The 144,179-nt window shown below is 40.3% G+C and overlaps 4 protein-coding genes across 8 annotated transcripts; 2 read left to right on the forward strand and 2 right to left on the reverse strand.

The window, feature by feature from the left end:
* Positions 1-3,593: 3,593 nt before the first annotated feature.
* Positions 3,594-4,820, reverse strand: LOC148374937 (uncharacterized). Its single transcript, XM_088344191.1, has 2 exons — positions 4,814-4,820; positions 3,594-4,312 (listed from the first exon to the last, which is right to left on the reverse strand). Exons 1-2 carry the CDS (start codon positions 4,818-4,820, stop codon positions 3,594-3,596), a joined length of 726 nt encoding a protein of 241 aa, XP_088200317.1.
* Positions 4,821-13,040: 8,220 nt separating this feature from the next.
* On the forward strand, positions 13,041-35,012 carry LOC148374938 (cdc42 effector protein 4-like). 5 transcript variants are annotated; one of them, XM_088342644.1, is made up of 4 exons: positions 13,041-13,155; positions 13,291-13,338; positions 13,404-13,470; positions 32,525-35,012. In XM_088342644.1, the coding sequence occupies exon 4, from the start codon at positions 32,569-32,571 to the stop codon at positions 33,529-33,531; it is 963 nt and encodes a 320-aa protein (XP_088198770.1). In that variant the 5' UTR covers positions 13,041-13,155; positions 13,291-13,338; positions 13,404-13,470; positions 32,525-32,568; the 3' UTR covers positions 33,532-35,012. The 5 variants fall into 5 exon arrangements, with proteins under 5 accessions (XP_088198770.1, XP_088198761.1, XP_088198743.1 ...); XM_088342635.1 differs by having other exon boundaries at positions 13,043-13,155; positions 32,471-35,012; XM_088342617.1 differs by having other exon boundaries at positions 13,045-13,155; positions 13,404-13,587; positions 32,471-35,012.
* Positions 35,013-75,361: 40,349 nt separating this feature from the next.
* On the forward strand, positions 75,362-81,024 carry LOC148374939 (peripheral myelin protein 22-like). The gene is made up of 5 exons (XM_088355834.1): positions 75,362-75,524; positions 76,075-76,164; positions 77,402-77,495; positions 77,571-77,711; positions 79,952-81,024. Exons 2-5 carry the CDS (start codon positions 76,087-76,089, stop codon positions 80,116-80,118), a joined length of 480 nt encoding a protein of 159 aa, XP_088211960.1. The 5' UTR covers positions 75,362-75,524; positions 76,075-76,086; the 3' UTR covers positions 80,119-81,024.
* A 41,595-nt stretch (positions 81,025-122,619) lies between these two features.
* On the reverse strand, positions 122,620-140,511 carry hs3st3b1a (heparan sulfate (glucosamine) 3-O-sulfotransferase 3B1a). Its single transcript, XM_088342669.1, has 2 exons — positions 139,890-140,511; positions 122,620-123,684 (listed from the first exon to the last, which is right to left on the reverse strand). The coding sequence occupies exons 1-2, from the start codon at positions 140,357-140,359 to the stop codon at positions 123,051-123,053; spliced, it is 1,104 nt and encodes a 367-aa protein (XP_088198795.1). The 5' UTR covers positions 140,360-140,511; the 3' UTR covers positions 122,620-123,050.
* Between the last annotated feature and the right edge of the window lie 3,668 nt (positions 140,512-144,179).

A 144,179-nucleotide genomic window follows, 5' to 3' on the forward strand; every position in this document is an offset into this window, starting at 1 on the left:
CTGTTTATGGTATTCTTTCCGAAAGGACTTCTTGCCACTCTCCCATAAAAGGCAGATTTATGCAGAGTATGACTAATATTTTTACCACACCTGCTTTCCAGTTGTAAACACAATATAACATGTTGAAATAATTGGGTTCCACTTCACAATTGTGTATCACATGTTGTTTATTCTTCAGAAATAGTTTTTTTTTTAAGCTTTAAGATTGAAGCCTGAAATGTGGCAAAATGACACAAAAACATTTTAAATGAGTGCATATGTGTGTATGTAGGGGGAGTATGTGAAGAGAGAGCTGATGTGTTGCAGGCATGCCAAAGTAAAAGAAGGGGTTGGGATTGGGGGTGTGAGGGGTAGCTGAGAAAAGAGCAGCTGGGTAATCGCCTTTCTGGCCGGAAAACATCGATCTGAACCTCTGAAGTGAGGCAGAAGGAGTGTGGGACTGAGAAGAGGGAATGGACAGGGAGCCTCTGGAAAGTTTTACGGAAATGCAGTGTGACTGTTAATTTTGTCCTCTAGCATCTACCCTTGAAAATGTTGAAATAGTTGCTATAAATGAGAATACATTTTTTACTGTCTCAACTTAATTGACTTCACATAAAGTTGGGCTGACTTTTAGGAATAACTCTTACTCTAAATCAACTTATCCAGGATCTTGTCATTGGTATTTGTGACACCGACAGTCTCGTGAAATAAACAGGTAGTCCATGTGAAAATACTCTCCGGGAAATTAAACTGCTAGTATTTTCCCTCGCCAACAGTGTTAGGACAAAGGGTGAGTGATACTTGAAATTATGGCCTTGATCCGATCAAAGTCAAGACAAGTATTGATCGATACCGATCAGATACCGATACTGATTCAGGACGCTGACCACTGACCACCTTCACCTGAACACCACCAAGACCAGGGAGATGGTGGTGGACTTCAGGAGAACTAAAACTCACCCGGTTCCTGTAACTATCAAAGGAGAATGTGTAGAATTTGTCCAGACTTACAAATACCTGGGTGTGCAGCTGGACAATAAACTGGACTGGACTGCCAACACAGAAGTCAAGTCAAGTCAAGTCATTTTTATTTGTATAGCCCTTAATCACAAATACTCTCAAAGGGCTTCACAAGTTATTACATATAAGAAGTTTAGGTTATTCGTATGCTATAGAGTAGAAGTGAGTTCTAAGCTTAGATTTAAACATTTCCACTTAGGTTGCAGATCGGATCTCAGGGGGAAGAGCATTCCACAACACCGGTGCCCGGATGGAGAACGCTCTCGAACCAGCGGAACACTTCTTGGCTCTTGGGATCACCAGGAGACCGGCGCTCTCGGAACGAAGGCTTCGGGCCGGAACATAGGGGGAAATCAGATCTGAAAGATATGAGGGGGAAAGTCCATGTATGATTTTGTATAGTAATAGGAGAACCTTAAAATCACATCTTAGACTAACTGGGAGCCAATGCAGGTTAGCCAAAATTGGGGTGATGTGATCGTAATTTTTTGTCCTAGTTAAAAGCCTCGCTGCAGCATTTTGTACCAGCTGAAGACTCTTGAGTCTGGTCATCAGAAGACCGGAAAGTAGTGCATTACAGTAGTCGAGACGGGAGGTAACAAACGCGTGAATTATGATTTCCGCATCCGACTGAGAAAGTATAGGACGAATTTTAGCAATGTTACGGAGATGGAAGAAGCGGTTCTAGTAATTTTCTTCACATGTGTTTGAAAGGACAGATCGGGGTCAAAAACGACACCTAAATTTTTAAGTGAGTCGCTCTGTGTGATGTGGCAATTGTCGATGTTCACAGCGGTTTTAGAGAATGAAATGAAAATGAAATAAAATGAAATTATCTGCATTTATATAGCGCTTTCCAAGTCAATGACTTCCCAAAGCGCTTTACAATGTGCTCCACATTTCCCAATAGCGGCCTTGCAGCCATGTAAGGCGCTAACCTGCTTATTGGGGGTATTAGGGGTTCAGTGTCTTACCCAAGGACACTTCGACATGTAACAAGGACAAGCCGGGATTCGTACTGGGATCCCTTGATCCTGAGACGAGCGCTCTACCTCCTGAGCTACTGCCCCAAGTCACGGGACTCAGATGGACCAATAACTAACATTTTCAGTCTTTTCAGAGTTAAGACGCAGGAAATTGAGTGACATCCACTCTTTTATCTCAATGTGGCAGGCCTCCAAATTTCCACAGTTTAGTGTGGCAGATTCCTCCATCGGGTGATAGAGTTGAGTGTCATCTGCGTAGCAATGGAAACTGATATTATACTTGAGAATAATATCACCTAGTGGAAGCATATAGATGCTGAAGAGAAGGGGGCCAAGCACTGAACCCTGCGGAACACCACAGGTAACACTAAAGGGCTCAGATGTCAATTCGCCATATTTAACGCAGTGTGTCCTATCTGAGAGGTAGGATCTGAACCATAAGAGGACGTTTCCTGACAGACGATTCCAATTTTCCAACCGTTCTAGCAAGATATTATGGTCCACTGTGTCAAATGCAGCACTAAGGTCCAGCAGCAGCAAAAGTGATGATGCGCCAGAGTCCATTGCCCGTAGGAGATCATTGGTTACCTTAATCAGAGATGTCTCAGTAGAGTGGTTAGCCCTGAATCCTGATTGCATTGATTCAAAGAGATTGTTCTCAGACATGAAATCATTCAGCTGCTGTGCCACTACTTTTTTAAGTATTTTAGAAAGAAACGGTAGGTTTGACACGGGTCTATAATTACATAAGTTTTCTGGATCAAGGTTGGGTCGTTTCAATGTGGGTTTAATGACGGCGGACTTAAAAGCCGCTGCAACTACACCTGAGGAGAGTGATATGTTTAAAATATTTAGAACTGAAGGTGCTAGAACGCCAAAGAGACCTTTAATAAATGAACCTGGAAGCGGGTCGAACTGGCAAGTCGTCGGTTTGGCCGTATTCACCATCTGTTTAAGATTATCGAGTGGCAGTTCACTAAAACGGGACAAAATCCCTGGACAGCCACCATGTCGTGCATCTATTTGAGTGCTTTAGTATGTGTTGAATTAATACTGTCTTTAGCGATTTCTTCCTGTATGCTTTGGATCTTCTTAGTAAAGAAGACCATTATGTCGTGGGCAGAATGAGTGGAGCTATCTGGGATAGTCTGTTGCCTTGTAAGCGATGCTACAGTGTCGAAAAGGACCTTGGGATTGTTCTTTTGTGACGCAATCTCCTTTGAATGGTAGGCTGATTTTGCAGAGGCCAGGGCCGCTTTATACTTCAACAAACTATCACACCAGATTTGATGGAAAACTTCAAGCTTGGTAGCACGCCATTTTCTTTCAGATTTCCTGCATTCTCGTTTAAGGGATCTAGTTTCATCATTAAACCAAGGCGTGTGTTTTTTAGGTCGTGATTTAAGCCGGATGGGCGCTACTGAATCCAGGGCACTAGCCAGGGTAGCATTGAATTAATTTATGAGTGATTCGATAGAGCCTATGTAGGAAGGAAAGGACGCAACTGCTCCTGGAAGAATATCGGAGAGCTCAGAAACTGTGCCCGTGCTTATATTGCGTCCATTGAATCCTTCAGTTTTTTTGGTACTACATTTAGCTAGCACCTCAAATGTAACTAAATAATGATGCGAGATAACTGTAGTACACGATAGCACCGCCATGTCTGAGGGTTGAAACTCCTCGAGTCAGAACCAAGTTGAGCGTGTTTCCATCTTTATGGGTTGGCAAATCAACCAGTTGATTAAAACCAAGTGCATCAATTATAGACTGAAACGCAACAGAGAGTGAACTGAGTGGGGAGTTCATAAGAATGTTAAAGTCCCCCATAATTATAATTTTGTCTGCATAGGTTAGTAGTTCAGACAAAAGTTCAGCAAATTCGTCTAAGAAAGTTGTGTATGGTCCTGGTGCGCGATAGATAGTTATTACATAAATTGACAATGGAGAGGACCTCATAACAAGAGCCTCGAACGACTTGTGGTTATTGGAGGTACGAGGAGTAAATTTGAGCGTTTTTTCAGAAATGAGCGTGACACCGCCACCCTTTTTCAAAGAACGTGCTACATGGCTGTTAACGTAGTCTGGTGGCGAAGCATTATTTAGTGGTAAAAACTCGTCCGGGCGTAACCAAGTCTCACAGAGACCGAAACAGTTAAGTTTATAATTGCGAATAATATTATCTACAAGTAAAGCTTTAGGAGCAGGGGATCTAACATTCAAAAGACCAAATTTTAGCTTTGAATCATTTAACTTAGCTGTAGTCTTTGTAGAGATCGTCACAAGATGTCGTCGTTCGTGTGCGTTGGGCTTCAGGCGTCGGTAGACTCGCAGAATCGATGAAGAAATGATGGTTGGATTAGACAGATCTTCAACATCTGCAAAAAAGCTCCTGCAAATGTTCTATGAGACTGTTGTGGCTAGCGCCCTCTTCTATGCAGCAGCGTACTGGGGAGGCAGCGCCAAGAAGTAGAATGCCTCTCGTCTTAATAAGCTGGTGAGGAAAGCGGGCTCTGTTGTGGGACAGAGCTGACAGATCTATCCATCTATCTATCCATCTATCTATCTATCTATCTATCATGATCAGTGAATAATTGAACCCATCCCTCGTGAGTTAGTTCAAATTTACCATCAGCATAGCACAAAGTTCTATGTTCTGTTTTTTATTAAATAACTACAATGCAAACATTAACAGGATAAGAAATAAATATAAATATTTATATTAAAACTCTTTCAAAACCAAAGTCAAGAGAGTATTCCAACAAAAGCCCTAATGCAAGGGAAATACGAATACTGCATTAATTATGTCCAAAAGTCAACTAAAATACCTTTCATTGCACAACATTTATGAAAATAGAGTAATGCAAATAAAACGTAACCACAACAGGAAAGAAAATCTTCACCAATATTATTCTAGTGATAGCGCACATGTAATTGCCAACCCTTAACATTAAAAAGCGGTGGGTTTGATTGTGTACTCTTTATTTACCCACCAAACACAATCCCTCTCCAATATATGAAAAAAACAAACATGTGCAAACTTTTGCCAAAACAGAATTCTTATATAATCGTTGACGTGTGTTATTCATGCAAAGAGACTAAGTTTCGCTTCAAAATAAAGCGGCCGTAGACCGAAATACATTTCTACATCAATAAATTATGGAATGGTTAATCTTTTTGATAAAATTAAAGACATGCAATAAAGGAATCCAATTTTTGATGTCATTTTATTTTGAGGCCTGGAAAAACACAACATCAAAGGTGCATAATGTGGCACGACCGAAAAAGCCAGTAGACCCAAATGCGTCGCGTTTCACACAACGTTATATTGGAGAATCGAGGAAGTCAGGCGTGGGGAAACAGACAACAGCAATTCGGTGTGCGCTGGGCACGAAGCAGGAAGCCCTCCCGAATAAAGCAAGGTGGGAGAGCGGAAGCAGGTCGGGCAGCCGGGATGGGAGAACGGAGCGTGGTCGGAGGGCTGAAGCAAGTCGGGCAGCCGGGATGGGAGAACGGAGCATAGTCGGGTGAGAGCAATCATGTCGTAATGTGCCCCTGATCTGGGCAACAAAAAAAGTGCAATTAAACACTACATCAAAAGTAAAATAGCAACCTTTTGAAAAGGTATGTCAATGAAATGGTATTAATACAGTTTCGGTTTGATTTGACTGAAACACAGGGATCCAGGTTTATTTGATTTCGTATAATATTCCCATATTTTCGGTTGTCACCCAAAAAAAACAAAGACGATATTTTTTGTTTTCTCGGGGTTTGAATCACTATGATTTATAATATTGTTTTGTGTAATAATCAGTTGAAACCTGGTCATCCCTTTTGATTTATATTCTACTTCAATTATTTTATATTTTACTTTTTATTTTATTTTTTGTTAGCCTAGTCATCCTGGAAAGGGGGATTACCTCATGTGTGGTCCCTTCTTAATGTTTTTTCATTTTCCTTATGCTGAGGTTTCTGAGTTTTTCCTTGCCCTCATGTAGGTTATAGATTAGGGGATGGTGTAATAATAGTCTGTGGTTTGCAATAGTATGTGGTCTGTGCAGCCCTCTGAGACTCCTTGTGATTAAGGGCTATACAAACAAACATGACTTGAATTGACTCTGGAGTTATTTGTCTCGTTTTACCTTTGGGGTCCATGGCGATTACACAAACATACCGGTTTGCTAGCCGCGTGGCTCCTTTTAAAGGGGAGTGGCATGGCCCGCACAACCCTTCTCACAAGGGACACGGGGTAGGAGAGAAGAAGAGAAGAAAACATGTAAAGGAGGAATGTGTGTACTTACTTAAGTAACGGGTTTATTGTAGCCTAATGTAGTGGAGTACAGTTTATCTTTCACAATTCTACTTAAGTAGAACTAAAAATAATATTAATAGGCACTAAATAATAGACACTGTCCTTTTGAGCAGGGAAAGATCAACTCCACCCCAGGCAGCAATTAACAGAAAGTCTGTTGCTAACAACTCACTAAGGCAGTGTTTTTCAACCAGAATACTGGTGCACACTTGTGTACTGCGTGACCTTGACTAGTGTGCCGCAGACATTGCCCAATTTTATATTTGCAAAAGAACAAGCCATTGTTTTGTATCTTTGCTTTCTTCTAGCCAATGCCGGAGAGACTATTCAAGAAGAACGAGAGATTTCCAGAAGGGTCCATGTCAACGTCGGTTTCAGGCTGGCTGGATGACAAAATAATTTTAACATGTATCTGTCACTTTCACTATTTAACCTAACTCATGCATTCATTTTATAGTCAGCTATTTGGCAACATTTAGCGCAAAACCCTAACATCGTAGTAGATGAGGTCTGTTTTACCATCTGGGGGAATTCCCTAATTTGAAGTGGGTTGCGCCCACCACCACTCTTTTCTGTAGCGGTAAAATTAACACAGAACAGCACGAATGATATGAGTGGGGTACGATGGAGGGCAGAAAGGTGAAGGACCATAGGTGGAGCCCAAAAGCAGGAAAGGGAAAAAAACATGGATGTGTGTTGTGTTACGTGTTTGCAGAATTTACCTTTACCATGTAGCCCCTCTCACTCAAATAACCCCATAGTGAATTACGTCTCTGTTGAAAAGAGGCTCTTACGGCTAGGTCACTAAAAAGAGCTGTCTCTTTCAGCAAACAAAAGCTTCTTTAGATTGTTTCTGTCGCTTTCATCCATGTATCAACAGTTAAAATGCAACGTTATGCACAGAAGTACTTTTGGGGGACAAAAAATAAATAAACAACAGAAGAAAACAAATAATAGCAAAAAGAGAGCAATAGAATAAGCAGGAAAAAAGGAAGAAAAAAAGAAGTAAGTGGCTCAAAGAATCAAATGGATACAAGGGAAATGAGAAAAGGGAAGGAAAATATGGAAAAATTAAGAAAAAGAGGAAAAATGCTAGAAAAAAAACGGAAAAAAACTTGGCAAATATGAAACAAAAGAAGAAAAAAAGAAAACAGAAATGAAAAACAACAAACAAAAGATCTCACAATAGAACCTCCTCACAGTCATTGGGCTGGCAGGTAAGTTCCTGTTGACACTTTTCCCTACTCAGGTTGCGTGTGAGCGGAGCTTCTCTGCTTTAAAATGGGTGAAAACTAAGGTTAAGAAGCTCACTATCTCTATATGTGACTTGACTTGACTGAATTTTCTTCCCAATAAAAATGCATCATGAGAGCTCGCTGGTGTTCCATTCATTCAAATTCCTCCTAAATAGCTAAGTGGGCCGGCTTTGGGTAGAAAACTCCCAAGCTGAAAGAGGGGCCCACTCTGGCCCTACTTCCAGCTATTAGCCAAGCAACTCTAACATGCAGTCATATCACTATGCGGCAGCATATTCCTTTTTTTCTCTTTTTATATACTAATTATCTTCTCATGAAGTAGTACATGGAAAATATTGAATAGCTTATTTTGGTTGATGAAGCTGTTTAACATTGAACTGCAAAAATTACAGAAATTAGATCAAGTTAAAATCTCGTTAATTTCGTTAAGTTTAGTTCACACAAGCCTTTTATTTTACGGGAAAAGGGGAGTCATGCATGTTGGGCATCAGTCAGGCGTAAAATAATAGGAAGCCAGAGGCCGACGAGATCAATACCAATAGCCCGAGTCAATATCGGACAGATGGGGTCGATACCGGACAGGACTGAACGGACAGGATTGATAATGAAACAGGATATCAAAATAAAACAGGAGAAACTAGACGGGAAAGAAAACTAGAAAGAATGATAAACAGGACAGAAACTGACAGGAACAAAACTCGAAACCGATATTAAACAGGACGAAAATAAACGTGAACAATACCGGACAGGAAATGCTAACAGGAAACAGGACCGAGTCAAAACCCACATCTTGCGGGGCAGAGGTTGTTTGACGGACTGACAAACGAAGAGTGAGAGCACTGATCTTAAATAGACGGAAAGCCAGTCTGTCAATGAGCCGCAGCTGGTGCCACACGAGCGGAGCCAATTGGGCACCATGGCAACCGTGACAAATATAAGAATTAAAAAAAACATGAAACTGAAACATGGAATTCATTTCGAAACATTTTTGATGGACGTTGTGCCCTTGAGTGAAAAAAGGATCCTTGGGCCCCCAAAACATACCTCATGGGATAAGTCCTTTGGAACCATTTATTTATTTGTTTTTTTATATATTCATTTGACTTGTTATGGATCATTTTTTTATATCACACAAAGTCCGTGACTGGACAAATAGCCTTTTAGACTTGAATCTGTCACAAAAGCAAATGATTTAATGCCATTGCCACAAAGTTTGTTTTTCAACACAATTATATAAAGCGATACCTTTACGATCTAATACTAAAAATCTCGGAACAGAATCGTGTTTCCCAAGTGATTTAGGATCCAGTATAAGTATTGTCACGCTCATCTCCGAAGACAGTATGATGCTTTACACTGAAAACAACGGCAACCAGATTGTGAAAACGCTGCAAGAGGCTTCCCCTGCTAGTGGTAACCATGAAACCAGTACTATCTGTTTCATATGGGTGGTGCAAACCCCTACTCCAAGAATAAATAGCCTGGAAAGAAATGGTTAACCAAGTGGTTAAGTGATCTGTGAACCATGAACTCTGAAATACTTAAGCATGGATGATTGATAGTCAGCATGATTATGAACAAATATATAGGTGAATAAATATTTTCCTTTTAATAACATTATTGGACGATAAAATGAAAGGATGTTAGGGTTCCCTCACAATATCCTGGTCACAACAAGTCTGCAATCAACAATGTGGTGTTGAAATGTGTCTGCTGGTGCTGCAGTCAGGTAATGTTTGTCCTAACAGCCTTTGACACGTTCCCTTTGTCCTATGACTGATCCGCATTCACATTCAAATTGTCTCTGCTGCCAAATGGGCCTTTCATAACGAGTATCCCAGTCATGCGTAATGAATACTCCGCAATAAACTTTAGTCAAACAAGAGGTTTACTTCCACTTCTCATAGGCGTAGAAGCAGATTTCTAACGTTGTTACCGTAATTACATCGAGCGGGACAAATGATGCAAACATATCCCTTTCCCCAACTTCACAAGACTTTAAAAGAAAAAATATCTTGCCTATGTATTGTAGTTGGAGGAATAGAGAACGAGGTATTGCACAGATTGAATCAAGGAAGCAAGGTTTTGGGTGCTCTGAGGAGAGCGATGAGCAACAAGAGTATGAGTATGGATGTTAAGAGGGGACTGTATGAGAGTGTGATTGTGTCGACTGTGTTGTATCGTGCAGAGACTTAGATCCTGAATACAGATTTGAGAAGGAAATTAAATGTTTTTGAGATGAAGTGTTTGAGGAGTATGTTAGGAGTGACAAGATTTGATAGATTGTGAAATTAAATTGTGAGAGACTGAACTGGAGTAGTAGTGGAACTGAGCAAGCGTGTGGATAAGAGAGTACTCGGTTGGTTTGGACACATGGTGAGGATGGATGAGGAGCGAATGTTAAAGAGGATCTACAGAGCAATAGTAAATGGAAGGGGACCAAGAGGAAGGCCACAATTGATGTGGATGGACGGTGTATATGAGTGCACTGCAGGAAAGAGGTCTAAATATAGTGATATGATTGAGTGGAGAGGTGTTTTGAAAGGATAGTGGGATGTTTAGACATGTTCTAGGGCAGGGGTAGAGAACCTATGGATCGGGAGCCATATATGGCTCTTTTCATGAGTACATATGGCTCCGAAATAAAATGTAACTATTGCACATCTCCCTGAGGCGTTCCAAAGTCAAGTGATTCCATCTCGATTTTGGTCCATATAGAGCTGAAGCAACTTAACGCAGAAGTTCGAAAAGAAACCATTTAAACTGATAAATAAAAACGCTGGCAAATGACTTTGATAGGGTGAGCAGTACAGGTGGGCGGATCCCTGCACACAGCGCAAAGCACTTCCTTCTCTCTCTCTCGCTCAGTGCAGTCTACACCGAAAGTGAATATGACGATATGCTTATCGTTTGCAGTAATTTGTGACATTTTTACAAAAGAACTTTGCATGCTCATTATTTTGAAACCGTTATTAAGGACAAATTTAATAAATGCCCCAACACTCTTGACTTAAGGTGAAAGACAAATTGTAAATGGCATATTTGGGACACAGGATTTGGCATTATTATCATTTCATACATTTGATTAAATCATCAAATGACACACAGTGAAATAAAATGTGCTGAAGAATTAGCTTTTGTCTAGAGAGCGTGTTTGGCAGTTTTTTCAATTTTGTCTGAAAATATATGATGTGGCTCTCTCAATTCCTTTTCCAAACAGGTTTTTGCTTTTATGGCTCTATGGGTCAAAAAGGTTCCTGACCCCTCTTCTAGGGGATGGGTAGGGCACCTGTATGATGCGGCTGGGGTAAACCAGTGAAAGCTGTCGGGCCCTGTTGTTGAACATAAGAGTGTGTTGCGTCACCCTGACCCGAGTGACATGGCTGCTTTCTTGTGTCCCGTTACATCTGGAGGGATGAAAGAATGAGAAACTTGGGTGCCGAGATGCTTAACTTGTTTGGGCATTTGGGTTGGCCATGGTCCAAAAAATTTTGTGTGTGTTTTTTGCTCCTTTTTCCCTTTTTATTTTCATTTTATTTTGTATGTGCTTGTCTTGCTGTCGGTCACCCCTCTCGAGGGATATGACCAGGGTAGATAGATAGATAGTTGTATTGAAACGTTTATTTTCACATTCTATGTCTCTACTCTTGTATTTTGCTAAATGTTGCAGCTAAAAGTCATTGCACTATTTGCATTACTGATGCTCATATAACTTATGCTAGCATTAAAGCACTTCCTTGCAAATATTACCTATCCTGAACATTTTATTTCATTATATGTTTTTGTTACATGTTTAGCCAGGAGTACAAATCTTGTTGTAAACAATGTTCACTGCGTCGTTATCAAGGACAATAAAAACAATTGTAATCGTAATACATATGCATTGTTTTCATTACTTTTAAATCAATGTAATGTCAATCATGGTGATTATTAGTTTGCAAATTGTGTTAATACATTATCTCATTACATGGATCCCTTTACTGCAAGGGTCGTTGGGTTACACTTTTTGTGGTGTTTCTTGGGCAAGTAGAGACTATTGACGGCCATTCCTCTTCGGACGTTTTTTTGGGGGTAGGGGTTCCCTCTCCTGACATGAAACAGGTTACCAGGAGCAGGAGAAGCCTCCTAATCTGACTCAGATACAGCTCATTCATCATCTGGTCGCTGTTGTTTTCCGGTGTGAAGAGTCATCAGGGATAAGACTGGATCTTGGCTTTAACAGGCGTGTGACAATACGGAACTTAGATCCTACATCACTAAGAAAAAGATCATCCAGGAATTTTGAGTAGGCCTGTTTTGTTAATATCCCCTCTGTACAACATGCGTTGCATCACTTGTGGCTTCCTTGAAAAGCAAACATTGTGGCTATTGTTTTACGTCCTTTGATTTCCATCCATTATCCATTATCTGCACCGCTCATCCTCAGTAGGGTCGCAGGGGTGCTGGAGCCCATCCCAGCTATCTTCGGGCAGTGGGCAGGGGACACCCTGAACTAGTTGCCAGGCAGTCGCAGGGCACACAGAGATAGACAGCTCACGTGCTCATTCATACCTAGGGACAATTTGGAGAGGCCAATTAACCTGAAATGCATGCTTTTGGAGTGTGGAAGGAAAACGGAGTGTCCGGAGGAAACCCACAAAAGCATGGGGAGAACATGCAAACTCCACACAGAAAGGTTCAAATTCAGAACTCTGCCGCACACGCACTAACCACTGCGCCGCCGTGCTGCCGTCCTTTGATTTGTGACATATTAAATGCTCAAATTCCCTTTGTTTGGTAAATGACTTTCTATATTTAAGTTTTTATGTATCTAAATGAATAAATAACTAGATGGATAAAAAAATGAAAAGTTTAAGAATTATGTTTGTGCATTTAACCATTAGTATACATTTTTAAATTTACAATTGTCTTTACTGTCATTGATAACATGGTGACAAGATTAGATATGACAGACCAGAGAGAAAATGTAATAAAGACTTAAAAGAAAAAAAATAAGATTAAAAGAATGTCAGGATTATTGGGAAAACATATTTACTAGAGGCGTGTTCAGGAGAGTGATCAGACATGTAGTCTCTTGATAATCGCTTGCCGCGCACTGCTGAACGTTTTGTAATCGCTCACTGTGATTGCCTTACTGATCCAAAATGGCCGACGACAGTACAATGGATTTCGTTCTACAGCTTGCTTTGAGCGAGTTGGCTGATATGAGCGACAGTTCGCATATTGACACAGTTAAGGTTATCCTAAACGCAGTGGAAGGGTCATACCTGTCTTGCATTGTTCACAAACATTACCAGGCAATGTAAGACGATATATTACATCGCCAACAGCACTCGTCAGGGTGAGATCCTCCATCTTCTGCACTGTCGACGCCATGTTGGAAATCAAAGTAAGCGGTCTTTCTCCCGTGATTACTCGGGCACGCGAGCGCTCAATAATCACTGGCCGTTCAGAAGCTAGCGATAGCTCGCGATAGCAATCACTCACTCTCCTGAACACGCCTTAGGTAAATATGGACACTGACCAAAGTGCTTAGTGCAACAGAATGCCATGCACACTCATTGATTCAATGTCCATTGTAAACAGATGGTTCCAAAAATAGGTAGGACAACACTCCTTATCAACCAATGTTAAACTTGGTTATTGAAATTCTTCAAATGTAAAGCTTATTTGTCGTATGTGAAGTATGTCCATTGATTATGACGTGTTTGCCTTCCGGTGACCTGCGCCTTTAAAGCGCTTTGTTGAGGAGGGCGTGGCCAAGCGAGACGACTCCTGCAAAGAAGTACGCACGCGCACACCCACGCGTGATTTGATTTCATCCTGCTAACTCAGCGGTGCTCTTTGCAGGATATTTGACAGCTCCACCGAGAAAGACACTTTTCCCCTCCACGAAGCTTCAGTTTTCCTTTCCAAGGTGACCATTTTCGTCCCCCTCCTTTGATTTCGTAAGCGTGTATCCCACCTTTCTCTCTTCCATTGACAATCTGCTGAGGTTCTCAACGTGAGACTTGCTAATAAATGGGATGCTAAGGTAAGAAGGCTCCAAGTACATGGAATAAAACATCTGTGTTTTTAATATTAGCTTTAAAATACAATAATGTGACTTGGGTCATGTTAAGGGAACGTTTTTGCTTTGATCAATGAAGCACAGCATGGGGGCGTGTGTAATATGGCAGCTGATGCTTTTGTGTTGGAGCTACCGGTACTTATTGTTCTGTCAATGCCATGCACACTCATTGATTCACGCATGGCACTGTACATTCAAAAATATCTTATCTATGTGATTATTTTTTTTTCATTGAACGTGGTTTCTCAATGTCTATTTTACAAATGGTTTACAATTGTCATTTTTATTAGTTCTCATTGAAAGCTTAAAGTACATTCTTTGAGTCATGGCTTAAAGGTACGGTGCATCATTTGAGGTATCCCTTAAAACGTTTTAAGTTTTCCTATCATGTATGCGTTAACAATATGCAATTGAGTTCAAAGATCACTTTTGATTTTTTTTCCCCCACTTAGCCTTTTTTGCTTTTTTTAACTTTTAGCAAAGCTGTTCTGGATGGAATGGAGGGTGGTGGGTGTTGGTGAAAGACGTCATGGTCGTTTCCGGGGGCTTTTGATTTGTTTTTGATTTTTCGTTAGTGTAGCATGAAAATGGTGAGAGACAAAAAGGCCTGCTTCAAGTAGGGTTCAAACACCAGCCTTAACCCTAAACAAGATGTAAAACAAAGTTTTTATTCAAGCGTGTCTGAAAAAAAATAATTCATCTACTTGTTGCAATGATGAAATGAGCCAGGAGATGGCGAAAAAGAGTCAACAAGTTCCAAATTCCGTAAAGCTTCTTCAAAGCAAAGCAAAGTGAAGGCCCGCCTGCAAGAATTTTTTTCTACGGCCTGTGAGATGATCTTGAGTCATTATTAAAATTGGCCAACAATTTAATTTGGCAAGCTACTTCCAGCAGTGCGTATATGTCATTGACAATGTATATATATATATATATATATATATATATATATATATATATATATACACACACAAGAGCTTTTGCAAAGAATATTGGACCAAAAGATTCATTACCAACTATGGTATGTTACAAGAAAATATTTGTTTTATATATCTGATCATATTGGAATATATGTTTCAGGTTTTCAGTAAGTTCAATCAGGATTACAATTCTGTATGCGTCATTTTAAATGAACATTTGATCAGTCAGGCCCTCGCCTTGTAACTAGATATTTTATTTGGCCCTCCACCCATTTGACATTGTGTAGCGCACCAAGTGCTAAAAGGCAAAAGTAAGAATACAAACTACAGACTCAGTCATTAAAACGTATCATTTTACTTCTCTTTTTTTGCCCAGCCTTTTTGAGATTTTTGGATACTGGTAGCCTCAAAATAGGGGACAACAATGTCAGCTCCCTTTAGGTTTTTGATTTGGGTAAAATAAATGCTAATTCATCCACCTGTGGGTATTCTAGAAAAAATCATGTTTATCTGATAGATCATGTATTTTTGCTTATTGCTTGAACCAATATTTATATTTTAATGGTTGACTTTTTTTCACCACTCGGAGGCGCTAAATAATTTTCCTAGGTCCCTTTTAATAGATTCATTCTTAAATTAATTGATTGCTTTGGATGCAATTTGAATATAAAACAAACTTTGAGTCGAAGTATTAAGTATTTAGCAATCGATTTTTTTTTAGGAAACTCAATGCTGCCAAATGTGCACTTATTAAGGCATTTCACTCCGTCTAAAAACCAACCTTCTATGCTAAACTGTAAAATTTGTCGTGTTTTAGTATGAAGCTGCGAGACCATCTAGCAGTGTGCGTTGACATTTTGTTTTTAATGCAGAAATACCAGAACCTTGGGTTTTTTAAGGTTGAAATACTAAAACATAAAGGGTATTTTGATGTTTAAAATCAATAATTTTAACTGAAAACACAATAATTGATGTTTATGAATAATATCAATGGAAAATAAATTCTACCAACTTTGACATCACTACGCTTTGCAGCTAGCACGCTAAAGATAGACAGACAGGCAGATGATATATGCTCACAAACTCTTGACCCCTTTCTTTTTATACTGCAAGTCAGAATGATCCTCTTATTTCTCTCTGTCTTTGCGGAAAAAATAAGCTTTTATATACATTTGTTCAGTTAACATAATCGACTACATTGGTTGGCAGTTTCATGTTTTCAATAGTAAATTGCCGCAGCAGAATTTAATAATATAACATTAAAATATCAAGTTCAAATTTTAGTAAACATTCAAAATTATGCCAGAAGACATGAATGGATTTTAACTCACATCTGAGAAGGACTCTCAGATAAGGAAAGTCGACGCCTTCCTCCTCCGAACTCCTTTTTTTTTTATCAAATCTTAAGGGTTACAAACAATTAAATCACTCCTAAAGGATGTGGTATCAAAGAACAGCAACATGATTCGCCGATAGAGACCATGATGCGATAGTCTAATGTACGAAAAAGTGAGTCAAAGTAAGGAAACGGCATCTCATGAAATCTCTTTTGCATTTGTCCAAAAGTAAAAAAAAACGTACCATAAATGTTAAGTTTACATAAGTACACTTACAGTACATGAACTACATATCAGATCAATCCAGGGAATCTAACAAACAAGACTCCTGCTCAGTATGTCATCGTTTACCCCCTGTGGTGCTTCAGCTCATCAGCACTTCACCATTTTTTATCAACAGACTATTGTAATCTGAAATCTTCGTGTGAGGCCCCTTTGTTTTCACACGTTCCAGTGTGTTTGTTACCTTTGACCCTCCCACTTTCCTCCATTTAAACCACGCATGGTAACGGGGGTCCTTTTGTGACATGTCAGTGGACGCTGTGATGGATTTAAATGGATGAGACTGCCTCCTTGTGTGTCAGCAACTCTGCTTGTTTGCTTACCCACCTATGGATTTCACCTGCAAACTAGCCTGCACAGGTTCCGTCGTCTTCTCTTACAAATCACCATGGCTCAGTGCTTGAATGTAAAGGTTTTCCCCGAGTCTCGGGAGGGTTTGTTTAACTTTTATGGACCGGAATGGCTCGCCTGGTTGTAGTTTACAATTTTCAAAAACCTTCTGAAAAGACCCATCAACATGTTATTTGTGGCATCCTGTGTGTGAACATGCATGTTCGCCCATCTTTGCAATGTGTGCGGCGTCCGGTCTCTTCACGTTCCAGGAAATGCCAACATAAACTGTTGCTTCGTTGTGATCCAAAAACGCCTCCCAGGATGTGAAGCTTGTTTTGAAAGATGCACTCCCAAGCATGTGGTTTGATTTTACTTAATTGGTCATAAAGGTAAACTTCCTGTTGTGAAGTCAGTAGCTGAGTTTAACAGCCTAAATAGTACTTTTAAAAGGGGTATTTATTGGACAAATTCTCTTGTTTTGGTTGTTGTTCTAAAAGATCTGGTTCTGAAAATGTCAAACTTTTAAAATGAAACATGGTCAGGTTTCTGATTTAAAATTACACAGGTGTCCCAGGTGTTTTATTCTGTGCCCTTTCTTACCACGTGACCCACTCCAACCCTTCTCATGCCTTCCAAATAACACTAACACAAATAATATTAGTCAACGCTGCCCTTCTCCACGGTCAGAATCATAGATAGAAGTTAATTCAGCCATATTATATCAAACCTGTTTCTAAACTATGAAAATTCTCAAAAAAAGTAAGGAAGAAACTCAAATTGAATGGTAATTCTCCACAAATTCTTCATCAGCCAATTTAAACATTTTAGATCTGCTTGATTCATAAAAGTTTTGCTTCTCAGTGAGTTGAACAAACATAACCAGAGTGCTTCAATGTGATTTAGCTTTTTATTGTTCCTCCTTTATGTGTTCGCTCATAGGCCAACAAAACTTCATATTTTTAATCAAAATAAAAATAAAAGGGTGACTCTCAAAATTAGGGCAATTTTAAACAAACTGCATAAAAAATAATGTGTCTGTATCCCCACTTTTGGATATTTTATTTTGCCTACAAAAAAACTTACAAAATAGGTTTTGGTTTTGGTTTACTCAAAAACAAACTCCGTTAGGTCTTCACTAGCACATTCTCCATTGTCTGTTGGCCATAATCTAACTGACTTACAACTAACATACTTACTTACTACTGACAAAACCATTTATGTAATTCGATTGATACAATCTTTATTTAAGTATTTTCAAGGTGGAAAAACATATGTCTTCCTTTTTTTCTCTGCAAACACAGCCAGTGAACTTAAGTAATCGACTGCATTAAATCAAGGTGCCTTCGTACAATGAATAAAAGCCAAAAGTATTTTGGCGCCTTAAAAACTTAACCTTTCAAAGGGACAGGATGTCCATGGCACATGGGATTGTTTTGGCAACATAGTCACAAAACCTTGTAAAGAAGAAACCTTGCAAGAGTTTCAGTAGCATAAACAAACCTTTATTTGTTGAAGATTTGTTCTGTAAAAATCTTTTATGTTTTCTTCCATGACAGTCATTCATATGAAAGGCTTTTAATGGTCTTTTTGGCACCATTATTTTGGTTTTTGCTCTTGTCATATTGACACCCAGTATTTGCTAGCGGTATAAGCTGAGAAAAAAAAAACACATTCTGTTTTACCTTATTGTAGTATGTATTTATCTCCTGTTAATCTTAATAGGATGTTAATTTCATCCAATAATACAGTGTTTAATACTTATAAATCTGAGCAAGTTGTAGGAAGTGTGTTGCTCCATCCCACTCTGTAATTATGGCTTTTTAAAGCACCATTCTACAGGCGTCATAATTTCCCCTTTTGCATTCCTTACATCATGCCCAGGAATGCAAGACCAGGTTTTCTGCAACAGTCTTCAAGTTTTATGCTTCTCCGGAGTCACCTTTGAACCACTTGGTGAACTTGTAGCTTCAAAATGCAATATCCACTGTCACACGTGCCAGAGATGAAACAAAGTATGAGGAACGTACGTTGTGCTTTTGCTTCCCTTTAAATGGCGAATCCACAGGACTTCAGAAATCAGCGCTTCCCGCCCACCTTAGATAACCCTGAAAAGCTGAGCAATATAGCAACATTCATTCCATCTTTTACAAATGCTTACAATTAAATGGGAACTTGATAAAAAAAAACTTAATTTATTCTCATCGCATGTTGTTTGAGCCCTAATAATGATCCCTGTTATTGACCAGACAACACAAAGTCCCACTACCTTGTCATAATTTGCCAACGGCGATTCGAGCTGTATTTGTTTGCCTGGGGTTGCTAACACAAAGAGTGCAGTCAGAATATATATTCTTTACCCAGATATGTTTTCTGTGGGAGTTACTCCCACGCCAATCCCACTCCTACAACTACTACAATGGTCATAATTATTCCTGGTTTCCAATACAGTGTCTTATGTTTACAATTTACAACCGATTACAAATTGCACCTTATGAATGACAAGTTATTTACATTTGTAAGTCCAAATGCAAAAGAGTTAAGATTTTCAAAAATTATAATTGTGTGTGTGTGTGTGAGTGTGCGTAATACTTTAAGCAATATTATCAAAATAATATTATAAGAAAATAAGTACTTTGCATTTATAACATTAGCAGTAAAACTTTTAGATTTGGTTTAATGTTGTTTTACCTTTTAGATAAAAAACGTGGGGTCATATGTCGTGTACCATATAATAGTAAACTCAGTCTTTTAAGTCAACTTTAGAAGTAGGTCAATTGAAAATAATTGTCCAAGTCACCGGACCAAAGTTGTACACGGACATTCTACACACACTGATTCAAGATGATTTTGACATCTCATCCCATAATGAGTTGAAGTGAAACTGGTGTACTACAGCAGCACCTCTGCAATGAAGCAGCCTCGGTTAAATGTCAGTTTAGTCTGTAGAAAATCCAATATAAAAATATTGAGTAGTGACATTCCTATACTATATAAAACATGTTAATCGAAAGAATTATCACTAAATTACCTTCTTAGAGGACCAAGATTGGAAACAAGTGACATTGGAATGCTTGTAACTCAGAGGTTCCAAAATCCACAATGCAAACCAACCATAATTTTTAAACAACACCATCACATTGTCGTAATGTGATAAAGTAATCTGGACCATATTCGTAAAAGAACAAATTGGGAAGCGGCGGATATGAAGGTACTCTTCTTCTTGTTATCATGGGCAATCTGACAGCAAATTATGTAATTATACAACCTCACTCTGTATACCTGGGCTGTCATTAATTGAGCCACTGTCGTATAATCTAGATGTGTGCAACTTCTAGACTTTCTTGTCATGTGCGCCATAAAAAGCAGCTGCTGTCATGTTACGTATAGAACTGGAACTCTTCTCTGCTGTCTTGTTGAAATGTGCAGGTCATGCAGAAAGATGGAGTGTGGTGTCAGTAGAGTAACTTGTGTGGCTGTAAATGTAGCACAGACAAGTCATCTCCTCTCAGGGCATCGGGCTATCGACCATGTTACATGCTGACTGGCTGCAGGCCCTTTCCTCCGCCAAGAATGCTTTCATTAGCCCTTTTAATAGCCTTAGACGTCTCATTGACGCAGTACTTGCTTGTATTTCCATCGTCCTTTTCTTCTCACAAGTTCATCTTGTTAATGTGATGTTAGTGAAGATAATTTTGGATGCAGCCCTTTTATTGTTTTAAGACGTGCGGAATATGAAATGGTTCCATGTTTCAGGCACCAATGTGTCAAGCCCAAAGCGTTGAGATGGGTTGAGCCGTAATAAAGGAAAATAATTCCCTTCACTGAATTATTTTGTTGGCTTTAAAACAGTTATATGGCATATTAAAGTAAGTCCATTAGTTAAACCAAAGGGTTCCAAATAGTGCTATGTTTGGGGAATAATTGTTAAGAAGCAGACTTATTGAGCACGGCCTCATCTCTATTTTATTTATATTTTGACCAAAATTGGCATATCTATTGGTCAGGACTCACGTGATGACAAATTAGAACTCAGACAACTTTTTCTTAAGCAAATCTGAGCAAGACTAATGACATTTTGAGTCTACAGCGTCAAGATGGCTGCCCCTTAAGATAAATAAAAACAGGTGGATTCTGCTACTTAATTTATATCCACGAGATTGAGATTGACCATACTACTGTGTTGTGGCGAGTTTGCAAGCTTTGACCACATTACAATAAAATACTGTTGTTTGAGTTGATTTCTCTTTTGATTATGCATGTAATACTTTCTATCAAATTTGTTAACCGCCACACCACCCAATGCTAGCATACAGCATCATTCAAACCTATCAAGAAAACAAACTAAGGGAAAGAGCTCACGTTAATCTACCCCTCCTGATATGTCAAATGAAAATGTAAAATGGTAATGTTAAAGCATTTTGGCATGGAAACAGCATTATAATAAAACGGCAGAACCGCATCAATGCCTGTTTTCTAAAGTGTGATATATTTAACATTGTTGTTAATCCTAAAAAGAAAGATGAAACAATGTGGATATGTTGGTTTGTCTTATTTTATTCACAAAAATGTCGATTTGGGACTAAATTCAGGCACATCGTCAAAGTTACCCACCTTTAGTTGAGCAGTGTTGCTTAGCGCTATTGGGAAGTTGGCTCCAAATGAGCCCCTTGCGTAGGTTTTAGGACTATGAAAAAGCTGCTCGGTTTGTCAACAAACTAAGGACTGAGCTCCCCGGACCCATATATGGTGTTTTTACTGGATTGTTAACCTAGCCTTTGTCGTAAATGGCCAACAGATACATGCATTCTGTTTGTGAGGCAGTTTTCAACCTATTAAAAATCGAGAGTGGTACCTTTCCTAGGGCTAGGCGACCCAAAATGTTGAAAGAGCCATATTGGAACAAAAAAAACTATGTGTCTAGAGACGCAAAAAATGTAAAAGATATGTATAAACCTTGAATGCTGTAGCCCTGTAGCCTCCTATTAAAATGACTATGTTTAAAGCAGCGCATCCAGTGGAGAATGATGCACCACGTGACTACTCAATTTTAGGAAAACTTCAAGTTTGATTTCATTTCCGTATTAATGAACTACAATATTTTTCAGATCTTTGATAAACTTAAAGCACCTCATGTTGCAACATGAACACATCATCAGTGACTCTCCCAGGGTCATCAGGTATTTCGGGCCTTAGTCAGACACCCTCACTCAGGCCACTCAGCCGAGTGTGATCAACCCGCCGACTTGTGTCCAGGTAGCCCACTGTGCCCAGTGAAGCCTTTTCAACAGCTCACAGAATGAAATCGATGGCTCCTCACCTGTGCAGTCTACAATTCCCAAGAACCCCAAGGACACAGTGGAATGACCTGCCTGCAAAGCCCGTGCAGCCCACCTCAATAGGCTCGCAGCGCACCTGCGACCCATTCCTCGTGCATTTAGCATAGAGGTTAGCGTACTTTGCCCTCTTCCTCTCCTGAGCTTCATCCACCCGGGTGTCCCAGGGGACTGTCAGCTCACGGAGCACCACCTGCTTGCTTGCTCCAGACATCAGCACTGTATCTGGTTTGAGTGTTGTAGCTGCAATGATGTCTGGTTATCGCAACTGCTTCCCTATGGCCACCAGGACCTGCCAGTCCATTGCAGTTATGAGCAGACCCCCATGATTCTTGTTGGAGGGTTGAGAATTCTTTCCTGCTTGGACATAGGAGATTGGCTCCTGGTTGGATGTTGCCAGTTGCTGGTGTTGATGCCAGTACTGATTGTGTCTGCTATTGCCCACAGAAACTGGGCGTGGCACCACAGATACCAGCCATATCCCAAGGCCTTTGAGCAACATCTTATGTGTTCTGAAGATCCTCTTTTTCTGACAGAGCTGACATGATTCTGTCAGGCCCCAAGTGAACAGGTTGGCAGAAATGCATTTTTTTGAGCATTCAAAAAAAAAAAAAACAAGTAAGTGGAGCATGCGTAATATGCCCCTTATCTTGACAACAACAAGAGTGCAATAAAACATAGCATACATTTATAAAAATAAAACCGTAGCCTTTTGATAGGTTTAAGTTGATAAAATCACATTAATGCAGTTTACGTAAAATTTCTGTTCAAATTTCAAACAAGTCAGTGCATGGGTAAGACACAGCAGTATCTTATTCGCTCTCTTTTGATTCTAAAAGCAGCCATCCGCAGGCCTTAGCAACAAAACATAAATAATATCCCCAAATGTCATTCCAAATATATACTGACAACAATGTGAATTTGATTAATAAAAACAGTGACTCTGTCACTTAAAAGTGCTGATGACAGATTTGTGCTCTTACCCGTTCAATGTGACTTCTGTGGTCAACGACAAGTTTGAGGTACCCAACGTCAAATTGGAAAACACTCACAGATAGACCAACTAGTTCTGTTTCTTTTAGATCAAGATATGGTTTTGGCTCTAATCGTGAAAACTAAACAAACACAAAAAAAATTAAATTGAAGGTGAGATGTCAAGGCAAACATAAAAGCAAAGTATTATGATACATATGATTATGCTGATCTAAATTTTACATAAATTATTATTTTTCTTCTGTGATAATATCTGATTTATGATACTCCAAATTTGTTGTTATAAAAATCTGATTACATGAAAAGGTCAAATGTTTTTGGTGGTTAAGGGGACAGGAATGAGAAACGTTTTCTATTATTTTTTCCTTTTGTTGTGATCAACTTACTGTAACCTTGTACAGGATGACCAGTGGAAAAAAAAGTCAGTTAATTAAATTAGATGTGCGACGTTGTGAGGCTGACGCTTTAAAATTAAATTAGATGTGCGACATAGTGAGGCTGACGCTTTAAACGGGGTGGCTCTTACAGGAAAGACAGGAGGGGGAAAAAAAAGCGAAGGAGCTGATTTCCTTCTCGTTTCATAGTTACATAGTAACCAGTTTAAATGTAATGTTTATTTTATACATTTTTGTAGTATTGGAAAACGTTAGCGTGCAGCCCCACGGTGCGAAGGTTCATGGTTCAAGTCCAGCTACCGCAGCCTCCTCGTGTGGAGTTTGCATGTTGTCCCTGTGCCTGCGTTTCCTCCGTGCACTCCGGTTTCTTCCCACATTCCAGAAACATACATGTCAGTTTAATTGGCAGTTCCAAATTAGGTGTGAATGAGCAAGTGAGTTGTCTGTCTCTGTGTGCCCTGCAACTGACTGGCAAGCAGTTCAGTGTGTCCCCTGCTCACTGAGATAGCTGGGATGGGCTCCAGCATTCCCGCGACCCCACTGACTATAAGTGGTGCAGATAATGTATAGATGGATGGAAAGTGTTTGTTTGTGTCATGTTTGTTCTCTTAAAGAAACCATATTAGCAGAAAATGTATTCCCTCCATTTTTTTTCAATTTGTAAACATTTTTGAATGGGTGCCAGTGGACTACTTAATGACAAGATATTGCATGTATTGTCAAAGTCGTCTTCCAGAGGTTTTTTTGTTTTTTGTTTAAGTTGTGGGATGTCTGAAAATAACTTTTAAGCTAATTGTTCTCCCACCCAACCCACTAAACATCCCATTTGTCATTTCCCTTTGGGTCATTTATTTATCCTTCAAGGTCAATGCCTTCAAATTATCCAGACCCAGAGAAATTGGCCCGTCCCTCCCCTTCCACAGATTCAGCAGTAAGTAAACTGTTTAACGATGGCGCATCAATATGCAATGTATTTAAGTGCACGTCTGCCCCATGCGTATTGGAACCTTATAGTGTCTGAGCATTGATGGGAAGTCAAATGTTTTGCACAGGAAGTCAATATTTTCCTGCCTAGTGTATTACATATGACTGATGTGAGCCTATGGCTTTGAATGAGCTCATCTTCCTCATGAGATGTCACAGGATCATGCAAATGTGTGATCTGTGCACCCCCTCTTTTAGTCTCATTGATTTTGCTATGTTTACTTATCATCTCTCCAAAGAAGTTAAAAAGGATAATTTGTATGACAAACCCCGTTAACACAACATGTGTATCAGCTCCGAATCAATCGGCGATTGTAGTGAACAGCTATTGCATACTGCTCATTTCTGCTTAGTTAAATTGTATCTTTGCTTAGTCTATAGCAGGGGTCCTTGTGACTGGGGTGATTTTACCTGCCGCCGTTACAGTGTGGTTTCCTTGTTTGCTTTTGCCTTGCATTAGGTCGGTTACTGTGGCTCTTCCGCATGTGTCGCACTTGGTATAATTCTGTCCAGCCTGCACCCCATTAGCGTTGGGGCAGCTGAAGGTTCCCAGTTTTGTTAGCTCTTGATTAGCACCCCATTAGCTGCACAGTGTGTTGTTTGGCCAGCTAGCCTGGAATTAGCGCAGGTTTTGCTGCCTCTCTTGGTTGTTCCTGGCTGGCTTTGTGTTCGTCGCCGTAGCAGTTGTTGGTTAGTTTGGCTGCTTATTGTGTGTTTATTGGTCGGCCAGCATCGTGTTTTTCCGCCAAGGCTGTGGTCTCTATTGGCCCTGATTAGCTCTGTTTACTATTTCAGCCAGTTAGCCCCTGTTTTGCTGCTCTTCCTTTGTTTTACCATTACTGCATCCCACCTGTGACACAACGCCTAGGCATTCTCTACAAAACCTACCAAAACTTTGCTTGAAACACACATAACCTCATTGACGAATTAAGACCGAAAGAAATATGGTAAAGAAAGGCTTGCATGCATGCCTGTACTCCTCAGGTGAAGCCATAACTCAGGAAGTCAAAGACTGCCTGTCTTCAAAATGCATTAACTCGGAAAATAATTGGTATATACCAATGAATTAAGTATAGATTATATTTCATAACCATGTACTATTTATAATTTTGGAATTCCTTTAGACAAAAGCTAAGTGGCTTTGAAACAAGTTTAAAGCGCACACAGTCAAACCGGATTTAATAAAAAATTATAAGACGAATCAAAATCTGTTGAATGGGCTCACGTTTTTGTGAAAGAATGTAGGCGGTTGGCTTTTTTTCTTCCTTGTTTTGCACTCAACCCACGAGTGTTGTTAAAGAGTGTTTACAAAGTCAAGCCTCCCGTGCTGTGACCTCGCAGTTCCCACGGAAAATGCTGCTTCTCCCAGCCCAACCACCCATACCCCCACTCGTTGTTCCGCTCCCTCTTGACTGTCCATTCAACACCACTCTATGTGGTTTGATATGTAAGAATCTATGAATTACATTTCGTGAATTTAGCTTGTTTCACATTTACTGCTGCTGGTTTTTTTGTTCGTCTCCTCAAATATGTCGTGTAACATAATGGGGCCATCTTGCTTGTCTAAAGCCTGTTGGTTTTGTTTGGCTGTGATAAGAAAGATTGGTGACGATGAGTTGAGAGAAGAGCGGAACCAGCCTCTCATATTGGACTTGTGTCTTTACTACCCTTTTTTGGTTTATTCCCCATGCAGTGAATTTTGCCACCCAGAAGCTCCCGTTGTGTTTTGTTTGAATTGTTTGCCCCCTTTCTTCCCCCTGCTTTCAGGGAGCGCATGGAGCTGGAATAATAAACTTGTGTCTATGAGAAAAGTGTGCTTTGGCAGGAAGCATACCACATAGACCCAAATTTGTTTTACCATGAGTCTTGGATCACATAAGTGATTTTTTTCACATTGTCTTGTTACATTTAAACTTAAAGATTGGGTGTAATGAGGTGTTAAAAAGTTATTTTCTCTACCAAGTATGTGTTAATTATTTTCTCTACCAGTATGTGTTAACGATGCTCAACTGGGTTCAAAGAGACATTATGCTTTATTTTTCACTGAGCCTATCTGTGTTTATCTTACTTTTATCAGAACTGTATAGAGTGAAATAAATTCTTTTTGAGTAATGGAGGCTGGGGGGGAGTGCTGGAGATGTCATGCTTCTCCCCGCAGTTCTGTTTTTTTTTTTTAATTTCTATTTGTCAGTATAGAATGAAAAAGGTAAAAATAAGAAAATGTCTGCTTCTAGTAATCCAAATGCAAAACCAAACCCCAAAATAGATGAAAAGTAGAAATGCAAGTACTTGCATGCGTATCATGAATGAGTTGACTGAGGCTGTGATCGTGACTTTTAAGCCAGGAGGTGGCGGCAGAGAGATTATAAATTCCAAATGACGTACAGCTCCTTTAACTCCTTAATGTTCTGCTGGTGCGTTGCTGGACTTCTGATAAACAAATACGTGTCTTTTCGATGTCACTGAAATACATAATGCCGCATATCTTTGTTAAGCTTAAACTCTTGAAATTCAAGATGTGAAGACCATTTCAAAATAGAGTAATCACAGAAAAATTATGATCAATTTGAAACAACATACCCGAAAACTATAAAGCTGAGGTAACTCACCATTACCTCCCCTGGCTATCTTCAAATTATTTGAATGTTCCGCAAAAATGGCTTTGTTACATCAGACGAATTTATAGAATCCAACCGTGTACAATATTTACTCCAAAACACACGATAAAACCGACAGATATACAAATCCGCCTAAAACATTTTTTCTTCTTGTGATGTTGCTTCTTGAAATTTGTTCGTTTCACTTCAAAACCCCCTTTGAAAATAAACATAAAATTATTCACATTATGGTAGATAGCCCTCCCTTTTCAATTGACCCCTTTCCTGGCCAATAGCAGGATTATTTTTATTGAACAGATATCGGCTCCAATAGGTCTGAATATCTTCAGTGAGTAGTAACCAAATCGAATGATTATTGACACACTGGTTAGCCAATGAAATTTCCAACATAATTGTATGCCATTTTCCAGGGGTGTATTCAAAACTGAGCCAAAAATAACATGCGCAAGGCAATCCGTGATTCATTTTGACGCACCATTCTTGATTTGACTTATAGAAAGTGAAGTCAATCAAAGTAAAATACAAATTTGCAAACCTCTTAGTGTAGTAAATAAAGTAGTCTTCTCCAAATGGCCACTTTTGGAAACAACTAATCCTATCCTTAGAAAAATGTGTACAATGCAATATTTAGTTTTACAGATTGTGATCAAATTTGACAAGTTACAAGGTAAGGCTTCAAGCTATTGTCTCACCTCTTTTCCGGCAAAGATGCCCATGCTCCACTCATCTGCAGGCATTCAATTGCAAAATAAGTCAGGGGAGAGAAAAAAAAACTATACCTCTGTGTTCCAACTCAGATTATGCAATTTTAGTTGCACTTGCAGTTATTATTTCAGTTTCTGACAAACCTCAGAGTCTTACCTTTCAAAAGAGACAAAAATGGTCCATATTGTCCAAATGGTTTAAGAACAACATTCAATTTACTTTGGGTACGTCTTGGATTGGGATTTCAGCCAAATTGTTCAGGGACCTTTAGAATTAGTGACTATTTATTTCCATAGTGGGAAGACTTTTCAGGCAATCCAGACATGTGAGGTCATTTACATGAAGTAATAAAACGGCTAATTTGCAATGTGTGCTTGTGAATTGGTAAAATAAGTACAAGGGCCAAATCACATTTCCCGCTTTGTAGAACAAAATCAATGCAATATAAAATAGCTGCTTTTATATTGTCCTTGGTGTATCTGTTTCCAAGAAAATTGCAAGCCCACTGTCATTAAGGGAGCCAGTTTAGGAATTTTAAATTGGAACAGGCTGTGGTTTATCCATTACAAAGTGTAAAGCTTTAGTAAAGACAAAATAAATGTAGATATGTCAATGTGATATACAGAAAGTTTTGTGCGTGGCATTCAGACCCTGTAAGTTTTTCTTTTTGCTCGTACAAGTGGAGAATATTCTTATCCACACTAGCCATGGCAAGTTTCACTAAAGGAGATTGGTGTGTTACAAAACACTCAGTGGAACAACTTCTAACAACTCAAGAAATCTTAACTCCTTGAGCAAACTTCAAAAGTGGACCTGGAGGGCTGAACTTGACTCAAATGCCAATTTTCCCTTTTGTGTGTTGATGTTCAGGCATTCAGTTTGTCAGTGTGATATTTATTATCATTCAATTGATAGATAGATAGATAGATAGATAGATACTTTGTTCATCCCCGAATGGAAATTCACATTTCCAGCAGCATCCCTGAGCTGAGAACAATCGAAAATAACACGGGAGCTGCTGGAGTGGCTGCCATTCGTGACGGCGCCGGAAGAAAAGATTCAATTTGAATCATGTACAAACAAACAAACAATTGAATCATGTACAAACAAACAAAATATTCATGTTTCAATTGATTAGAAAATAATAAATACTGTATCACAGGCATGTACAAGTAAAAAAATATGAATTGCTCAAAGAGGGTTTTCAATTTTGTTTAGACATATCATGAAAATAAACCAAGTTATTTTGAAGTCAGAAAAATATAAACATTAAAACAAAACAAGCCCGAGGTACCTTAGAAGGTTCTACAACTCATCTCATCTCATTAGCCGTACCGCTTATCCTCATTAGGGTCGCGGGGGGGCTGGAGCCCATCCCAGCCATCTTCGGGCAGTGGGCAGGGGACACCCTGAACTGGTTGCCAGCCAATCGCAGGGCACACGGGGACAGACAACTCATTCGCTCATTCACACCTAGAGACAATTTGGACCGGCCAATTCACCTGAAATGCATGTTTTTGGAACGTGGGAGGAAACCGGAGTGCCCGGAGGAAACCCACGCAAGCACGGGGAGAACATACAAACTCCGCACAGAAAGTCTGGAGCTGGATTTGAACCCACGACAGGTTCCCATGACATGAACTGTGCCGCACAAGCGCTAACAACTGCGCCGCCGTACTGCCATGGTTCTACAACTGTATCTTTATAATTTCCAAAACTCATCAATTATGTGTTTTAATCGTTTGACTAAATGAAAACTAGGTACAGTAGTCAGAAAATGTTCCCGAAATACATAGCCTGGTCATAGGGTAACTCAATTTTGGTTGAAAATACGCTTTGTATGCTCAAAAGAATATGCCACAAAGCAAACAGTAATCTTGGAAAAGAATCCCATCTTTGATTCCTGTACACTTTCATGTCATGTTTTTATATTACTTTGCTAATTTAATTGAATGGAATTGTTTTCATTGTCACTGATATCAACATTGTGAAACATTGTATACAAGGGGATTAGACATAATACTCCTGGGTAAACATGTAAAAATGATATAAAAGTGGTGAACGCAACTCAAAATGTTGTTACTCTCTGCCGCCATCTCTTGGCTTAAAGTCAAGATCGCAGCATAAGTCATCTCATTCCTCAAGTACTAATAAACTCTTCTCTTTATGATTTGGGTGGTTGGGTTTTGTGGTTGAAACAAGTGTTTTCAAACTGTTGGCATTTTCAGGCTACACTGACAAAAAAAAACATCAGGAATGGCCATTAAATCACGCTTCAAACCACTCTGTGCTTTGGCATATAAGAATTTATAATTATGACATTTCGTGAATTAGCTTGTTTCACATTTACTGCTCCTGATTTTTTAATTAATCTGAAACTAAATAATTGTTTATTTTTCCCAGCTTCTCCAAAACCTAGTTAAACCTAAATTGCTGTAAAACACATCTTTCAGCTCACCACAACAGATTCAAATAGCAATTGAACATAAAAATACATTAATACGTGAAAATAAGATGATAATAAAATGACTTCAAAGTATTAGTTTTAAATGGTTATGTCCGAAAACTCTCATAACTCATATTTTCTCACGTATATTGGGCAAATTCTTTGCTTAAAAGACATCTTGTATCCAGAATTTTTCTCGTCGCTCGAGTGGGTCGTATGTAGAGGTATCACTGTATTTAAATGATACCGTATTTATACATATTTAGGGACATTTTTCCAATCCAACTGTAATGTTTGTGATTTTAATAATTCATTAATGTACATTTATTTTACATAAAAGTGTACTTAAATTTATTGAATTACATTAAAATAACATCAGGTCCTTTCGGACAGCCATTACACTGATTTTGTCCTCTGCAAAAACTAGTTTGACACCTCTGATTCAGTGGATTACGGTAATTGCAAAATGGTTTGCTTTAGAAAGATCCAAATTATGAATCTAAACTGGAGTTGCGAACCTGGTGCCTGAATCCGACCTAAGGGACACCTGAGCTTCCTGCGTACTGGTCCTAAAATAGCTACTGGTGCTGGATTGTTTTTAGTGGTTGACTGAGTGTATTTAACCCTACTTTCAGTATTTCACTTTGTAATGACATAGTCACAACATAGTAATAACATAAGTTATTATTTTTAAAATGCATATCGAGTTGATAACTCTTTGACATAAGCAACAAAAAGTAGATCTTGGCTTCAAAAAGATTAACAATGTTGGAGTCGGCATTCGTCTCCATTTGTGCCTGATAACCAGAAACTCCAACCGGGCTCATTTTCCATTGGCAATTAAAGCTGCCAACAACTACTTGGACCTATTGTAGACCACCATACCACCAAGCTCCTTTTTTCCATGGGTTTTGTAGCATTTCAAAGCTGTAAATGAGACACCTCATGCCTGACCTGCAGGGCGCCACCTGAGGAAGTGTGAATGGCGTCAAGCTGGCTGGCAGTCTGCGCTGCTTTCCTTATGTCTGGAATGAAAGGCATGTCTCCGTAATGCAGAACTGATGAAGAAGTCAGCCAGTCGATCCTTGTGACCAGTTTGCATGCGTCAAAACTGCTTTGGTGTCCCAATACTTTTGTGCCATACCGTTTCTGGAGTTTGTGTTACAATCGTTACAACGTTTCGTGTTTCAAAACACATTCCTTGCGGTATTCCCTGACAGTTTTAGTGCTCTGTGGTTACTTCACGTTGATGTTGGAAAATTGCTCTACAAGCATTGTGATCTTTTGGCATAATTGATGGTTTCTTTTTGGGTCAGATCCCTATAAATGATTTTTATTTCCTAGATAGAACTGTGACCAATGGTTTCAGATAATACAGTTTTTGTCAGTGAAAGGCAACAGAACTTGTATAGAAATTCAACATTATAAGTAAGAAAATCTACATTTGTATGATTAGGTCATAATTGCAGACCAATCGGGTCTAAAGGTTATATGAAGTAAGAAATGACTGTGCAGAATAAAACAAAAATTAAAATAACTGCTGTTAAGCAGTAAAGATCTGTTCATTGGGACAATAATGAAATAAACTGTGGCTTTTCAGAAATAGTACATATTTGAGCAATGTATAATCAATCAGCCGACACTGACTTTGAAAGATGTCAAGCACTTATTTTTATCTCTGTAATGTTTTTTTTTTTTTGTAGCATGGAATAGCACAACATGATTGTGTCTCCTCTCTTTGTCTCTGTAATGTGTACAGTATGTGTATTAACATGGTTTGTACGTGTGCTTGAAGTCCTTGAAAATGCTTGAATTTTAATGTGTATTCAAGGATTGGAAAGTACTTACATTTTAGGTAATGTGCTTGTAAATGATTTAAACTGTTGCCATGTTTCACGACAAGTCTGCTCGAAAAGGACATTAACACTGGTGGCTTTGCTTTGTCACTGCATAACTTAACTCAAATTAAACTGCAGCTGGCATTAGTTTTAACCATATAGAAGGCACTATGTTATGTGTGTTAGTGCATGGATTAAGTATCAATTATGGACATTTTTTATCTTCCATGACAAAAATTACGGTAGCGTTTCCCAGTGGTAAATTGTAATGGGAAGAATTTCCTGCCAAATGTATGCTACATATCACCGTTATTTTAACCAACACCTATATGGAATTTTCCCCAAAAATATTTACACACGTTTAGATCCACAAATATAATTGTCATAATAAAATATAAAATGTAAATATAGAATATATGTGTGGCTCTGCAAAATACATCATCAACACCAAATTTATTACTTTAATGATAATGGAGAAATTTAAAAAAAAATGATTTTGAAAGTCCTTAAAGAGTGCTAGAATTTGGCAATGGAAAAAGTGTTGTGGTTTAAAACAAGATTAAGAATAACGTTCTTTCAATATTTAAATCTTGATTCATCCATTGCCGTGTGTACGTGTGCTGTTTAAAACATATAGAATAATATTTTCTTTTTTTTTTTTTCCAGGTTCCTGTCCTGACACTTAAGGGTTGATTTTTTTTAATTTATTTTTTTGCCCAGGGTTTATCGTCCAAGTCAACAAAAAGAAAACAAAAACTTTTGCCATGCCCATCCTGAAGCAATTGGTGTCAGGCTCCTCTCAGAAGAACAGGCGTTCTCGTAACGACCTGACACGGGAGATGATCAGTGCCCCATTGGGCGACTTCCGCCACACTATGCATGTGGGCCGCAGTGGAGATGCATTTGGCGACACCTCCTTCCTCAGCACACGCTCAGGCGAACCACCATCAGATTCCGCCTCCTTCCCAAGCTCCCCCCGTCCGGGCTTGCTGTTGCGCACTTTCCGCAATAGCAAACGCTCCCAGTCTACCACCCGAGTGGATCAGCAGCGAGAGCTCCCCCTGGTGGTCTCTGAAGGTTCGCCTACTTACGTGAAGAATGCCATGTCTTTACCATTCCTCAACAATGAAGAAGGAGGAGATTCCATCGTAGCTAAGAGTCTTTCCCCCAGTCCTTTAAAACAGCTAAGCAAAGACACAGCCACCACTGGGATTCACTTTTTGGAACTGGAAGAGCAACATTTTGGCAAACTCTGTGATCTCCCTGATAAGTGGAGCCCCCCTGCTGATGGAATGAAGCATGCAGAGTCAATCCTATCCTTCCACGTGGACCTGGGACCATCCATGCTGGGGGATATCCTGGGCGTAATGGAAAAGGATGACGATGACCTTGGCTATGAAGAGGGCAAAAGCAGTGAAGGCCGTGGTTCTCCACCACTAAGTGGCCACGAACACTATGTCGACGAGAGAAGGGCGGAAGCTGGCGTAGCAAAGGAAGCACCCCAGATTGAGGAACCCTACATGCTGCAGTACACCCCCGAAGTCCTCCCCAAACAGTTACGGCTCTTAGACACCTCATCTGTGTCCAGCTCGGGTTCGGCAGCGCCGGATGAAAAGGCTCACGTGTACGCGGCCGACACGGACAGCGCCACCTTTAGTGCGCCTCCAGAAGAGGAAAGCAACTTTTCATCTTTCTTAGACGATGAAGATGATGAGATCCACGTATGAGAAAATCTGCAACCGAGTTTATGTAAGCAAGCTTCCCTAGAGACGCAATTTCGATATTGGGAATGAAGAGGAACCAGTTTTCTTTGAATGCTAAACATTCCAAAAGGGGGCTACCAATTTAAGGGGGAAAAAACTTGTTTCCCACTTGAATGCAATATCCCTCCCCCTTCTGAATTTGGCTCGCCTTTCAGAACCACGGGGCCGCCACTTGGTGAATCTGCGTTGCCATTGACATGTAAATGACAAGTGCCATTCAAGCTGCCAGGCTGCGTGTTGCTTCCTATTGAATCTTGCCTATTTCCTCTCGCCAGCTGTACATCCCTGGCACTAAACTTGAGTTTAATAAGCAAATCTTTTCAGGTAACATGACTTGTAAAGTATACTGCTTCTATGCAGAACAAGGGGTGTGAATTTTGAAGCATGAGCGTGCTCGTCTTTAAGCAAAATTAATGTATTCTCTGCAAGTGCGACTCTTAGGATCAGAGGCAGTGCTGTAGTTTTGGTTAGCATTTGTATTGAAATTTGGGGGCAAATAACTTATCTGTTACTGCTTTGATTGTTCCAAGTAGTAAAAATGAGAGGGGAGCCAATTGAAATTATAGTAAGTAAATCTGAATTTGAATCTCATTCATATTCATACCTGTGCTTATGTGCGTTATAGTCATATGTTGTCATGTGCCCTCATAGTAAAGGACAAATTTGATTGGAAACGGCTTGTCCCTCTATATATAGATATTTAACGGTGAAATGACTAACACTGCTCCTCCCCTACTTTCCTGAAGTGTGCATGTTCTCACTCAATATGCACAATTATTTATTTGTATTGTATGAGTTGAGGATTGACTTCAATTAGTCGTCAGTCTTTTGAAAAAAACAATGAACAATTTAAACGACTTGTTTCACACGCCAACATTTTGTCGAGTCTACCTAAACTCATTTGCTAACCAAAACAGCAGCACATACCAAAAACATTGTTGATGCGAAGTACTTTAGTGGGTACTAATGCCCATGATTGCAAACTTGCCTAGTAGTCGCTTGGAATCATAATAAAAAGGTTTATTCAGTGTCACCAACAGGCCTAATTAAATCTGAATTTGGTTTGTTTGTTTGTTTGTTTTACTTTTGTCAGTTTGGGTGCGTGCAGAAGCGGCAATATCAAATATGTGAGTGCAACTTCGGGAGTCATAGCAGCTTCAGTATTGCGACATGTTTCCAGAACTTGGAGAGGAGTCTCGCTGCTGCTAGTGTGTGCCAAAAATTAATTGGGATTGTCCCTTCTGAATGTTTCAGTAAAACACCATGATCACTATGTAACCCCCAACACTAATGGTATTATTTTCAAAGTGTTCTATTTGTGTGATTGAAAGTGGGAAATTAGTCCTTACGCCTTACTGTTGTTTGTCTTGGCTGTATAGTTACAGCTCATTTTCTGTATTCATCAGAATATTGTGTATTTTCAATAAAATAACGTGCTTACTCATTGTCTTAAGTTTAATTATTGCTTTGGCATGTTACAAGGTGTAACTTGTGTATATGAAGACAGACCAAAGAAATATCCAGGTGGCACCTTCGAATAAAGGAAGTCATCCATTTGTAGCCCAATGTGCCTAGTAAGTGGGAGCTCATTTATGTTTGTCATACATGGTAAATAAGCATTATTGAATATAAGGTTTTTAAATACGGTAAGAACAGGCCAGGAACCCTCAGCAGCAGAGAAAGCTGTCCACAGTTGCGTTGATGACCTATGCGGTTAAGGGATCCTTAAACCGTGAAGAACAGATCATCAAAACATTGCTATGCTGCCCTACTTTACAACACTATTCGTGATACTATCTCAGAAGAGCAAAACTTGATTCATAGTAAAAGTATCATTGGTGTCTGCATTATGCTTTTAAGTTTCATGAACATTTTCTTTTTTTTTTTTATATTAAGCATTTTGTAAAGAAACCTTACTAATTTATGCACTTGTTCATGTGAGACTTTTTAACATGGCGGCAGTAGTCAACATGGGCTTGTGCATCCCCTATCTGCTATTGAACTTTTGCATCTTGGCTATTCTCGCATTTTTACAAACACAGACTCCCAGCCGCTTTACTGTTGGTGAGTTACTGTTGGTTTGTTTCAGTGTAGTACCAGTTTTTCTCGCATGTTTCCACTCATTGAATATTATCTAATAAATGCATCACATTGAATTAAAGACAAACAAATATCCCCCCAAATCTTGCTAATCTTTCTATACATTGTTGAAAAATATCAAGAAATTAAAAAAATCTACGTGATGTAAAATATGGCTCACTTCCTGACTCTTTGTATGGACAAATAGAGATCTAATTTTGAGCATCTTAGTAGTACTAAGTGAGAAGACTGGGGTCCATTTCACTAAGGAGGTTTCAAGAGAATGAGATCTCAGTTACAATAATAACCGTGTCTTGAAAACCAACCTGCTAAGTAGTAGGATTTTCCTCACCAGATGATAACGCGTGTTGCAATTGGCACTTTAGTCCTTACGCGATTTGCGGGAGAGGAAGAGTAAGTTACTGTTTGTGGTAATAAAATTTGGTGCACTAGATTTATTGTGAGCACAAAGTAGTTTCTTTCTGTTTCTTCCTTTTTATGTTATGTCCAGGTCTTCGGATTATCTTTCTAGTTAGAGAGGAGAGAATCATCAAATCAGGGCTCCATTCATGCTGTCTGTCTACGAGCACCAGCGATCCGATTGAAACTACCTTGACCTCTTTGAAGACACAAATCCGTGGCCTTGGAATCAATAACTTTATTTTCTAAATCAGGTTAGCTGCGACTGGCTGGCAACCAGTTTGGTGTGTCCACTACGCACTGCTCCCTAGTATGGGCCCCAGCGGCCCTAATGAGGATAAGCGGTGCAGATAATGGTTGGATGGATATCAGTTTACCGCAACTCAGAAGTCAGGGGTAGATTTAGTGTTTGTTTTTAAATGTTCTTTGTAAAACAGACAAGAGGTAGTTGGCAATTGAGGGACATGTTACCAAAAAGAAAGTCGCCAGGTCGGTGTCAAGTATTGAAAAGACTGACTCAAACGATCATCACTGCCAATTGATAGTTTCATGTGATGTTACTTGCATACCTGTATGCACACAGACGGCCATCACATATGGGTACTACAGAGTCAAGTCACATTTATTTGTAGAGCCCTTAATCACAAAAATGTCTCAAAGGACTGCACAGGATTACAATTACACGATTGCCTAATCTTAAACCAACCATTTACAGACTACTTGATGCTGTCATGTATCTACATTAACTTTTTTAAATGTTCAAATGAAAGTGAAATGTGTAAGGCGTTTTAGGTGGCTTTACCATTTATTTCTTAGTACCTATTAAAATTGATCCAATATGGTGGCCCGCACAGATTCAGCATCTCATCTCTCTCTCGCTTATTCAGTGCTTTTTTCGTGAACCTATTATATGTTGGGCTTTGGACTCTATCCCCACATGCATCAGCTTTACACCACTACACCCGACAGAAGCTTTTGGATATCTGCTACACACATCGATACAACAACGACCGGGTGGATTATAATCTAGTCCCGGGAAGACACAGAGGTGGCGTCAGAAGAGAAGACACAAGCGGGGCAGTAGGTCCAGCCTAATGCTGCGGCTAGATAACAGATTTCACAAGCCACCTCTGGACTTTTTGTTTAGCCAAAGTCCTCTTCAGTGGTGGCCTTTTTGGAGCTGTTGCGTTGCTAACACATCGGTAATGGATGATAGACAAGTGCTGTTTTTCGTGTTTTTTTTTGTTTTTGTAATCTATGTGTTAGCAGATGTGCGATAAGTCGTTCCGTCATATTGCCATGATGGCTGTGTATTCAGATTACTGTTGACAAGTATTGTAAAACAATAACGGAACTGGTGCGTCGGCTTATAAAGGGGAGGCCTAGAGAAACAAATGTGTGCAATAACATGTTTCCACTATCGTACCCCCGCGAGTCAAAACGCATAATTTCGTTTAGTACTGTCACTGGAGAATGACAATCAGATCATGAATTTACTCATTAATTTTGCAAACTGATGCTGAAGCCCATCCCAGCTGGCAGTAGGCAGGGGACACCCTGGACTGTTTGCCAGCCAGTCAGAGCAGAGCAGAGAACTGATATTTTTTTTCTGTCTCAGAGAAGTTTTACCTTATGCTGTTCTTTGTTCCTGACTGAAATTGCATAAAAAATGCCTTTTTTGAGCTCAGAACACGAACTCACTCACTATATTTCTGTGTTTGGTCTTAATATATTCACAAGTTGCCTTTTTATTTTGTGGTCTTAAATTCACACGGATTTGAAATCATTTTAGATTACCTTTTATCGAGCTTCTGCAAGGCGTATTGCCGAGTCTCATACATGCCAAACTTTTGACATTAAAAAGCGGTAGATACGTTCATGCACTCGATTATGACACGCAAAACAAAATCTGTCTCGGGAAAATAAACCTTAATGTTGTCCTGATTTTTCTAGATACACTACAAGTCTTCTGGGGTCAAAGTGACCTGCCGTCACAGAACTCCTGATTACATTTCAAATGCCAAATTTCATATTTCCTAAAGAAACAACTTGTCCTTCACCGCAATATGTGTTATATAGTTGTCCCTCTTCACCTGTATTTCTATAGCTAAAATAAGGGGGAAACCATGTGTGAGAAGGAATTTAGTATGTATATTTATTAATTCTTAAGACGAGTGAACAATTTGAGACAAAACGGTGCAGTGCAACACAAAACATGAACACGTTCAATAATGATCAATCTAAGTACACAACTAAAATATTACGACATTCTTTGTTGTGTAAAAAAACTGACCTTGATTGGTTCTTTTGATTGAAAGATCATCTTTGTAAGTTTTATTGTTCAGCTTTCTCGGGAACGTGAATTAAAACATTTTGTTTTTTCTTCTGTTGGAGACGATCTAGGAAATGTCATAAATTTTTAAGTTAAAAAAAATAGAATTTAGGGGAGGGTCATTTTGACCCAACAACAATATGTGATTCTTTCAAATCAAAAGTTGCAAACATTTACCAAAAGGGAAATCTAATGCGATCGTTTATTCACTCACAAAGATTTAGGTTAAGGTTCACACTGCAGGCAAAACAATTTGTCCTTTTCCATGACTCAACCTGGATCTGATCTGTTGAAGTCTGTCTGAACGGCACATATCCGCTTTTTTCTCATTGAACTCATGCCACTTTCATATCTGGTCCTAAATGATACATATCCGATCTTTTAGAATGCAACTTCTGTCTAAACGGTCAAGGCACATTACTGTGACCTGCATGTTATCGATAGGCGGCAGATGACATTATTCTGCCTTAAACCAGGTGGGAGGAAGCGAAGAAATAAACAACCACGGCAGAAGAAAACATGGAGTGTCATTACACCACACATTCATGGAAGATGAACACTTGCTTATCTTGTAACTCCCAGCCATCGTGGATTCACAACATGTCGCTCAAGCTCCTTCTTCAAGTGATAGTGTACTCTAGTGGTAGTTAATAATATTTACATTCACACTAAAGACAGTATTCATTGGGTAAAAACGAAGTTATGGATTTAACTAAACTTTGGGGGGACAACGCTCTGCTGTTGACATCCATGAGTACTTACGCAAACGGGTGCATTGCGTGTGATGTCACGTGTCCTTTTGTGGGCATGCGTGACAGGTGCAGCACGCTCACACGAAAGATCAAGTCGCATTCAAGTAACATTTAGGCTGGAAATGTGAACGATCTTACAAAACAATGGATTTCACACTAAAATTGGAATTGAGCATTAAGCCCTGCATTGTAAACGTAGCCTTAGTCTCGCTTTAAAATAAAGCAGGTGTTGACTAAAATGCTAGTCTTGAGTTAAGATTTTTTGTTTACATTTGAAAAAGCTGTACATCTTTTTTTTTTTTTTTAACAGTAGTCGAACTTGTAAAGCGGCACAATTGGCACATATGCAGTCCTAATAAATTGATAAATTCTACAATGCTTCATCAGCCCCTAGGACTACCGATGTATTCCCTTGTTCAATCATTTAAACTCACTTTTGTGGATCTTCTATTTCTGGATGTCACATTACACCGGCATCCAATTCGTCAACAGGGGCTAAAAATGTCATTATCCTCACCCTAGTGATAACAGCAGACCGTTTAAATTGATTTCTGGCGGTCAATATGGACCAGCTGCACTATTAATCGTTCCATTTGTAGCCGTTATTCTTCTCTAGGCATTGCTAGTTTTTCTTTTATTGTCTTGTTTGTGCTTCTAATTTAGCGTTGTTGAATTGTTTGACATTGTCTATATTATGTCTATACTATCCCCCCCCCCTTTCAACCTTGTTACAGAAAATCTTATTGTCTGCTGCCATCTTGTGGCCATACAAAACACGCGAAACAAAATAGCGCTTAAATTTGCGGGCTCTTCATTCACATCCTCACAAATACCATATGCACGTATTGCTTTTGCAGAAGGTGTTCCATCATTTATAGTAAAATGTTGTCGCTTATGAAAGATGCCATAGACTTGAAGTATGAAGCAACAATTGTTTTATTTTCAACCACCCCAACCCTCTCCAAAAGAGTGAGTGTAAAAGACTTGCGTTGTTTTAACCCAGTGGTGTTAAACATGCGAATCAGGTCTCGATTCCGGCCTGCAAGACACTACTGAAAGAAGCACAAGAAAAAAACGATCTGCAGTGTTAAATATGTCCACTTGATGTCACGAAGTTGTTGCCAGGTGCCACCGACAAAGCTACTGGAACTTCTCTTACTCTTTCTCACCATCTCTTTTTTTATTTCTCTTTCCCCTTCTCTCACTCTCTCTCGCTCTCTTCCTGACACTCTTTTTCTAGCTCCCTCTGTTTTCCCTTTCCCTTTCTGTATTAGTCTCCTCCGCTCATTTTATTTCTCTGTCTTACTCCCTCTATATCTCTTGTATCTTTCTATCTTCTATCTGTTTTATCCCTCCCTATCCTTTTCACTCTCTTCTTTATATTTTCCATCGTTCCCTGCCTCTCCCTCTCTCTCCCTCTCTCTCTACCTCTCTCACTCTCTTACTACCTCTCTCTCCCTTTGATCTCATAGTCTTTCCCACATTAGCGATTATACAATGAGGCTCTGAGCCTAAATGAGTTTGCCACTCCTGTTTTAACCTGACAGCCACCATTCACTCAGTCCCCAATATATGATTCCTTTTAACACCAATAGAGGGCGCTCTTTGACCTGATTTTGTTTTAGGAACTTCCCACCGGTCTGCTGCCAAACCCCCTTTATTCGTGTGGAATTCCATCAGCAGTCTTGCGAGCCTTTCCAGTGAGGACGAAATGCAGCAATCTGGAAAGAATTAAACAACCTGCCTGGTGTCGACGGTGGGCGGGTTAGGGTGGGAAGAGTGGGGGTGGAATACAAACGAGAGTAAAAGCAGCGAGAAGTAAAAAAGTTGCCGGGGTGCAGACAGACGGGGGTGGTGGGAATCAAAATACCAGAATGTACTTTTTGCCTTGCTCTGCGCTTTCTTTCTCGACGGAGTTTAAACCTTAGTTTGAAACACTAGGATGAATCAAAAGCCAACTTCGAAATGCAGCAATTAGGTTAAAACCCTCGTTTGAAATTCTAGGGTGTGTATGAAACCTCCTAAGATAAGTTTAAGTCCACAGTTTCAAACCCAAGGATTGGTTTAGAACTCAGTTTGAAACCCTAAACTGTTTTCAAAACCCTGGCTTGAAACCCTAGGATACGTTTTAAACCCTTGTTTAAAACAATGAATCCAACCATCACCCTCTCACCGTTAAACTTCAACCCCCTTACATCTAACCCTTAACCCTGAACACTAACCTTAACCACTTACCCTGAAGGGAGTTTCAAACCCAGGTTAGAACCCTAGGACGTGTTTAGAACCCAAGGACGTGTTTAAACCCCTAATTTTAACTCAAGGTTGGGTTTAAACCCCTATTTTGAAACCCTTGGTTGGACTTAAAACTCTAGTTCAAAAGCCTAAAATGAATTAAAAACCCTAGTTTGAAAACCCTTGGATGATTTTAAACACTATTTTGAAAACTTATAATGAGATCAAAACCCTATTTTGAAACCCCAGTATGAGTTTGTTCTTAAGTTTATGGCAAATAAACATGCAAAAGTTACGTCTACCATTTCACTTTACAGTACAGCGTATGCACTGTTGTCTTACCAGGAACAGAGACTAGAAACATTCCAGTGCCTGTGTTGTCCTCTTCACCTCGGGAAGCCAGCAGACCACACACATACTACACAAATAATGGGGAGGGATGAAGATGCCCCAGCAATGCAGATGAAAAATTAATTTCACTGTAGCTCAGTTACGGCTTCCTTACATAGTTTACATCTTCGTTGGACTGCTGACTGCTAATATCTCAGAACACTTACAGTATGACTTCAACATTTTAGCATCGCGTTCCTCCTCGACCTGACCCAACGGTTGGAAACTTCTTTTTTTCCATCTTGCTTAACCACAGCACTAACCACTGGAAATGGACTATAAATACTGTATATCCAGAACATGCGAGAATATATACATATAAACACGTATAAACACATATAAACATAAATATATATATATATCTATATATATATATATATATATATATATATATATATATTGGATAGGTTCACATATCAAATCAAAATGTAATTGTACAGCAATTTTCAGGCAACAATAAAAAATAACAAGCAAAATCAATCCAAAAAAATGAAAATTATCAATTAACAGACGTGATTAAAAGGGGGGTCTTAAGTCTCCTCTTTAAAATAAGCTGATGTACTTCGACAGACCATTCCATAGTTCCATAGGTGAGGACAAAATTGGCTGAATGCCGCTTCTCCATAGGTTTTGGAGAACAGGAAATACAATAGACGCTCCCCTACTTATGACCATTTGACTTACAATAAACGGTAGATACGAAAAAAAAAATCGGGATGTCGAAAAATATCTGGAGATTGCTGTAAGTTAGATTTTGTGTTGTAAGCACATTTTTTTGGAGTACAGGACAGTACTGTAGTGCTTCTTTCCGCCACTACCGGCGTGTGGCTCTGTGAGAGGTTACCCAGCATCCACCTGGAAGAAGAAATTCGCTTCCTTGTTTGTGTGTCAACATTCTATACTGTCTATATTATGTCTATACTATCTCCAGCTCGCTAAGAACTTTGACATTTTCATCGTTTAATGTATCGTGCATCCATTCAATAATGGTGCTTGTAAAGAGGAGGCGAGACGTTTATTTTGAAATGAGAGTAAAATAAGAAAGCTTGATGCGGTTGAGAAAATTGTTGGATCGCTTTTTTTGGCCACTCTCTAACACGGATGAGGAACTCTTGAAGCTTGTCTTCCAAAAGTAAGTTACACTTAACTTTATTTATCTTTATTGAGCATAATATTTTATGATTTTTTTTAGTACACAACAAAACAGGTTACTTATGCAAGGCTTGAACATACTTAATATAACACCGAAGCAACGTACGAACAAATTCTACTTATGAACGATCATCCGTTTGTAAGTAGGGCAGCATCTGTCATCTCAACAAAAGGAAATAGAATCGTGCAGCAGTACCTCTGTTTGCCTGAGAAAGAAATTGGTTATATATTCTTCGGATGACAAAAACATCTCATCTCTCATCTCATCAGCCGTACCGCTTATCCTCATTAGGGTCGCGGGGGGGCTGGAGCCCATCCCAGCCATCTCCGGGCAGTGGGCAGGGGACACCCTGAACCGGTTGCCAGCCAATCGCAGGGCACACAGGGACAGACAACTCATTCGCTCATTCACACCTAGGGACAATTTGGACCGGCCAATTCACCTGAAATGTATGTTTTTGGAATGTGGGAGGAAACCGGAGTGCCCGGAGGAAACCCACGCAAGCACGGGGAGAACATACAAACTCCGCACAGGAAGTCTGGAGCTGAATTTGAACCCACGACAGGTTCCCATGACATGAACTGTGCCGCACAAGCGCTAACCACTGCGCCGCTGTGCTGCCCTGACAAAAACATATCTTAGTTAAATCTTAGAGCCCATGATTAAGACCTCTGTTTTGTCCCGGTTCAACTGCAGGAAGGTCCATGTAATCCATGACTTAATATCTAAAATGCATTTTAAAAGAGCATCCATAACGCTTGTGAAACAGACGCCATGTCTTCAGATGACGGCCCCAATGGGAAGCAAATTAAAACCTAGGCCTAAAATTTAACCTTAGGATACCCACATTTAATTTCATGAGTTCCAGAAGAACATGCACCCTTACTTACTTAGAAATGTCAATTGTGAGGTAGAAACAAAAACCAGTTCAAAACAGTACAAGAGATGCCCACCAGGTTTCTGATGTTATGATCTACTGTATCGAGGGCAGCAGTGAAATCCAGAACTAAGATATAATCAAAACTCCATATCGTACCTAATATGATTTTTAAAAGCGCAGTCTCTGTACGAACCTGCTGTCATCCTCACAAAACCTCCTATTTGTTGCAGTAGAAATATAAAATCAATAATATATTAGATTCTTCTGTGTTAAAGTTATTCCTTATTTATCTTCAAACATTTTGGATTTTCTTTTTCTTAATTGCTGATATTTTCTCATTGTAATATCAATATGATTAGTAAAGTTAGTATGTAAAGCAGTCATCTCCAGCATGGTGTCCACCGGCACCAAGTAGCCTCTTAAGACCGCCGAGTAGCCTTTGGATTGATTCTGAAATAACATCATGGGTCATTTTGATTTCCTAGGAAAATTGATTTCTAACTGCCATGCAGTTTATTTGTTGACTGCACTTATTTTAACCTCTAAAAATGACACCTTGTTAATAACATAGTAATAATACATTAACAACATAGTAATAACATGTTATTACAGAATTGGATATCAAACTGGTAACCCTTCACGCTACTCATTGAAGAAAACGTAGCTCTCAGCTTCAAAACGTCTGGCAACCTTTGATATAAAGTATTACTGTTCTGAGTCCCTGCAAATGCAAAGCGAGGCGTGCAATACTTTTTTACTCATGGCAGCGGGTGATATTGAAGACTGACCACGCCCTCCTTATGGACGAAAGAGTGGTTGAGCAGGTGGACAACATCAAATCTGACCTCTCCTGATCTACTAACACTTGAAGCCTGGTGAAGAAGGCTCTGCAAAGAATCTTCTTCCCAGGGAAACTTAAACGTGCTGGTCTCTCTTATCAACACAATTGAGAGCATCCTCTGCCTCAACCTGACCGTGTGCTATGGCAGCATTACGGCACAGGAAAAGAAACAACTAGCACAGGTGGTTAAGACTGTACGGGGCATTGTAAGCTGCCCCCTCCCTGACTTGGAATCCATATATGCAGGCTGAGATAAGAGGAGAGCAAAGCCCATCGCCACTGATCCCGCATCCCCGGGCCACAGACTGTTTGTGTGGCTTCATAAGGAAAGCTGTACAGGAACATTCACGCCACCACTAACTGACTGAGAAGACTTGGCTCTGGTTTTCTTTTGCATCGGACAACAGTGCCCTCTAGCGGTAAGATAATACACACTGGAGCTTTAAAATTAGTAAGTTAGACAATGGACAGAAATTGTTTAAAATGCTCGAGTCTAAATTGCTCTTTTTCAGAAGGGACCTTACTACCGCTTTAAAGGGGGCAGTGAATAAACCCTTCTGAAAAGAGCAATTTACTATATTTAAATTCTGTTCATCAAGAAAGCCATAACATGACTTTTAAAAGAAATGTGGGAATGGGGTCTCGAAATTCGACCAAGTGTCCTTGCATCAACCAAGGCAAAACCCTCCTTGAGTACAATTGACTGTTGAGCTATTGTAAAACTTTTATTGTGACAAGGTAAAAGGTGGGACTTGATCAATAATTGAAGTAGTCTGCAAAGTCCTCACAAAGAGAATTTGGCTGCTCCAGAGGAGACTTTTTAAAATAGAATTTAGTAAAGAGTTCAAAGGTGACAAAAATGAATTTAGCCTTATTTTTGTTCTCTGTGATACAATTTGAGAAGCATGTTGTTCTTGCCAGTGTGTGTATTGTATTGTAGGTTTTGAATTGTTGACAGTATGCCCTTTGTTGGTAACTTTTTCCTCCACCTTCTTACAGCAATCCATCATTGTCCTTTCAGATTTTTGAAAATATTGTCTCTCCACAGAGGTTTGTCTTTGTTGTTTTTGTTTTGTTTATCAACTGCATGCGTGATTTCACATTTCCGTTAAGCTGGTCAATGATAAAATCCCCGAGTGCAGTTAAAGCATCAGCAGGAGTGACCTTTAAAAATTTGCATCCACTTCACAAAGTATCGTAAAAAGATATCTTGCTCCTTTGGGTTTAACACTAATAAAAAGGACAAAACGGATACTAGTAGGTTAAAAGTCTGAGCACATTTCACTATCTTTTGCATTCAGCAGAAAGGACTGATTATCCTTTCTACCCTAGAGGCAGAAACAATGAGTCACTTGGTTTCATATTTCAATTTTGTTTGCCGGTCTGCAACGTGCCAACTCAGCTGCGCTTAAGAATGAACCCTTGCGGTCAGGCGTGTCCTACTGAAGTCCTGCCTTACTTCCGCTCAGCCATGACCACATTGGAGCCTCTGAGGAAGTGCCAGTGGGGGGTAGGCTTCTGGTTTGAGGGGGGTAATCTAGGTGTCCTTTACACCTGGTTGACACTAACAGAATGAGCATATGCTTCGTTCCTCCATTTGTATCCAACAAGGCAAATGTTGTGGGACAAGGTGGTTCATCTTTTGCCAATTTTCAGTCTAGGATCTGACTGTTGAATGAATGAATGAATGAATGGTCTTTATTGTCATATAACGAAATTGGAGGGCTTCTCCTTTCGGTGCAAGTACAACAAATTAAAAGGGTAAACATGTGCAAATGGATTGAATGAAAAGGTTGATAATATATTAATAATATATAATGAATACATGCATATTTACAGTGGCTGTAGTACAGAATATCGTGCTCATGAATGCTGTAGGTGGGAGTTCAGGGTGGTCCGGGCTTTTATGGAGAAGCTGATCCTTATTCTGATTGTTCTTTCCTAGTGCACCTGTAGCGCCATCCTTGGGGGCAGCAGGTCAAGCGAGGCACCTGGATGTAACATTGGTGATGTTTTAGGCTCTGCTAAAGCACTGAGTGGAGTAGATGTCCATCAGGGAGGGGAGAAGGCAGGCAGTGATGCACCGTACTGTTTTCATTATCCTCTGCAGATTTCTTCTGTCCACCACAATTAAGCTCCCATATCATGTGGAAACGCTGTAGCTCTGTAGGGTCCTGATGAATGGGTGGTCAGAGGCCAGCAGGAGATGCCAGCCTAGGTTGTTTATTTTGAGGAATGTCAGGAACTCCGAGGCAGTGTAGACGCTGCTAGACCTTCTTTATGATGGCTGTGGTGTTTGCTGTCCAGGATAGATCATCACAGATGAGGACCCCCAGGTACCCGATTGTGTGGACCCTTTTTCACACTGATGAGTTGATTTTCTGTTAAGATTTTCTTTATATACAGGCACACACAAAAGTAGAAGTTAACAACTTTTCAATATGTGACAGCAATGCTATTCTTTTTTTCTCTTGCTGAGGATAAAGAATACATGACAGTGTAATAATTGTTTGTAGTCTGTAATAGACAATGGTCTGTGCAGCCCTTTAAGACTCCTTGTGATTAAGGGCTACACAAATAAAAATAATAGTAATAATACTAATACATTGTATTTTGAAGCGTCTTTCAGGACACCCAAGGTCGCTGTACATATGAGTAGGATACAACAATAAACGAAGAGAAAAACAAGAGTGAAACAAGCAAGTTATGAATGGCCAATAAAACACATTATAGTTAAAAGGGGCGGTGTGTGCGACAATTGGTCAAGAATATGCAAGTCTGAAGAGGTGAGTTTTGAGTCCGGATTTAAAGGTGGACAGAGTCGCAGAATTTCGGAGGTCAGCCGGCAATGAGTTCCAGAGCTGGGGGGCAGAGCTGCTGAAAGCTCTGCTCCCCATGGAGCTGAGGCGGGCAGGGGTTATAGTGAAATGCAGGGAGGAAGATGATCTGAGGGTACCCCGTTAGCGTGGCAATGTGAAGGAGGTCGGAGAGGTAGAGAGGGGCAAGGTTATGAATGGCCATGTAGGTGTAGAGCAGGATTCTGTATGACTTGACTTGACTTGACTCAGACTGTTGTTGCATTGTGTTCAGAGGTGTAGTTCCTTATTGACCTAACCTGAGATCCCAAGATAGCCAATGTCCCCAGAGGAGAAATTGCCAAGCACATTAAGCCAAGTTGCAATGGTAATTGACAGTCTCAAACCCTCCAATTCAAAGCTATATTTGTACTTATGCCACCAATATTTTGTGATCATGTTAAAAAATACACTATGTTTCCACCAATTGTGAGCAACCATTGTGAGTCTGTAAACATTTCTTGTGTAAAGAAATATTTGACTAACAGGAGAGTAAGATATGAAAGAAATGTAGCGTGCAAAACCCAACAACCCACCATTTGCTCCAATTCCTTTTTGCTTGTGACCCCTGAGAGCCGATGATATGGCATACAACAACTCTGATTGCAATATTGGACCCTAACATCAAAGCAGGTGATGGTAAGAGTGCAACGCAGCTCTGCCATAAAATCTAGATATGATTTATTTGATAAAACGTTCAGCAAATAAGCCTGCACCCCTGGGAACTTTAACCCTGACAGGAAAAATGCAAAGCAGAAGCCAAAGTCAGGCCTACACTGCGAGGCTCCAAACGCGCCAACTGGGATCTTGGCGCCACCCCAAAAAAGCGTACAATGCAATCCTTGTTTTGCACAGGCACTGCGTGCCAATTGCGGAGCCCCTTGCTGCGACGATTGCCAGGAAGCGTGGGATCACAAAAGGTCACATCCCATAAGGCCAACATTGAACTTTGAACTTTACAAGAGTCGTCCACTTTATCTTCTTAAGAGTAAAGTGACGTTGCAAGGCAGGGCTACATCGGTCAAGCAGGATTCAGCATACACCATATATGACCTTTTCCAATGGACTTTTAGAACATATTGACTTCTTTCTGATTTTAATATCACCACCATTATTTTTTTAATGGACAAATTGATGAATCAAGGTGTGTAAGCCTTTGTCTTTGTGGTTACTGGGGTCAAGATTCAAGATTGTCTTTATTGTCATTAACATAAAATGCCAATAACATTTTCATTGCAACCCCAGAGAACAGTGTTTACAAAGGAAGTTCGAAACAAGGAAGTTCAAAGCAAACGGGAAGTTAACAACATTTTTTGCATAATTGGAATAATCTATTAATCTAATTAAAAAAACATACGTAGAGAGGTAAACATTGAGGATTTGTGCAAAGAAACCGTTGGGAGTAACTATAGCACTCTTGTATTAAAGGGATTGTACGGATTGTGGAACTCTTACTCGCCGCTGTCATCTCCTGGATTATATCATTATTGCTATCTCATTCAGCTCGTTAATGATGCATGCAAGTACGTGCATTTCTTAGTGGTGCTCTCCGACGACCTCTCCTGGTCTGCAAACACCAGAGCGGTGGTAGGGAAGGCCCAGCAGCAACTGCACTTCCTGAGAGTGCTCAGGAAAAATAATCTAAAACAGCAGCTGCAGGTGTCATTTTACAAAGCCACAGTGGAGAGCATTCTAACATACTGCATTACGGTGTGGTATGGTGGGTGCACAGCAGCAGACAGGAAAAAGCTCCAGAGGGTCATCAAAACAGCCCAGAAAATCATCGGTTGCTCTCTGCCCAGTCTGGAGGACATTGCCTGCTCTCGCTACCTCAGCAGAGCAGAAAACATCATCAAGGACTTTTCTCACCCCGGCCACCACCTCTTTGACCTGCTGCCTTCCGGCAAGTGCTACAGGTCACACAAAGCAAAAACAAACAGACTCAGAGACAGTTTCTTTCCCACAGCCATTACCACCCTAAACAGACACCGCACAAAAAACTGAAAACTCTTGCAAAAAACTACCTTACACGAATGTAAAATGGTACTCGCGTCTATGTTCTTACACATGCTGACTGCACTATGTTTGTTCACTGCTCAAAACAGACACCGCACAAAAAAACTGAAAACTCTTGCCAACACTACCTCATACGAATATAATGGTACTCATGTCTATGTTCTTGCACATGTCGACTGCACTATGTTTACTGCTCACCTTGCACAATGTCTTATTTTTTTCTGCTCTATGATGACTATGTTTGCACCAATGCATATGCTGACTATTTTTTTGCACTATGATGACTTTTGCACCAATGCAATATTGCACAACCCTTACGATACCAACGGTATCACGATAACAACCCTATGTAACATCCCACACGCCGACATTTCTTGTGTAAATACCATGTAAATTATAACTATAGCCTTATCTTCTCTGTTCCTTTATCTTCTTGGCCTTTTACCTCACTGTGAATGTGTAAAACTGGAGTGTCATGCCCAATTTCGTTGTCACAATATGTTAACCCATTTTGTAACAATGACAATAAAGGTATATTCTATTCTATTCTATTCTATTCGAATAAACTCTACATTTTTAATCTTTTGTAGGGTTGGCGTTTGGATGTTCAGCTTTCAAATGGCATAAGTGTCATCTTTGTATCAGTCGCAGTGCAATAGCCAAGAGTGTCATAATTACCGATGTGAATCACCTGTGCCCGCTCATTTGCCGCCAACTGCCGCGGGTTCTGATTAGCTCCTTGTCAGTATTCGAACCGAGTCCTGTCAATCCCCTGTTGTCAGTCCGTCTGCGAATCTCAGTGTATACAAGGCAAGCCTTTTTCAACCCTGACCCCCGCCTGTCCCGTTTTTGCTCCCATTTGTCTCCGGCTACAACCCGTTTTGATCCCCATTATGTCTGCTCTCCCATCCCAGTTTACGACCCCTTTTTGTTCCTAACTACGTCTACTCTCCCGTTCTGGCTTACGTCTGGTTTCCGACGCCGACCACGTCTTGCTCTCCGAGTCCGGGCTACCGACCAATGGTAAATATGAGGGATTTTGTTTTCGAAAAGCTTTGCTTCTTTAAGAGGTCACTGGATGCATAGACATTTTAGAGCACTTCTTAGTGGATACAAGGCATGATCTGATACTCTTCCTATCTCTACAGAACAGACTCTTCATCTCAGGGGAATCCATAACTTCAAGGACCAAAAGTCTCGCACAACATTGAAAAGCCATTGATGCCTGGAAGGGTATTCATTTATAACATTGATTTTGACCAAAGTCTAGAACTCATGCCCCATGAATTTTTGTGGTCCCCGTCTTAGTATGAAATATTAGTGAGACCCACGTTTCATAGGGATTCTATCTCCTTGCTAATTAGTTGGGCAGGGCTTAAAATTCACAAACTAAAGTTTTGAGATTCATATACGTCTGCCAAGGCATATGATTGGGTGAGCAGTACAGGTAGTAAGTTTTTGGACAACCAATTTGAATCCAAAATGGATACAGCTGCTTCCTATCGAAAACAAAATCCCTCATATTTACCACTGCAATTAAACACCCTGAACTGGTGTTTTCCGCCCCTGACATCACTTGCTACGGAAGATCCACTTCCGTGTTCGGATATCTATCCGAGTACAAGAGCGATTTGCTCTCCGTGCCCAGCGAACTCCAGATCGTGGGCGCAGCCCTTCCTCTCTTTCAATAAAACTTGTGGTAAACGTCACGCAAGTGGCTTCTGCTTCCGTTCTGGTCCTGACAAAGAGTACATCAAATGTGCATTTCCAGCCTATAAAACATACTTCCGGGCGGCAGAGCTGCTGGGTGTTTAGTGCGCAGCACCCTCGCGACCCAACTGAGGATAAGCGTTGCAGATAATGGATGGATGGAAAAATACTTCTTCAAGACAATCTGTGTCCCAACCCAAATGTTAGCCTTTATCTAGGCTCAGGATTCACAGTTTCAGAACTTTTTTATAGGGGTTAAGAGGTTTGGGGGCAGGATGTGGTTAAACAGAAAAGCAGAGTCATTCATCTTTTTTCAGCTTCCATTGTATTAGTGTACTGTGACTTACAATGAATCCGAATGTGCAGAGAAGAAAAACTCACATCTTAACCACCATGAGTCAATGAAACAGCAAATGAACAAAATCCCAAATAATAAACATAGATTAACATCAATCTCAAACAAGCCTGTTTCAATTGGTTGTGTAAACTTGAAGGATCGTCCAAAACTCTTACCGCACCCCTTTCAATCCTATCCAGTTCAGCCCTGGGGAAACCGTGACTGGAGGAAGGGCCACTTGGAATCCATATGGCAAAGTTGTTTAAAAAAGGCTGACGCCCTCTCTGACTTTGCTTCACTTCACCGTTGTTTTCAAATCTTCACTTCTTCAGCCCGCTCGTCTTCTCTCTGCAGCCTCGCCCTCACATCTATGATTTAGAACCCAGCTCGAACAATTCAAGGAGCGGAAAACACTTTCAGAAAGAGCATCCGACAGTAGTTCATCACATTTAGTACTCTCTCTTGTTGACTTTTACGGCATTGTGGATGCACAAGTAGGTACAAACTGTTACCTTAAAGTAGGATCATGAGCCCAGGAAGAGTATCAGATCATGCCTTGTATCCACTGAGAAGTGCTCTAAAATGTCTATGCATCCAGTGACCCCTTAAAGAAGCAAAGCCTTTCGAAAACAAAATCCCTCATATTTACCACTGCAATTAAACACAACTAATTTGTGTCTTAAAATGTTTAAGGAATTGAAAAATGTGCCTGTTGATGAGGAAACTTACTTTTTTCTCCAAAACATGTTTTTCGTGTTCCTCAATTGAAGTATTACAAATGGAGAAAGTTTGCTTCATTTCATGAATTCTCCCCCCCCAAAGATTTGTCAGCTGTTAAACGTATCATTCTATAATTGGAGACGGGCCATCTGACCCATGATCTATGAAGAAGAATTTTTTTTCGAAAACAAATACCTGTAGATGAAACTGGTCTTCATTTGATGGCTTATTGTTCTGGTTGTCATGATAACAGCTAATTTGGGACAAAACACATCATACAAATGAAATCACATACACAACAGTTTTGAGTAAATGGGGTGAGAATGCGGAAGATTTTCTCCAAGTATTTATGAATTTGATGAGTGGCAAGCGGTGCAAAATGATTATCGAAATTTCTCACATTTCCGTCACAAGATTGGAACATGCCTGCAGCAGGAAATTTTGGTCAAATATAAATATTCTAATACTGCAGCTCACTAAAAAGAAATTACTTTGGACTAACTCTAGGGAAACTTGACTTGATAAGATCTGATCTGCTAACAGATCTCAACTGTCACGAGGGAGACCGGACCAGAACGGAGGCAGGGGGCAGGAAGGGAGAACTCAATTGCGTTGACGATCAAAACTTTTATTTAATAAAATAAAAGTCGTCCAAAACTCAGGGACAAAACAGAACAAGCAGGCTTTAACTAAAAACGTGCAAACACAGGTTTCTTCCGACTCAAACAAAAAAGGACAGAGCAAAACAGAACGGGAGATGCAGACAGAAAATGCAATGAGCCAGCACCCGCAAAACCCACAACCCACCCTTAAGTAGCACACACGCAAATTAGCTGATCTACTGCAGCCGTGCCCAGGGGGCGGGGCCAGCCGGTCGCCACGGCGACCATGCTGGACACGACAGAGCCCCCCCTTTAAGAGACAGCTCCTGAGGTCCCAAAAAGAAAAATTATTACCTCGCACCCCGGAATGGTTCGACGCTCTCGATTGGGGCAACCCCGCTACCTCCTCCGAACACGCAGGAACGGGGAGAGGCAGGCGCCATCGGCGTCGGACGGATCGGACTCGGCGCTTGGCAGGGGGGTCGGACAGGCGATCGGCAGCGGAGTCGGAATGGGTCGATGCTCTCGATTGGGGCAACCCAGCTCCCTCCTCTGAACACACAGGAACGGGGAGAGGCAGGCGCCATCGGCGTCGGACGGATCGGACTCAGCGCTCGGCAGGGGGGGGTCGGACAGGCGATCGGCAGCGGAGTCAGAATGGGTGGACGCTCTCGATTGGGGCAACCCCGCTCCCTCCTCCGAACACGCAGGAACGGGAAGAGGCAGGCGCCATCGGCGTCGGACGATCGAACTCGGCGCTCGGCGAGGGGGGGATGGGTCGGACAGGCGATCGGCAGCGGAGTCGGAATGGGTCGATGCTCTCGATTGGGACAACCTCGCTCCCTCCTCCGAACACGCAGGAACGGGGAGAGGCAGGCGCCATCGGCGTTGGACGACCGGACTCGGCGCTCGACAGGGGGGGTCCGGCGGACAAACTGGACAGGCGAAATCAGACAGGTAGACAGGACAGGCGAAAACAGACAGGCAAACAGGACAGGCAAAACAGGACAGGCGGAATTAGACAGGCAAAACAGGACAGGCGGAATCAGACAGGCAAAACAGGACAGGCGGAATCAGACAGGCAAAACAGGACAGGTGGAATCAGACAGGCAAAACAAGGGAGTCGGACTGGCAGGCAGGGAAGTCGGACTGGCAGGCACGGGATTCTGACTGGCAGGCACGGGAGTCGGACTGGCAGGCACGAGAGTCAGACTGGCAGGCACGGGAGTCGGACTGGCAGGCACAGGAGTCGGACTGGCAGGCACGGGAGTCGGACAGGCAGGCACGGGAGTCGGATGGGATCGTCCGCTGAGTTCAAATGTTGGCTGGCTCATTCTGTCACGAGGGAGACCGGACCAGAACGGAGGCAGGAGGCAGGAAGGGAGAACTCAATTGCGTTGACGATCAAAACTTTTATTCAATATGATAAAAGTTGTTCAAAACTCAGGGACAAGACAGAACAAACAGGCTTTAACTAAAAACGTATTAACACAGGTTTCTTCCGACTCAAACAAAACAGGACAGAGCAAAACAGAGCGGGAGATGCAGACAGAAAATACAATGAGCCAGCACCCGCAAAACCCACAACCCACCCTTAAGTAGCACACACGCAAATTAGCTGATCTACTGCAGCCGTGCCCAGGGGGCGGGGCCAGCCGGTCGCCACGGCGACCATGCTGGACACGACACCAACCATAGAGTTAAAACTTGATTCTGATGATTTCTGAAAATGGAGTTGGATGAGAGCATATTTTTTAACCAGAAATATTAATTTGTTGAAGAGTCGCACTTCACAAATGCTTGCAACTATTTCAAACAAAAATGGGAAAAATACAACTCTTCTCCCATTCAAATCCTGAGAGATCGGAGCATTTACAAGTGTGTGTCATGCAATAGAAATGGGATTGTTTATTTATTTTTTTATTTGCATCCACAGTATAAAGACTCTATTGTGTACGCTTGCATGTGATGCTTAGGTGTGGCTAAAGCAACAGGCTTGCCAGCTGGTTTTATAGCTGTGTCTACCTCTCTGAGCTGGATTCCAATCTTCAATCCAGGAAGTTCCACAGTATCGTCTCAACTCAAACGGCGCTTGATTGACCCCTTGCTGCAGTCAAAATTCATTCTCAACTTTGATAGAAAGACTCCAGTACACAGCAGTACACAATGTTGGCACGTCAATGAATAAAGATAGCAGTCCATAAGTAAGTTGCTAAAAACATCCTTCCCAAGATGCCTTTACTAACTGGAATAGAACTGCATCTATAGATATACCAATAATTATGTACCTGTTGTGACCACTTGGCTGCGGTAAGACTGATTAATGTACTGTTCATTGAAAGGATTTAACTCTTCTCTCAGCTTATCTGTACAGCCCTGATATTAATCATTTATGGAGCGATCAAATGTGAAATTCTGGCGTATTTTGTAATCACATTCAACACTATTTGTTTTAAGCAAACTCATTTTATCCATAGATAATTTGGCAGTTCATTTGGCATACGTTTTCAGTACATGTGATTTTCAGAAGAATACTGTTTTGAATCCCTGGTTAATCACAATAAACGCAGCCCATTTGTATAGTAAGAAATGGCAACACTAAGATGCTAGCATAGTTATTTAGCACTAGCTAACTTATTATTTTGAGTGTCTTTGACGTGACTCGTACATACTTAACATAAAATTGCTCGGACATCAAACGTACCTTGTGAAAAATGTTTGCTGCAAAATCCTGTTAACTTGAGGGCTAGGCACAAAACGAGTCTCTTCAGTCTATTTGCAGATAAACATTGCCCTAATCTGCCTTCATCAAAAGGGATACAATTCCAAAATAGGGGTTACAAAGTTGCTAACCGCACAGCAATAAATCACCATCGTAAAAAGTGGTGGTTATATTCTGCTGTGATTGTTATTGATATTTGTTTCAACACAAATCTTAATTCAACTGCTAACCGCTAGGGTGTTTCTGCCATCCAGCATGGATGTAATTCTGCTGGGGAAGGCAACGTGATGTCACATGCAAAGGGTTAATATATTAAAAAGGAAAAAAAAACTCATTCCTGTTACAGTGGTATATGTGTCATCCTCACACTCGGGCTTTCTATCCAAGACTTTCGAATTTGAAGGTTTTGCACAATACCATGGATATCCATAGGACCGCGTTCTTCTGGACTGAAGTTTTAAATGTTGTTTCTAGGATCTTTTGAAGCCACTCTTAATGGGTTACTGCCTGGAGTGCCCACACGATATATACTATGGGATGGGAACCCATGACTTGGGGGTCATATACGAGTACATATTCCTCAGAGATTAAGTAGAACTCTTGCAAAAGTTGAGATAATACAAACATTCAAAGGGTTTGGTCCAGTATTTATAGGACACCATTTTAACTACAGTTTACAGTCAAGGTGTCGCACCAACAGACCCTGTTTTAGCTGCAAATTGCTAGATAATCCTTTATATAGAAGCTCATTAAATAGTCCAAGTTCATTGTTGGGACACTTTCTGATGAAAGGGTACACAACAAACTTAAACCCCAAACAAACTTTTTTACCCAGAGCCATAGCAAAGCACCAAGAGCAATAGAGCAGTTTGAGTAGGTGAGCTATAAGACTGGGCAGAGCTATACACAGGACAAGAAGCACGAACTCCTTGTCCACCACTGTCTGCATTGAGGGTAAATAAGTTGGTATCAGAATTTGTGACATTTTTACAAAATAACTTTGCTCGCACTTTGTTGTGAAACCATTACTTGGGACAAAAATGTCAGTCAAAACTTTCAAGAACTGTGGGAGTGAAACAGATTTTAAGTGGTCTATTTACATTAATATTAAGCATAACACAGTAAAATAAAACATGCTGACAAATTAGCTTTTGTATGGAGAGCGGGTTTGGCAGATTTATGAATTTTGTCTTAAAATATATGGTGTGGCTCTCTCAAAAAAACATCAAAATATTTTTGCTTTTATGCCTTTTTGCCTCAAAAAGGTTCCCAACCCCTGATATGTACCATATATAAAAACTTTACTTATTCTAGATTAATATTGTTCATATTGTTTTCAATATTTTGTCAAGCCTTGATCCAACATAGTGGATATTGAGCCCTTGAGACTTGAAGGAGAAACTATGTTTACCTAAAATACAAAAAGTTTAACTGTCCATATGTTATCTTTACTTTGATGTGGATTAAGTTTGTAATGTCAGAAAGGAAACAAAACGGTGAGATATGTGTGCAAGGAATTTGACCATAATACTGATTTATGGCTTTCTGGCTTGAGAAGTTGATGATATTTGGACTACAAACGAAAACAGCAAGTGGACAGGGCCTGGGCACACAAATTCCACATAAAGAATGGGAATGCATGGGCGTGTACGTGGGATGCTTGTGGAGGATGGATCTAATGTATAAATCAGAGTGAGCGGGAGGGGCGCAACTCAAGGAAGCATGCTTAGGTAATCATCCTGCTTTCTCCAGCTGGCCCGCAGCTCTAGGGCCCCTGGAAGCAAAGACGGGGGCTGGGTGGACAGGGGGGTTGAGGTCACCGTTCTTGGTCTGTAGATACTCCAACACTGTTTACAACTGGCTACACACAAGTTGTCCATTTTGCACCCACAGGCATGCACAGTGTGGTCAGATTTCTAGCAAGAGCGCCACGGTCCTGAATGCTTGGGATGCCTTTGGTGTGACCAACGGGTGGGCGGGACTCTGAGTGTTTGAGTTTAGTACAGTATGTAGACAAATAGAGAGAAGATGGAGACACCGTTTTTTTCAACTCTTTTTGATCATGTGATCACAATACAGTGGGCAAATAATGTGCCATGCATTTGGTAAATTTTCTGGGATTTTTGGCATAGTGTGAATAAACAGAGGGGTTGTGTCCCCATCAATATCAAGCAATCATTGATTTGTCCCTACCAATATTATGTGATCACTTGCTCTATGTCCCCACCAATATCAAGTTATCATTGTTTTGTCCCCACCAATGCCAAGACCAAACCTACGCCCTTGTAAGCAGACTTTTTTCTGGGACATACACTTTTCTTATTTATTTGAAAATGCTTGAAAACACAACTAATTAAAACATTTGTATGATGTTTGTGCATAGCTTGAAACCATGCTTTCATTTAATATTCTGTTCGTGTGCGTGCATGGGGGTGGGGTGGTGGTTGCATGTGCTTGTGATTTTATGCATTTACAACTGATGACTGTTGTTTACAGTGAGGTTTTTACTTCTTTCTGTCCCCCTTCCATTCCTTTAAAACAGTGAAATAACAACAGAAACACAGCAGCAACACAGCAGTGACAGGGCACTAAAAACTGCATTGTAAAAAGGACCAGGTGAATGTTTGTGTAGAGCAGTGATTTTCAACCACTGTGCCGCGGCACACTGGTGTGCCGTGAGAAATCGTCAAGTGTGCCGTGAGAAACTATCCAATGTCACTTTTTAAAATATTATGTCATTGTCAAGTGTCTGTGCTGTAAAAACTGGGGGTATTATAAATTATATTGTAATCAAACATACTGTTCAGTGTCATTTTATAACATTTGTAGCTAGTGGTTGCCGCAAATTTTTTCCAATGTAAAAATCATGTCCTGGCTCAAAAAAGGTTGAAAAACACTGGTGTAGAGCACCATTCGGTGGTCAATTTGAGGGTGGCTTTCCAACTGTAAAGGTTTCTCAAGACCCATGCATGTCAAAAAGCAAACAAAGTTGTGACACACCCCAATTGCCCAACCAAAATGTATTTTTGTTTTAGAAGGTGAAAGTCTACTTTAAAGTATTATTAGTGATTGCAAATCATATCATTTTTGTTTCTTGATGTTGCTGGGCTAACGCCATACTTGATCCATGAATTGGTCGCATCATTTTTGCATGATCGAAAACCTAAGAAGAATGCAGCTTACATTCCAAATTTTAAAATAATTATAATTCGTTGATCCCTGAACCCGCGCTATGCCATCAAGATGAATGACTATTTCTTTTTTTTTCGTTGCTTGTATTGATTTTTTTATTTGCATGTGTGTTTTTACAGCCTGCAGGAATTTGGAAAGCAAACGTACAAACTAAAGTGTGAACCCACTTGTCGAGCCGCACACACACATACAAAATCAACCCTAGCATACGCACAGACACATAAACACACACATGCACTCACAAGCACAGAGTCATATATTTACCAGCAGCATCTTGATCCCATCAGTGTGAAACGTGTCTCTTCAACTTTTGTTTTTTGTCAACAAATTTTGTATTCCGCCAACATTATTAATATTCAGAAAGTCCGTCTTGTATATTGGTAGCTTTTCTTATGAGCTTAATTCGTCCCAGGTTTGTGCTTTTAGCACAAATTGCTCGCTTAATGAGAAACATTTCACCGATACGGAACAACTGATAACGAATTCCAAATAGCTATTTAACACATCTTCCTGATCACTAAAACACATTCAAATTGTAATCAAACTGGTAATGTACCGTAAGATAAATTAGAGGATTTTAACAAAACATAAGGTTTTAAGTTTATTTTAGGCGCGGTAACAAATGTGTGCGCATGCCAAAAAGGAGTCATGGAGACCACACACCTGTCAACTTATACATTTCAATGTTTTTTTGATCATTTCACATTGTGTATGCTGTATAACAATTTTTATATGGAGGGATTTGAAAAAAGAGCCCATTTTGTCTCTAATCTGGAATAGGAGCTGCCTTCTGTTTGTAAGGTTTATTATTGATGGATTTGCAATCAATAATAAGGGGAGCAATTGGCTGAGGCTGACCGGTAAGAGATTGAGAGACTATTAATTATGCATAAGCACTTAGTGTGGACTTAAAATGAAAGTTAGCGTAACTTCAATTGAACATACACCAAACAATTTTTTTACAATTTTTCTTTTTTCGCCTGTAGTATTTTTCATGCGCAACCTAGACGAGTCATGTGGTCTTGAGAAGTATTTACTGCAGGGGTCTCCAACTTGGCACCTCAGATGTCTTTCAGGGTGCCCCTGAAAGACATCTGAGGTGCCTGCAAACTTTTTCTGAAAATGGCTTACACATGCTGGGTCATTTCTAGTAACACAATTTTTGGGGGGTGTTTGATGAATCCTTAAACCCTACTTCCAATAGTTAACCTAGTAATAACATAGTAACAACATAGTAATTCCATTTTAAGTTGTTATTTTAGAAATATATATAGAATAGGTTGGCCTTTGATCTAATTAGTAACAGAAAATTAGTTTTCAGCTTGCAAAAAGTTGGAGACACCTGGTCTAGTGAATGTTCCTCCGCGAAGTCGAATTCAAACTGCTACTTTCAAATACCTTAAGTATGCTGATACCCTCCCCGTCGTCTTCACATGGAGCAGCTCAATAATATGCTTTACAGTTCATACATGTATAAACTCATACTGTTTTATAAATACACCATAAGAGTTGGGAATTGACATTTTTTCTTAAATCATCGGATGGCCGCATTCCGTTATTCTATCATCTTTTTTATTTATTTTTTGGGCAAAGGGAATGCATTCAAGCCTGCCACACCCATTTGTCTCAGAGGGATTGAAGCAAGCCACATGTTGGGTGGAGGTGGGAACGGGGAATGAGGAGGAGAGGGTATTGGGGGGCCGGGGTGTTTTCAGGTCTCATCTGGAATGCATCAGGCGTCCTGAAGCATCCCAACGTCCCTCATCAGGCCGGTAGGGGAGTGGCTACACGTCCGAAAGGGTACACATGCGTGCACACAGTTGTTGCTTTTTCATACATGCAAACTGTATATGTTCCTACATTGTATACAGTGGAAATGGCAATCTATCAGTGCGTACTGTGTATCTCCCCCTTCCCTTTTCTTTAGGTGACCATGTGCAACATCTGCTTTTTATGAGCCTCATGGACACATTTTAAATGATGAATGCTGACAGCTGCTTTGTTTATTCTTAAACATTCTAAGAAAATATGGAATCTTTTCCCATCATTTAGAATGTTATTTTGTAGGTTTTAGTGAAATATAATAATTTTTCAAAAAACGCTCCAGAGGAGTTACGGTAAAGTTCGAGATTATTTCTAAAACTTTTGTTTTCACTGCCTTGTTTTTAAATTCTTCTAAATACAAAAGAATGCAATAATCCTTTCAAAAACAAAACGAAAACGGCCTCATCTAAAATACAGTGCATCCGGAAAGTATTCACAGCGCTTCACTTTTTCCACATTTTGTTATGTTCCAGCCTCATTACAAATTGTATTAATTTAATCTCTTATCTCATAATTCTACACAAAATACTCCATTATGTGAAAAAGTTTTTTTTTTTACTTTTTTTGAATTTATTAAAAATAGAAAACTAAGAAATCACATTTACATAAGTATTCACAGCCTTTGCTTAATACTTTGTTGATCCCCCTTTGGCAGCAAATACAGGCTCAAGTCTTTGAATATGATCCCACAAGTTTAGCACACATATCTTTTGGTAGTTTTGCCCATTCTTCTTTGCAATAAGTCTCCAGCTCAATCACGTTGGATGGGAGACGTTTGTGCACAGCCATTTTCAGATCTCTCCAGAGATGTTCGATCAGATTCAAGTCTGGACTCTGGCTGGGCCACTCCAGGACATTCACGGAGTGGTTCTGAAGCCAATCTTTTGAGATCTTGGCTGTGTGCTTTGGGTCGTTGTCCTGCTGAAAAATGAACCTTCGCCCCAGCCTGAGGTCAAGAGCGCTCTGAAGCAGGTTTTCATCCAGGATATCTCTATATATTGCTGCATTCATTTTTCCTTCTATCCTGACTAGTCTGCCAGTTCCTGCTGCTGAAAAACATCCCCACAGCATGATGCTGCCACCACCATGCTTCACTGTAGGGATGGTATTGGCCTGGTGATGAGCGGTGCCTGGTTTCCTCCAAACATGGCGCCTGGCATTCACACCAAAGAGTTCAATCTTTGTCTCATCAGACCAGAAATTTGTTTTTCATGGTCTGAGAGTCATTCAGGTGCTTTTTGGCAAATTCCAGACGGGCTTCCATGTTCCTTTTACTAAGGAGTGGCTTTCGTCTGGCCACTCTACCATACAGGCCTGATTGGTGGATTGCTGCAGAGATGGTTGTCCTTCTGGAAGGCTCTCCTCTCTCCGCAGAGGAACGCTGGAGCTCTGACAGAGTGACCATCGGGTTCTTGGTCACCTCCCTGACTAAGGCCCTTCTTCCCCGATCGCTCAGTTTAGAAGGCCGGCCAGCTCTAGGAAGAGTCCTGGTGGTTCCAAATGTATTTACGAATAATGGAGGCCACTGTGCTCATTGGGACCAGAAAAAGCAGCAGAATTTTTTTGTATCCTTCCCCAGATTTGTGCCTCAAGACAATCCTGTCTCGCAGGTCTACAGACAGTTCTTTTTACTTCATGCTTGGTGTTTGTGCTCTGACATGCACACTCAACTGTGGGACCTTATATAGACAGGTGTGTGCCTTTCCAAATCATGTCCAATCAACTAAATTTACTGCAGGTGGACTCCAATTATGCTGTAGAAAGATCTCAAGGATGATCAGTGGAAAAAAGATGCACCTGAGCTCAATTTTGAGCTTCATGGCAAAGGCTGTGAATACTTATTTAAATGTGATTTCTTAGTTTTCTATTTTTAATAAATTCAAAAAAAGTAAAAAAAATAATAATAAATTAATACAATTTGGAATGAGGCTGTAACATAACAAAATGTGGAAAAAGTGAAGCGCTGTGAATACTTTCCGGATGCACTGTATATTTTACTTCCAAACAACACATAACTTATTACTAGCTAAAATTGTTTCCCCCCCCCCCGCAAACCTGCAGCTAAACATACAATGTGATTTATTTGGTTGCAAGACAGTAAAACCCCCTCTGCTGTCACATCACCGCTGTCCTTCAGCAAATCCATTGGCTCCCAATCAACAAAATCCAACTCTACACCTACATGGCCATTCATAACCTTGGTCCTACCTCTAAGGACTCCTTCACATTGCCATGCCATCCCGCACCCTCAGATCATCTTCCTCCCTCCATCTCATTACACCCCCTGCCCGCCTTGGCTCCATGGGGAGCAGAACTTTCACCCTCTCTGCCCCCCATCTCTGGAACTCATTGCCACCTGATCTTCAGAATTCTGTCACCCTGTCCACCTTCAAATCCGGGCTCAAAACTCACCTCTTCAGACTTGCCTTTTCTTGATCATCTGCCTCACATACGCCCCCTTTAAACTCTACTGTGTTTTTATTTACCATTTGTTACTTGCTTGTTTTATTCTTGGTTTATTCTTGTTTGTTACTATATGTACAGCGACTTTGGGTGTCCTGAAATGCGCTTTGAAGTACAATGTATTATTACTACTACTACTTTTCTTACCAAAGCAAAATATCACATTTTCCAAGGAGTAACTCAAATTGGAGAAAAACCTTTCTAAATCGTTATGCAATTAGTGCACTTCGATGGAAGGGAATGAAATAGGCTACTCTAATTGGTCCTTATTTAAGTCGTTGGTGACCACTTCCCTTCAGATTCCCTAGCCAGTAGACTTGTGCACAAAGGTCCTTATTGATTACCACACTAATCGTAATTCACAAACATATTCCCTAGTAAGGGAAAAGGAACATTGTCCCACTAGGAACTTATTACTTTAGGATAATTGTTTCATTTGCTAAAGGGAAAATAAGGCCTTCCCAAGAAAATGAAGGGAAATCCCACAATAATGTTGTTGCTGATTTTTCTAAAAAAGGACATTTCAGGCTAGGGAATTAGTCCAAAAGACAGGATTGGTGAGTTGTATAAAGTAAACTGAGAGATGTCCTGATAAGGCGGATTTGAAGGTAATAAAAGCACTGTATCGATGTGGCAGCCTTCTGAATAACACTGGTGCTGTTGTTGTACCCCCACAATGGAATGTTGCAATGCTGCCTTATACAGCCGCCATTGTGTGTGTGCGAGTGTGTGTCTGTAGGCGGGATGTTGGAGCAAATACTATGTACGGACTATCAGCTTTATAGGTGTGAATGCGAGTTACTGGCATCCAAAAACATTTTTTTTTTGCAGATGTTTGCTGTCAAAGAAGGAATGCGGGCAGAGGCCGTTGGAATCCCCCCCAAAAATTCTGATAACGAGCTGTCAAGTGGATGTTTCTTCCTTTTGAGTTGTAGTTGAGTATGAGGTGTTGATTTTAAAAGCAATTTGAACTGGCATTCCCCCCAAAAAACAGAAAGGTACTTAAAGGGAGAGGAGCATTGCTTTGATTCCATTTGAATCCTTTTGCAGCGACTCGGACTGTGAGGTCATGGGCTGGCCGGCCCTGTCGGGATGACATTGCTTCAAACAGGAAGCCAGCGGCTAATGGCCAGCACATGTTCGGGATCAGTCCAGTGCCACATAACGTAAGCGCCGGTCATGGCGTATGTGTCTGATTTATGGGGGTGTCGTGGCCTCGGAGGGAGGGGCCCGCTATTGCTCAGTGGAGAGAAATGAAAACCACTCCCCACTCGGACTTGTCTTTCTGATTCAAATGCACGTCACTTAGTTCTTTTGTTTCGGCCACGGCTCATCTGTATGCTACAAAACACTACAGCCTACTTTTTTCCTACAAAAGCACACAAAGCCGGTTTGGAAATCAACAGGTTGCCAATATCAGTGTTTCTAAATGGGAACAGGTCTTGTGCAACCCCCTGAACACGGGTTCCAATTTTACCGCCCCCCTAGATGTGGTTTTTGTGGGATGTTATCTGATAGTCACAAAGTGGCAGAACACAAACAGTTGAAGATGAGGCTGTGTGGGCTCTCGGGATCACAGAAACACACACATGCATCCTGTGAAACCTAAAACTTAATGGACGAAGGTAAAATCGGAATTTGGTTCGAAAACTCAATTTGGATCTTGGAAAAAACCTGGCTGAACACGAAATAAGTACATATTTAACGGCATTCTGTGACTTTTTGTCATGCCTTTGCATTCCGCTGGGTAACCAAAGTTCAACTTAGAAGATGGAGTTGCTTCCACGGACCAACAAAAGATTGTCTATATCAATGCAAAGTAAACATGTTAGAAACTCCACTCTAATCCATACATCTGGCTACTCATTTAAAAATGGACAACAGAAGGAACGAGGGGGGACCAAGTAAATAATCCCAGCTCTGGCATCATTTATTTATATTGTCAAACATAATATAGTCCAGATAGTAGGTAAAAGTAGATTATGGATTTAAGAATCCTCAATACACCCTATGTACAAAGCCCAATACCCAACTTTCCAATCCTTTTCTCAAAGACTTGGCAATGGGATTCTAAAGATAGGGCAACAAGCGACCCACACACATTCACGATACTAGAACACATCTGGCATGTCTTCATTAAGAGAATACATTGAGTAAAAGATATTGGAAACCTTTACTCAAATCCATAAAAATGACCGACAATTTAGCTGGCGCCGGTTTGAAATGCAGTCAGCTGCATGTACTTTAGTTGGGCAAAGGGTTTCCACGGATAAATTGGCATCCATTCCCCCAATTTCAAAGCTAATGTAGTCGAGTCCAAAAGATCTGCCTAGCCAGTGAACCTAGTCTGATTCCGAAACGCCAAAAAATCACTCCGTTAAGGACAGTTTTAGCAAGGTTAGACTAATGTGAACCATCTAGCAGTTCAAGACTAACTTGCTGTATACATAGCTCAGCAGGTTTTTGCGCACTTGACTTCAATTTTATAAAACATGTGAATAAAAAGTTAAGTGCAACTATATCTAGACCAAGTTCACAGTGCTGACCTCTAATTAACGCTCAGGGTCGTGATTGTCAACTAAGCAAACTAAAGCTCATGCTTTTACAGTACTGTAATGTATTAAAAATATAATTGAATGGTTTGAAGTTAATAAATAACAATTGAGATTGGATGTTTCTACATCTAAATCTTGTGGTTTTTTTTGCTTTAATTTTAATATAGTTTGTGTTGAAAATAATGACTCTTTGGTGCAATAAGTCAACCATTTCAACCGTTTGAGATTTCTCTCTTTCTGTCTGAAGGAGCAGAAACTCTCTACAATTTAATTTAATTCTCAATTGAATTATCACTTTAAATTCTTGGAATTATGATGTGAAATACTATTCCAGAATGAGATGGAACCAAGGAACCAGGCGGTGTGATATAATACAGAACGATCTAAAGGTATTCAAAAGGACCCTTTTTATGTTTTTCAATTTGGCACAGAATGTATAGTGTTCCTCCCCGCAATCATGCAGACATGCCCAAAATATTCCACACGCCATGGATCTCAAGGAATTAATTTTCAAAGTAGATGGTTTGATCTTTTAGAGCTGTGGTGTCACGGGATGACAACAAAAAACAAAACAAATGGAGCGTTCCGTTGAAAAACAGACAGCGATTGTAGTAATCAGCGAATGCAAAGCGCGGATTTCAACTTGCAGTAATTGGGACTTTGCTTACCATAGCACAGGGGGACTTCTGACTGTTTTGTCCAAGTTAATCATCAAAGAGTAAGTTTATTTGCCGTCGTATACAGCGTGTGTTCCTTTTTGACTTTGCCTCCTTTTAAGTATTTGATTGTGTCTTTTCCTCTTTTGTTTTTGCTGCTTGTCTTGCAATTGATATAATATTGTTTAGATAGCTTCCTGTGAGTGTGCGGGCACCCAATGGCTTCCAGTTTTGTCTGGTCTTGGTTGGCCCCATTAGCAGTCAGCAAGCTGGCTTTCCTGCCATGCATTTGTTTTTTCTCCAGGCTGAGTTAGTGTTTGTTGCTGCTGTGGCTCACAGTTATCCTGGCTCCTCATGTTTTTGGTCAGCCAGCCTCCTGTTTTTTTTCCCACCGATTGGTCCCAGGTCCAACCAGTTCAGGGTATCCTCTGCCCACTGCCTCAGGATGGCTGGGATGGTCTCCAGCACCCCCGTGACCCTACTGAGGATAAGCGGTGCACATGATGGATGGATAATGGCCCCAGGTCGTCTTCTATGGCAGCTGGCTAGCTTGCCGTCTCCTGGCTGATTCATCCCCTGTTAGCTCAGTATGTGTTATTTTTGCCGATTCACCTTATTTTGGCTACTCACCATTTGCTGTACCATTGCTGCATCCATCTGCGACATAATGCCTAGGCATTCTCCACAAAAACTACCAAGACATGGCTTAAAGTACTCAAAAAACATTTGCGACTAGTTAACATGTAAACCAATAGGGAGACTGGCTTTCTAGGGTGCTGGTGTGCTTAAGCTGACGTCAGAGCTCAGGAAGTCAAAGACAAGGAGGAATGTATTCAGAATGCATTATCTCTAAAAATAATTGGAATGTGCCTTTTGTATATATGAATATTATGTAAAAACATGTACTATTTTAGCCTTTGGGAGTCCCTTTAATCCAAAAAACAGGAGAAATACAAAAAAAACCAAGAGAAAGTAGACGCGAGGGACAGTAGGGAAGTCGACCGGTAAAAATGTTAATTTACTAGCAAACAAACAGTTTCCTCTATAATGCTAATCAATTAGGGGAGATTTCTTTGTACAGATAATTCTGCTAATGTTTAGTTTAAATCGTCACCTTAGAAGTTGTGACTTGACTTGAATTTCCTTCGTGCTTTGAGGTGTTTCAACATATTGTAAAACATGATGGGATGGTCTGCATTGCACTGCACCAGTGCAGGAGAGTCCAGGAAGAAGAAAGAGAGCAAACTCTGGTCAACAACTCTTTTTATAGGGGCGGTGACACTGGATTAAAATCATGCTTTGTGGGCAAGATTCCTTTTTTTGGGGAAGGTGTCTTTGTCTCAATAGGGTGTCAATTAATGGTAATGGTAAATGCTCTGCATTTATACAACACTTTTGAAGTCTCTGAAGACCTCCCAAAGAACTTGGGGATAGGCTTCACACTTACCCATTCACACACACTCATACACCGATTGCAGCACCAGCCATGCAAGGCATTTACCTGCTTATTGGTGGAACTTGGGAATCAGTGTCTTTCCCAAGGACACCTCAACATTTAACCCGTAGAAGCCTGGAATCAAACCTCTCGGTCGGGCAATGTAAGACGGGCAATGTAACTCCTGAGCTACTGCGGTGGGCCAACGGGCCCTCATTAAGATTGTGTTTTGAAGCCATTGGGCGTAAATTTAGCTAAGTGAATCTGTAAGCAGGAATGTCCCCCTAACAACAAATTTACTAATTATGAGGAAGTTATTTCATCAATTCATAGCCCTGAATGTTTTAATTACAATCCAAAATGCCTGAGTTCTTTGAACTGGGGTGAAATGTGAAAGTTCAGATCTATCTTTAGTAGCAGGAAAATAAAATGAGTAAATGTGGTCCTGACGAAACAAAGGTGTACGTAGCTCGATAGTCCAGTGGGAATGAAAAGAAGGAGAAAAAGGGGAAGGTCCTTTGGGTCCACGGCCAACATGAAAAAGAAGAACAGGATAATCGTTGTTGAGATGGGTTTATTATTTCCCCTACAACTAATGCAAATGATGCTCTCGTTTTTTTGCCCACATTTTGAATATAGAAAATATCTTGTTCTGGGCAGGTCTTACGCAATTGTTAACGGCAATATGTGTGTGTGTGTGTGTGTGTGATTTTGTGTTGGTCATCTTAAGTACACCATAGAACATAAGAGAAATAAGTACACTTTGTAGACCAACATGTGTCGGTTTCCTGCCAAAACAAACAGGGTTAAGAAATTACAATAAGAATCTTATGTTTTCATGGTACTTTACTTTGTGCTTCGAATTAAAGGCCGAGTCAGGTGATGCAAAGATAAAAGTCTAAATTGTTTCATATAGATCAAATGCATGCGACACATTACTCCAACGCTTTAAACGACTAAGTAGAGATAAGTTTGCCTGACCCGAGGATGACTGATGTATTCTTTAGTGTGGATTCCTATGAGTGAAAGATCATTACGTTTTTCTTTCTTATTCCCAGCTGTTGTTCTCATACTATTCCAGCCTAATTCCAAACTGTCTACTCAATTCCCACAAGGGCCATTGTTAAAGCAATTTGAAGAACACTAAGCTTTAGTCAAATGTTAGTATTCTTTGAATGCGTGATCACGTTCTGAATGTGTTACTATCCCATCAAATAAAAATGCCGTTATTCTCACAACTTAGTTGGCTTGAACCAAAAGTACCAACGAGTCCAAAGGAAAAGTCTGAAATGTTGGCTGTGGAACTAATGGTGAAGGGTCATCGGGCGTTTCTTCATTCCTTCATATTCCCTCAAGTAAAACAGCCCCTTCCAGCTGTTCAGTGGAACTCAGTCAGGCGTTCTTTGAAAGCCTAGTTAAAATGTCTACTCTAGTCCACAGTCGCAGTAATCCCTCTGCAGGTGGGACCCAGATCAAAGGCTACAGTTACTACTAAACATACAGGGGTTCCTACTTTACGATGGAGTTCTGTTTCCATATAATAAAACATATCCAAAAGTTGTGAGCACATCTGTGCATCCTGTTATGAAAATACAACCTATGAATACACAGTGATGTCTTAGTTTCAGTAAATGTTTGCCAAATAGTTATCGACCAGGCCATGGTTGTAAAACCACCAAGTAACATAGTAAATATGGTAAGGCCTTAACTAAAGGTGTTTACACTGTACATTGTCCATACCTGCACCTCAATCATCGCCCTGAATCTCATGTGAGCTTTGGCAACACTAATTGCTGGCATCAGTACGCTTTTGAATGCACATCTAATATCTATAGATGGATTGCTACAATCCAATGACTGTTATTTCATATTGATCATGTAGGCTAACATAAGCACTGTACTAATAAATAACTTATCCGCGAAATAACATTTGGAAAAACAATTGTTAGATATCAAAGGCAACTAACTATGAGGCCTAACTACTACTGCACACATTTTTTGACTCTAATTGTCATGGCTTGTCTGTCACTTTATGCCAGGAATTTAAACAAAAAATGTCTTTTGACTGTACGCTATGAGTGCCTTGGTATCTATTTTATTTACTTGGGGGAGTAAACGCATTGCTCATTCATTGTATATTTAGTGTGGATGTGATTATAAAAAGCATTCTACATTTGTATATCGGTATGTTGTCAGCCGCCACAATAGTTGGAATGGATTATACTCGCTTTTTGTGAAATATTGGTGTCATTTATGCAAATCAGGTGTCTGTTTGCATTTTTCATCTGTAAAAAAGTAGACTTGTATGCACGACCAACTGTGATCTTGCTTAAGAATATGTCTATTACGCATCTGTTAGTGAAGAAGGCCCTTTGAGGCTAACCACAGCACGAAGGAGAATAAGTTCAAGCCCAGAACTTCTTTGAATCCTTTAAATTCTTCCCGATAGTGGTAAAGATTCTCAGAAGATTCCTGCCAAAGAGATGCCAAAATGAATACTACTTGTGATGTCCCTGCATGTGAGCTGAATGTTTGAGATAAGACGTGCAAAATATCTGCTCTTTAAGAGTGAACCCAATCACAACTTTTGACAATTCTGACAATTTGCTTCAAGGCCTTCAATATCTGAGAGAAACGGCAGAGGGATACGATACCATGGACCATGCCTTCAACAGATGGAAGCTAATCTTGGGCGTTTTTGCCATTTTTGATATTCCCACTCCAGGCCAGCTGTTTGGCTTAAGACTTCCTCAGTCCATTTTACGTAGGTAAGTCCTGCATCCAAAATCAAATCCCTTAAGCCATAGTAACCTCATGTGGACCCTCCCGCAGGTGGAGACTCCAGTCCAAACCGATGACTCATGCCGGTTCAGTGCCAGATTTGTGTTACACATACTTGACAGAATTCTCACACTTGACCTAATGGGAGTATTGATATTGTGTGAATGAAAGTATGAAGTTAATTTATATTATCAACTTGGATTAGTGAGACTTTTGTTTTACATGTAAAGAAATATCAACAAGAGAACCGTGTTTCATATTTTTGTGCTATGATTGTTACTTTTACAGATAAAACTGAAAACTCCTTTGACGTGCTTCACTTTTGGGTCAGTTGCTTTGCTGAGGTTATCTCTTAAACTGAGCTGAAAGCAATTTTGAATGGACAAAAAGAGAACAAACGAGAGCAAGTGCTGTCTGTGACATCCAACACGCAGTTTGTCCAAATCCCCCATAAGTGAGGGCGTGTCGGCTTCTCCTCACAATGACTCTGACTTTAGTTACTTCCCTAAAGTGTTTCACTTTGGAGCGATCAGGTTTGTCAGTCAATAGAGATGGAGGGTGATTACAGAGAAAAGGAAGAAAATAAGAATTTCACACTGTAACTAAAACCATTAAGTATAGCTTTAAACGACAAATGATGTTATAAGTCTTGTAAATGAGAAGTATGAAATGTCACCAGTGACCAGACTTTTGATTGGCTGCACCTTTATAACTTTTTGTGTCCTACAGTTAACTCAAATTAGGTTTTCTGTCAGTAGTCATAACTTGCAGGAGTTCTTTGATTTCCATAAAACGCTAACAAATCTGAGCACATGAACAACTGACTAAAATAATTTGAATACACAGCCACTCAATCTGCCCGGAATCAAGCTACTGTAGACGCCAGAAACATTAAAGAAATCCCAAGTATGACAATATTGCTCCGAAGATTCCATACACTTTGATGACTGAAAAAAATGGACGGATGGAAAGATTCAGAGACGGAGAGATGGACAGACAGACGGACATTAAAACAGATTAAAATCCAAATGCTAAACTTAAAGGCTTAATACTTAAGTATAGTTTTAAAGGTAAGGTAATAACGTATTGTATGTCAACAGTGTTAATGCTCTTCCCCTGTCTGTAATATTGCATCAATGCCATTGGAGCAGAGAACGATGTTACATAATGTTAGAACCTTCCTCCAGTGTCTCAACCCCACAACCCACAGATATTCCAGAAAGCTCACCTTAATACATTGCTTTCCTGTTTGCAAACAAGCAGAGGAATCCACCTGATGAGATAGAGGTGCAAAGGAGCAAGGGATGGACACATCTGTGAAAAATACAAAGAGCAACAGGGCGTTCTGGGCATTCCACATGGTCCTTTGATGGGCCTGCTTGCTGCAGAACATGTGTGCCTCATGAAGGCTGAGGAGTCCCTACCATTATCCACCCACATCCATGGGATAACTTTGAGCTGCCATAGTTTAGATTCGTTCACTTTGCACCCACACAATCAAAAGTTTGACTCCAATGTGCATTATTTTTGTGCAATTGCTAATCCGTTATACTTTGAAACGGTCTCAAATGTAGCATTTTTTGTTCTCTTTTTAAAGTGACATACAATGAGCTGGCTAACACATAGTAGTCACTGTATCAAGGAAGTACAGAACATTGACGTAATATTTCCTTGTAGTAGTATGTCAGCATACTTGTATGTTATCCTTGTATCTATGTGATTCACTCCTAAATCGCTGCTTCAAACCTCGATGGCTGATTTTCGGTTTTCACGGGTCAAAAAGGTTGGCTTTAAAGGGACAATGTACTTTCAAAAGGTTTTTGGGGGTACCCATGGCAGCAAGATGGTGGAAAATCATGTCTGCTCCTTCTTGTTGAGCATCAGGTTATGTAAAATATATATACCCATTTCTTGGCCTATGAGTATTTAAAATAAGGAATTTTCACATGAGATTTTATGCATTTTTGTTATTCAAATACATCTTGATTTTGTTGATGAATTCCATGCTTTTTTACTATAAGAAGGTGATAAGTAATACACAACGTTTTTTTAAAGTGAACATTCAAAGACTGAATTCAGAATTCCGAGATCAATCCTGCCAATATTTTTTCATTCTATGCTCAAAGTTATTTCAAACAGATTTTTTTTTCCCGAATAGGCAAAAGATGTGAAATGTTCCTCCCCACAATTATGTTTATGTATTGCAAAATGTTCTACATGCGGGGTATTTAGGAAATATAGTCTCTAAGTCGACCGATCTGGCTTGTTTCTTCTGAAGCTGTGATGAGATTGAAGGATCACAACACTTTAAAAATTGTGAATCTCATTCACACAACATTTTAGGCAGCTCAGAAACAGACAGAGATTGTAGTGAACAGCGACTGCGTACTCCTCATTCCTGCTTGGAGAATTTACAGCGTCCGTTCCTTCTTTTCCTTTACCACCTATGTGGTTATTGGTTTGGGTTTTTTGCCATGTCTAACGGTTGGTGCAATTTTGCCTGGCTAGTTAGCGTCGGGGCTGCCAAGGGCTTTCCTGTTTTGTTTGCTCTCGTTATGTGCTCATTGGTTTCTGTAGCCGGGGATCGTCGCGCCAAGGACCCCTCCCTTGGCTGCTACCCAGCTCTCTGCGCACCCGACCCCTTTGGCCCCTCCTACAGGTGGTGAGCCCATGGGAAGAGGGTCCCACGTCGTCCCTTCGGGCTGTGCCCGGCCGGCCCCCGTGGGTAAGGGTCCGGCCACCAGGCGCTCGCCAGCGGACCCCACCTCCAGGCCTGGCTCCAGAAGGGGGCCCCGGTAACCCGCGTCCGGGCGAGGGAAATCGAGGACCAAAGTTTTCTCTCATCATTAGGGGTCTTCTGATCTGCGTTTTGTCTGGTCACTCACCTAGGACCTGTTTGCCATGGGTGACCCTACCAGGGGCTTAAAGCCCCCGACAACATAGCTCCTAGGATCATTGGGACACACAAACTCCTCCACCACGATAAGGTAGCAGATCAAGGAGATGGAACGGGAGATCGACAGACGGGTCGGTGCAGCGTCTGCCGTCATTCGGACCTTGTACCGGTCTGTCGTGGTGAAGAGGGAGCTGAGCCGAAAGGCAAAGCTCTCGATCTACCAGTCCATCTACGTTCCTACCCTCACCTATGGTCATGAACTTTGGGTCATGACCGAAAGAACTCGATCCCGGATACAAGCGGCCGAAATGAGTTTCCTCCGCAGGGTGGCTGGGTTCTCCCTTAGAGATAGGGTGAGAAGCTCAGTCATCCGGGAGGGACTCGGAGTAGAGCCACTGCTCCTCCGCGTTGAGAGGAGCCAGTTGAGGTGGCTCGGGCATCTAATAAGGATGCCTCCTGGACGCCTCCCTCGGGAGGTGTTCCGGGCATGTCCCACCGGCAGGAGGCCCCGGGGGCGGCCCAGGACACGTTGGAGAGACTATGTCTCTCGGCTGGCTTGGGAACGCCTCGGGGTCCCGTCGGATGAGCTGGAGGAAGTGGCTGGGGATAGGGACGTCTGGGCTTCCCTTTTAACGCTGCTGCCCCCGCGACCCGACCTCGGATAAGCGGAAGACAATGGATGGATGGATGGATGGATGGATGTGCTCATTGGTGCCCACTGTGTGTAGTTTGGCTAGCCAGCCTGTCGTAAGCGCAGATTTTCCTTGTCTCTTGGTTAATTCATGGCTGGCTTCGCATTTGTTGACGTAGCTGTTGCCGCTTTTGGTTGTTTGTTCCCTTTAAGTCTGGCTGCTCACTGGGTGTTTAATGGTCGGCCTGCTTCGCATTTTTACTCCAGGGCTGTCTTTCATGTATCAGTCCTGATCAGCCTTCCATTGGCGTTGTGTTTGCCCATTTTGGGCTGCACGCCCTTTGTTGTACCACTACTGCATTCACCCGTGACACAACAGATATGCATTCTCCCAAAAAACTTCGCGTAAAACACTCATAACCTTAGATTAATTAACACTTAAAACAATACTGTATTGGTATTCCTCTGATGACGTCACACCTTAGGATGACAAAGACGAGACATGCAGTCTTCAAAATGCATTATAGAATAGAATAGAATTTACTTTTATCGTCATACTTTGTAACAATGCACACAGAACGAAAAATGTCGATACACCTGACCCGTACAGTTAAACTGTAGCGAGCTGATGCAGCCGCAGGTGGCCAAACCCCCCAATTCCAACCCTAAATGCTGAGCGCCAAGCAGGGAGGCAATGAGTACCAATGTTGTAAGTCAGTTAGGTATGACTCGGCCAAGTGAACCAGCGACCTCCCAGTCTCAGAGCGGGCGCCCTACCATCTAGGCTACCGACCTGGTACCGAGCAGTATGTTGGAAAACATGTGCTATTTCCTCTCATTTTGCATGTTTTCAGAATTTGGGAATACCTTTAGAGTTTCTTTCTGCGTGTTTTTGTTTTCCTGTCAGACATGTCGCTGTGATTTTTTTCCCATTGGGTGAAATAAGCAATTTTTAGTAAAGTTTCACCGCCAAACGTTCCAGAGTTAGAAAACCTTGTCAAAACATATGAATGGGGAAAAATAGATATGATAATTAAATTTCTTTCTGTAAAAAAACATCCATGTATTGGCAAAACTTTACCTACCGCTTGCTCTCAGTCTCTGTGTATACATAAACTGAATGAGTGATAAGACTGGAATTTAAAGTTTGACTCATGAGTATGTGTTTTTAATGAAAGCGTAGGAAAGGGTTGAGGGACGGCGGGGTTGGACGCAAACCCTGTTGAGTGCTTTCCAGATGGGTTTACTCAAGAGGAATGGGTGGGGGATGTTGGGATGTGTTGTGCTCGTGGATTTGATTGGAGTCGAGTGGCTCCATAGTGACGTCGAGGCCTCAGCAGGGCGGTGTTCTCCAGCCCAGAAAAAGTCCGACTGGGGCGTGAGACACACATCTGGAATAGCGGCGAGGCTGGAAGACGCTCAACTTCGATAGGAGCTAATAGGCAACTGTTTTTTTGCCCAACACTCGGATAATTGACTTTTTGTAAGTTTGGACTACTTTGATTTTTTCTTCTTGTTTTAGTCCCGTGTATTTTGTATTTGCTTTTCCTCCGCCGTCACCCAACCACGCGTCAGGATTTTGCACTCGGACGTTTGGGAGACCTGTAAATACTACATCGATTACTTGAGGCGCTTTTTCATGGTTTGATAGAAACTTAACGATGTGTCTTAGAGTTGTTATTGACGTTTCCATGCTGACTCTTTCCCGGGCGCTATCGATTTTCCCCCACAATTTAAACCTGCTACTTTCTTTACTTTGGACCTCTTCGAAGAATTAGTAAGATGGTTAGATTTTCCTCCCTTGACATTCGAATAGAGACTAAAATAACATCTTCAACGCGACTTTTCCTCTTAGTTTGCACATTTCGGTTGGGAATGTAAATGGATACGTGTGGAAGTAAACACTGCGGTTGGTGGCCCTGAGTGAGGAAACGTTGCCATCTAGCGTCATTGCCTTGCAAGTGCATCAGCTCGCCCCCCTATGTCCAAGTTTTTAATGTTCCGTTTTCTCTTTTTGTTGCTTTCCATGGCAGAGATACTTGAAAATGCTGTTTATCCTGCTTGGGGTGCTCATCTTGCACCTGATCATCCTCATCCTTCTCATTGTGTCTACAGCAGCAAGTGTAAGTCTGGGTTCATTGATTTATGGTCATTCTCTTTTTCATATAATAGTGCAAACGTGTCAAACTCATTTTGGCTCGGGTGCAGGATACAGACTTTATGGTCTCAGGTTGGCAAGGTCAAGCACCAAATATTTCATTCATCCTAAATTTGCAACTTACTTTATGAATTGTAATCAAATATAAAAAGGGATCTTTACTAAATTCAACACATTTATTCACAAACAATGGAACAAAAATGATTTTCATGTTTGGAATTGAATGTGTTTGTTTTAACAGTTGAGCTAATGCATCTGAACCAACTTGCCTTGTCATAATGCTCTAAAATAGAAAAAAAATAATAATAAATTTGAGTTTCAGCAGTGAACAGGCAATGACATCGGATCAATGCGTAGACTGATAATGTGGAGAAATCATGAATTTTATTCTCAAACTAATTGTCGCTAGGTTATAATTTAATTGTGCATGTTTTAAGTCATGTGGACCATATGAAAAACTGCATTTACCTTACCGTTCTGTCCTACATAAACCATGTATGTTTTCATGCTCAGTAGCCTAGATGGTAAGGCGCCCGCTTTGAGACTGGGAGGTCGGTGGTTCGCGCCCCGGCCGAGTCATTCCTAAGACTTAAAAAGTGGTCGGCGGCGCCCTCTGTTGGCTGCGGCTGCATCGGCTCGCTACAACGGGTCAGGTGCAATCGACATTTCGTTCTGTGTACATTGTTACACAGAATGACAATACAAGGAAATTATTATTATTATTATTATTATTATGGAAATGTTTTGAAAAAAGTGCCAGTGAGCCACTAGGGGCACGTCAGAGACCCACATGTGGATCTTGAGCAGCTTTAGCAGATGGAGGGTCCACTTTGTTCAGAATAGAAAGCTTCTTCCTCTGTTTAGCCAATCAGAATGCAGAACACAATGAAAATCTGTGAAGTACCAAAACCGCGTTGAATGAACCGTGATACAACAAGGGATTACGGTATTTCTTTATTTTCTTTTAGTGTACAAGCGGGGTAACCAACTGTTATTGTGCGCTGTTTTGAGTTGAGTACGTCCTTTATGTCGATCAGTCCGTAATAGTATTCAAACCATGACAGGGTGCCATAATAACATCTTATGTAAGAACCCAAACCCTTTCTACCACCCTGCTTTTGAAGTGTTAATATTGACTTGTAATGTTTCCCTTGTGTCACTGCTTTGTAATGGGAACATTCCTCCATGCTTGTGTTGATCAGGCCTGGTCTGTGGGGGGAGACGTCAGCAAGGATTTGTGGTACAACTGCCTCACCAACGATGTGGCCTACCAATGCACCGCAGCCAGCAACGAAGGTTTGCCCGTCGAAATGCAAATACACATATTCGTGTATCGGCTAGTTGTGTGATCTTGTGTGCTGTGTATGATAGATTGGCTGCAAGCGGTGCAGGCCTTGATGATCTTGGCTGTCCTCTTTTGCTTCTTCTCTCTGGTGGCTTTCGTGTTCCAGCTCTTCAAACTGGTGAAGGGCGGACGTTTCTTCTTCACCGCCATCTTCCAGATCTTGGCCAGTGAGTAAAATCCAGTATATCCTTAGTCTGTTCTATTAACCAAAACATTTTTGTTTACGAAGGAGCAATATTAATGATAGTATATAATGATTATTCTAAATAATCGTCATGGGCATATTTTGTTACTATCAAAATAAATAGTACTTTATACCGTCCCTCTGGCATGTTCCTCTGTGTGGTGGTATTAACTTGCTTAAAGGTGGGGTGCGTTGTTTGAGGGGTCCTTCAAAAGTTTGGAAGTCGAATATTTTTTCCTTATTTTTCTATTAAGTGATGTCTGATCCAGAGTGCGTAACACATTAGGAAGCAAAAACGGGGACGTGGAGAGTGACTTTATGCTCATAATCGCAGTTTTTGTTTGTGTAGCCTGAAAATGGTAAAAGTAAGCTAAGGCCCCCTTCAAATACAGTCCCAATGCCAACCCAAACCCCTCAAAAAATGAAAAAAGAAGAGTTTATTGGAGCGCGTCTTTGATATGCACATTCTTGAGGAATGACCTGACTGAGGCTGCAATCAGGACTTTTAGCCTGGAGATGAGTATCAAAGTTTCAAATTCCGAATAGCACCTAGCACCTATATATATATATATATATATATATATATATATATATATATATATATATATATATATATATATATATATATATATATATATATATATATATATATATATATACATATATATATACAGTAAATATGAGAGAGATAAGAACAATAAACAAAAATACGTGAACTTTCACATTTTCAACAACTTCCATATTTTTACATAATCGCAAATTGAGAAATTTATTTTTATTTTACATAACAAGAGTTTCACCTGGAGGTAGCTGACTTAACTCTCCGCCATTTTTCCTATAATGCACCTTCATCCCCAAAAAAACCTTGTGAAAGGTTGTGTGAGAAAATTAAGAAAAATGGTGCGGTTTTGTCACTTTGTGTTTCCGCAATTTCCTTGCGCTTCGTATCACGATTGCATTTCGATTGCACTACACAATACAGCGACATATCGTGGTCAAATATTTACACAGTGTCCCTTTAAAGCTTTTATCAAATCAAAACTCTGAAACACGTCTCATATTCAATATGCAACATCGTTTTGTTTTAAAAGTCACTATGTACTAATGTTAGCTATAATGGGCTACTATCAAAATGATTAGGTTGGATGCAGAGTATTATTAGAATATAGAATATATAGTATAATATTACATATATTACAGTTACGTACTATTCTGTTGTACTATATCGCCTCAAGTGTAACTTCATTACAACATGAATTAGTTCCAGTATGTTTCATTGCTTTGATAAAATAAATGCGATACAGATTTAATTTTTCATGTCATTTTTATTTTGAGGATTTGAAAAAACGGGTGATGATTAAAATACATCAGTCCTGAATGTAGTGGTTTCCCAGTTGTAGCTCCAGGTCATTTGTTAAATGGGTAATGGATCTGGCGTTTGTGAGATACAGGCTCGGCAGGGTAGGTTTAAGAGAGTTGTTAGCCTTGCTGTAGCTGTAGGCCGCACGTACCCACAACCTCGCTGCCTTCTCTCCTGACGCCGCCACCTCAGTCGCTTCCCAAACCCGATAATAATCCACAGAGCACCCTCTGGTGATCACCATTTCTTTGTACTTTTCTGACTTCCCTCCGAGTTGGATCTAATCAATTAATTTCTTCTTATTGTAACGAGACGCTAAAAACTAGCTGTAGCCACGCATTTGCAGTTTGTTTTGGGTGGGACACATTGACTTGTGCGCCCACCCGGCTTGGCTGTTTGACTGACAGTATACACCAGCCTATGAATGTTGTGCTTTGAGACAGCCATGCCTACCTAAAACACAAAACCCATCCTAACCTGCCACCATAATAGCATTTGCAGAACACAATGCACGCTACATTGATATCAATGTCAATAAAGACAATTCGTTTCAAAATATGCGAAGCGATAACTGAAGGGTTCCTTGTATATGACTTTGCCGCGTTCGAGGCGTTCCGGGTTTTCACAACCCGATGTCAGTGAAAGAGCAAAACAAAAATATGTTTCCCTCTCCCATACTTTTAATTTTTAAAAGCGGCAGGAATCCACTAGGCAGCACTAAAGAGTCGCTGGTTGCCGACCCCTGAATTAACCCAATGAAAGCAACTTAATTGCAAAAGTCATGAAGTTATCATTGAATTTGTCTGTGTTGCAATGCAAACTTGAGTGCGATGTATTGATCAGCAACCCAAAACTGATTCCAGGTCTGTTTGTGATGTGCGGTGCCATCATCTACACGGTGATGAGGACTGAAGAGATGCCCAACATGCCCGAGTGGCAGTTCGGTTACGCTTATGTGCTAGCCTGGGTGGCGTTCCCGCTCTGCCTCATCAGCGGCCTCATTTACATCGTGTTGAGGAAGAAGGAATGAGCGTACGCCTGGTAGAGGAGGAAGAAGCAGAAGTGGAGGAAGGAGAATAAGGTGGAGGATGCGTCGCACTGTGCCTACTGCCCACAGACCAACAACAGGACTGACATCACTAGCGCATGGCAAGAGGGCACACGTCACCCAAAAACGTGTCGAAACTTGTCGTCGCTTTATCAAAGTACAACATTGTACATAGCGTCTGTGGTTTTTAGACATATTTATAGCATTTTTACATTGCTCGTTGTACATAGTGTGTTGTTAACATTGTCTCTCATGTTACGAGGAGTGTGTGTCTCTCACACGTCATGCAGCTGTGCCAAAGAAACGTTGCCTTGTCCGCTTTCTGTTTTATTGTCTTCGCTTTGAAAATGTGCCTTAACATTGAAAAATGTGTACTTTCAGAACAAACTCACAAAATTGCATTTTTTGTGAGTTTGTTACTTGATACTCCAAAATCTGGCATTTGTAGTTTTGATAAAATGGTGCTTTTTTTATCCATTATTGGAATGTATAGCTTCTTTTATGTTTGTATAATGTGTTCTGTGATTAATTGGCTTTCAAGTATTGTCAGTATTCTTCAAAATACATTTTCAGTACATTTAAAAAAAACGTTTAGGTACAAATATTGGTTTTTGATATGGGTCTAGTTCAAATGAAGTCGGTTTGTTCAAAATGCATTTCGAAATGTGTAAGAATAATGTCAATTCATAAAATGTCTTCATTAACTTGTCAATGTTTACACAGAAAAAAGATGAAGTTTTGATGGGCAAGGAATTGAGGAAACAGTTGGAAATTGAAATTGTTGAGAGTATCAACGTTTCATGTAAATCAAGTCAAATATGTCAAATGTATCAATTCTTTTGAATCATGTAATAATAACACTCTTCAAATAAACAAAAAATGATGAAACACCTGTTGTTTTGGTCCAGATTGGGTTGGCCATCATTTAATTTTTAATGCATAATAGAAATCAAATTAATCTTTTGCCTTTTAAATTGTTAGGGGTAGGGTTTGGTGCGTTAAACTGAACTGTTGTATTAAATATGAGTTTCCATACATTCTTTTATCTTAATCAGAAATTCAATTGTTTATAAAACCGAAGTTTAAATAGTCTTCACAAATCACGTTTGAATGACATTTACCGGCTGTAATGCAAATTAGCTTTACTAATGTGTCTCGGGAAAGTGCGTGACTGAAGTACACTTCTCATTTTTAACACTAAATGTCGCTGTTTTACCATTAATGTATGATGCCATTAAATTAGAACTAGATTATTTATAAAACGACAATTGTTTGAAAAAAATCCAAAACCAATGCAAATGACCACCTTTACTTATGTTTTATTTAAATAAAATGCTTTCCAGTTCTACAAGAGTCTTGGACATAAAATAGCACGATGATTATTGTTTATGAAAACAATTAAGTCGAACCCGAAGTTAATTATTTGCCTTACATTTTAAGTAGACATTAAAAAGAAACGTATTTGGGTTTCTGCAACATTTTGTTATTTTCCTAAGGTTTCTTTTTTTTTTGTTTTATTGGGTCTCTGAATACAACGTTAAGATTTAACACGGATAGCCCAATTTGAGTTCTAAAGCAATGTTACCACGGGCTGCAATAAGGAAAGTTTACGACAAAACCACAAACAAGTCTTATTGTGGCATGTTTTAAGATTATATGATTAATTTAAGATAGGGAATCGTTCATGTATCAGTCATTTGTATATATTTATATATAATGACACGTTTCTGCCACTAGATAGAGCTAGCAACTCGCATTTGTGCACAGATACGCAACTCATTTTTTACAATCTAGAAAGAAAAAAAAAATCATCGCTTGAAAATGTTATTCATCATAGTTGAGTTGCATTTATGTTTTATTTATCCAGTGTCATCTTCTCATATCCATAGTTCAAATGTCACATTTTACGCATCGAGTTTCTTGTTCAAAACGCACAAAGGAAATAACGAAATTAATCTTCTCACTCCACTGCTCCCGAATTTTGCACCACAGTGAATTATTGAAAGAGGATTCTTCCCGAGATCAAAGGCACCTTTAGATGTGTTATACACTTGGGAGCAAAGACAAAGTTGGGGCGCTTTGAGGAATGAGAAGTCTACTAGCCAAAATTAGACACAAGGCAGAACTTAGTCTTGAAAGTGTGAGAGACTTTTATGATGTTGTCCCGCAGAATTGGGTACATTGGCATTTATTTCTGTTTATTAGTTTGCCAATTAACAGGACTTTGGAGATCTGGTCAATCGCCTGGACAAAGCATCAAGCAAGTATGGGATGGAAATCAGCACAGTAAAAAACACAAGTAATGACCAACAACGCCTAAGGTGTCACCACAAACATCACCATCAACTACAGAGAGCAGGAACCAGTCACCACATTTCAATATTTTGGAGCTGTCATATCAGAAGGGTGGCCAGAACCAGAAATCCTGACCAGGATAGCTCAAACCATTGCCACACTTTCTGGAGGGACAGGAACACAGCAGTGAAACCAAATATTCAACACCTGCAAGTGTTGCTTGATTCCATTTACTCACAGTGAAGCTGTAAAGGAAAATCCAGGCCATCAAAATGTGATGCTGCAGGAAATTTCTAGGCATCAGCTACCGTACCCAAGCCATGTGACAAATAACAAAGTACATTAGTCAATGTGTGCAGGCAAAAACTACAGTGGTATGGTCACCTCACAAGATCATCAGGACTGGCCCAAAATATTCATCAGAGCACACTCCCTGGGGGCAGGAGGAAAGAAAGTGCAAAAAAGAACTGGGTGGACAACATCAAGGAATTGACTGGAGCCAGCTTTGTCACCAGCCAAATACAGCCTATGAACCATCAGCAGTGGAGAAAGCTGTCCAGAGTTGTTAGTGGTGCCACAATGACCCAGGCGGTGAAGCGATCCGTGAACTGTGAAGCATGAAAAATTAAAAATCACAAGAAAATTGTACTGCTTTTATTAATGTTCCCCTATACATTCCATGCTTGGTTCTTTTGGTGACAGTGAGTACCATGGGCACCTGATAGTCCTAATCTCAACTTGTCATGCTTATATGGTACAGCGAGACTGACGCTCTGGTCTTTGAGAACCTTATCCAGACATAATGTTGTAAAACCTTTACTTTGTATTTCTTATTTATCTATTTCAAACCAGTACAACAATTAGCGCGAAAAATATATTCTTTCATAGTTCCCATTTGAGTTTGTATAGCATGGTGAGTTGGTTCAGGTAAACTGCATTTACTCAACCTTTAAAATAAACCAATTAACGCATTCAATGCCAAACATGACAATATTTTTTGTCCGTTGTTTGTGAAAAAATGTCTTATACTTAGAATAGATCCCTTGTCATCAATGATTATAATATGTAAGGTAGGCTACTAAAGTAGGCTGAATGATAAAACATAATACTGGAAAAAGATGCTGAACTAAACATTTTAAGTTGACATCTTTCACGTATCTGGCTCACCTGAAAACAGAAAGTCTAGTCTGGCTCCAATGCCAAACTGAGTTTGACATCCCTCATCTAAATCAATGTAAGCCCTTAGGAGTTGACTTACATGCATTCACAAGCATTAACAAATAAATAAATGAAAACTTTCACCATATTTGCATATAAGATGTCTGCTATATAAAACAAATATAGACTGACATTTCAATATTCTTTCAAAGTTTAACAGACAACCAATGTTTCCTTCTCTTTATATATAACAATGGTAGTCCAGAAATATTTATTGTTTCTGCCTCCGACACAACGGCCAACATAAAGAGGAGCAAGGCAAGATAAACACGCCGGTTTCTAAGCCGCCATCTGTGCACATGAAGCACATGCACTTTACACAAGCTCAGTGTAGGCTGCTTGCACGCCTCACCTCGCCAGCATGAACATTTTAAAAGACGGCCGCAGAACATATTGGTCGTGTCAGGAAAACCCTTGAGATCCATAATAGCCTTCAGCTCCATTTCAAACGTTGTTAACCCTAGGAGTTATTTATCACTAGAAAGGTCACTGGGGGGCACTCATTATTTACTGTGGGGATGTGCACAATAGGAGTGTTCAGGAATGGGATGAGAGGATCCTTAGGTTGCTGGCTCTGATCAACTACAATACAGTCCATTCCTTGAGGGTGGTCAAAATAAAAGCAAACATTGCAGATGAAAATTATTCTCACTACTTAATTGTATCATTCACTGCACAGGAATAGAGCTGAAACACAGTAAAATCATTTAGCTCAACTCTGAAAATTTGAAACATTGCCAGATGGATTTCATCATCACTCTACTCTGTGTCAGACGGTGCAAAAACACCCAGGTTGTGTCTGTTTACAACCGTATTCTATATTGGCTTTTACCAGTAGTGTGGCTACATATTTGTCTTCTAATTCAACTTGCTTCTTTTATGCTTTGTATACGAGGATCCATCTATCCATCCATTAGCTTCCGCTCATCCGGGGTCGGGTTGTAGCGGCAGCAGCCTCAATAGGGAAGCCTATCCCTATCCACTTTTTCAGCTCATCCGACGGGATCCCGAGGCGTTCCCCGGCCAGCCTAAAGACACAATCTCTCCAGCATGCACTGGGCTATCCCCAGGGCCTCCTGCTAGTGGGACATGCCCGGAACATCTCCCGAGGGAAGCGTCCAGGAGGCATCCTTATCAGAAGCCCAAGCCACCCCAACTGGCTCCTCTCAATGTGGAAGAATAGTGGCTCTACACAGAGTCCCTCTCGGATAACTGAGCTTCTCACCTTATTTCTAAGGGAGAACCGTAGCCACCCCGCAGAGGAAACTCATTTCAGCCACTTGTATCCGGGATCATGTTCTTTTGGTCATAACCCACAGTTCATGACGATAGGTGTGGATAGGAACATATAACAACCGGTAAATCGAGAGCTTTCTCATCAACCCCTGGGGCCTTACCACCAAAGAGCTTTTTGACCACCTGAGTGACTGTAACCCTAGTGATATGAGCGCCCACCTCAGAGTCTTCTGGCACTGTTTCCTCAAAAGAAGACATGTCGGGATTGAGGAGTTCTTCAAAGTACTCTCCCTACTGATTCAGAACGTCTGGGGTCGAGTTCAGCAACGCCCCATTGCCACTATACATAGTGTTGATGGCAGACCGCTTTCCCCCCTAAGATGCCGGATGGTGGACCAGAATTTCCTCAATTTGGCCTCACCAAACTCGCCCCGTGCCAAAATTTTTGCCTCAGCAACTGCCAAAGCTGCATTCCGGTTGGCCAGCCGATACCTGCCAAGCGCTTCCGGAGTCCCACAGGCCAGGAGGGCCCGATAAAATACCTTCTTCAGCTTGACGTCACAGAAGTCCAATAACGATACATCACTCGGGTTTAGGTCAGGGGGGGCCGTTCTTCCCAAACACGCCCCTCCAGGTCTCACTGTCTTTGCCCACGAGAGCGCTGTAGTCTCACTAGTACGGGGGAGTCACCAGGGAACACGCGCTCTTAAGCACACCCTCCAAGGACTCCAAGAAGGGTGGGTACTCTGAACTGCTATTTGATGCATAAGCACAAACAACAGTCAGGACCCGTCCTCCACCCGGATGCGGAGAGAGGCTACCCTCTCGTCTACTAAGATGAACGCAAACGTACAGGCGCGGAGCCGTGGCACAACTAATATACCCTCTAAATATCTGTGCCTCTCACCACAGGCAACTCCAAAGTGGAAGAGAGTCCAACCCCTTTCGAGAGCCCAAGCTGTGAGTGGAGGTGAGTCCAACTATATCTAGTCGGAACTTCTCAACCTCACACACCGAATCAGGCTCCTTCCCCGTCAGAGAGGTAACATGTATATGAGGATGTTGGGTAAAAAAAAAAAAAATCTTGTCTGCCCATGTTATTGAAACAGAACAGCACCAATGAAAAAAAAATATGTAAGGGGCAACTCACGTATCATCAAACTTGTGTTCATGTGTGTCCATTTCAAGGTCTTGTTGGGGGAACTGGATTAAAGTTTGCAGTTTAGTAGTTACTCAAAAAAGAATAGGGAAGACATCAAATTAATTTTGAAATGGAGAGGACCATAGGAAAAAACTCTCACAATGCCAAATTCCATATCTGTTTTAAAAGCCTTCCGATGAGCCATTTCTTTTTGCCCTAGATAATGTGGAAATTAAAGAACGGCAACACTGTTGGCCGATAAGGACATTGATGTAAACAGTGAACAATAGTCAAAACAAGTAACAACAGTCAGGTATAATACTCAAAATAACGAACTTGCATCTTTTGCAATCTTCTTTGCAGGTGTCCAATTTTAAAAACTGAATATACCTTTCACAGGAAGGAATGACGGCATTTTGTAATTCTCATTTAATTTTGTCTTGTACTTGCTAAAATAAGTTTTTCTTTACAAATCACACAACTTTCTCCTTCTGATCACTCCAGAATCTGTTCATTGTCTAAGGGTGGAAAATAGTTGGCTTGACTTTTGGGTTCTTTTTGAAACATGATAAAAAACCGGAAAAATGACTGAAAAGGGCCTTCTGTTCACGGCTGATTGATTGGGGTTTGTGTTTGGCATGTCAAGCAATGTGTTGGCCCAATTGGTTCCACGGCTGACAGTGCAGCAGAGTATACAATGGAGACAGATGATGGCTCCTCTGAATGGGACTTGTGGACTTCAGAGAAGACTCACGCCCACTTCTTGCCTTCACTTCAGATTTTCTGCTTTTGTTGTTTTGGAAAAAGTCAGTCTGTCCTCCGGAACAGACCCGGTAGCTTTCACAAGTGACATAAACGATGGAGAAAAAGGGCGGACCTGGTTATTCAGCTCTGATTTCATCACACTTATAAATCTCAGGGTAAATCAAAGCTCGTCTTCATCCCGCCCCTCACCACCCTTTTTGTCTTGCTAATACACATTAGCGCGCGGCCCGCCGCTCACTTTGACGGCAGCGCCAACAGGATCCAGGCAAAGTTGCACATGTGGAACCAGAAGCCACCTTTGACCCGCCCCCCCTGCTGTTAAATCCTGCTACAAGTGTCTGCCTCAGACCTCCGGCATGCTAAGGAATATGCAAGCTCCGTTGCCTGCATTCATCTCTCGCTTTGGGGTGCCCTTTACTGGTTGCTTCGCAAAAACAGTTTTGGGTAGAAAATCTCTAAGTACTTTGGTACTCAACCTTTTCGTGTTGATGTAACCCCAGTGGAATATTCCCCCTTGTAAAGTTGGATTAAACGTTTGTCTACTAGTAGATCCGGTTATTTAAATGATTCTTCTTTTAATTAAATAAAAAACAACAAAATATTTCTATGGAATGTGTTTGTCTAGCTGCTCATCGTAGCTACAGTATCGCAAGGATACTGGAGCTCATCCCAGCCAGTTTCGGGTAATGGGCAGGGGACACCCTGGACTGGTTGTCATCAATCTCATGATCTTAAGAGCCAAACAACTGTTCACTCACACTCTCATTAAGACTTGCAAATAAAACAAGGGTGTTGAAAATGTTTTAGTTTGAGATCTGAGTATGTATGTATATATGTTTGTGTGTCTGTCCACCCAAGAAAATAAGGAAGAAATTTAGAATTGACCACCATCTTTTACATGCAGGCAAGTAGGTTACCCTAGATGTAAAAATTGGCCAAAATAAGTAAATGACTTAGCACGTTTGGTTATGTTGACGCTGCATTTTCCCTCAAAAAGACATTCCACACTCCCAGGCAGAGCTACATTGAATATCAACACTATTTCAGGATTTTTGTCTCCATCTGGACTCAGTTTTACTCTTTGGGTTTTTCATTATCATGTGCCAATGACGCTTCAGAAAAGGATATTGCGACCCAAAAATGGTTTTGCGTCCCAACACGGGTGATCCTCTAACGGTGCACATTCATACTGGTTCATATCTAGCAACGACTTTGATTTACCATTCGACCAGGTAACATGTTTTTGGTTAATTGGAACAAATTGGAGTTGCTATAAAAGACCTACTCAGACTTAATGAAAACATGTACATTCCACACAGGGAGGCTGGTAGCTAGAATTCAAACGAAAACCTCGGAACTGTGAGGCAGAATTGTCAACCAGTCAACCACCTTGTCGACATGTTAATCAATGTTATAATTTCAAAGATGATAAGAACAATTGTATTTAAAATGGGCAAAATTAGCTTTCATATTTGATTAAATATTTTGACTATTTTACTTTTTATTATCTTTAGATAATAAAAATAATGCGCAGATATGGCAGGGAAATCAGGTAAATCAGGTAATTGTCTTCATTTTAAAAATACATCTTAAATCTAATAAGAAAATTAACAGCAACGTAAAAGTATCAGATGATTATTTTTTTCAAGTTTGATAAAAAAACACAAATATTTAAAATTAGCAAAATTTTCTGGACAATGGAATAGTATTGATTTGTTTCAATGGAGGTTGAAAGAAAGGACATAATGTGATATTTGTATTGAGACTTTTAACAATACATTTTAATAACATTGAATACCTCTTCAGCCAATCCCTCAACCAGTACTCCTGGAAGTAGTCGTGCATCCATTTGAGAACTACTGTCATAGCTTACAACTAAACATAGATGTAAGACAAAAGAATAATACCGTAGTTATAATGTTTTTGCGTGGGTGGATCCATGTGGGGGAAACGGGAACCGAGGCAGGGGTGCTTAACATAATTATGTCATTTATTAACAAAACCAGGAATGAACAAACAAACAAACAAACCTGGTGTGGCAGTGAAAATAAAAGACCGAAGAAATCAAAATGACCGAGTAACAAACAAAAACAAGTCGTATTCAAACTGACCCTTCCAAATGCCAAAATGTCCTCATTAACGGTAAGGATAATTAGGTACAGGTGTGTGGTGATTGGACACATTTGCGCCCAGTTTCATATCTGGTTGGCGCCCTCTGGTGGAAGGAGGCGTACCTAATCGTGACAGTGGTAACCTTATTTGTAAGTTATAAAATTTCAAATGCTTTTTTTAAAGTCAATCTCCTAACTCTGGAGTAGTCACCAACAAGGATACTTATATCCTATACCCCACACACCCCCACACCCACATTAAAAAAAAATCCCTTTGTTCCATTTTATTTTGCTGCTAATATGTATTAGATTACTGGATATATATAAAATGACTGTTTTGATAATCCAGACTGTTATTAATAATTTATGTTTTCTTTATGCAATATCTCAAAGCCGTATTTGGTTTGATGAGCATTTGGTTCCCCGATATGGCGCCTCCAGTGCGTGTGTACTGGCCTTCTGTCACTCACCTGATGAAGCCATGTTGTGTTGCCACCCTTTTGTTGACTGACATGTCTCCTTTGATTATACAATGTGTGTGTCAGGCCCGAACAGAAAAGAGTCCAAATTAGAGAGCAGTTCCAGCGCTGCTGATGCTTCAAACACGTTCCTGGCATTTGAGATGGAACAGATAATTTACCAGGGCTCACACGTACAGCCCTGGCTCATGGCAGAATAACCTGGACCTGAAAACATGATTTGGATAAATGTGAAGAGAATGCAAGAGAAAGTGTTTTTGTGAGCACAGCATGCTACAACTGATACCTTAACTGATAGGAGCAAGATATGTTTGGCCTGTGCGCAAAATAGGAATGAGTGATACTGGGAATTTTGGTATTGATCCGATCCAAGTGAATACAGGGTAGTATTGATCAATACCGACTCTGATACTTGTTGCTTGAAAATGTTATGCTCACTGAAAAAATGATTGATTCATGTCAGTTTGTGGTGTTGCCACTTTACCACACAAATCATACCTGGCATTGTCCTTTTCTGTATTTAAAAAAAAGGTTCACACAGCGCTATGCTTTCTATTTGCCTCTTGTCAGTTTTAGATTGAGGTTGCATTGATTTGGCCTTCTATTCTGCCTGGCAGGCAGGATGAAGTGGCAGGCCAGATAGGGAGGGTTGCCAAAAGACTCGGGCATAAACAGTGGCCAAGGGTCGCTAGGTCAAAGGGCTGCGCTATGTACATAGAGAAGCAATGCTTTGAGGATATTGGCAGAGGTCCCAAGACAATAATATCATTTCGATCTAAGTATTTGCTTGGAATCGATAATGTTCATAATTGGACCCCTAGTGCAAAACACTTCTTTCATGCATATAGTCTAGTTTTCATAGAGTTCATTCTCTGTTGAAATCTGATAGTAGGTCAGATGTTTCGACTTTGTCTCTGTAATGTGGTGCCCGCATTATGACACCCGATGGTATTTACAGCCATTAATGTGTCGACAGGTTAAAATAAGGTGTGATTGCTGGATCTAATGAAGGCTGGCGAGCTGGGGCTCAACCAGAGGTCAGCACAGAATAGCAGTGTTAGTTCAACCACCCCGATTGCAGGCAGGGACTCCAGGGTCTTTTGTTTGTCTTCCCAGGCTTCAAGGCCTTCACCAATGACCGATCGTCACAGAGAGTCCTCAAAAAGTATGAAGTAAGGAGGGCTTGTATTACACCCTTTACAAACAAGGACTGTTGCATTTACGCTGCACGGTTCAAATGAGCATTCCAATTAATTCACCTTCAACTGGCACAAACAAGGTATTTGTCAGGTTAGTGTAGAACATAAGGCATGTTATTTTATATCTTTGCATCAGACTGTTTCAAATGTTAGCTAAAATTCAAATATTTATTGCTTTATTGCTAGTGTTTGCAGTATACAGTATACACATAGTCTGATGGTAAATCCATCAAAATAACTGAGGTGATTTCAATGTTGAAAATTTTCACAGCAACTATCAACTCTGGAGAACAAGCAGAAATTAAAAGTATTCTAAATAAATGTGGCCTTCTTGTGAAAAGTAAAATATTTCAATATTTGGTCAGTGCTGAAGACACTGTAATTTACCTTGGAAAACAATTTAACTTTATAATGTTCATAAAAAGTTTAATATACAGGTATACATCAAATATGTATATATATATATATATAAACAATTGAATTCATTCAAAAAGCATTATTGATTTAAACACTAAGCAATAATACATGAAATATAACATAAACGAGCACTTTTTAAAATACTAGTGGGTTGAGAATTGTATTATTTTTATCTATTTTACATCACCAGAGTCTTTCTTAAAGGAAGCTGACATATTTGTTCACCGCAATGTTGCCAAAGGTGCCTGAAAACCTCAAAAAGGCTGGGCAAAAAAAGAGAAGCAAAAATTGCTCTTTTTGGTCACTTGAAGTCTACATAGTTTGTAATTTCCCTTGAGATTTTTTGCACTTGTGCTTTGGTTGCACGATCATCAGAGGTCCCCAACCTTTTTGTAGCTAAGAGCTTCTTTTTGTTACTGATTAGACCGAAGTGCTACGATTTTGATATGCATTTCTGAACTAAAAACTGACGTTATTAATATGTTATCACTACATTATTACCAGGTTGTAATGATTAGAAGTTAAATCAAACAGTAAAACATCATGTCAGTCAGAAATCAAATTTACAAGAAAATCGCATGTACTCATCAATGGTGATCAATGTTTAGGTGTTTAGGGGCATACCAGGTGCCCGCCGGCACCACGTTGGAGACCCGTGCACTACACCATAAAGCAACGATCTACTGGTCAAAAAGTGATGCCAACAGTGAGCCTTTTATTAAAGTTTTCCGCACAAATATTTTCCTCTTAAGAGTGGTCCAAATTACACAAAAGTTGTTACAATGTGACATCTGCCTTGTAAGTCTATGAACTGGCCCATTCAAGACCACCCAGTGAGCAGTAAAGTCTGGTTATTGTACCTTTAAATCACTAAGTGTCTGTTAATATACACTTGCTAAATAACTCGAGGGGTCTGGCGGTACACTAGACAATATTTTGGCCCCTGTCGAGTTTTATTCGATTTCAAAGTCCCATTTTAAAAGATAATAAACATTTGTTAAGGCTTAAAAGCAGCGTAGGATAAGGTAATGTAAGCAGCCATTCTTAGGGTACAATTACAAACTTATAAAGTTTTAACTTCCATTGTCTACATTAGACAAGTCAAACATATGGCCTGTGGGCCGGATCCGGCCCACCATTTATTTCCTAGTATGTCAAAAATAGAAGCGACTCTCTATGTGTTATTATCCAAATTTATGATTAAATTTCAATAAATGCAAACTGGTTGCACTGTTTAGCCGTTAGAGGGCAGTGCTGGGATTCCGTAACGTGGTGAGTAAGTTCAGATGTAAAACTGCATTCACTCAACAGTTAAAATGAACCAGTTAACACATTTAATGCCAAACATGAAAATCTTGTATATACAGGTCTGTGTTTAGAAATTATCAATTGTCAATGCATAAGCGAGCTAAGTGGCTGATAGGGCCCCTTAACCACAAGGGGGCCCTAAAGAGAGGTTAACTTTTTCGGTGCCAACATTGTCCCCGTTGTTACTTTGTGTATACACTCAAAAATACTTCTTCAGAAATACAACAAAAATACTACACAATAACTACAAAACTAAATATCCAATATAGTGCTTAAAAACAGGGACCTCGTGTATTATTTTGCTTTCATTCTGAAAAAAAAAGTATTGAATTATTACAAAAATATTAATACAGTAAAAATTTATTACAAAATACTACTAGAGAATTATTTACTCCAAAAATTGTTCAAAAATACAACTACAGTAACTAATACTAAAATCCTACCATGGAAATATTACAAACAGTCTGCAAAAATACTACTAAAATACAGCTTTGGAAATACATCAATTATACTACAACTGAAATACTAAAAAATACCAAAACATAATACTGTAATATAAAAAAACAACTACCGGTAGTGGGATATTACTACAAAAATACTATCACAATAGACTTACAACAGAAATACTGTCACACCTGTAGAGATACTACAAAAATTCTCCCATGGAAATATCACAAAAATATTACCAAAAAAAAGGACAGTAAAACTGTACTACAGAAATACTACAGAACAACTGCAGATATACAACAAATATTCTTAAATGGAAATACTACAAAATACAACCGGGATAGTTCAAAAATACTACAATCATAGAATTACTGTAATAATACAGAAACACTGCAAAAAAACTAGAGATATACAACAAAAAATCTACTTTTGAAATACAGCAAAAGTACTACAGAAATACAAAAAAATACTACATTCTCGAAATACTACAAAAAATCACTTCATAAATACTGCAAGAATAGTTCAAAAAGGAAACTACAGTAACACTACAAAAAAAGTACAGAACTTCAATAAAAAAATCTGACTTCATAAATACTAAAAAAACAACTAAAAAATACCAGTAGTACTTCAAAACTAAATAACAAATAAAGTACTTAAAACAGGGACCCATTATACTAATTTGCTCTATTTGTGCTCGTTTTAAAATCAATTTAATAAATTAATCTATATAAAAAGAAGAATAAAATGTCACATGTGGCGCCTGACTCCAAATGGTTGCCCATCCCTGGAGTAGAACATCGAATAAGTTTGAGTAGGTATCGAAATTATCAAGTAGTAGGAGGCCCTAAATCTGATATTGCCTGGGGCCCCATGAAGGCTCAGGCCAGTCCTGGTCCATCAATGATTATAAAATGCAACATGGGTTACTAATGCAGGCTGAATGATGAAGCATAATTGCCCCCCCAAAAAACCATGAAATTATTTTACTGATCCAGTCCACATGAGAACGGAAAGTCTGGATTCAGCCCCAGAGCCAAATTGAGTTTGACATCCCTGATAAATCTGATAAATATGTAGGTCTTTGTCTAAACGACAATATTTCCACTGATTAACAAAAAAATGAAACTGTAAAATTCCAATGACCTCTGACGTGCACAAATTACATCTGTTACATTGTCAAAAAAAAGCTAGATTTTGTACAAATATTCTAGTGTTTTTTTTATCGGTCTAGGCGACGTAGTTGATATTTCACATACAATCTTCGTGCAAGCAGGTAGTCAAAAGAAATGCCGTGTGAGCGTTGTCTCGATAAATGCCTTGCAGCAACCACCACAGGCCTGCGCAAGGCCACCGAAATTATAAATGTTTGGGAAAAGTCTGAACTTGTAAGTAAGGAGTGAGTGGCGACACCACTTCAGACCGTTTACCACAAACAATAACTAACCATCCTACATCTCAGTCTTCCAGAGGCGTACCCTACACCTCTGGAATGTGCTTCTTACGTTCATCACCAATGACTGTTTTTTTTTTTTTTTTCAAAACGGAGAAAACCTGTTTTCTTGACTGTGACAATAATAGCAAGTCTTCAAAGCGTGGCTTGCTTTCAAATGGTACAAGCCTACATTAGTGAACATTAAAGTTAGCATAGAGGGCCTTTGATAATGTGCTTGTAAGCCCTTCAACCTGTGCACACACATTCACACTGGGAAGTCAAGTCAAGTCAGCTCATGTTTATTTGTATAGCCCTTATAATCACAAGGAGTCTCAAAGGGCTGCACAGACCACAGTGTCACGATTACCCATTGCCTTTACCTGTGCCCGCTCGTTTGGCGCCAGCTGCTGCTCGTTGCCTGATTGGCTCCCCTCCTATATAAACTCAGCGCTCTCATTCACTCATTGTCAGTCCACAAACGAACCTCTGCAGTTGCTAGGCAAGAATTTTGACTATGTCCCGTCCTGTCCGGTATCTTGCTTATGAATTCGGCATCCGGTATCGATCCCGTCCGTCCTGTCCTGTCCGGTATCTTGTTCGTATATCTTGTATCCGGTATTGATCCCGCCTGTCCCGTCCTGTCCGGTATCCCTCTCGTGTATCCAGTATCTGATCTCGATCCCGTCTGTCCCGTCTTCACCTGTATCTTGCTTGTGTATCCGGTATCGATCCCGTCTTTCCCGTCCTGTCTGGTATCCTGCTCGTCTGCTCCTGGCTTCCTGTTTTCCCGCGCCTGATTTCTCTGCCCCGCTTCTTCTGCACAGTGATAGCCGAATCGCTGGCGTTTGTGTTCCCGCGCATGACTGCCCCGCTCCCGTAAATAAACCTTGGTGTGAAAACGTTACACGTTTGGGTCTACCGTCTGTTAGGGTCCTGACGTACAGATTATTGCAAACCACAGACTATTATTAGACTATCCCCTGATCTAAAACCTACATGAGGGCAAGGAAAAATAAATAAATCACCAGGAACGGATGGATTCCCAGGTGTTTTCTACAAATCTTTAAAGAAGAATTAACACCAGTACTACATAATGTATTTAACTATGCACTAACAAAAGGAGATCCCCCCCAAATTGTGGTCAGAAGCCATCATAACAGTCCTGCATAAAGAAGGAAAAGATCCAATGCTGTGTGAAAGCTATAGACCAGTTAGTTTACAGTACTGTGTGACAATTTAAAAATTTTTAAAAGCATCATGGCAAAAAGAATGCAGAATTGTATAGCGGGATTAATTAAGCAGATCAAACAGGGTTTATTCCAGGAAGACAAGGTGCAAACAATATTAGGAGGATATTGAACATAATTTCGAGCACAAAATGAAAAAGACAATGCCTCAATGTTACTGAGCTTGGATGCCCAAAAAGCTTTTGATAGAGTGAAATGGAGCTTTTTACATCAAACACTTATAGCTTTTGGCTTCCCTAAAAACGTTTTGGGTAAAAATAATCTGTAAAAATCCTAAATCTAGGCTGAGCGTCAATGGTCACTGTTCAGACTTCTTTGAGCTTAAAAGAGGAGTCCGGCAAAGGGACTGTTTAATCCACTCTTGTTTGCAGTAAGCACAGAACCACTCGCGGAATCAATAAGACAAAATGAGCAAATAAGGGGAATATTGGATGAGGGAGAAGAAGAGCATAAAATAACCCTGTTTGCAGATGACTTGTTGGTAATGCTGAAAGAGCCCTCTTTATCAATACCACCACTGTTGGAGAACCTTAATATATATGGAGAAGTAGCTGGATATTTAAATAATGAGAGCAAATCAGTAGCAATGATGATATCGGGAAAATGTCCGACAGAGGTGATAGTTAGATTTGATTTCAAATGGACAAATAAAGGGCTTTAATATTTGGGGGTGACTATTACACAACATCCCACACAGCTGTTTGATGCAAATTATGCAAAGTTAATGAAAGAAATAAAGAAGGATTTGGAAAGATGGGAAATTTTGCCCTTAAGCCTTTTTGGAAGGGTAGAAACAATTAGAATGAACATATTACCAAGACTATTATTTCTGTTTCAGTCTCTTCCTATTCTGATCCACATTTAAAGTGTTAAATAAATTGATATCAAAATTCCTTTGGCAAAACAAGAAACCTAGAATTAATACAAAACCCTTTTAGCTTCCAAAGAAAAAGGGGGCCTGGACCTACCCAATATTAGATATTATTATTGGGCAGCTCAAATTAAAGCTCTTATTCATTGGATTACTAGAGACATGATACACAATGGGTGGACGTGGAGTAGCGGTCTTGTCCAAATGTGCCTGTGGAATCGTTACCATTCATATCAGTAGTCATGCAGAAGAATTTAAAACTCCAGAATGAATGGATTAAGAGAACTATTAAAACATGGTCAACAGTACAAAAAAACTAAAAAATTACCAAGGTCTGTGAATAGGGCTACAAAAATAGCAAAAAAAAAAACAGTTTTTAAACCTGGAGTTATGGATGTAGGATTTGAAAAATGGGCCCAAAAAGGACTGATGTTGATGACCCAAGTGTTCAAAGGACAGGTATTGAAATCTTTTGACCAACTTCAACAAGAATTTGACCCACCTAGAAATGATTTTTACAAATATTTGCAATTCAGGCATTACCTCCGGAACCCTGATGAATGGGGGAAAATATGTAAGGAGCCAACTAAAGCTGAGGAATTATTGATATCATACTCAAAAGGACAATTAATAAAGGGGGTTATCTCAAAATTGTATAAAGCTCGGCAAATGGATCTCAGTAATGATGGGATGGAGGTTAAGGAAAAATGGGAACTAGAAGTTAATGTAGTCATAAAGGAGGAAGATTGGGAGAAAACTTTAAAAGACGGATACAAAATAACCAGTAGTCGGACATGGAGGGAGTTTGAATGGAAGGTAAAAATGCGATACTTCTATACACCCTCTATCACCTCAAAATATAAAATCACATCCAATCTATGTTGGCGTAACTGTGGGAGGGTCGGAGATTTCACGCATATTTTCTGTAATTGCCCTGTGATATTAAATTTCTAGAGAAGTATTCAGACAGAGATAAAATTAATTATTGGTTGGGAGCTGCGGTTGGACCCAGTGACCTGTGTATTAGGAATTTTGCCTGAAGAATTATTGACTTGTCAACATAAATATGTACTAAGGGTTATGCTTCTGGTAGCAACGAAAATGATCACAGTTTCCTGGCTGAAACTGCAACCCCCTGACATAAAACAATGAAGAGAAAAATTAAAGCAAATGTACATTATGGCAAAAATCACAGCAAAACTTCAACTGAAACTAGATAAATTTGAGAAAAGATGGAAGCTTTAAAATGTTTTAATGCACCATAAATATGCTAGTTCCTAGCACCAGACTTGAGTTTCACATTCAAGGTTTTGCTGACTCATTGATGCCGCGGTGAACAGAAATATCTTTAATGCGACAACACTTATCACTCATTTAGCACTCAAGTTCACAGAGAAAAACACCCTGCTTAAAATACTGATTGGCTGGAGTGCATCCATTGTGTTTTCAGTTAATCAGAGAAGTCTGTTTGTTCTCAGGTTGATTAAGCAGCGACAGGACTATAAGTCACACGTCCCTGCCTCCCATTTCCCATGAGCACATTGGGCCTCGTAAATGGGACTGTGCTGTAAAACCACCCCCACAGTGGACATAAAGGAGTAAACAAAGGCACACCTTTAGTCAATGCCTGTCCAGTTATGTCTCTTATCAGGACTATAAGTTCTTACATGGCTAACATTTAAGTTCCTCGATTCTTTTCCACAGTTTTTGTTGAATTCAAATTGAGTCCCTGGACTTGAGTGTTGTCTGTGTGAGTCTTCTTCCTGAAACCATTCTTTCCAAAGACCCAAAGAAAACCATATTCTAGGACCTCACAAATGCTTCTGTGTCGTCACCCAAAGGGATATGCATATTGGTAAGCCGTTTTTAACCCTTAGATAAGAATAAGTGTGGTCAAATATGACCCCGTGGGATGTAAATCTTTACAAATCTTTAAAATAAAAAAAGTTGTAATAGTGTCATATTCATCCATCCATCCATTATCTTTACCGCTTGACCTCAGTGGGGGTGCTGGAGCCTATCCCAGCTAACTTCAGGCAGTGGGCAGGGGAAACCCTGAACCGGTTGCCAGCCTGTGGCAGGGCACACAGGGACAGACAATTTGCTCGCTCATTCACACCTAGGGACAATTACAACGGGCCAATTTACCTGAAATGGTGTTTTTGGAATGTGGGAGGAAACAGGAATGCCTGGAAGAAACCCACGCAAGGACAGGGAGAACATGCAAACTCCGCACGGGAGGATTGATCTCATCACCTCAGAACTGTGCCGCACACGCGCTAACCACTGCGCCGCCCTGCTGCCCCTCATATTCAAGGTATTCCTCCTAAAACTTATTTATGACATAATGCCATTAGTATTTTTAGAGCGTATGTTCTGTTAGGTCATGCATCCAAGGGTTAAAAAAACACTTCAACTGTCAGTATTCTACTGTCCACCCTGTGTTTGTAAAACTGTATTCCCCGTCATATTTATATTCCATTAAAATTTTCAATCAATAATTTTAACCCCACAAATTAAATAAAAGATGCCCACCATAAGAAACAGAATAACACAAACTTCTGACTGTCATGTCCTTCCATTAAAAATTAAGCAATTTTTTTCCCAAACCGAACATTTTTCTCTGCATATGTAGTCTAATTTTTGTTTTGTAAAAAAGACATACAGTAGCTATTCCCTTTTTTGAAGTCAATTAAAAAACAATGTGTTTTACAAAGATGGACGAGGGGTTCCTGATACATTTCTCCTTCTAACTTGGGCGGGAACTTGTATTGCTTGTCCTAAGCAGCTTTGGGAAGACTCATTTAATTATAATAGGCTTTTACGCTGTATGCTATGATAGATTTCCATGTATGTGTGTGTATTTTCATTTGAAGGGCAAGGGGACAAAGGAAACAAGGATGGTTAAAAGTTTGGTTGTGGTCACACACTGAAATCTTGTAAGGCAGCTTGAAGTGTTGAAATTGTCAAAAAAAAATCCACTTCAATATGTGAGCTCAGAGTCCTTTTTTTACATTTTCAACAAAATCTGCAGCCAATTTACATGAGAAACTAGACTGTTTAAAGAGGCCTGCAGCAGGATCTGTTTTGTAACATAGAAAAAAAGAATTCATGTACAGTATACAAAATAACAAGTCATCAGTCGTAGAGTTTTAAACCATTTAGCTCACAATCTGGAGACAGACACTATCATAAGCTAATAAAGTTGACCAAATAAGCATGCCTAGCCTTTTCTCTGACAATTGTATCAACTTGGTAATAATTGAATTAGCCTGCACTGTCTCCGCTAATATCAAGCACATCGCGAGGACCCAAGCCACGGGTCACAGCTCTTTGCCTACCACCGGAGAGTGAATTAACCACAACGGTAATAAGTGGACCTCGCAGAGATAATGCCCGGCTACACTAAATGTGTCTTGACATGAACTAGAAAGTGTTTCTGTGTGAGTGTGAGAACGTGTGCAAGTGTGTGTGTAGGCAGCATTGACGATATGATTCCTTAAACGTAATCTCTTCCCCATTGTTACTCTATTATTACGCCACACGCAAAGGATAAGGAGGCATGTAAGGTTAGTTTCTGCTTATGTGGCAGTGATTTGCACCATTTCTCATACATTTTGAGATAAGTGACGTGTAATAAGCCAATTTCTCCCTAGTGTGTTTGAATTAAGTGAAGTATAATTTAGATAGGGCAGCACGGCGGAGCAGTGGTTAGCTCGTGTGCGGCACAGTTCTGAGGTCATGAGATCAAACCTTCGTGTGTGGAGTTTGCATGTCCTCCCCGTGCTTGCGTGGGTTTCCTCCGGGCACTCCGATTTCCTCACACATTCCAAAAACGTGCATGTCAGGTTAATTGGCCAGTCCAATTTGTCCCGAGAAGTGAATGATCGAGCAAATTGTCTGTCAACCAGTTCAGGGTGTCCCCTGCTCACTGCCCGAGGATGGCTGGGATCGACTCCAGCACCTCCGCGACCCTACTGAGGATAAGCGGTGCAGATAATGGATGGATGGATGGATGGATGGATGGATAATTTAGATAAAGACCAGTTACCATACACTGTGGTTTCGACTGGATTTTGAGAGGTGAGTACAGTATATGTGTCTAAAAACTTCAATAATTTGGTGTCAACTCTGAAAGGCCAGTATGGAGTTTTGCTTTGTGATCAAATTTTCCTGAGCCCCCAAAAAGGATTCATTATGGTCTTCATATTTTTGACAAATGTAAGTGGAAATGTTTGTTTATGTGCTCTTTATGATTGCTCAGTCTTGCCCTTTCTCAGCTGGAATATGATATCTCACCGGTGACCCGAATGAGGTTAACCGGTATGGAAAATTAATTGATGGATTCTGGCAGAGAGAAGGCGAGGGAAAAAGAAATAAGAAAGATTCAGATTCAGATTCAGATTCAGATCTACTTTATTGTCATTCTAGTACACGTGCATACAGAACGAAATGTCGATGCATCTGACCCCCACAGTTTCCTTGAATGTACAGATATAAATAATGTTGTATTGTATTTTGGCTACGTATAGTATTTTACCATAGTGCCGATAGTGCAAGAAGAGTAGCTAACCAGATGCGCAAAATGGGCAGTCAGGTTAACAAGTCAGGTACACAGTAACATTAACACTGTAACAATAACGCTGTAATTACAATAGTGCAGAGAGCAATGTGCAAGGAGTGGCAAGCTATAAAAAAAAACTGCCAGTAGTGCAAAAGTCAGATTAGCAGCCGTTTAGATTTAAGTTAACTATATGTTAGATTGACCATTTAACAGTCTAATGGCCAGGGGGACTAGACTATTGCGGAGCCTGGTGGTCCTGCACCGCACACTGCAGTACCTCTTCCCAGAGGCTAGCAGAGTGAACAGTCCATGATGGGGGTGAGAGGGGTCCCCGGTAATGTTTTTAGCATGGGATAGGCAGTGCTTCTGGCCAATGTCCTGAATGGAGGGAAGTGTAGTCCCGATTATTTTCTCTGCTGTCCTCGTTACCCTCCTCACACTACCCCAGTCGGTAGCGCTGCAGCCTCCACACCACACAGAGATACAGCTGGTCAGGATACTCTCTATGGTGCCCCTGTAGAATGTAATGAGGGAGGGTGGGGGCAGGTGGGCTCTCCTCATCCTCCGCAGGAAGTACAGGCGCTGCTGTGCCCTCTTAACCAGTGATGCAGTGTTTACGGACCAGGTGAGTTTGTTTGTAATGTGCACCCCTAGGAACTTGATACTGCTGACAACCTCCACAGCCTTGTTGTTGATGCAAAGTGGGGCATGGTTGGGCTGGTTTTTCCTAAAGTCGACAATGATCTCTTTAGTTTTGTCGACATTCAGGACCAGGCTGTTGTCCCTGCACCAGCCCACCAACTGCTCCACCTCCTCTCTGTAGGCCAGGTCGTTGTCATCCCTGATGAGGCCCACCACTGTTGTGTCGTCAGCATACTTCACGATGTGGTTTGTGGCGGACCTAGGGACGCAGTCGTGTGTCATCAAGGTGAACAGCAAGGGGCTTAGGACGCAGCCTTGGGGGGAGCCCGTGCTGAGGTAGATGACATCTGAACTGTTCTGACCTATCCGCACTGATTGGGGTCTGTCACAGAGGAAGTCCAGCAGCCAGTTCCGCAGGGGGGTGTTGAAACCCAGGAGTCTCATTTTGTCCACCAGATGTTGTGGGATGATGGTGTTGAATGCTGAACTGAAGTCCAGGAACAGCATCCGCACATGGGTGTTCTTCTCCTCTAGATGTGTCAGGCTCAGGTGAAGCGCAGAGGAGATGGCATCCCTGGTGGAGCGGTTTGTCCTGTAGGCAAACTGAAAGGGGTCGAATGAGGAGGGGAGACTGGAGGTGATGTGCTCTTTAACCAGTCTCTCAAAGCACTTCATTATGATAGGAGTCAGTGCAACGGGCCGGTAATCGTTGAGTGATAAGATCTGGGGTTTCTTTGGCACTGGGATGATGTTGGCAAATTTGAAGCATGATGGTACTTTGGCTTGGTCTAGCGAGGTGTTGAAAATGTCTGTTAGTACACAAGCCAGCTGATCGGCGCACTCCCTAAGTACCCGCCCCGGAATGTTGTCCGGGCCTGGAGCCTTCCTTGTGTTGACCCTTCTCAGGGTCTTCCTCACGTCAGATGAGTCCAGGTGGAGTGCTCTTTCGCCCTGATTTGGAACCGCTTTCGCTGCAGGGGTGCCGTTTTGTGCCTCGAACCTTCCAAAGAATTTGTTGAGGTCATTCAGAAAGTCCATGCTAGTGTTCTGCACTGGGGCGGTGGTTGGCTTGTAACTGGTGATGGCCTGAATGCCTTTCCACATATCCCTGGTGTTGGTTGTGCTGAGGAAACGTTCCTGGATTTTTTGACTGTGCGTTCGCTTTGCTAGTCTGATAGCCCGGTTCAGGTTAGCCCTCGCTGATAACAGCGCCTCCTTGTCACCAGATCTAAAGGCAAGGTTCCGTACTTTTAGTTGTTTTCGTATTTCAGCAGTCATCCAGGGCTTCTGATTGGCACGGGTGCATATAGTTTTGTTATTGCTGACGTCTTCTGCGCATTTACTGATGTAGGCTGACACAGAAATGGCGTACTCATCTATATTTATTTTGTTGTTGTAAGTGGCAGCCGATTTAAACATGTCCCAATCAGTGCAATCAAAGCAGTCCTGTAGTGCCTCCATTGCCCCCTCAGACCACACCCTCACCTGCTTCACTGTAGGTTTTTCTCTGGTCAGCAGGGGCTTGTATGCTGGAATTAGCATAATAGAAAGGTGATCTGATGAGCCAAGATGGGGGCGGGGGGCTGCTTTATATGCACCTTTGATGTTTGTGTAGGCCAGGTCTAATGTGTTCCTACCTCTTGTAGCAAAGTTTACATGCTGATGGAAATGCGGGAGAACTGTTTTCATATTGGCCTGGTTAAAGTCCCCCGCCGCAATAAAAATGCACTCGGAGTAAGCATGCTGCAGTTCACTCACAGTTCGGTAGAGAACGTCCATTGCCTCCTTCGTATTAGCGCTGGGGGGCACGTACACGGCAGTAATGATGGTCGCGCTAAACTCCCTCGGTAGGTAGAAAGGTCTGCAGATCACCGTCAAAAGCTCAATGTCTCGTGAGCAGTGTTTCGATATTATCTTCGCATTTTTACACCAGTTGTTGTTGGTATAAATGCATAGACCGCCCCCCTTGCTTTTGCCGGTGAGTTCGCCGCTTCTATCAGCGCGGAAAGCAGTTAGCCCCACAATGCTAACAGCGTCATTCGGGATAGATGAGTTTAGCCATGTCTCCGTCAGAATTAAAGCACAACAGTTCGTCAATTCGCGGTTCGATGTAAATTCCACTTGTAAATGGTCCAGTTTGTTGTCCAGGGAGCGGACGTTGGATAGGAAAATGGATGGTAGAGGCGTTTTGAAGGGTTTAGCCTTCATCCGAGCCGTTAGCCCGGCCCGACAACCTCGTTTCCTTCCCCGGTCACAGCGCTTCCGCTTGCCACTTTTACTCGCTGCTTTGTCGGCCGCTGCGTTCTGTTGACGTAGCACTCCGAGGCTAAGTAAACACTCCAGAGTGATCGTCGAAATTTGCGCTGGATTTCTGGATGTTCGCATGTCCAGCAAAAAACTGCGATCGTATATTAATCTACAGTTAGAGTTGTCTTTGTTCGCCCTCATAAACTGAGTCGAAGATTGGGGTTTTTGACTAGAATGTGAGAAACTGTCGGGAGCAGATCCAGCCGCCGCCGTAGAGGGCGCCGCCATTTTGGAAGAGAGAAAGAACAAAAGACAGTAAGACAATTCACTTCCCCTTTTCAGAAAATACTTAATAAGTTCATTTCTTTATAAATATTGGACACCAGGAATTGAGATCACATAGTGGAATTAGCTCGAGAGATAGTGTGCTCCCTCAGCATTTGAGAGGTATTGGGAACAATGCCCACATTTCGCACTACATTTGTAATTAACAGTATTCTCAGGGATGTCATGTGCGAATGTTTTTTGTTACCCAATGCAACATCTATTTTAGCCTGGTCATACTGGAAGGATGAGGCCCCTTCTCAAAATTTCTTATTTTCCCTCATTTTGAGGTTTTGAGTTTTCCTTGCCCACATGTCGGTATCAGATCAGGGGAATGTGTAATTGCTGACTGTGCAATCCATTGAGGCATTTTGGGATTAAGGCCACACCATTTAGGGCAGATCTTTGTCGATAAAAGAAGTGAACATTTTCACATGTGCATTTAAGGGGCCGGTCACACAGACATTTGCGGCTGAATCACGGCCAGAAATTTCTATCTTTGAGGCGGACGCTATTGGACGCTTTGAGATCGCCATTCAGACGAGATACAGCAGTGCTTAACACGAAAAAGTTTTGCGCTGCTCAATTCTTCAGAGCGCGGGTACACAGCCTTTCACGAGCGTATCGAGGCTGAACCACGGCCAGAAATTTCTGGCCGTGAAGCAGACGCTGTTGGGCGCTGTTGGACGTTTTGAGACCGCCGTATAGACGAGATACAGCAGTGCTTTACTTGCGGTCGGAAATTCACACGCGGTTGGCCGCGCGAAAAACTTTTGAGCTGCTCAAAGGTTTGAGCACGTGTTAAACCGCGTGCCGCACACGTGGTCAACACGAGGTAATGACGCTGAAATGACGTGCTATGGCCGCGGCCAGGGCGTGGTTACACATGGGTAGGACGGGAAATTTCAGCAGGTAATCGTGGGTGGAGCATGGTAATAGCATGTTCTGCGCCTGTATCGAGGTGTTATTACGTGAAATTAGCGTGTTACGCGTGTGACAGTCAAACGCCTTTCTCTGCGTATATACAGCGCGATTTGCCGAGCACACGTCAGTTGTGCTCGAGACGTCAAGGGGTGAACATGGATCCCCGTCACCGTAGTGACCTCGTCTTAATCCATTTTTATTTCTTGACATTTCTTTTCAAGATAATAAAATAAAAATGACGCCATAGCTTGAAATCTTGATCTTCACGGGACTGTGTCTTGAGCGGTTATGATTTCTACAGCCCGGTGTTATGCCGAGAAATACATCCCTGCCGAGATTTGCATCCCCTCGCTACTACAACCACTTTTACCTCGTTTTATCTCACTTTTAGGGAATGTAATGGCGAACATATAACCAAAACCACTTCGTCTTGCATTTGTTGAGAATGTAATACAACTTAAACCATTCCGTCTTTGTTTTTGTTGTGAATGTAACCGAACGGTAATGCACACCGTATATAAATCCTCCCCCCCCTCGCGTGAACGCGCATTCTGCTGCGCTTCCAACAAAAGCGATCGTATTCTATATAAAACGCTTATTAAAACAATAAAGCGAGCTAATTATAACAATTGGGAGATCCTAGTCTATATAACGCGTTTATTTAAACAATAAAGTGCGATCGTATTCTACAAAATGCGTTTGTTAACGCGGATGAAAAAGTCACCAACGTCAATGCACGCTTCCGACAAAAGCGATCGCAGCAGAATGCGCGTTCACGCGAGGGGGTCCACACGAGAAAATGACGCAGAAATGACGCGATGAGGAAGCGGAACAGTCGCCGGCGTCTGTTTTGCGGGCATACCACCGATGAACAGCGGGTTGGCCAATTTTGCGCATTTTCCATCGCGGGCAACCACGGGCAAAAAAAAACCGCAAAATTTTAGCAGTGATTCAGCCGCAAACGGCTGTGTGACCGGCCCCTAAAATGCCAATATTACCCTCTCAGGTGATTTGACCCAATCTGATATGCCAAAGAACAATGCCAAAATTAATATTATTTTAAATTTACACATGCTTCTTACCAAGTGTCGTTCATTTTCCAGCCATTGTCCTAACTAGAAAAAAAAGGAAAAATAAAATGATGCCTTTTTGGCATTGGCTCAGGAGGTAGAGCGCTCATTTTGGGATCAAAAGGTCACAGGTTTCGATTCTCCGTGTTATATGTATAAGTGCCCCCGCTAGCAAGTAGTTAGTTGCCTTGCATGGCTCACGCTGCTATCGGTTAGTCAGTGCGTAAAAGGGAAAAGTGTGAAGCACATTGTAAAGCGCTTTGGGAGGTTTTCATTGACTTGAAAAACGCTATATAAATGCAGACCATTTACATTTACATTTAACTAGGGTCACGGGTGTGCTGGAACCCATAACAGCTGTCTTAAAGGTAATGGGTAGAGGACATCCAGTCGCAGTTTAGACACTTACTTAGAGACATTTACACACTAACTTACACCTAAGGACATTTAGGACCTGTAAATAAACCAGCCATGCCTGTTTTGGGGACAGTGTGGGGAACCAGAGTGCCTGGAGAAAGCCAAAAGGGAGATTATTCAAACTTCACACTGGGAAGGCCTGGATAGAACGTGCTAACCGGTCGTCCACCATGCTGCCCCAGGTGTATTAAAATAAAATCGGTTGTGTTCAATCCTGTGTCACTGAAATATTGCAGAATTGTTTTTTTTCAGGTTATAATTTCAATACCGTGCTAACTTCTTTTGTACTCTATTGACTGAATTGTACTAGGATGTAGTATGCAGGTCAAACAAGAAACATTCTTACTAATTATCAAGCTTGCTAGATAACCTCATCTCATCTCATCTCATTAGCTGCACCGCTTATCCTCAGTAGGATCGCGGGGGTGCTGGAGCCCATCCCAGCAATCATCAGGCAGTGGGCAGGGGACACCCTGAACTGGTTTCCAGCCAATCGCAGGACACACAGGGACAGACAACTCACTCGCACATTTACACCTAGGGACAATTTGGACCGGCCAATCCACCTGAAATGCATGTCTTTGGAATGTGGGAGGAAACCGGAGTGCCCGGAGGAAACCCACGCAAGCACGGGGAGGACATACAAACTCCGCACAGGAAGTCCGGTAGCTGGATTTGAACCCACACAGGAGGTTGCCAAGACCTTAGAACTGTGCCGCACACACGCTAACCACTGCGCCCTTGCTAGATAACTTCTAGCCTTATTTTTGCAGCAGTAGTCCTCTGCAAAATAAAACGTTAGAATTGTTAAATAACTTTTGTCTCAATTGTCTGTAGTTTTCATAATAATACTTGTCCGCTCTTGTCTCAGAGACACTCTGGAAGATTCTATTTAAACGAAATGGGCCCCGGTGCTATGGAATGCTCTGCCCCCGGAGGTAAGATCTGCAACCTCAGTGGAAGTTTTAAAATCTAGACTTAAGACACACTTCTATTCAAAAGGTTATGATTGATGCCCACCTCATATTTTGTATTGTCCTGTCTTTTTCCGACTGCCTGGCTGGTGGTGATACGAAAGAGAAGGACGATTTGAGATGAGTCAGCGGACCAGCGTCTGACCTGGAGCATGTCAACGCCTGCATTGACCAGCTGGCAGAGATGGGAAGCTGCATCGTTGCCGTCGGACTTTCTGGACTAGTTTACAGGCCTTGGGTGTCGTTGCTGTCATGCACTTTTCCGGGCAAATTTCAACATGTTACCTAGTGTTCTCTTGTATTGATGTTTATTATGTTTTGTGTACTGTAACTCAATGCTAAATATATTCCACCCTGGTCATCCTAGAAAGGGGATTACCACTTGTGATGCCCCTTCTCAAGGTTTCTTTTTTTTCCTCACGCTGAGGTTTTGAGTTTTTCTTTGCCCGCATGTTGGTTTAAGATACGGTAATGGTGTTATTGTAATCCTGTGCAGTCCTTTGAGACATTTTTGTGATTAAGGGCTACATAAATAAATGTGACTTGACTTGACTATTGTTGGCCATTTATTCTCAGCCGGATTCCTCATGCTGTCTGGTGATAGAATGTAAAAACTGACATATTTTGGACAACATTTCTACGGCAATTTTTGACATGTTTGACACACGGTCTGTTTGAATTGGTTCAACAACTCATCTGAAAATAGCAGATACGGCGGTTGCAAAATAAACTAGAGCTCGACATTGCATAAGTGACAGCGCCCCGTTGGTGCCATGGCAACACAGGGAATTCAAACTGAATCGCACCCAAGACGAATTCGGCCCTTGATGTTAGCTGCATCTGCAACAAAAGTGAAGGAAGTAAAACGGGGGACTAAACTCCTTCACATCAACAAGATGTGGAACTGTTTTAGTCAGGAAAGAGAAAGAGGATTTTGGCCATATTTTTAGTCAATTAAATATAAATGGAAGTAATTTTACATGGACTGCAGCGCTGCCAACGCGTAGTGTCAAAAATAGAAGACATTTAGTAGCTGCGAACGCAACCACTATGAGTAAGAAAATGAAATGTTGCCCTCTCACCTCTATTATCACTCTATTACACCTGGAAACCAACAGATGCCTACTCATTTACAACTTTGAGTTGCTTCTTTAGCCTTAAAAAAGGGTTTGAATCCATCTGGTCTGCCACGCTTGGAATATTTTAAATTGGTTAGATTTGGGTAAAAAATAATAGTGCTCAGCTGTATTTCCCCTCATCTAGGTAAACAATAAAAATCAACTATCTGATGTGTTCATGATGGTGAAAATATACCAAATATCTCTTTTGCCTCCTCAATGTCTTGACTACTTTCTTAAGCACGCTCACTGAACAAATAAGTTAATGTTCATGCATTCTACAAAACACAATAAAGCAGACCTTGCTGTTTGGCTCCAATGTAGTGTTGGTTGTTGTCCATCTGGACCTTGAAAGTGGATAATCACCTTGTTTTTCTACAAATACCTTTTTGAATATACTGAACAAGATAAATATAAGAAGAATATACAGTATGTGAGGTAGTGCACCACCAGTCCACTGCGACTCTACCCAGCCACGAGGATTAAGGTTCAGAGCACATTAAAATTAGATGGCGGATGTCAGAAATAATGTTGATAAGCGTTGTATTTATACGGATGTCAGATAACAGAATCTCGTGAGAAAGTCTGCTCTTGGGAAATTTCGCACTTTTGTGTTTCCTTTTCTTTCTACTTCCCAGGAGTCAAATGTTAATGAAGCAATTAGATGGAAAATCGGATTGCATTCCTAAAAGGCTAGAACTTGTTTTGAATTGTTAGCATCCTATTTTTAGTGATTCGGTGTAACCTACAACTGTCTACCATTCAACCATAATGTCATCACACTACGCAATTACTGAAGAGACACTACAGCCCTTTCTCACCAAGCACCTGAAGCAGCCAAGAGGCCAACAGTGAGAAAGATTATATTGCACAACCACCGAGATGGATATAATGTATTATGGCGACAGCCATTCTGTACTTAGTCTTTCAAAGCAGTGTTTCAATCCGCAATTATGTTAATTGAATGCTTTGGTTTTTGAGTAAATTCTTCTCTTATTGATAAGTTTATATTTTAGAAGAGACTCAAATTGAGGAGAGAAGACATACATGAATTTTGAACATGCAGGGATAACAGGAGTGGACTGTGCAAAACCCCTCAAGATACAAGAATTCGAATATTGTCTAGAGGGCCTTCTCTTAACTTTCTTTATATAAATTTTCATGGTTGCAAAAAGCAGATCCGCTCTACAGGTCGTGAAAATCAAGGAACAGCAACATTATCGGCCAAAAGTGACAATTATGTGAACAGTGCATTATAATCAAAATAACAAACAAGAGTGAACAATAAGGATAAAAATAATGAACAACACTGGCATCCCATGCAATTTCCTTTGCAGGTGTCCAAGAGTAAAATAAAAAAAAAAATACATTCTTTTTAATGAGCACGCGGTATAAACTTAGCATTGCCTCTTTTTTATTTCAAAGAAACAGAGGAATAATTTAACCTCTGTATTACGAGCAGTAATGGATTCCAGAATTATCAATTACAAAGTTGAGAGGATTTATTTACCATAATTCGGAAAAGTCTGCCTTATTTAAAATAGTCTCTTTATGCATCCCTTTGTCATCATTGGCTAAATATACTGAGAATGGAATTTATTAAGAACAGCAACCAATAACTATCTTTGGGGCGTGATCCCCCTTCGATGTCATCCATAGATTGTGATTGACTTCGTGCTGGCATCGCAAAAAGAAAATTGGGTAGATCAACAATTTCCTACAATAACTATCATAATGGGGGTGCCAATAAGGAGACCCAATCTTATTACGTCCTAGCGGACTGCATTGTGGCTGGTTCAGTTAGTACATGAAGCTGACACTGATACTGATACTGATACTTTATTGATTGTGTGTGCGTGTGAGGATCTTTGTGTGGTCACAAAAGTCCCAAAATGTAGTTGCAGTGTTTACCACAAACAGAAAATAGCCAGCAAAGGTGGAAACAGAATACACTGCACTGAATTCTGCACGGATAATTTAAAAAAATATATATATTATTGCAGAAAACCTCTTTTGATGAACTGAGCATTTTGATATTTTCTCAGCTGGAAGCAAATCCACAAATTGACGTTTTAGTTAAAGCTAAATAGGCTTGTTTAATAGAATAGCAACACTACTACCGCTGAGTAAGTCATGATTGGCTTAGAGTTGCTGTGCAAAGACTACATTTCTTACACTGTTGCACAGAAAATGTAACACTAAAACATGAAGAAGTCGTAATGATTTAAGAAGTACAGACATATAAAACATCAAACCCTTGTAAATTACTTCAATGATCAGTTTTACTGCTGACATACTGTCTGGTATAGGAGGTGCACTGAGATCCCAAAACATCATCAAGGACAGGTTCCATCCAGGTGCCTAGCTGTTTAACCTGGTGCCATCGGGAAAACGCTACAAGTGCATAAAAGGAAAAAAATAAAAAAATAAAAAATAAAGAATACCCTTTTCGCAAGAGCTGTTATATCCCTGAACTCTTATCTACAGCATCCATGAGCACAATTTACAGTACAACTGCTCTTGTGAATATGCACATATTTATGACATATTATTAATTCAATATCTTTAATGTTTTTCAGCGTTTTACACATTTTTACGTTTTTAATTTGTTTTACAAGCACTGAAAGAAGGAACCCTCCAATTTTGTTATACTTGTATCTTACCTGTCAACCTCCATGGCTACATGCCCTGACAAAATGTTGTATTTTCCCTTACAAAATACAAAATAATCTTACACCATATTTTTTTTGAACGTGTTTATTTATGTAGTTTAACATGTTATATTGTACATGTGTTTCGTTATATCAAATACATTGTTAATTACCATTTTGTTGCGAGATACAGAGTTTCTCGACATGAATGAGATTTATTATAAAAAAAGTTAAAAAATTATGTGGTTTGGACGTTCATTGTAGAAGGAAAAAAATACATGGAAGTACAATTTATATTCTATATATCTACCTTGGTCATATCCCTCAAGAGGGGTGACCGACAGCAAGATACACACATACAATAACAAAGAAAATAAAAGGGAAATAAATAGCATAAAAAACACACAAACATTTTTGGACCATGGCCAACCCAATTGCTCAAACACCCAAACAATTTCGGCCAAGTTAGTCATGCTTTCGTCCCTCCAGATGAAACGGGTCACCAGAAAGCGGCCATGTCATTCGGCTCAGGGTGACACATCACACTCTTTTGTTCAACAGCAGGACCCGACAGCTTTCACTGGTTTACCCCTGCCGCATCATACGGGTGCCCAACCCATCCTTAAAAACGCGTCCACAATCCCACTATCCTTTCACAACACCTCTCCACTCCTTTCTATCACCAACAAGAGCTCTAGCTTCCATCATATTTAGACCTCTTTCCTGCAGTGCACTCATAACACCATCCATCCACGTCAATCACGGCCTTCCTCTTGGTCTCCTTCCATTGACTTCTGCTCTGTAGATCCTCTTTGACATTCGCTCCTCATCCATCCTCTCCATGTGTCCAAACCAACCGAGTACTCTCTTATCAACAGGCTTTCTCAGTTCCACTACTACTCCAGTTCTGTCTTTCACAATTTCATTTCTCAGTCTATCCAATCTTGTCACTCCTAACATAGTCTTCAAACACTTCATCTCAAAAACATTCAACTTCCTTCTTAAATCTGCTCTCAGGCTCCAAGTCTCTGCACCATACAACACAGTCGGCACAATCACACTCTCATACAGTCCCCTCTTAACACCCATACTCATACTCTTGTTGTTCATCACTCTCCTCAGAGCACCCAAAACCTCTCTTCCTTGATTCACTCCGTGCAATACCTCACACTCCATTCCACCAACTTCAGCCACATCACAACCCAAGTACCTAAAGCTTTCAACTTCTTCCAGCACCTGTCCACGCAACATGATTTCTAACGTCATGCCCACTCCATCACGTGAACACTTCATCATCTTCATCACTGGAATAATACATTTTCTTATTATTATATCAAATTATTAATTCATTTTCTGCATTAAATTATTGTTGGTAATATACTGATTAAAGGGATACCCACAAACTTGTCTTTTTTCATTTTCACCTTTTATACCTCCTTTTTCTTAACTTCTTTATACAACAATAATGATTGGTAATATAATGCATCAAAGCAAGTGAGACATTTGAGAGCCGGCTCTCTTTAATGAGTTGAGCCGAAAAAGCTAGTTCTCTAAAAAGAGACTCACTTCCTTTCACTACATAACTACCACATGAAATCCGAGGCGGTAGATGCATGCGTTTAGTAGCATCAAACCGATCGCTTCGTTTGCAACGGAAAAAACCCTGATACCGAGACAGAGGCTACCGCGGCGTACTCGTTTGACTTGATTGATTTGCCATTTCGTCATATCCGATGGTACCCATAATTGACAAATTTGCGTCATTCCGTACAGATTTTCTTATACGTTGTACACGTCTTAAAATGCATAATAAATGTACTTTGTACGGCATAAACGTACAGGTTGACAGGTATGTTGTATAATTAAAATAAAGGCCATTCATTCATTCATTCATTCATTCATTCATTCATTCATTCATTTGTTCATGCAATGGGTAAACTGGCAAGTAATACTCAGCTTTACGGTGGCATCTATCTTGAGATGAAAGATTGGGACTGAGCATCTATTTCAAACAGTATTCAATATTAAAATATAGACAATTTGTCAGGGGCCAATTTAAATAACCCATGGGGCTATAGCTTCAGACCTCTAAGCATAATATATGAGTGGGAAAAATTTTATATTGCACTACTTCATTGTTTTTCCCATGACAACACTTTTAAAATAGACTAATCTATGGCAGTCCTGTAGATACAGTAAGTGTGTGGTAGAAGGCTCAGACACGACCACACACTCGAGATTAATCACAGCCAAAAAGCCGAAGCCTATACATGCTCATCCTTTTCCCAGCACAGACAGACGACACCCCAGCCCCCAGACAATCCGACCTATTAATCCCACCGAGGGTCCCACATTGCCCCCTCAATAACTAAATTGTGTCTTATGCAGGTGACATGAGTACATGCAGAGTAAGGGGCTGCACGCTTCATTAGGGAGAAAGCAGGATAAAATCGGGACAATCTCTGCCAAAGTTCGAGACGGTTGAGGTCACAAGATTTTTTTCCCAAAGCTGTACACCGGCCACATGATTAGGGATATTTGAAATTGTATGAAAAAAAAACTGGAGAATATCTTTATTATTTTCAGAAACAAATAAATTGTTGTAACATAATCATTTTGTTCATCACATTTCAATAGACATTTCATAATTTGGAACTCATAATGTCAGGACTAGAACGGAAACAGGACCCAATTGCGTTACGTTTTTCACAAGTTTTATCAAAGGAAAGAGGAAGGGCTGCGCCCATGATCCGTTGTTCGCTAGGCGCGGTAGGCAAGTCGCTCTGAGCGCGGAAGTGGATCTTCCGTGGCGAGCGATGGCGGTGTCGGGAACGGAAAGACCTTTTCAGTAGTGGGGACAGGAGAGCAAAAACGTGGTCGGGGTTGGAAACGAGTCGTAAACCAGGAAAGGAGAGTAGATGTGGTTGGGGACAAAAAAGAGGTTGAAAGCCGGGGCGGGAGAGTAGACGTGGTCAGGATCAAAAACGGGTCAAAGCCGGGGATAGACGGAAGCAAAAAACAGGTGGGAGTCAGGGTCAAAAAAGGCTTGCCTAGAGTTAACTGAGGTTCGCAGACGGACTGACAAAAGGGGACGGATAGGAGTGGGTTTAGATAGGGACAGGGAGGCAATCAGAGTCCGAGGCAGTTGGCGCCAAAGGAGCGGGCACAGGTGAATCACTTTGGTAATCATGACACGTAAACTGAACTACATTGCCGTAAGTGATGTATGTTGAGGTTTGTGTCTGGTAAGGCGCAGTCAGATTTACTCATAAATGAACTTACATCTGATTCATAATTTGATTGGCAGAGCAAGAAAGCAATATATAATGTATAACAGAAAAAAAATGTTTTATTGTTATGCCTTATCTTATGAAGTCAATGTGCTGCTTCTTTTGGGAAAGTAAGCATCAATAGATAGGTAATCCTCCATTTTAAAAAAAAAAGTCCATGCAACATGTAAAACATTACTGGATGGCTTGACTTGCCTTCTAATACTGTCCTTAAATCTATTGTTTGGGGCTGAGGTGTGCACCAAATTATAATCTTTGGTCCCACTATCGCCCTCTGTCATGAGGCAAGAAAATCGTGTGCATCACTCACTCTCAGCAAAGTAATACAGTACATCTCATCTCATCTCATCAGCCGTACCGCTTATCCTCATTAGGGTCGCGGGGGGCTGGAGCCCATCCCAGCCATCTCCGGGCAGTGGGCAGGGGACACCCTGAACTGGTTGCCAGCCAATCGCAGGGCACACAGGGACAGACAACTCATTCGCTCATTCACACCTAGGGACAATTTTGACCGGCCAATTCACCTGAAATGCATGTTTTTGGAACGTGGGAGGAAACCGGAGTGCCCGGAGGAAACCCACACGAGCACGGGGAGAACATACAAACTCCGCACAGGAAGTCTGGAGCTGGATTTGAACCCACGACAGGTTCCCATGACATGAACTGTGCCGCACAAGCGCTAACCACTGCGCCGCCGTGCTGCCTAATACAGTACATTCAAATTATTAATATTCAAAATATATTGTGAAAATTCAGTGATTTGAAAGGAAAAAGAAATGTGTACTTAAATTACAAAGAACGTTAACAGTGAAGAAATATAACTATTTCAATGATGACAGGTAAAGCAGAGCCTCCCCTCCATCGCCTGAATGCACAACACCGATTTATTTTAAAAATATTATTTATTATTCCATAACCATGTTTTTATACATCTGATGCTAAAGCTAAATAAATCTCCATATTTACCAGCAAAAAAAATACAATTATTATATCGGGAAAAAATCTGACATTTCGCGGTTACAATTTGGTCTAAATACCTTTGAAAGTGTTTTGTTCATTTAAACGACTGACACCACTGGTCTCTTAAAACAAGCTTGTATCAGAGAATATGTGTTTCCGGGGGCAACACATCCCTAAACAACCATGCAAGACAGTGACAATAAAAAAATATATATCCAGCCAACTAATAAGAAAAAATGTGTATTCATATATTATTTCTCGACTCTTAAAAAATGGAAATATGGTTCTGCTAATGTCATTTCGGCATTGCTCTTTTGCTTCGTTGCACTTAAACCTAAACCAGTCTCCAAACACTAACTATGAAATATTTGCCTTTTTGTCCTTACAATATTTCTTTTGATCATGTCTGAACTTGTTGTAAAAAATGTTCACTGTTCAATGACAATAAAGACAGTTCTAAAAGATAATGGATCAATCCCTCCATTATCTGCATCGCTTTTCCTCGGTAGGGTGCTGGAGCCCATCCCAGCTATGTTCAGGCCGTTGGCAGGGGACACCCTGAACTTGTTGCCAGCCAGTCGAAATTTAGTCCATACAAAAATCCACTTTGTGTTTTACTACTTTACAACAATGATTTTGTTCACTCTTTACACTTTTTTCAACTTGTTACTGTTCAGACACTGGTTCTATATAGCTTTTCATAACGTTCAGCAATGATTTGTGTAAAAATTCAACGTGCTTCTATTCCATTCAGAACATTAATTGTCTGGCGGGTTTTCAAAAATCAGTGTGACTGTATGCCAGAGGGATTTATGGTCGTGAGCTTGTCTCGTCCTAATGGAAAGTTCAAAGTGATACCAGGCAGACGGCGACAGGATCGAATGACTCCGTTTGATGCCGACCACAAAATCAACATTAGAGGCACAAGTGCCGCTTTGAGCAAGCACGCCTCACCTCCAGGGAGGCTACAATTACAGCACTGCTTGAGCATACACGTTATTTTTTCACTTGTCAATGTTTGAGACAGAAATAAGACATCATGACCCTTTATGCCAGCACTAGTAGGCATTTAGAGTTAAGAGAAGATTATGTAAGAATACACAATAAAATAAACTTTAATTAACCACAACTCTGGTAAAACTGCATGTCCATCCATCCATTTTCTGTGCTGCTTATCTTAGGTAGGGTCTCAGGGTGCTGGAGCTTATCCCAGTGATCTACGGGCAGTGGGCAGGGGACACCTTGAACTGGTTGCCAGACAATCGCAGGGCACTCACTAGCTCATTCGCACCTAGGAACAATCTGGACCGGCCATTTAACCTGAAATGGATCTTTTTGGAATGTGGGAGAAACCTGGAGTGCCCGGAGGAAATCCACGCAGGGTAAAAAAGAAATTGAAAAAAAAAACTAATTTATTTATCGTCTCGTGTGGATCGACCCATGTGGGGCTGGCAGAAACTCGAACCAGTGATGCTCAAAATAAGGACAGTATTTATATACAAAACTAGGACCAAACAAACAAGTGGGCACAAAGCAACATACAAAAACCTAAACAGAAAACAAAAGACAATCCTAGAAAAATTCAAAGAAACTAACAAACAAGTAACAAAAGACAAATAAACCTGGCGTCATCATAGTGGTGGAAATGAAAATGACAATGACACAACAAAGTATGGTGTCCAAATAGTCATATTTAAAGGGCTAGGATGATTAACCACAGGCAGACCCCCGATTTAGGGCCTCACATCGGAAATTCGCATAAATGTTAATCTTTTTTTGTATTTTTATTTTTTTATAAATTGTCTAATCAATACTTTGACAATGTATTAAGTTGAAATGGAATGAACAGATTATAACGATGAACTTCCCACATAAATATTAGCAATATGTGTATAGTTTCCTCTTTATATTACAGCTCAGATAGAATAAAAGGAAGATTTCCCATTTACTATTACGGATTGATCTCAGCATGCGACTACAGTGTATTAAACTCTAGATATGACCCAACAAGCTTGAAAGGTGCTCGTGCCTTCATCTTCCTAGCCTGAATTCCTTGGCATGTTTTATTTGAAGTTATCGCAAACCAAGTTGGTTTCACGCAGACACTAAGTAGCCCCCTCATTTTCGGAGGAGGATTTGCAATAGCTCTGTCAGCACATATATGTCAACTCAGATTATTAGGCGCCCTCCCTACGGGTTTAGGATTAGCAGTGGCACAATGCAGAATTAAAGACAGAGAGAGGGAGGATACAATTGCCTTGACTATGTGTGGCAAAATTGACCGTAGCGAGGTTATTTTCTCTTTTACCATGCTCGAGGGTTGGAGGATATGTCATGTTTTTTTTTTAATATAGCTCACTTTTTGAACTCATCAAATGCAATGATTATTAATTTAATACACAGTTTAACAGATTTCAAGTCTCCAACTATTTATCAGGATTTTTTCCAAAGTTTTTTTGCCCAGGCTGTTGAATCTGGATCTTGACTGTTTGGCCTGTTCTTGTCTTGAGTTTCCTTCATCCAGATACTCCTTCTCTCTTACACCTTCCCAAAACATCCCAAATTAGTTAAAGTTACTATATCAACTACGGAGATTCGAATTGTTAGGGATAAATGCTTTTTGTGGTGACAATATTCATAGTTCATGCAGATATTTACGACTGCATGTTATATTTATATTTTTGTCAGTAAATAAACAACTTATTCCAATTGGTTAATTACGTTCATTTTCGTATCGCTTGATTTAATAATATGCCGTGAAAAACTCACAGTGCAGTACAGTTAGCTCAGAAGTTTTTTTCCCTATTAAATCATTGATAGATGTCTAGATATGGGCAGCACAGTGGGTGGGCAGTTGGGACGCAGCCGCTCCGGTGCGGGGGTCTAGAGTTCAATTTCGGTGTAAAGTTTGCATGTTCTCCCCGTGCCTGCGTAGTTTCCTTCAAGCACTCCAGTTTCCTCCGAAATTCCAAAAACACGCATGTCAGATTAATTAGCGGGTCCAAATTCTCCCTAGGTGCGACTGAGTTGTCAGTATCTGTGGCCCCTGCAACTGGCTGAAAACCAGTTCAGGGTATCCCCTGCCCACTGCCCAGAGGTGCCTGGGATGGGCTCCGGCAGGAAATTGATCGATGGCTGGACCAATTTAGATAATTAAAATGAATACAAAAAATAGCAATTAAAGAAAAATGTAGCCAGCTATTTGAATATTGGGTACACTGAGGACAAGAGTGGAATCAAATCAACACACTTGTTAGAGGTACTTTAAAATAAAAAACACTATTCCCATTATAATTGGATTTTAGACTTTTTACATTTCACATTTTGTGTGCAGTCTTACATTTGTTTTCTTTACAGAAAACATTTCGTCAAGATCACTTGATCCTGGCCTCTTTCTGTTTGCTCAAAGTAATCTGTGTGAGCCATACGTTTCATTGTCGCTTTACTATTAAGTTGTCCAGACGGCTGCCGAGTGGATGTTTGCATTCCCTGCCTGCCACATGTCTATTTTCAGTCTCTTCTCCCAATGCTTCAAACAAAAGAGCCGCACTTTCAAGCAACCGGAGGTAAGTGTGCTAACAACAGTCCTCAAGTTGGGAGCCAGCAATTATATGCGCTTCCTTCATGGATGTAATTGCAGGTGGATGGTGGGGTGCCAGTCTCCTGACTGAGCAGACTGCTTGCTCGCCTGCCAGGCTGCCACAAGAGAGACTGGTTTCATCAATTCTGACACCCCCAAGGATAAATGAGGGTGTTTGGCTGAGGTGTTAAAAAAAGGTTGCCTGTTAATAGAGAAGGTTCACTTCTCGATTGCACAGCGGCCTTTTGCTTAGGTAGTGCATCACAGAAATGTATTTTTAGAGCTCACAAGAAAGAAAATAAATCAGACTTACCTGCTTCAAAAGCTCCAAAATCTTAGTAGAGGAAACTAGAACACCTTATGTACATTGGATTTCCAAAATTATTGTGTGGTAGGATTTGTTCTGGCAAAACAAACAGTCAAATAGAATGGTTGTGCACCATAGCGTATCACTGACCAATGTTGAAATACGACACAATTTGTGTTGCGTTTCCCTTTTTGGCGTGGTCATTGGCGCATAAGAAAGGAAAACCCAAAGATTAGGACTGAGTCCAGAGACTTTATTTATTTATTTATATATATATATATATATATATATATATATATATATATATATATATATATATATATATATATATATATATATATATATATATATATATATATATATATATATATATATATATATATTTGGAAAAGATCAGCCTTCAGATGCAAAGAATCCAAGCAAAAAAACTAAATAAATCTATGGACTGGAAGTTGAAAAGCTGCTGTTCAGTCATCCTCTGGTCATTCTTGCTGAAAAAAAAAATCTCAGTCACCAAAATCAAAAGTGCTTCGTCAGCTTTTGTTTGGCATTTTTCACATCTAGGTTAACCGACCTGGCTGCCTGTAAAAGATGGTGGTCATATTTAATTATCTTCCTCTCTTTTCTTGCGTGGGCAGACACACAAATAGACACAAAAAAAACCCATATTGGTTAGCGCGTGTGCGGCACAGTTCTGAGGTCACGAGAACAAACCTTCCTGTGTGGAGCATGCATGTTCTCCCCGTGCTTGCGTGGGTTTCCTAAAGGCACTCCAGTTTCCTCCCACATTCCAAAAACATACATGTCAGGGTAATTGGCCGGTCCAAATTGTCCCTAGGTGTGAATGAGCGAGTGAGTTGTCTGTCCCTGTTTGCCTTGTGACTGGCTGGAAACCAGTTCAGGGTGACCCCTGCCTACTGCCTTAAGACAGCTGAAATGGTTTTTGCATCAAGCAAAAGTATTGACTTCAATGTTTGAATTTCATCTAGGTACTACAATATTTCATACTACAATACTAGGCAATCTAGACCACCAGAATCTTCACCCAAAGGGTTACTGCACAATCCCATGGAGAAGAGAAAAATACAACTCAGTTGGCCATTAGTAATTATCCTAATCATGATAGTTGCAGAACCTAATCCGAGCAGACAAAAATAAAAATAAGCACTAAAATGAGATTACCTCAGTTGTTTAAAATTTCAATTGATAAAGGAGCAGAGTTGAAATCGTTTGATCTGTGTTTAAAAAGCCAGTATTAAGTGGTTTACCCTCAGTTTCTTATCAAAACCTACCACTTGTGTTTGCAGGGGTCATGTCAACAGTGCTGTCAGTGATTGGCAGCTTAAAACGGCTAGCAGCGTGATGCTAATTAACTCATTAGCTCAGAAATGTGCTAGACAATCAATTACACACAGCAGTACACCATCACCAACTAATGTATTTGAAGTTTCACACAGACTCGATAGCGTACAAGTGACAGTTTTTATAAAACATATTTATTACTTCATAAAAATGACACCATTTCATTTTAATACTCAACACGTACAGCAAAATAGTGCTTCTACAACGGGGAATGGCATTTCTTTGAGCAAACGATAAATGTGGAATAAAATTCCACCACACCAATACCTTATTAGACCTGAAGTATTACGAACAATAATACGGGGTTCATACACCCTTTTTCATGGCCAAATTCAAATCCTTTTTAGGGACTTTCAAATAGAATTTTCCAATTCCTCTCGCACCATTAAAAGAAAAAATTGCTGTAAATCATGTATTTTGCAGAGCCACCAATATATCTGCGATTTACAAAGGCAATTTTGAATCTTGCATGTGCATTTATCAGGATCGAGTAAATCACAAATATGTTTGTTTTTGAGATCCATTTCTGTGCAGCTTGGCGAATTTAGGAATCATGATGGCTTCCAAACACACATCAAGTAATTCTCGGGAAAACAGGTGGAATTCTCTATAATTATGAGTTCTATAAGCAGACTGCACTGTATTGTATAAATGTTCAGAGTCCAATAGTTAGTACATGAACTTTCATGGAATTTCATAATAATCAAAATTAGGAGTAGAGCTCAGTCATAACCTGAAGAGAATTTGTGGATCTGTTTTATTGCAGCACTGCAATGGCGGTGGCGCCATTCATCTGACCTAAATGACACGATGAGGAGTTATTACGATATTGATCCATCTAGACGAGCCACACTGGATCATCAGGGGCATGCATTGATATTACAGAGTGACTCCACACTCTATTGAGGGTCAAGCAAATGTTAAGGGAATATTACTGGTTGGAGCTCCCCGAGGTTGAAGTGAGGACAAAATCAGCTTGGAAGGGAAGAAATAAAATAAATAAAAAATAAAAATGAATGATACACCTTTAAATGATTTGGCTTTATATACCCGTAAAGACTTTGTGCTTTGAGGGTTGAAAAAAAATTGGTTAGTCCCAAACATGTTCAGTCAATAACCTGACAATCTCAACAATAAAAAACAAACAAACTAAAGTCTATTTAAATACCCTGTAAAGTGGATTCAGCATTCTGAGACTGATTTCTAAATAAATAATGCACATTTGAAAATAATCAAATAAAAGAATGTTATGTAAATTGTTATTTGTTGAAACCGTTTAATTGTCCCTGTGTTTTGTATACTGTATGGATAGAAGGGGCTGAGCCAAAATAGGGCCAAGTAATGGACTTGATACCTATAAACAGTAATCCCTCCTTTGCTCTAGGATGAATGAGCATCTTTTGTTGCCTGGCACAATGTGTTATTTGTTAGCTATGTGTATTTCCCGAAAATACATCATTTTCTTCGGGCAGTCTGGTGGTGTGGCCATTGTTACGATTGCGGGTGGACCGAAGTGAAGGGAAGCAGGACTGAGGCAGGGGTACTCAAAATAAGGATAGTATTTAATATCAAAACCAAACCAAACAAAAAACGGGTCACAAAACAAATAAGTCCAAAAAAACCTAAACCGGACAATATCCAAACCATAAAGAAAGATATTTTGTCATTAAATACAACCCCCATTTTTGCGCACACCTGCTTCTGTTCTGGCTTCCTGTGTTTGGGTTTCCCAGTAAAATGTGACAACCATTTTATAGCATCTCACCATTGGTCATTAATGTGAGCACACCACATTAAAAAAATAATGACAAATTAGGAGGATAGAATTGTAATAAATGTATGAAAAACATCTCAGATTTGAAATATTTCACAACGCTATGTCCAATGTAAAATTCAGGGTAATCTTTATTTTATATTGAATTTAACCTAGCAGCTATGCACATTTCACAGTAAAACAGCACACAGGAGAATTGAATATGTCTAGCATAGTTTCATAGGACAGCACACGCTGTTATAAAGGACCACTGGTAGCAGCAAGATTAGTTCTTAAATGTAAAACAAAAGGTTGAAGGTCATCAGCTAACTTGGGAAAAAAAACAAATGAATGAAGATAGCAGACAGTATCCCTCAGTGGTGTACACAATACAATGTGGAAATCCCTGATCAAGAGTAAACCTGGTTACACAACAAAATTTCTCAAAATAGAAATAAATTATGATAAAATAGAACTCTCTACATATCTGGCAAATATACTCTACACCTTTTTGATGGTATTATTCTATAAAAACACACACAATATTCAAGGATCGAGCATTGCTTTACTCATCTTCCTGTCCGTCCCAGCCAAAGTCTTGACCAGTCATCTGATAAAACTTCTTGTTAAAGGGCTTGTAGAACTCCCGTAGTCTCTGCACCACCTTCGGGTCAATATTAGGATGAGTTCTGCCTTTGGTTTTGCCAAGACAGTGTGGTTTGCTGTTGCCCTCTGGTCTTTTCAGGCAAGGGAAGCCCTTCGCTGGATTAAAATGAAAATGTTTCTCTGTGACCACTCTCTTAAGACCGAGAAATTCCTGGACACGTACCAACTCCCCAGCAGGATCGCTTATGAGCCGTTCACCGCTAACGAACAACAACTGCTCCATGGGAAAGTACTGGAGCCAACGCTGTAGGTGCTTAGCGTACATGCCAATCTGAACGGCGCTCCATGCTGTGTCGATCACACCAGCCGAAGTGTTCCTAAAGGTCAGGCTTTCGAAAGACGCAATGTCCGGCTTCTTGGAGCGGGTCTGCGTGTAGTCCGAGATGGCTCGAGTGACCGGGTCTCGGACAACCACTATCAGCTTGGTATCTTTAGACATGGCGTGGATACGAGCAGGAACCTCCCTCGTGATGTAATAGCTTGGCGTCTTCTCCATGGTCAGCTGACCCTCAGAAGACTTTGGCATTAATTCCCTAAAGGAAAAACAGAAAAGCATGTTTAGCTTGGCGTCATTCGTTCTTGAAGGTGGGGCGTGTCGTTTGGGGTGTCCTTAAGAAGTTGAAAGTTAAATATTTTCTCTATCAAGTACCTGTTAACAATGGGCGACTGAGTATAAAGAGCCGTTTATTTTTCACTGCACCTATCTACTTGTATCTGACTTTTAGCAGCACACATTGGGTTAGACTTTAACCGTTAGAGGAATGAGGGCTGGGAGAAAATGCTGGAGAGTGACGTCATGCTCATCCCCGCATGTTTTTTTAAAAATGTCTTTTTATCAATGTAGCATGAAAGTGGTGAAATGAAAAAAAGATCTTCTTCAAGTATAGTCCAAATGTCAACCCAAACCCCAAGAGAGGTGAAAAAAAACTTTATTTTAGCGCATCTAAGAAATGAACATACTTTCACCCGCATGCTGAATGAGCTACAATTATGACACAGGCCAGGGGATAGCAGCAGAGAGTATGCTGTTAAGGCCCTTTTGAAAAAAAAAAAAAAAAGAAAAAAAACGTATATATATATATATATATATATATATATATATATATATATATATATATATATATATATATATATATATATATATATACTTATTTTCCATTTTTTTTCATTTAATACGTTATCTCCATAATTTAAGCCCTAATGCAAATAAGTGTTCAAACCTTATGCATTAAGATATTTAGACATTTTGTTACAGCTTAATGTTATGGCGGTATTTTTCATTGCACTGTTGTTCCAATGTACTTTTTTCCTTGCACTATTAACCAATAAAAAAGCACAACCTTGTATATATATTTTCCCATTTATCCCGACATTCTTTTTATCATATTTTTCTCTTCTAAGTATTTATATATGTAAACGATGTTCACTATGTTGTTATCAATGACAATTAGGACAAATTTAATTCTCATAATTGAGAAAAAAATGGGGGAAAAAAATCCTCAAGCTCAATTTGAAACCCCTGTCTTTCTTAAGGGCTGAGTAACATCCTGTGGAACATCAAAAAGGATAAATGTACCGAAAATTGGTTGATACAATTCGTCAGGCTGGCTCTATTAGAAGCAGAAAATCGTGAGGCTCCAGCTTCTGCTGTCATCGTAAAGACAAATGTGGATAGAGTGTACAGCAATAACAGTTCTACGGAATGACAAGCTCTCACATGTGAGGGCCAAGCCAATTTCTAAATACCAAGCCTAAAAAGAAAATGTTCAAACTCTCCCTGCTGCGTTAAATCAGGCGTGAAACCTCTATCATCTTTCAGATCACACATTGAAATACCGCGCACCTTCATTACCACACACAAAAGACGGTTTGGCCCTGAATAGACGGCGTTACGCTTCTTAATGTCACGGGAAGACCGTTGACTCGCCTGCACCTTTTCATCTCGTGTTTCTCTGTAATTCCCTCTAAAGATTGTTGAGATTATAGGAATCCGCGCAGACAAACCTTCAAAGTTATTTAGTGCGCTGACAGCATGTTCGTCTTGACCTCGGATGCCTCCAGTTGATCATAATGTAGCCTGTTAACTGCCGCCCCGACTGAATAATGGCTAAAGTGATACGAAGGGGATTAGCTTTAAGCCAAACACGGTGTTGCATTAGGGGCAAACTTAGATAGCTTGTCAGGAATATTGGATAAACAACTCAACTAACGGGATCTTGAGTTTCACTTGAAAAAGGAAGCAGGCAGCAAGTAACCAAGTCAACACTTACTTTACACTGAAAAATTATTTGTTTTTACTCGTTAGTCTTTTACTTACTGCATGATATTTTTGCTAACTCTACTTCTAATTTCAATAACGAATATCTGTCCTTTCCAATTATTTGCAAACACATGCTAATTTTGTTTGTCAACCAGAATTTTTTAAAAAAATATTTAAATGAAAAAAATGGAATTCTACAAAATAATGAAGGCGCTAAAGGCAATATGACTTTTTTTTTGTTTGTTGTTGTTTTTTAAAGAAAGAATATTGCATGATTGTCAGCCAAAGGAATTCTTAGTTTTCATGGTCATAACCTCAAAACACGTTTCTTGGTATGGGTATAGGGTCTCTATCGAGAGGTAACTTAGACATCCAGAGATAGCTATGTCAACATCAACTACGCGTACCAAAACCTCTAAAGTTAAGTAGCATTTTAGCATGGATACGGCCAATGGAAAGACTACTTGCAATGTTTGCAAAGCAGAACTTGCGTATAATGGCAGTAACTCGGTGACACACAAGCATTTAAAGATCACATTGGACTTTTGAATGAAATGGAGACTATCTTACCTCGGAAACATTGAAGTAAATTCCATTATATTTCGCTATGAAAGAGAACTTGACCGTTATGCCCGACTGTGTCAGACAAACATATGTTTTACTTGTTACAACCTTTTCAGTTGACCGCTGAATGTACTTCACAAAATGGACATCATATGTGTTTTATTTACTGTTCTTCTGCTGTAAATGTGTTTCTTCTGGGTTTACAAGTAAGCATTTACTAATTTGATTTTAATTTATTGTTATTATTATTTATGGACAGATGTTTATTTACGGATCTATGTCTCGACTGACCGAGCACAACACCAAATTGTTTTTTTTTCTTTTTTTAAGAATTTGGACAATGTTCAATAAACAATGTATTATTCATCGCACCCATTTTCTCGTGTTTATAATTATATGCACCATAATTAAATAACGATCATGTTAAATATAAAATAAAATCAATAACCATCCGATTATTCGACGAATCGTTTCAATAGTCTGTGACTAGTGTACTATTGAAATAGTCGTTGCAACCCTAGAATCCAGTATTCAAGAATTTTGAATAGTTACATAATACTATAATGACTTTAATTGGGGATACTCGAAAGTTTTTCCTTTAGAAAAAAAAAAAAAAATCAAATGTTCAATAGGGACAGGAGTGCAGCCGTGTAATTAAAGTGTTTGCTCTTATGCCATGACATGTCGTGATTATAGTGTGAGGTTTTACATGCTCAAGCAGTTTCCTGAATCAAAATGCAGCCATTTTATAATAAATAGGAAAAAAACCTAATAGATATGATTTAGTTGTTTGACAACGTAACTGTGAATGTTTAGGGACTATTTGCATTGGTAGAAACAAATAAGTGCCACTTTCACAATGAGTACACCTCTGCACCCTGACACCTTTTTCACCCTAGAGAGACCCAGAGAGATCACATTGGTTTGGTCTTCATAGCTAATCAAGCAAAGTGTGAAAGGCACAAACAACATTGGTGCAATTATCGTGCATCCCTTAATGTACATGCACACAAGCGGACCACCAAGAAAATGAGTAAAATAACCACAGTGAATTTTCTTTCTATATAGGTCTTTGTGCAAAATACACCCCATAATTTGTATTTTCTGGACTAGAATTTACATACATTTTATTGTGTTTGATAGTCTGGAAAATAGTAATCACCAATAGTGATTTAAATGGCAACTTATGAAACATTTATTTTAACATGTATGAATTAAAAGAGAGATGCTACGGAACCTAAATACTGACGAAAACAGCATTTGAATTCATGTTGCATTCAAATACTGTCAGACATGGCTTTTTATTTATATTTACTCTGAATATTTATGCATCTTTGCATTTTCTTTTAACTGTGAATGGATGACAATGACATTAAATGTTCTGAACTGAACTGAACTGAACTGAACTGACATTGCTCATGTCATGCTAGACTTACAGAGAGAAAATGACATTCACGCATTGACATTCACTTACTCTGGTCACCATGTTGCAACAAAAAGAAAAAAAAGAGTACTTATTGCAATTTTAATAATTTGCAACTATTTATTGCAACTAATTATTACACTAACCAAAAATGCAACCCAACTTTTCATTTTAATTGCTGTTATTTAGTGCCTCCTATTGGTACAAAAAGACTTTCATTCAAACAAAAAACAACAACATTGATTTAAATACAATGCTAAAAGGCACAAATTATCATACCAATGTTCATTTTTATAGAAAAATCATAGGTCAAGACATTTGTATTTCTTTTACATAGTGGAATCCCCATTTAGGTCTCTGCCATGTTTGTCTGCTGGGTTGTTGCTTGCTGCCACACTGATTTTTGTTGGCATTAGACAACACTGCCATCTAGTCGTCAAATATGAAACATTGTGACTTTCAATCGGTTGATATCCACAACCTACATAAAGGCATACAGACCAGTACTAGATCAACTTTCCCTACAGCATAAACACAGCCATAGTGTCTTAAAATGCAAACAATGCAAGTGAAATATGTCCTTCCCAAAAATGCCATTTTGGGACATTCAGGAAGGACTGTGCACCTCACAAAATTTTACTGCTTCTTCCAGTTTATGTGCTCTGGTCAGTTTGTAGTCGCTAGCACATAAACATACTCCACCCTCTTAACAGTCCTGAGAATCCTTTAAAGGCTGGAGATAACAAAGGCACTTAAGAGGAGTAAAGCAATAAGTGTATTGAAGATAAAGTGAGCTGCAGAAGACAGAAGTCGGCCGAGGAGTGGCTATGTTATTTGATATGTGTTGTGCTGTTTATTTAGTCTCACTAGCAATCAGGTGTAGCCACCGAAGCAGCCACTGAGTTTTTGATGTCTTTGATTCTTTTGACTGCCATCATGAGGGCAGGTTCAAAGGTAAGACTTCATGTGCATCCTCTGTGATGATGCCTCTGGTTTAGACTTGAGCGAATTTCTCACTTGATGGGCGAAGGTCAAATCTGAAACTTTTTAAGAACATTAAAAAACAATTTTCCAATTCCTCCAGTACCATTAAAAGAATAAATTTAGTGTGAGTCACGTATTTTGCAGAGCCACGAATATATCTGCGATTTACCTATGCAATTTTTATTCTTGCGTGTACATTAATCGGGACATATGATTTTTAGATGTCGAGTAAATCGCAAATATATGTTTTGTTGGACAAATCTCTCCCCATATGGGTGTCGGGTAAAAATGGCAGTCTACATTTTCAGTTGCAGGAAGTTCTTCCCATTTTGATTTACCACTGGGAAATATACCTTGATTTGTTTGCATGGCCTGTTAATAAATGTCCATAATCAATATGTTATCCTTGCACTAATGCACATTTCATTATGCCATGTTTAGATGTAGCAGGCACCTTTTCTGATGGGCGCGACCAGTATGGGGCAATGACACTTTATTGCCAATGGCATACAAAGTAATGCCAGTTCCTGTTAATTTTGAGGGAAGAAGAAATGCAAAGGCAAAGCAAAACCTCCAGAGAGGAGTGTTGGCATCATTTTTAATCAGACTTCTTGTGAAACATGGCAACAATTTTAAGCATTTATAAGCACTTTAACTAAAATTCAAGCTCCTTTAAACCTTTGAAAACACAACTTTCCAATTCAAACATTTTTAAGGATTTAGCACCCGTACAAACCCTTCTCACATATTTTTCTCTGAAGTCAGTGTATTTCTATCGACATACAAGGTGTATATAGGTGAATATATTGTAAATGCAAGTCATATTTCGTATAGCCTTTAATCACAAGAAGTCTCAGACGGCTGCACAGAGCACAGACTATTACAGACTACAGACTATTATTACACTATCACCTGATGTAAAACATACATGAGGGCAAGGACAAACTCAAAACCTTACGAAGAGGAAAAGAAGACCCAGAGAAGGGAGTGCACACGAGGTAAACCGCCTTCCAGGATGACCAAGCTGCATTGAATGTTGCAATAGGTCATTCATAAGCTATAGAATAATATTATGAATGCAACTTTTTTTTGAAAAAATAAAAATAAAAAAATTAAATCCAGGTATGGGGACAAAGAAAAACCTAGCAAATACTGTATATTCCACTTTTAAAATACTGTCTCTGTACATAGAGGGTCTTAATTGTATTTGACTTTACAGTCCTGCCACATGACAGCAAATCTCTATGTAGACGAAAGCCAGAGCATAATCAAATGTTCCATTGTGTTTTAAATTTGAATCAGACTTTTTGAAGCGCCTCGGCGGCTTGAGCGACTCTGGTGATCGCTTCTCACTCCAAGAAAAGGATGAGAGGTGCTGGTATGTGGCCACTTGGAATAATCGCAGCAATTGAGAAGAAGACAAGTTCCAGACTTGAATCAAACGATCCACAGAGGCCATCCATCATATCGCGATGACAGGGAACCATCATCACATGGCGTTACGTGCGAGATCTTTCTCAAGTGATGCTGAACAGCAGTATAAATAGAGCCGGCCTCCATTTTAGTGCTCAGCTTTAAGTAAGTGCATGCCATGCATTAGCAGCACATTGTACACCAGACATTTATCATTTGGATGATATGGCATATGCTTATGAGAATAGAAAGTCTAGAACATTTTAATTACACATCAATATTAACCTTCCTATACATAACAGAATTTTTTTCTTCCACAACACAAAAACTTGGTAGACAAATTCCAAATGTTAGAAGCAGTGTGTCCAACTGTTAATTCTGGAAAGTACATTTCCACAGTAATCTTAGAGGGGGCACAAACAGTTGTCCTTAATGGAAAAAAAATCGTTCATTCCATGTACTGTACTGTATTGTACTTAAACTCATCCTTGAATTATGTCGAGACCAATTTACAACCAATGTTTTGGACTTCCCCGCACTTACGTGTCCTTCATTTTAGATTTCGCACATTAAATCTCTGGAGAACTACCCCATGGCTGCATCCAGAAAGGTAACAAAGGGCACTTTAACGTAACTGTATATATGAATATCTAGAAACTGATATCATTATTATTATCATTCTTTTTTTCACTATTTTGAAGATCCTCCACCAAAATCAACTTTTGCTTTAATTTTGTAAAACTGAAAATAATAACATAATGCAAGGGTTACGTTTCAAAAAATGATTTAAAGGTGGGGTGTGTCATTTGTGCTCTCCTTCAAAAGTTGACAGTAAGATATTTTATATTTGTGTTAACAATGCTTAACTGAGTTGAAAGAGGCCTTACGCTTTATTTTCCACAGCGCCTATCTGCTTTTATATTACTTTTAGCAGTGCTGTTAGGGGCTGTTTTGGGTTTCGGGTGACGTCATGCTCGTTTTAATACAATTCTATTTGTTAATGTAGCATGAAAATGGTAAAACGATGAAAAGGACTGCTTCAAGTAAAGTCCAAATGCCAATCCAAACCGTAAGCTCAGTAGCCTAGATGGTAGGGCGCCCGCTCTGAGACTGGGAGGTCGCTGGTTCAAGACTTACAACATTGGTACTCATTGCCTCCCTGCTTGGCGCTCAGCATTAAGGGTTGGAATTGGGGGGTTTGGTCACCTAATGACTAAAATGGCTGCGCCCTGTTTGGCTGCGGCTGCATCGGCTCGCTACAGTTTAACTGTACGGGTCAGGTGTATCGACATTTCATTCTGTGTGCATTGTTACAAAGAATGACAATAAAAGTAAATTCATTCAAGAAAGATGAAACAAAAAGATCTAAGAAATGATGAGCTGACAAAGGTTCAATTATGGCAAAAGACAGATTCTATACAGCTCCTTTAAAAAGCATCCACACCACAAGGTGTTAGCACCGGGTAATGTTTCAAACATTGTACCCAGTAATTTCAGTTACTCACTACTTCTTCCAAAAATTAACCGAGCTAACTGAATTACTCTATAGTAAAAATAACTAGTCACCTTGGGAAAGTAACTACTTCCGTTCCTTTAAAAAGAAGTTTTAAAAAAAAATTGGAAATGTTCTGAGCAAATACGAAACACTGCGCTTACTTGTAGAAATATTTGTATGGAACCGGCTTTTTCAGCTCTGCTCACTAAAAAGAGCCAGCTTTTGGGCCCCAAACAACTCTTCAGATGTTTTTTGTTGCTTTAATCCTTACACTACCAATTCTTACGTAACAGTATGTACGGAATGACTAAAAAAGGTGAAAAAATAAGAAATAAAAACACAATAACAAAAGAAAGATAAAAGAGGAAAAAAGAATAAACTTTTTTTTACAAACACATTAACACTGAAAAACACAGGAAATATAATTAAAATATTTATACATCTTAAAAATAAAGATAAACTACAAAAAGGTTTTAACCTTGTACGCTCAACAAATTTAAAGTCACCAACACAAAAATCCCCAAAGAATTTGTAATAACCAATCATAAGATAAAAAAGGCGTCTCTGAGGGAACCCGGTATTGAATGGTGGGTAACCGGATGCCTTTGTTCACTTCCTAGAGCCGTTTAGTTTGCGAATGACACGAGAGGGTTACAGCACCCTCATTCGCATTTTCTTTCTGCACATTAGTAAATACTATATTTGTAATCACTATCGAATTATATGGTAGTCGCTCTTTTGAATGGTGACATGATCAAAAAAGACGTGACACCAATGACTTTAAGGGGAGTTGAAAACTGCGCCGCTGAACACGGCATCAGATGTGCCAAGGAGGGCACACGCCTGTCGGACTTCTGCAGCCAAAGTAACACACTGCTTTTGACCATCAGTAACACTAACGCCATTGTAACGGCAGAAAAAAATAATTTATTATATTACCTCTATTCTAAAAAAATAACGCCGTTAGGAGAACAGAAACGTATGAACTGCATAACCATCGGAATAAAAGTAATGTGCCAATGAATACACTGCATTATTACGATCAATTGTGTCATGTGACGGTTAAATGTGATGGTAAAGGACATAAAAAGAGCCCTCTTAGTAGATTGAAAGCAATGTATTCTTAAGTGGTACAACGAGCAATGAAAAATAATAAAGTGCTTTAATTAAATTTGGGGGTTACTCTTCAACTCAATGCAAATTTGATACTATTTTTCAAGTCTGAATTATTCAAATAATACATTTTCAAAGATGTATCTCGATAAGAAGAACTGATCAAATCAAGATTTTGTTTTGTTTTTTTGGCCGCATCACCCACCTCTATATTTAATCAATTATCAATGTGTACCAAACTTTCCTTCTTTGACTGCATCTGCTGACTGTTAGTATCTCCAGGGGTTTTCCTCGTCTTTGAAAATATACTCCAAACACCGTATGATAATTGCACAAGGACTGACTTTGATCGCAGTGGAGGAAAAATGCTCAAATCCGGACTGATTGCCATTGTGTGCGTACTGGGTTTCAAACGCAAAGATTGCTTGCTAGTTGTCTGTTATGGGCTGTGAGGAGGCTGTTTGAATGGAATAGACTCTGATGTTTGAACTTCACTGCTGTTCTGCAATAAAATGGAAAAAGAACACCAAAACGATTCATTTTAAGCCGCATTGTGACATTCTAGTGCAGGAAAGACAAGGGTCGTAGGGCCCCATTTCCTGTGGTGTGCCTTGGTCAAGTACAGCCTGGTGATGCCCATCCCTCTCCAGACCACTACTAACATTTTTTGGTGCCAGGTTTGTCCCCATAGTCCTTTATGTCTGTCTACTACAAATGTATGACTGAAATAGTATATCAATACTACACAATGTAACTGAATATCAAATTCAGTGAATAAAATCAGGGACCTAATTTTACATTATTTTGATTTACCTTTCAAAAATACTACAAAGGTACCTTGGCAGTAATACTACAATACAAAAATACCACTCTAGAAATACTGTGACAGAAATACTACAACAGAAATACAACGGAATTACTACAGAAATACTACAATAATACTAATGCTAAAAAAACACTAATGCTACAAAAATGCTACTTCCGAAATACAACAAAATACTACTAATGTAATGATACAGAAATACCACAAACATACTACAAATTTACAGCAAAATATCAAGTTTATTGCTTAATAACAGGTACCAAATGTATTATTTTGGTTTTATTCTGGGTGTTTCAAAACCACAGGAAAAGGTGCCCCTACAATCCTAGTAGTTAAGGGATACACCTACCCACCCATTAACCAACCAAGATAAAATGAAACATAACATTGTGGATATTCGCGTGTATGGTTATTCGTGTGTACGAGTAAGGAAAAAAAAAAGATCGGTGTCCCGGCCACTGGCCAAATGTTTTAACCTAACTTACATCAGTTTCCTTAATCCATCACACATTTATATAAGTCAATTTAAAAAAGAATAGCAAATATAAAATATTGTATTTCTTTGCCAATGTTAGAATAATGAGAAATTAATAAAACAACTGTGTCAAATTATACATATTTATATGTTTTCAGCCAGTGCATGTATCCGTGAAATGCATAATTGTAATGTAAAACCTTCAAAACTACGACCTAAAGTTTCCACCCTTACTAGTGGTAAATTCAGAAGTAATCTAAATGGTCTATTAGGAAATCAAGCTGATAACTTTTTCACAAGGTAAGATAAGGGTAGAGTCTTTGTCATGATTGCCTATTGAGCGCAGCTGCGGCGGATTAATTGGCGCCAACAGCCCTGACAGCTGATTGGCTGTCACTCTCTTTTTAAACCCCTGGCTTCTAAGAGGAAGCCGTCGGATCGTTATGCGAACTGTTCAGCTCAGTTAGCCTTTTCGTCCGACTCCGTTTTTGCCCTGCTTTTTTCTGCCTGATCTTTGTTGCCAACCTGTTTCTGGACCTGATTACGCCCCGTTCTGCCTGCCTGTTACCTGACCTGTTTTCCCCCGTTACCTGCCTGCCTCCTGCTACCGACCTTGCTTACGAACTCGACATCGCCTTTGATCTCCAGTCCCGGCCAACGACTTGCTATTCCCGCCTGTCTCCGATCCTCCTCGCCAGACACGGAAGTGCCACTTCCGCACCGCTCGCTCCTTTTGTCCGTCAGCCATCGGATCGGGGAAGCAAGCCCTACTCTCCCTCTTTTTCAATAAAAACTGAAAAAACGAGCGCTATTGGGTCCTGTGTCCGTTTCTGGTCTGTGACAGTCTTTCATTTAAAATTATCACTAACATTCTCATATTTTGGGTACAATACCCCACTAACTGGAGATAATGTGATAAACCAAATGAGCATCACTTATGATGACAAGAATCTCTGGTAGAATAGATTTTATTCTTACGAAATGTTGAACATGACATCAATTTTAAAATAAGCACATAAAAATGAGTCCAATAATGCCAAATAAAGAGTTCAGTAATTATGTTCCTGATGGGAGGAATCCATTTTTCTGTAATCCAGACATTGCAGGGCCAGTGTGCTTGCAGGCTCGGTTGTATGCTGGCCTGGGAGCATGAACGAAGGCAAACAATGGTATCAAAGCCAACAAAAAAAGATGGCATTGGCAGATTGTTGCTTTTCAAAGCTGTTTTGACTTTCTGTCAGGGATTCCCCAGTGGTGAGAAAGCGAGAGGCAACCGCAGGAAGCAGTGCATTCTCTCTGAAGAGACTACAAAAAAGAGCGATAAGGAAGTGGGGAACAGCTCTGGGGGCCTGGTGCCGAGTGAACTTCTATGTTTCCAAAGCACCGGGTGTCAGTGCTGTAGCTTTGACAAATCGCTGCAGGCAAAAGCCTAAAGGCCCGTTGTAGCAAGAAAAAAGTGAGGCGGTACACATTATCACTATTGACAATGTGCACCATAGGGTTGCAGGAAGAGATGATGGAGCTGGGTGTGGTTTTATTGTCCGTAAGGCTTGCAGAAATATTTCAGGAAAACGTGTGAAACGAAACGCTGACGAAATGCTGACCGCGTTCATAGTTATGCTCGGTCACAGTAGCGCTGGCTATTGTGACAATCTAGCAAGAGCGGCTATTGGTTGAGAGGACCCGGATTAATCTGTCCTTTGGTAGAATTAGAAACCTGCAGATCTGTTAAAGTGAAAACTCACCAAAATCTTAATTTGGGCCCAATCCACTGAAAGTCCCCATTGTGTTGGCCCCCTGCTGACTATCGTCAAAAGGCACTTTCCCCCTTCTGTGCTCATTTGCATACAAAGTGAATGCAGAAAAACATGTTTCACCCTAATTGTCTTCTTCTTTATTGTCGGATTTAATGCAGACCTCAGGGGTTCGCTGGAGTCCCCTTTCATGCACTCCATAATGCCACTGCACGTTTCTAAAGGCTCGGTCTAAATTTACTGCCCTCTATATGCCACTGGCTGCTAGTGATCTTCCCCCAAGGGGCTCAGCGGAGGATTAACCCATCCTCATTGTGTTAGTACGAAGGCCGCTGATTGTTCTGAGTGTGGATCCTCAAGGGGTAAAACATGATTCGAGCAATTAAGTCACATCCAGTGAGAAGAGCTTGATTTAACGCGAAGATGTAGTTAAGTGCATAAAAATTGCATGGTGCGGAGTGGAAATTGTTCCCACGGCTTAAGGGACGAAGCGTGCGACCAGACGACAGGCTCCGACACCAAACGTGCCTCCTTGTGATCGCCACCCTGCTGTGTTGAGCTCTAGCAGCGCAGAAACACAAATCAGGGCTGGGCACTACTCAATGCCACCGCTGATTGGCCCACCCAGCAACTGCCTATTTCTCCCAAGCTTTTCCGTTTGTCCATGGAAGGTGAAGAGAAACTGGCTAATCAGCAGCTTCCCACGCATGCATGCACGGCTGCATGCGAGTGGAAGTTGTGGATGATTGGATTTACTCAACTGTCAATTAGGATGATTCACATTTTTTAACCCTGAGATAACCTCGAGTGGTATGACAAAATTGTGGGGTATGCTGGAAAAAGTTGTAGTGGGGTGTTTTTGCACTTTTCGCACAACTTGCTGATATTACCTATTAAGCTTTACATACTCCATTGGTCTTGTTGTAGGAAAATACACTTGAGGCGCACTCACACTAGGCCGTTTGTACCGCACGTAAGCATGCTTTCTGTATAAGTCCGCATTTAAGAGGTAGTATTATCGAGCTTGATCTCAGCGCTGCTAAACCAACAGAACATGCACCTGCCTCTAATGTGTTGAAGATATGCGATCAAAAGGTGCTTGCAAGGGCTTAATAAAGATGCTAATAATGAATGAATTTGACCCGTGAAAGACTGACAAAAACACCATTTCGTAAACCTGTCTTAGAGTTCTAAAAACAGTTTAGGCACAATCTGCCCTGGGAAGAGTGCTACCCTTCTATATTGTGGACTGCATGGAAACTGATTTATTCGTCCATCTGATGCCTTGACTGTTAAGTACGAATCCCTGCCCTCTCACATGCATCTTCTGGGAGCAGCAGCAGGCAGATATTACTATACACTCTCTCAACGCAGCCCAGAAAAATCATTGGCCTCTCTCTTCCCAGTTTGGGTGACACTGCCCGCTTGCAATACGAAAGCAGAGCCAACAACATTATAAAGGGCTTTTCTCAGCCTGACCCCCACCTCTTTGACCTGCTCCCCTCTGGTAGGCACTATATGTCCCTTAAAACAAGGACTAACAGGTTCCGCAGAGAGTTTCTTACCCAGGGCAATCACCACCTAAAACAACTGCTAAAGACTGTGAAAAATATATATCTTACCTATGTATAGAAAAATGGGTATTCAGGTCTTATTTTTCGACTTATTTAGGAATTGTAGTGCTGATAAATCGTATTGCATTATTTTTCATTACAATAATGTTGTGCTGCACCTAGAACTTAGGCTAGTTTTCAAGCACTATCTATCCATCCATCCATTATCTGCACCGCTAATCCTCAGTAGGGTCGCGGGGGTGCTGGAGCCCATCCCAGCTATTTTCAGGCAGTGGGCAAGGAACACCCTGAACTGGTTGCCAGCCAGTCGCAGGGCACACAGGGACAGACAATTAGCTCGCTCATTCTCACCTAGTGACAATTTGGACCGGCCAATTTACCTGAAATGAATGTTTTTGGAATGTGGGAGGAAACCAAAGTGCCCGGAGGAACATGCAAACTCCGCACAGGAGGTTTGACCTTATGACCGCAGAACTGTGCCGCACACGCTCTAACCACTGCGCCGCCGTGCTGCCCATGTTTTCAAGCACTACTTTTTAAATATTTTTTGCATCTCTATCCTGACATTTTAATCTCATTTTTTCTCTTTTAAGTCTTCATAATGAGTTTATTTTGGAGTGCTATGTTTAATCTTGTTGTGAATAATGTTCACCAAGTTGTTATCAATGATAATAATAGAATTTCCACTTCTCATTCTAATTCTAATTCTTTACAACATCCTTCTTCACACAATCCCACATCTAAATTTTTGGAATGGAAAATACATGAAGTTTGTGACATATTCCTCAGAAGATAAGCCATTTGAAATCAGCGTTAGGATGGAATGCAACTGAGTTACAAATGAGCAGCTGATCCCTGACCTGATTTCTCATGTCTGCTGGAGTTTCAAGATGAAAACAAATGGCTGACAACAAATCAATAGAAGCACGGATTAATCGGCTTGAATTATGTGCTTAGCTGTCGAGGGGGAGCCTGATGAGGTCTGTTGAATCATAACTTTAAACTTCGACAGGAATACAATTATGTAACTTATGTTATATTTATTAAGGGCAACTGATTAGATTGGAAGCTCTGCAAATATTCCAGGAACACTGATGAAGGTCACACAAATAAATCTACTATTTACTTGGTAAATAACACAGATAGAAAACAGACATTTTGGCGGCTGGGTTGTGACCTGTGTTGACGTAAAAATCTGATAAGTTACATTTGAACTTTTAACAACAAGTTACTTATTAAAAAATGTTTTATGGAAAGCCCTGTTAGTTACAAAATCTCTTTTTGAGAGGTTTCACGGTATGTTTTATTTTTTGTGTGAGAAACTTATTATCCAAAGTCCCCTCATTCCAACCCTTTATGCTGAGTGCCAAGCGGGTACAATTTATGTGTAAGCGTTTGGTATGACTCAGCCAGGTATTGAACCCCTGACCTCTGATCATGGGGGGCGGACACTACATTTAAGCCACCAGGCTTGTAATCTATCAAATGGGATCATTTTGACATAGTTCAATCAATGAAATCTTCGGATGGACTCAGAAACGCACAGACAGGTAGACGGACGGAGGGACGGACAGACAGGTAGATGGACGGAGGGACAGACAGACAGACAGGCAGGTAGACAGACACAGGTAGACAGACGGAGGGACGGACAGACAGGTAGATGGACGGAGGGACAGACAGACAGACAGGCAGGTAGACAGACGCAGGGACAGACAGACAGGTACAGACGGACGGATGGCTGGACCAATAGCATATCTGTCAACTAAAGCCAATTTTTGCCTTTACTAATGATTGCAATTCCCCTTAGTAGGCAATAATAAACCTTACAAACACATGAGGCATCTATTTACTCACAGCAAGATATAATACGTAGAACATAAACAAAGATAATTTGTGTATCAAGTTTATATATTTCAACCCCAAGCTCACTGTCATTGTACCCGAGTGAGACCTTGTCTAGAGAAGGGACTGCACAATACACAAAGAGGTAAGTATTAGTTTCAGGAGCGAGCAGCAGCAAGTCAACTGCAGGAGAGAGAGTGGGAAAGGTGAGAGGAGAGAGAGTGGGAAAGGTGAGATGGCACAACATTCATTTGGACAGGTAACTTAAAATTAGTTTTACCTGGTTATATCAGTATTATTTTCCCCCCATTTTATTAACACTCCACTTATTGAAACATGAATATTTTGTTTGTTTGTTTGTTTGTACATGATTCAATTGTTTGTTTGTTTGTACATGATTCAAATTGAATCTTTTCTTCCGGCGCCGTCACGAATGGCAGCCACTCCAGCAGCTCCCGTGTTATTTTCGATTGTTCTCGATTGTTCTCAGCTCAGGGATGCTGCTGGAAATGTGAATTTCCCTTCGGGGATGAACAAAGTATCTATCTATCTATCTATCTATCTATCTATTTATTTACCAAATAAATCTTTGATCGAGGATAACATTTGCTGGGGTACCGTGACAATGTTAGCAGTCCAAGATAAAGTTGTCCTCTGCTACTAGTGACTGAAACAATCTAGACAGAGCCGAAATGGGCAAAACAAGATGAGTTTAACAAAAATAGTCCTTAACAAAAATACAAAAACATACACATTTTTTGTTCAGGCTGACAAATAGTCAAATACAAAAATGTATAAAATACGGGGAAAACGTAATAGGTAGGAGATAGCCAGGTAGCCAGGTAGACAGGTAGACTCGTAGACAGACAGACAGCCAGACAGACAGATAGATAGAAGCGACAGGATGGACGGATGGACACTTAGGTATAGGTAGGTAGATCGATGCACCATAGAAAACAGATGGATGTTTAGACATCTCGATGGATAAGAGATAGATAGAGTTGACAAAAGTACTCACCTGTACCATTCCAAGCCCTTGTCGTAGTTGCGGTCAAAGAAGTGAGGCTCTGCCCCTGCGGCGCGCACGTCCGGGTGCAGCCTCAGGAACTCCAGCAAAGCGCGCGTCCCTCCTTTCTTCACCCCGATGATGATGGCCTGCGGTAACTTTTGAGTCTCCGACTCGTTGAGGAAAGCAGACGCCATGTTGCCGTCCCCATCTCCCCACTCGTCCCCTCTGCTGTCAGCGTCATTTTCCACGTTGTTGTTGAGCAAGTCCCGGGACGAGCGCGCAGGGGAGGCGCCGCGCCCCGGCTCCGCAACAGCTCCCCCGCGCTCGTATCTAAATGCGGGTACTGCTGAGCTGTAGCCCAGGCAGCAGTAGACCATGTAGACCCAAAGAGACAACATGATGCAAAAGACAAACAGTTTGTTCTTCACGTGGGGTGATGGCACAACATGGAGCCCATGGAGACCCTGACTATATTCCATAGGCGCAAGTAGGGGTCCTGGTGGCGGGCATCCCGGCAAAGTGCACCTCTCTCGCTATACTTCTGAAGTGGGCATTTTCATTTTTTATTTATTTGGATTCTGAAAAATGGCTTTAATTTGTGATAAGCTCCTCAGGTGTACGCGCCCCACTGGCCAAGCGTCTTGTGAACGCACATAAACAGGAGGGAACAACTTATCAGTGTATCAAGTCCGCCGTTACAATTATCTACTTCCGGTTACATCCTTCAAATTAACACCATAGCTACAGGTTCGCGTCACTTCTATGCAGACGATGTAACCAAAAACGAACAACTCTTGATGAACCGTGGCGCTACACACGCTCGAAATGAATAATTCAATTTTATTTTTGGTTGTATGATGCAACCATTTGCGGTGTCGCCTTTTGAAATTTCTAGTAAAGTGAAATTGTCAAGGGGAATTCATAGCTGTTCATTCGTCTTATGATCATTTTAAATTGTGTTCGCCGTATAACAAATGTTGTATGGATGTTTTTTTTCTCTTAAAAAACAGAAAAAAAGACGGATCTCGTTTTGCCAAATTCAGCTCTAACCTTGATCGTCACTGGTAGCAGACGACAACGATTGCTCATCAATATGATGTCTGAGAAATCAAGCACTGCAACGTAAAATATCCCCAAAGTTATTGCAATCAGGGAAAGAACTTATAAAGATGCTGATTTTTTTTGCATGGTATATCTGGTAAAAGCAATCAACTTGTTCATACAAATTACATTGTTTTTTATAGTAGATATTCTGTTTTGCTGTGAGTAAATAGTTGCCGTGTTGTTTATGTAATGTTTGTTAGTGCCTAGCAAGGGGAAATAAAATATTTAATAAGAGGAGTTATCGGCAGAGGTTGACAGGTGAATGAATATCAATAATTGATCAATTTTAATATGATTATCAAGTAAAACACACCTTTTCCTATGCCATTATTTATCTTTTAGACATCAACACCTATGTCTTTGTGTCATGTGAAGGATACATTTTTTTTTGTCAAATGTGCACATTATATTTCTGTTCATACATCTTTTTTCCAAATGTGATCATATAATGACCAACCGGTTCGAATGGCAGACTCACAGGCCAAGTTATTGGATCAAAACTATAAAATGCACAACGAGCTTTACTGTTTTCAATGTATAATTGACAATTGTTAAGTTTTCCATGAATTTTATATGTTCATCATTTCAAACTGTGTACACCGTATAAACAACTTTGCACAAAAAATGTAAAAAAAAAATAATCAGAAAACTGATCTTGTCTTTCCCATTTTCGGCTTCAATCTGGATCGTCTTGGTCACTGGTAGCAGACGACAATGTCATTGTACATTGCTAATATGGTTGCGGTATTCCTATCTCGAATCCTCAATTCGACAACAACATTTGGACATGTGCTACAGAAAACAAAATACTGGATCATGCTTCCTTATCTAAAAATCCTCAAAATGTGTTAATTTCCAAATGACAGGTAAATAGTCCAGGATGTACCTTTATTTTTTTTAAAGCCACCAAATTATTATATTTTCTAATACTTTTCTCAGTTTTTACTAAGTGTATGTCACAGCTCAGCGCAATCAGCTGCCTTTTGTTTGGACTTGTTTGGCATGTTTCCAGGTGTTGTGCTGTCCGTGTTCAAGTTGAGTCAGAGGTAAGTGTCTTCATAAAAGCTCATAATTGCCTGTAAAAACACGTTGAACACGTGTTTATTCACAAGCAATTATGTATACTGTATACAGGGTATTAGAGCATATCACGCATCCATAAATGTTAATGATTTACTGTTGAAGAAGGGTGTGGTACAGCCACTTGAAATCGCAGTGAAGACACAGAAGGCCATACCAGTAGTGCACAAACCACACTTCGTGCTTGTCGTTTCGGTTTGGGGGTCACAGGCCCGTGTCTCCAGCGCACCCCTGAGCTTGCAAAGTATTAGCAGGATTACCCCGAGAGCAGCCATGTCAGTCAGTGTTTCCCCCCCACCCCAGTTTCATCTAAGCCCCTTATCTCATCCCTCAGACGGCTGTGTGAGATACGCTCTCATGATTCACTGCATTGGGTAAACCTGAGAAATACAACATGCTGTCTTTTCATAGATTATGCTTATGGACAGAAGAATTTTGGGCACCGCCTTTGGTGGTGCGAATGTATTGATAGAGTCATTTTAAAATTTGAAAAGAAAGGTCTCGGCCATTTTCTACACGCCACGTAGTCTTAGCCCTCAACAAAAATTATACAACTGAGGTGGGCAAACGACAGCCCGTTAGGCTTTTTAATCCGTCCCGCCAAATGTTAAATGTATAATAAATAATATGTATAAAATGGATTGGAAAAAATAATTTCTGCATTTTAGGGACTATAAGATGCAATTTTTTTCACAGTTTGGCTGGGGTTGGGACTTATACTCCGAATCTGACTTCCCTCCATCCATTATCTGCACCGCTTATCCTAAGTAGGGTCGCGGGGGCACTCGAGCCCATCCCATCTGTCTTTGGGCAGTGGGCAGGGGACACCCGAACTGGTTGCCAGCCAGTCGCAGGGCACACAGGGACAGACAACTCACTCGCCCATTCAAACCTAGGGACAATTTGTAAAGGCCAAATAACCTGACATGCATGTTTTTGGAATGTGGCAGAAAGACGGAGTTCCTGGAGGAAACAGGTAACATGAAACAGGAAACGCCGCACAGGAAGGCTGGTAGCTGGATTTGATCCCATGACCTCAGAATTGTGCCACGGACATGCTAACCACTCTCCGCCGTGCCGCCCTAGGTGCGACTTATGTGTGAAAATATTATTACATAGTTAAGTTTTAAATTTGCATTACCTGTATATCATCTGACAATAAGAGAGGGCGCTCTGGGTCAGTGTTGATCATTTAAACTTTGGTGTGTTGTGTGGGGGACATTTTTATAACAACTGAGAGAAGCTTAACAAAAATGGCACAGAAAAATATCATATTCATATCCTATCATATTCTGCAAAATAGTGAAATATGCAGCCAAAAACAGTTCTCGAACAGCAGAAAGAAAGTTAGGAGTGAGCAAGAAGCGGAGGTGATCATGAGTCTGATGTAAGCGACGTAGAAGCGGAAGAAGGAAGTGACTTATCTTCTACTTGTTGAGTTGTGGGAGTTGTTAATTGGTAAAAATCACACAGAGGATGCAGATTTCATTGGATTTAGAGATTTGGAGAGAAAATGGTAGTTTGGTAAACATGTTCACATCTGAATAACTCTTAATATGTTACGTCGTTACTGACAATGCCAGGCATGTCAATAATGTAACGTTGACATACTGTACACTTATTCAGCCTGTTGTCTCTATTTCATTTTTATTTGAAAATTGACCTATCAATATGATGTGTATGTTTGTGATGTTGGATGCTATCAAATAAATTTCCCCCAAAATGCAATTTATAATCTGGAGCAACAAAAATTCCAAAAAATAATGAGATACCACCCTTGTTTCCAGTGTCCCCAACATTCAAATACCCAGTTAAAATAGTCTTCAATCACTATTTTTCATCAGGCGTCAAAGGACGTATTTCATTTATTAAGATATTTATCAAATATAATGAAAATGTGTATTAATGTGTATTAATTTATGCTAATTTTAAAAAGACTTAGTTTATGTCATTTATTATTTTTTTGCATGAATACAATGTTTACAGGGGCAGCACGGCGGCGCAGTGGTTAGCGCTTGTGCGGCACAGTTCATGTCATGGGAACCTGTCGTGGGTTCAAATCCAGCTCCAGACTTCCTGTGCGGAGTTTGTATGTTCTCCCCGTGCTTGCGTGGG

This window comes from Urocampus carinirostris, chromosome 1 (assembly GCF_059441175.1).
Source record: "Urocampus carinirostris isolate Australia breed hairy pipefish chromosome 1, RoL_Ucar_1.0, whole genome shotgun sequence".
NCBI lineage: Eukaryota > Metazoa > Chordata > Actinopteri > Syngnathiformes > Syngnathidae > Urocampus > Urocampus carinirostris.

Bases quoted from the DNA above. Each gene is read 5' to 3' on its own strand.
- LOC148374938 (XM_088342644.1), top strand. From the start codon at position 32,569: ATGCCCATCCTGAAGCAATTGGTGTCAGGCTCCTCTCAGAAGAACAGG.
- hs3st3b1a (XM_088342669.1), bottom strand. From the start codon at position 140,359: ATGGAATATAGTCAGGGTCTCCATGGGCTCCATGTTGTGCCATCACCC. The intron at 123,685-139,889 runs GTGAGTACTTTT...TTTTTCCTTTAG, and splicing joins AAGGGCTTGGAATGGTACAG to GGAATTAATGCCAAAGTCTT.
- LOC148374939 (XM_088355834.1), top strand. From the start codon at position 76,087: ATGCTGTTTATCCTGCTTGGGGTGCTCATCTTGCACCTGATCATCCTC. The intron at 77,496-77,570 runs GTTTGCCCGTCG...TGTGTATGATAG, and splicing joins CACCGCAGCCAGCAACGAAG to ATTGGCTGCAAGCGGTGCAG. The intron at 77,712-79,951 runs GTGAGTAAAATC...AACTGATTCCAG, and splicing joins CATCTTCCAGATCTTGGCCA to GTCTGTTTGTGATGTGCGGT.